General features: G+C 41.8%; 2 protein-coding genes and 1 pseudogene across 3 annotated transcripts in view; 2 read left to right on the plus strand and 1 right to left on the minus strand.

Moving 5' to 3' along the window:
- LOC132096780 (E3 ubiquitin-protein ligase TRIM35-like) overlaps nt 1–10,299 on the plus strand; it is a 10,792-nt gene extending 493 nt beyond the window's left edge. For both annotated transcript variants that reach the window (XM_059502505.1, XM_059502421.1), the window contains 2 exons: nt 1–14; nt 9,648–10,299. The exon at nt 1–14 is cut by the window's left edge. In XM_059502505.1, the coding sequence (XP_059358488.1) occupies nt 1–14; nt 9,648–10,168 (535 nt within the window). In that variant the 3' untranslated portion in view covers nt 10,169–10,299. The remainder of the gene's footprint in view (nt 15–9,647) is intronic.
- Nucleotides 10,300–34,821: 24,522 nt separating this feature from the next.
- Nucleotides 34,822–36,589, minus strand: LOC132145368 (zinc finger protein 271-like; annotated as a pseudogene).
- A 30,343-nt stretch (nt 36,590–66,932) lies between these two features.
- Nucleotides 66,933–98,401, plus strand: LOC132159851 (zinc finger protein OZF-like). The gene is made up of 3 exons (XM_059569520.1): nt 66,933–67,089; nt 68,988–69,149; nt 96,908–98,401. The coding sequence occupies exons 1-3, from the start codon at nt 67,005–67,007 to the stop codon at nt 98,320–98,322; spliced, it is 1,662 nt and encodes a 553-aa protein (XP_059425503.1). The 5' UTR covers nt 66,933–67,004; the 3' UTR covers nt 98,323–98,401.
- Nucleotides 98,402–144,179: the final 45,778 nt, after the last annotated feature.

Here is a 144,179-nt window from a genome sequence, read left to right on the forward strand (position 1 = left end):
CATCGTCCAGAACAGTGAGTCTGACTGCAGAAGATCTGAGCTTCATACACACACACTGGAAATGATGCAATATTGACAGATTTCAGCATTATCTGTGAAGAACCTGATCATCTACTGCACCAAAATCAGCAGCTCACTTCTAGAAATAATCAATCCCACAATTCAGTGCGCTTCACTTTCATTTTCAGTCTCACGAAACACCCAGAAGTGATTTCAGCAGTTTTTAAGACTCTTTATTTGATCAGACGGACAGAAACATTTCTAAAAAACTCAAATGATAACTACTGTTTATATTTAATTAATAATTCTTTATTTAATTATTTATTAATATTTTCCATCCATCCAACTTCTTCCGCTTATCCGGGGCCGGGTCGCGGGGGCAGCAGTCTAAGCAGAGAACCCCAGACTTCCCTCTCCCTAGACACTTCCTCCAGCTTTTCAGGGGGGACACCGAGGCGTTCCCAGGCCAGCCGGGAGACATAGTCTCTCCAGCGTGTCCTAGGTCTTCCCCGGGGTCTCCTCCCAGTGGGACGCGCCCGGAACACCTTCCCGGGAAGGCGTCCAGGAGGCATCCGGAACAGATGCCCGAGCCACCTCAGCTGACCCCTCTCGATGTGGAGGAGCAGCGGCTCTACTCTGAGCTCCTCCCGGGTGACTGAGCTTCTCACCCTATCTCTAAGGGATCGCCCAGCCACCCTGCGGAGAAAGCTCATTTCGGCCGCCTGTATCCGTGATCTTGTCCTTTCGGTCATGACCCAAAGCTCATGACCATAGGTGAGAGTAGGAACATAGATTCGCCTTGCGGCTCAGCTCTTTCTTCACCACGACAGACCGGTACATCGACCGCATTACTGCAGAAGCTGCACCGATCTGTCTGTCAATCTCCCGTTCCATCCTTCCCTCACTCGTGAACAAGACCCCAAGATACTTAAACTCCTCCACTTGAGGCAGGAACTCTCCACCAACCTGAAGTGGGCAAGCCACCCTTTTCCGACTGAGGACCATGGCCTCGGATTTGGAGGTGCTGATTCTCATCCCAGCCGCTTCACACTCGGCTGCAAACCGTCCCAGTGCATGCTGAAGGTCCTGGCTTGATGAGGCCAACACGACAACATCATCCGCAAAGAGCAGAGACGAAATCGTGTTGTCACCAAACCTGACCCCCTCCGGCCCCTGGCTGCACCTAGAAATTCTGTCCATAAAAATCATGAACAGAACCGGCGACAAAGGGCAGCCCTGCCGGAGTCCAACACGCACCGGGAACAAGTCTGACTTACTGCTGGCAATACGAACCAAGCTCCTGCTCCGGTCGTACAGGGACCGGATAGCCCTTAGCAAAGGGCCCCGGACCCCATACTCCCGGAGCACCCTCCACAGGCCGCCGCAAGGGACACAGTCGAATGCCTTCTCCAAATCCACAAAGCACATGTGGACTGGTTGGGCAAACTCCCATGAACCCTCCAGCACCCTGTAGAGGGTATAGAGCTGGTCCAGTGTTCCACGGCCTGGACGAAAACCACACTGTTCCTCCTGAATCCGAGGTTCTACTATCGGCCGGATTCTCCTCTCCAGTACCCTGGCATAGACTTTCCCAGGGAGGCTGAGAAGTGTGATCCCCCTGTAGTTGGAACACACCCTCCAGTCCCCCTTCTTAAAAAGAGGGACCACCACCCCAGTCTGCCATCCCAGAGGCACCGTCCCCGACTGCCACGCAATGCTGCAGAGGCGTGTCAGCCAAGACAGCCCCACAACATCCAGAGACTTGAGGTACTCAGGGCGGATCTCATCCACCCCCGGTGCCTTGCCACCGAGGAGTTTCTTGACTACCTCTGTGACTTCAGCTTGGGTGATGGACGAGTCCACATCTGAGCCCTCAGCCTCTGCTTCCTCAATGGAAGACGTGACAGCAGGATTGAGGAGATCCTCGAAGTATTCCTTCCACCGTCCAACGACATCCCCAGTTAAGGTCAACAGCTCCCCACCTCTACTGTAAACAGCGTTGGTAGGGCACTGCTTCCCTCTCCTGAGGCGCCGGACGGTTTGCCAGAATCTCTTCGAGGCCCCTTATAGTCCTTCTCCATGGCCTCACCCAACTCCTCCCAGGCCCGAGTTTTTGCCTCCACAACCACCCGGGCTGTAGTCCGCTTGGCCTGCCGGTACCTGTCAGCTGCCTCAGGAGTCCCACAAGCCAACCAGGCCCGATAGGACTCCTTCTTTAGCTTGACGGCATCCCTTACTTCCGGTGTCCACCACCGGGTTCGGGGATTGCCGCCTCGACAGGCACCGGAAACCTTACGGCCACAGCTCCGAGCGGCCACTTCGACAATGGAGGTGGAGAACATGGTCCACTCGGACTCAATATCTCGAGCCTCCCTCGGGATCCGGTCGAAGCTCTGCTGGAGGTGGGAGTTGAAGATCTCTCTGACAGGAGACTCGGCCAAACGTTCCCAGAAGACCCTCACAGTACGTTTGTGTCTGCCAAGTCTGTCCAGCTTCCTCCCCCGCCATCGGATCCAACTCACCACCAGGTGGTGATCGGTTGACAGCTCCACCCCTCTCTTCACCCGAGTGTCCAAGACATACGGCCGGAGGTCGGATGAAACGACCACAAAGTCGATCATCGACCTACGGCCTAGGGTGTCCTGGTGCCACGTGTACTGATGGACACCCTTATGCTTGAACATGGTGTTCGTTATGGACAAGCTGTAACTAGCACAGAAGTCCAATAACTGAACACCGCTCGGGTTCAGATCAGGGGGGCCGTTCCTCCCAAACACGCCCCTCCAGGTGTCACTTTCGTTGCCCACGTGGGCGTTGAAGTCCCCCAGTAAAACGACGGAGTCCCCAGTCGGAGCACTTTCCAGCACCCCTCCCAGAGACTCCAAGAAGGCTGGGTACTCTGCACTGCCGTTCGGCCCGCAGGCACAAACGACAGTGAGAGACCTATCCCCGACCCGAAGGCGCAGGGAAGCGACCCTCTCGTTCACCGGGGTAAACTCCAACACATGGCAGCTGAGCTGGGGGGCTATAAGCAAACCCAAACCAGCCCGCCGCCTCTCACCATGGGCAACTCCAGAGTGGTGAAGAGTCCATCCTCTCTCGAGGAGTGTGGTTCCAGAGCCCAAGCTGTGCGTGAGGTGAGCCCGACTATCGCTAGTCGGAACCTCTCAACCTCACGCACAATCTCGGGCTCCTTCCCCGCCAGTGAGGTGACGTTCCACGTCCCTAAAGCTAGTTTCTGTGTCCAGGGATCGGGCTGTCGAGTCCCCCTCCTTCGACTGCCGCCCGATTGTCTAAGCACCGGCCCCTTACGGTCCCTCCTGTGGGTGGTGAGCCCACGGGAAGGCGGCCCCACGTCGCTCCTTCGGGCTGAGTCCGGCCGGACCCCGTGGGGGGAAACCTGGCCACCAGGCGCTCGCATACAAGCCCCAACCCTGGGCCTGGCTCCAGGGTGGGGCCCCGGCTGCGCCATACCGGGCGACGTCACGGTCCTTTGATTTTGTCTTCTCATAAGGGGGTTCTGAACCGCTCTTAGTCTGACCCGTCGCCTAGGACCTGTTTGCCTTGGGAGACCCTACCAGGGGCATATAGCCCCGGACAATATAGCTCCTAGGGTCATTTGGGTACTCAAACCCCTCCACCACGTTAAGGTGGCAGTTCAAGGAGGGGAATTAATATTTTGAATTAGGTTTATTTATATACAGAGAATAAGAGAGCGAGCATAAGAATATTCTCCAAGAATCAGCTAAAAACGCATCTCTTCCTTCCAGAGGCGTCACACAGCTTCCAAAAGACAAAAAATAGCTGTTTAATATTTTCTATATTTAATATAATCACACCGGGGTGATTATAACGTTCATTGAGTCATATCATCAGCTTCTAAATCAGATCTGTGTTCGTTCGCTGACAGGCACTGAGCCAGAAACAGACACGTTTCTACAGAGCTGTGTATTATAACCAATCACACATGATGCTGTTGAGATTATGAAAGCATCGGCCAATCAGATGTGTTCAGATGAGTCATCGCTAAAACACTGGGTTTCTTCACTCGCTCGCGGACTGAATAACTCTATCTGCCGAATTCTCTTTTCAGAAATAACAAAGTGCAGATGTTTGTATGAATCTGTAAGATATTAATTTTATACTGATTTTAATGGGAGTTTTTGAGAGTGCTTGAACTCTAGACAGTCAGTGAAAATGTTCTTTACTCTCTTTCTGTACAATGAAAGTGTTATGATTAGTAGCCTAACTAATGTTTTTATTCACATTAACTTTCAATGTTAAATCCACATTAAATATAAACTCGGTCACATTATAACTTACGCTCCTACTACACTTATACAACTGTTCACAATACGCTAGATTTTTATTAAGTTTCTTATTCGACTCTAGGATTGCCTGATGCACACAAGAATGTTTCAGCCTAACTTTGTTCAATCTTGGGACTCTGTACCTCCGGTCTGATGATAATAATTCAAACCCATTACGCAGGACATGCTTAGGAACAGAAACTATATTATTGGCCAGTCTTAACAAATTCTTATAATAAGCTGAATCATATAACTTCTCAATGGGCTGACCGACAATCCTTGAGCAAATTTATAATTGATGAAACAACTTTGTTTTTAGCACAACAGACAAACTCATATACCAAATGGAGTTACAATATTGCAGTTCACTCATTATCATGGACATAAAGAACAACAGAAGAATCTGCTTTCTTACTCTGAATGACTGAAGATGATTCTCTGCTTTGTTCTTTTACAGAGAGCATCGATATGATCTTTCCATGATAACATATCATCAATCATCCCTCCTAAATATTTGTGTTTTAACCTGTCGAAGTTTTCCATTCTGAATTAAAACAGGTGTTGTATTAATATCAGATGTAGACCTAAAGATAATCTCTTCAGATAATCAGAAACAGGAAGTCAGAGAGAGTCTCCTCTGGGCTATTATTGGACACAAGATTTGTCTGACAGTATTTTATCAGCGCCATCTTTTCTTTGGTCAAGCTCCTCTGTTTCCTCCTTCATTTCACGCAGATGCTCCTGATGCTTTAATATTCTTCTGCATCAAACTATTGGGTAGTTAAATGGTTAAAAATGGGGGTTGCCAATAAGATGTATAAAAAAATAAATAAACTGTCTTCAGAAAATTTTTAGTCGAGGGAAACCCTACTAGAAAGAGTCCCGGGGGGTGCTCGACGTACTGAGAGAAACGTGGGAGGAGGGACCATCTCAGGGCAAAAACGAAATTCAGTATGTGCTGGACTTGAGAACAAAACTCCACACATTGGGGCGGCTATCAATGGAGAATTTGTTACAAGCCCAGGACCGCCAGAGCCAGCTGTATAACAGGGGAACTAGGTTACGCAAATTTGCACCGGGAGAGAAAGTACTTGTATTACTCCCAACATCGAGCTCCAAATTAATGGCTAAGTGGCAGGGACCGTTCGAGGTCGCACGACAGGTCGGAGATCTCGATTATGAGGTAATACGGTCCGATAGGAACGGGTCCCGTCAGATCTACCACCTCAATCTCCTTAAAAAATGGAATGAGGCGGAATCAGTGATGTTGGCAACGGTGATTGGCGGAGAGGATGATCTCGGGCCAGAGGCGAATATCAAACCACAATCCCTCGCCCTGGCTCCAGGTGGAGATCACCTCTCGCCGTCCCAACTCACTGATTTAACGAAATTGCAGGCAGAGTTTGCCGACGTCTTCTCGCCCCTACCGGGCCGTACTAACCTGATTCAGCACCATATCGAGACCGAGCCGGGCGTGGTAGTTCGCAGCCGGCCGTATCGAGCCCGATAGTTTTAGTTCCGAAAACGGACGGCTCAGTCCGTTTCTGTGTAGATTACCGCAAGGTGAATGCTGTGTCGAAATTCGACGCGGATCCAATGCCGCGGGTTGACGAGTTGCTTGATCGGCTAGGCACGGCTCGCTTTTATTTGACATTGGACTTAACAAAGGGCTATTGGCAGATCCCCTTGTCTCCATTGTCCAGAGAAAAGACAGCTTTCACAACGCCGTTTGGATTACACCAATTTGTTACCCTTCCGTTTGGCTTGTTCGGGGCTCCAGCTACCTTTCAGCGCCTCATGGACAGGATCCTACGGCCCCATGCTGCGTATGCAGCTGCCTACCTAGATGATATCATTATATTTAGTAATGATTGGCAGCGGCATATGCAGCATCTGAGGGCTGTCCTGAGGTCGCTGAGGGGAGCGGGGCTCACGGCCAACCCAAAGAAGTGTGTGATTGGGCGGGTGGAAGTACGGTATCTGGGCTTCCACTTGGGGCATGGGCAGGTGCGTCCCCAAATTGATAAGACAGCCACTATTGCGACCTGCCCACGTCCCAAGACCAAAAAGGAGGTGAGGCAGTTCTTGGGGCGGGCGGGATATTATAGACAGTTTATTCCTAATTATTCGGACCTCACCAGCCCTTTGACTGACCTCACTAAAAAGGAGGTGCCAGATACGGTCCAGTGGACGGAGCCGTGTCAGCAGGCCTTTACTCAGGTCAAGGCTGCCCTGTGTGGCGGGCCGTTGTTACACTCTCCTGATTTTTCTCTCCCTTTTCTGTTGCAGACAGACGCGTCGGACAGGGGGCTGGGGGCAGTCCTGTCCCAGGAGATAGAGGGAGAGGAACGAACGGTGCTGTACATTAGCCGGAAACTCTCGAAGAGAGAGGCTAAGTACAGCACCATCGAAAAGGAGTGCCTTGCCATCAGATGGGCCGTCCTCACCCTCCGCTATTATCTCCTGGGGCGGGAGTTCACCCTCTGTTCGGACCACGCTCCGCTGCAGTGGCTCCACCGCATGAAGAATACCAACGCGCGGATCACTCATTGGTATCTAGCTCTTCAGCCTTTTAAGTTCAAGGTGATCCACAGGCCGGGTGTTCCTCTCCAGAAATGGGGGGGGGGGGGCTGCAGTCCGGATGGCTCCCCGGCCTGAGTCGGGCGGTGGGGGTATGTGGCAGGGGGGGCGTGGTTTAGCGAAGTCTGCAGCGGGAGAGAGAATCAGGAGACGAGCGGTAAGTGAGTGGTTTGGGCGAAAATTATCATCACCTGTTTCTGGTTCTAGTAATTGGCGTGGAGAGAGTATAAAACGGCAGGAGAGTCAGAAGCAAGCGAGAGAGAGACGGACTGCTGACGCGAAGCCGGAAACGAAACCGGAAAGAGTAAATCGGAAGTGCCGGGACAACGTGCCAGAATAGAAGTCACCATTTGGTGTTTGAAAAGTTTAAGTTATTTTCTGTTTAATAAATACGTCAGCAGTCCTGCCGACCCCTTTGTCCTCTTCCTTGCCCACACGAACTTACTACAGATACGATATGATATTTGGTCATGAGACATGCAGGTCTACAATGGTTTGATTTGTCAAAATGATGTAAATGAGGTATAACACTTAACCTTACTTTAGGTCTCTTGTTGATAATTGTAAACTGTTTTCCTGCTCCTCATCGTCAATCGAAGCAAATGTCTCTCTGAGAAAGTGTAGGACTGCACAGCACAAAAATATGGTTATAAAATAATAATGGCGTCATAAAATACATTTGCATATGAGACTAAACACTTACTTACTTTCAGTGTTCTCTCTGTTAAAACCTCCGTATCTTCACTGCGAGTCAAAGGAAATGTTTTCTGAGAGAAAAGTTTCGGGCCGTTTAAACTCGCATGTAAGTTACCGGTATATATCACTATAAATTTAATTTGTTATAAAATATATATTGCAAATGAGATTGTGATGGTAATGAATGTGATAGGAAGCAAAATCAGTGTGAACATATATTTATTGACGACAGATACGGTGAACACAAACTCCGTGAAGACAATGATGAACTCCGTGGGTGATGATGTTATCTCTCGGCTGGGTGGCGCAGTGGCTCGATGGCTGGTGATGATGTGGCGTGAATCTCCCATGATGAATACAATCCAGTGACGATCAACGGCGAAATAAACAATCCAACACGAACAAGACCAAGACAACCCAACAAGACAGTCCAACATCCGGAACAACTATCAGACAAGGAAGGAGAGAATGAGGTGAGTATATGTAGCTGACGGTAATGTGAGACACCTGGTGCGGGGACTGATTAGCAGCTGATTCCAATGAGCATGATGTAACCACATGAAAGACACCAAATCACAGGACCTGAGAACACAGCCGATCCATGCACCGTGACAGAGATAAAACCCTTACTTTCAGTGTTCCTGTTAAAAAGCAACCTCCTCGTCAGATGTGATGTTATAAAATTATTACTGTGTGAATAACATAAATCACTTCATCTCTGTATTTTCCATCCTTGCATCGCAATTCGATGGTCAAAAAAAATAAAAAAATAAATAAACATCTGATGTATAATTAGTAAATTAGGTTGAATTGAACATTAGAACTACAATTACAAAATCTGGAGAAGAATGGAGTATAATAATGTAACCCGTGCTTGTAATTTGTGTTCTGCATTAATCCCATCCAAGTGCACACACAGTTAAAAACTTCTTTATGTACAGCAGTGGTGCTATATAGCACCTAAACCTCCCCAAAGAACTGCTGAAGAACCACTCGAAACATTCCCAAACACATTGACTAGATCTTGATTCTCGGGTTATATAGATTATGTTGATCTATAGTGTGCGCTGGTCAAAGTACACTCTGAGTAATAAATAATAATGAGGTCATGATGCCCCGCTTCCCTCCAACTCTAGCACACTCTATTCTAATTCTATTCTTTATAAAATCTTGTCCCTTTCAGACTGGCACTCCATTCATTTACTAACTACTTGTTTTCTTAAAAAAACACTAGCTTATCTGTTATTTTATTCCTTTTCTTTTCTAGCAGTTTTCTTTTCATTTATTATACAATTAGTAGAGTGTGAGAGAGTGTGTGTGTGTGTGTGTGTGTGTGTGTTAATATAAATAATTGTGTGTGTTTTTGTTCTTTTTATTACTGTAAAAATCTATTAATCTATTATTAATTATAACTAACTATATTTCATTTTCTAATCATTCAATTGAATATTTTTTTAGATTATCATCTAATATTTATAATTTATTTTAAGAATTACTTTAATTACTGAATAATTAAATAACTGAATTATTTTAGTTGTAGTTTGTTTATCAGCAAGCTTTTGTTGGTGTTATTTTTTATAACATTTATTATTATTATTATTATTATTATTTCACCACATTATGGAGGAATACTATCTAGTGTTAATTAATAATAATAATATTATTATTATTAATAATAATAATAATAATAATAGTAATAATAATAATAATAATAATAATAATAGATAGTATTTAGTAAACGCTCTGTGATTCAAACAAGAGAAACAGTGAGGGAAATCATAAAGATATAATCATTATTTCTGTATTATTATAATCTCATTTGAACATGAAATCATGAGTAAAGTTCTGTTTAAATGTAATATTTTGTATTAAAAGCAGCTTCTGACTAATTGTATAAATGAATATGTTTTCAGTTTGTGTCCCTCACTGTTTCTGATTGAACGTTCAGTCTTGATGAATCAATCAGACAGAGAATGACTGACAGTGATGAGAGTGTCATAATTCATTATCATCTGTGTTGTGTTCACTCTTGATCATGATCTGTTGATTGTGTGTCATCAGCTCCTGTGATTCTGGATCCAAACACGGCTCATCCTCGTCTCGTTCTGTCTGATGATCTGACCAGTGTGAGATACAGCGGTAATCAATCCCTTCCTGATAATCCAGAGAGATTTGATTCTCATCCCTGTGTTCTGGGTTCAAAGGGTTTTAACTCAGGAACACACTGCTGGGATGTGGAGCTTAAACAGAGTTCAGACTGGATTCTTGGAGTAACTACAGCATCAAACCAGAGGAAGGGATGGGATTTCTATGACACTGATGTCTGGAGTGTGTGGTATGATGAGGACGGAGTGTATTGGTTTGAAGAGTTTGATTCAGGTTCTGGTTTTCGTGTTGAACGTAATCTTGATCGTGTGAGAGTGAATCTGGACTATGAGAGAGGAACAGTGTCATTCTCTGATCCTGTAACTAACACACATCTACACACATTCACAACCACCTTCACTCACACACTCTTTGCTTTCTTCTGGTGTTATGATTCTTCTTCTTCTCTGAGGATCTTATCGATCAATAGTCAGTAATCTGTAGCTCTGGATCTTCCTGCTTTCATTTTTTCATCATGTCTCAATATTTAATCCACATCACATGAGTAAGAGACTCTTGATCTGGACAACAGATCAGAAAACAAGCACATTTATTCATCTTTAAAAATGAAGAAACACGTGATGAACTATTAGACTAAACCGTCTTAATCATATCTGACCAATGAGAAACTGTGATGTGTCACAGATCCCTGATTATATAATTCAGTTTAATTCAAAGCAGCTTTAGATTAATAAACAGGAAAATAACAGCTTCAGTGTTGGAAAATGCATTTAAAACTGAATTAATTAGTTCCTAATGTCAGATATGAAGCAGATCTTCAGAAGACAGTATATCGTGTCATTATTCAGATGATGGTTATGTTCTGTTTGGGTTTAGTTTTCCCCGTGTTTCGGTTTCCTGATTTAGTTATTCATTAGTTTCTCTGGTTTTGATTGTTTCAGTTCTCTCTGATCACATTTTCTAGTGTTGTGTCCTGTGTTTTGCCTTAGCTCCTCAGTTCTGCTCCTGATGTTATCTGTGTTGGTTTTCTCTGAGTATGATATTAAAGATGTAAAATGAAGTCAAACATTAACAGTGACAACTTCTTTATTTAACACCCCAAATCATTTTTGTATGCAGATAAAATGTATACTCAGTAACAATTCTGGATTTTACCAAAGATTTAAACATCATCACCAAATCCACATCTTGATCTTCTCTCTTACATTGATGGACTTTAGAATAAGACTTTAGCCAATTTAGCTTGATCCACCAAAAAGTTGACATTCTCCTCGCCAAGAACATCTATACATATTTCCAAAAATAAATATTGTCTTATTAAATAACACACAAAAAAATGATTTTCAGAACACAGTAACATTTAAGTGAGTTTGCGTATTTAAGCAAAAAAAAACTGTACCAAGATAGATGCTCAATGGACCAGATTTTACAGTTTCCATACACCCTCATACAGCGCTTTAAGAAGCATAAGAGAGGAAGCACCTTTTTTCGTCAAACAGTCTGCAAGTTGTGACTTGGCTTTTGACCAACGCACTTCTTTGATTTTGTTAGCATGTATGAGCTCTTTGACACCACTTATTTCTAATCTTAGTCTCTTCTCTGTGACCTGTTTTGTAGACTTAAGAGCGTCAAACAGGGAATGGTTATCAGTAACACAGATAAGAGGAAGAGCATTAAGATCAGCTTTACCAGTAGTGAGCTCAGAGTAGAGCATAGCCAAGAACATAGCATTGTCAATACCATCTGACATAGCAAGGGTTTCTCCTGCCAGTGTGCTTCTTACCACACGTCTGATTTTCTTAGATTGCCAAAACAGTGGAGAGAACTTTCCTGTTTTTTCCATGAGGGCAATTAGAGCCCCACCCTGTGTACCTCCATCTGGAAGATTGCCCAGTGAAGCATCACTGAATACCACCAAACTCAAATCATCACTGTTGCCCAAGTATTGAAACTTAAGTGTTACCTTCTCTGACTTAAGTTTACGGATCACTCTGTTCACTTCATGTATGGACTGAACAGTAGCATTCTTAATGTTGGATGCTAGGCTACATGTGTCAAACATAACATCTGGTCTTGTTTGTTTAGCAACCCACAGAACCTGTCCTATTTTGGATCTGAGTTGTTCTCTTTCTTTCTCATTTAGTGGGGCCTCTCTCTGTACAGCACGTGTTGCCTGTAAGTGAACTGGTTGTAGGTTTTCAATATAACTGTGCTGATGCACCTGCACTACACCACCCACAGTAGCAATGTTCATCCCCACATATGAAAAACTCTCATGCTCTTCACGACCCACGTGAAATGCAGATTTAAGTACAGGGATGACATTAGTTACAAAATGCTCTGAACCTGCCCAAAAAAAAATCATCCAGAGGGAAGCATCTGCAAGTCCATACACACATTTCTTTAGTTTCCACAACACATTGTCCACGCTCGCTTCTGGTGGGGGACGAATGTAAATGTCTCTTGAGAGTTCCATTCCCTGCAAAAAAGCAGACTTAATATCCATAGAATTCACTTGCCATTTGTTTTGACAAATAACAGCTAACAGCAGCCTGAGTGACTCTGATGCACATGTGGGAGAATCTTTTTGTAATTCATTCATATTGACTTCTTCAAAACCTCTCGCCACAAGGCGGGCTTTGGGAACAATACCACTAGAAGTTTCCTTTAACGTACAGACCCATCTAGTAGAGATACATTTCTGACCTTTGTCTGTGACTTCTTCGTAAACATTATTATTTTGCCAGTTTTCAATCTCTTGCTGTTTAGCAGCATCAAAAGAGATGTCTTTGGTAATAAGTACATCACCATCGGTGTTCTCACATTCAGTGAGAAGATCATCAACTTGTGACATGTCTAAAGCTTCCTTTTGACCCTCGCTGCCATTTGGTTCAAGATACTGCACATTGTACCAGTTTCTATATTGCCCTTTTGCTTTCCCTGCTCTGCCTAAAACTCTGGCAGTGTGTTTAGTACCATCATCTCTGTTTGTAAATATCACTGTCTGACCTGTTCTCAGTTTGACACCAGTGGAACCCACTGTATTAGTAGCATCCCTCTCTGTCTCATTAGTTTGTCTCACATCTTCTCTATCATCTGTTTCTGTGTTTTCAGGAATTTGCACTTCTCTATTAACACTCATTTCATCATCTGAATTCTCTGACACATCAGTGTGTATTACATTTTCTTTTTCTTTACTATTTTCAGGGATATCAGGTAGTACAGGTGTATCCTCATCCTGTGCATTAACTTTATTCAGCCTGGACTGGTGTACTCTGACAAGGATACCACCATGTCTGACAAACACTACAGAGCCATCTTGACCGATAACTACAGCAGGACCTGTCCACTCTGTACTGTCTGCTCGTTTGAAGTACACTCTGTCTCCTGTCTCATACTTTTCATCTGTAGGCCTGAGCTGCTTTCGTAAAGCTCTTTTTATTCTTTCTGAGCATTCCACCTCTGTGAATGCTCTTCTGGAAGCATGCAATGCTGCTAGGTGCTGTACTCTAGTACTCATAGAAGTGCCTTCTAGAGCAGGCAGTTTATTAACCAAAACGGTGGGAAGATTAGGACTGTGACCAAACACCAGCTGGTGTGAACTATAACCATGCACATTGATCATACTGTTTTTGGCCATTAGAGCCCAGTCTAGAGCAATCTGCCAGCCACACCCGTTTTCCCTTTTCACCTTCAGGAGGATCTCAGTCAGAGTCATGTTGTGTCTCTCCAGCAGCCCGTTGCTCCAAGGACTGTATGCCGCTGTAGTCTTCATCTCAATGTTGAATTTTTCTGCCATCTCTCTTATCTCCTCATTGTTGAACTCGCCACCGTTGTCAGCGTATATCCGTTTTGGGGCACCATGAACACTTATCCACGAGTGAATGAAAGAGTTGACAATCTCAGAGGCTTTCTTTGTTCTCACAATGTTACCAGCGCTGAAGCGTGTGAAATGGTCGATGATGTGGAGGTACCATATGCCAGGTTCCAGCTCATGTAAATCCATTGCCACCGTCTCATTGTACTCTGAGGCTAAAGGCAAACCAACAGCAGGCCTGGGCTTGGTCCTGCTATATCTTTGACATACCTCACAGTTACGGATGATCTCTTGCAGAATAACTGGACAGTCTTTGTCAGTATTTCCAGAGCTGAGGATAAGCCTCTGCAGCCGGTCTGCAGAGGCATGGCCAAACTGCTTGTGAAGCTTCAGGAGAACTTTACGCTTCTCTTTTGTAGACATCTCTGCTGTGATGACAAGGACTTCACTTTCATTGGTGTCCACTTCAGTATTACCATCTCTAATGTCGACACAGTAGTGTCCCGAACTAGTGAGCTCAAGAGGCACTGGTTGCTTGAACATGACAACTTTGTCATTCTCCGTGTCTAAAACAGTTCCTGCTCTCTTTAGAGCCATTTTGCTCAGCAGTAAAGGAATATCAACAGGAACAACTTCCGTTTCAATGTGACATTTTGTTGGTCCGATTTTAGCGGGAAGCTTTACCTTTCTTTTGGAGTGTACCACCTGACCATCACCAAATCTGAAAGGTCTGCAGCTTGAAGATTCTGTTTGCATCAGTTTGTTTATTTGGCTTTGGCTCAGGTCTTTCATGTAACTATCCAGCCACTTTTCACCACAAACAGTACGTGTGCATGCTGTGTCAATGATAGCTGATCCCAGTGATTCAGTTAGGAAGATCTCAGAGTCCGTCATAACTTTTGTAAACAGTGTAATGTTACACTCTTCGACATTTTCATCTTCTGCTAGCTTTACCTCATTTCTCCGATGAGGACAGTCTTTGGCCCAATGGTACGTGCTCTGACAAATTACGCATTTTGTTCGCTTACCATATTTGTCGAGTGGGTTTGTACCTTGCTGTGGCTGCCACTGTCTGCTCTGTGACTGGCTGTTGTTCCGTCTGAATTTACCCGGTGGCCTCTGCTCCGTGAAAAACGCCGTATCTTGAGTCTCGCTGCCTCCGCTTGCTCCACTGGTTTTTCCTCCGAAAATCCGTTTTAACGCTGACTTCATGGATGCGAATGTTAAATCCGTGCACGCTGTAAGTGCTAGCTGCCTACTCTTCTCTTCAAGACAAGCCGTGTCCAGTAGTTTAAACGCTAACACAGCGTCAGGCAGGGTCATGTTGTACTTCTTCATGCGGTTGTATCTCTGCTCAAAGTCTATGATGTAGTCTGCCATGGACATCGCGCTGTCTTTGGAAATCGAGTCGAAATGAGAGTACGCTTCATAAGCGCGGTCTTTTTCTTCTCTCAAGAATACGGAGTCCAGCTTAGCTAGCAAGGTTTCCATACCGTTGTCTTCGTTCAGATCGCTCGCAGGTATTTCCAAAGCGGTCTCTCTGGCTCGCCCCTCGAGCCCCAACACCACCGCGAGTGCCTGCTTCTTCTTGTCCAAATCCGTAACAAGTTTCCAAATACTAATTTCATTTTTCCAGCACTCGTATGGTCTGGCTTCGTCAAGCTTAGGCGGTACTCTATAGTTGGAAACCATCCTCTGCTACCATGAAAATAGCCACAGACACGATGTGGTTCTGCACAAGGTCATTTATTTTTCTCCCTCACTCACAAACCCCGCCAAACCTTCACACAGGAAAAACAGTCTCCCCTTCCGGTCACGTAGACTCTCGCGATAATACATTCCCTCACACATGAAGTTAACAAAAACAACCACAAAATAAATGAAAAACATTCTCAACATCATTACAAAAGGACATTTTGATGAAACGGATGTATTCAGTATTCAGTATTAGTGGCCACTATACGATGTATGATCCTCCACTGAAGATCCCCAGTTCTCTTTGGTATTGGGGTTTATATAAAAGTCTCCAGGAAGGAGTCACTTCCTTGGGAACAGAGAGATAAGACTATCAACCCTTTCTCTTAACTGCTTACAATAAGCATCTTTTACACAAAATCTTTTTCCCGAGGGATTGGAAATCCTAAACTTCATACCCCTTCAACAAAGAAACCTGTCCACTTTCACACCTCACAGATCAGATGCCTGCTGTATGCAGACCCACTCAACATGGTTTACAGCAGAACACATTTACATTAGGCTGCACAGACAATCAAGGATTATCCACTCCTTCAATCTGTTAATCATGCCGTGTGCTTTGGGATGTTAAGTGCAAACCAAAGGGAATATTAGGCGGACAGATGAACATACGCAGCCTTATCCCTAAACGGGATCTGATCTCAGCACTTCGCTCATCATCCATTAGAGAGTAACTTCAACAGATTCCTTTTATATTAAAGAGGTGTCGCATACAAAAGTTGCAGAAATAATTAATAAACTCCCAAATTCCAAGTCTAATGACATTTTTAGGATGAATAGTTGTTTTCTTAAAAAGTATAAGGATCTCTTTTGGAGTGTACCACAGCTAAAGTGCATGGCGCCACCAGAAGGACAGTACAGTTTTGGTTGGACCTTGTTGAGACTTTATCAGACTCTTGAAATCTTGAGAGGTATTGGTTATACCTCTAAACAATGATTCCCCTCTCTCTCTCCTTTTTCCCCCCTTCTTATCTCTGTATCTTATGAATGTGGGCGGATCTTGGGCTTTGTTGTAAATAGTTATAAATCTATATTGTTTAAGAAATAAAGAAAAAAAAAAAAAAGTATAAGGATGTCCTTGTCAAACCGTTGACCCATCTTGTCAATCTTTCCATAAGAACCATTTGCATGGAAACAAGGCATAATTATTCCTGTTTTCAAAAGTGTTAGACAAGACTCAATGAGTAATTATCGCCCTATATCGATTTTACCAGTTTTATCTAAAATAATTGAAAAAATTTGTATTAGTGCAACTGAGTGATCATTTAGAAGCCAGACAGCTACTCCATCCTCTCCAGTTTGGCTATAGACCAGGTTATTCAACAGAAATAGCAAACTGCTGTTTAATTGAAAAAGTCCCTGGACAAGGGTGATGCGGTGGGAGCGGTATTTATTGACCTTAAAAGGGCATTTGATACAGTCAATCATAGTCTGCTCTTATCTAAAATGTTACATTTTAATTCTCAAATGAGGCAGTGTTGTGCTTTACATCTTACCTCCAGTCTAGAGTGCAGTGTGTTAAAGTTGATCAAAACATATCCGCACTCTCAAACATAAAGATGGGCATTCTGCAGGGTTCTATACTTGGCCCCTTGCTGTTTAGTCTTTTTATAAACGACTTTCCTCTGCACTGCTCAGATGCCAGTTGTCAGCTCTATGCGGATGATGCAGTTATTTATGCAACCGCCAAGTCACCTGAGCAGGCTGCAGCTGTACTGTATACTAGTATGTTTGACATCCAACAATGGCTCATCCAAAATCAGTTACTTCTAAATCTCTCAAAAACAGTTTCCATGCGCTTTTCCATTAAAAAACCCGATTTAAAAGGAAGATTTAATATTAATATACAAAATAAAGAAATTAAACTCAACTAAAATTTGACAAGCATATAAAGAAAATTTTAAAAACAAAATAAAGTAATCTCAACTGTTTTAAATTAATAAGAAGCTTCATACCGAACCAGGCCCGCTATGATTTTTTCTCATATATCGTACTGCATGACAGCATGGGCTCAGGCCACTCCCATTGCAACCAAATGCATAGGTTCTGTATGCAACCGAGCAATAAAAATTATGGATAAAAAACCAATACGCCACCATCACTGTCCCATCCTTAAGAAATATAATTTAATGAATTTTGAAAGCTTTAGCAATTTTTGCTATCTTAAATTAATTTACAAGTGCATTTATCATTTAGCAGCTGAGCCACTAAGCTCATTTATTGAGAGACAAAGCAGCACTCGATTCACTAGGGGTTTCTCAAATCATGACTGTAAAATACCATACTGCAGGACCAGCTTTGGTCAGACGACCTTCTCTGTGAAGAGCTCTAAACTCTAGAACTCATTACCATCTGACATCAAGACTGTACTGGACTTTAAAGTGTTTACTTCCAGGCTAAAGAACTGTTTAAAAACACACCAAAGGTGTACACATTTTTAATTAATGCTAGTAGTATGTAAATTTTACGGGTAGATTTCATGGGTAAATTTTATTATGTATATCCAGGGACAGGAATTGTTTATATATTATGTTATATTGTTTTAACTGAAATGGTTAAGTATGTAAATTGTATTTTGTTTAAAAGCCCAACCAGAGACATGAGTTGAAAATTTGCATTTACTATAAACTTTTTATGCAGCACTTCAGTGACAAGCTTGCTTTGACACTATGTTTGTTTGCATTGTCCCTGTCAAATAAATAAAATAAATAAAAAAATAAATAAATTGTCCTCTATGGCAGTGAGGTGTGGGGTCCACTGACCAATCCAAATCAAGATTTCACCAAATGGGAAAACCTTCCAACTGAGACCCTGCATGCAGAACTTTGTACAAATATATTACATGTGCACCGGCACACAACAAATAACGCATGCAGAGCAGAATTAGGCAAATATCCTCTAATCATGAAGATACAAAAAGGGGCAATTAAATTCTGGAAACACCTGAAACTCAGTGACCCCCAATCATATCATTATAAAGCCCTGCAATACCAAGAGATGAGCAAAGAAAGCAGCTGAACCAGAGCTTCAGTCCTGATGCTTCACTAACATCTACTGATGCTCTGAATCACATCAGAATCAGTCAGATTACTGAACAAATCAAACAGAACTACAAACACAACAACAACAGAGTGAAGTGCAATGACATTTTACCCTAAAGAGAGAGTAGAGTATGACAGAGTATCTTTCATACTATATTTCATACTATATTTTTGTTCCTGCATCAATCTACACTCCATGCACCGTAATGGTGAACCAAAAACCAAGCCCTGGGGTCAGAAGAACGGCCTGTAGAGTTCAGAAACAGGTTTGCCTCAAGCCACACATCAGAAGGAGTTCGGGAAATAAAAAAAAACATTCTTGTAATGAACTTTTGCATTGAGCACCCAGTTTGCGTTCGTCTATCATTTAAATTAATAATTTACATTAACAAAATGAACCTTTTAAATGAAAGCAAAGTCCATGCTTAATACAATTTTCAATAAAATTAAAATGTTAAATTAGAACTGAAGATTGTTGTTCAATTTAGTTTTAACCATATGTGGCAGAGATGGTCAAGTACAGAACAAAGAACAGTAAAATGTTTAAGTACTGATCAGCTACATCTCCCAGAATCCACCGGGAAATTTCTGTAAGCCAATGAAGAAAGCAAGCCATATGGGTGTCATAATACAAGAAGCGGAAGCAATAATGAATCCTCCTGTACATTGGAGGGAGTTTGAGGCGGACTGGCACCGGGCTAATGATCTTGGTGACAGTGAATGAGCCGATAAATTTGGGAGCAAGTTTATTAGAGACGGAACGGAGAGGAATGTTCTTGGTAGAAAGCCACACTTTTTGACCAAAGACGTATACGGGAGGCCTAGACCGGTGGCGATCGGCTTTGGCCTTGGTGCGCGCTCCTGCTTGGAGTAGAGTCTCGCGGGCTCTAGTCCAAGTGCGATGACACCTCTGGACGAAGGCGTGAGCGGAGGGAACCACGACTTCAGATTCCAGACTAGGAAAAATTGCTGGCTGGTAACCTAGACTACACAAAATGGTATATGTGAGGATTTCCAGTCAGGATTTAGACCGTATCATAGTACTGAGACTGCTCTCCTTAGAGTTACAAATGATCTGCTCTTATCATCTGATCGTGGGTGTATCTCTCTATTAGTTTTATTGGATCTTAGTGCTGTGTTTGACACAATTGACCACAACTTTCTTTTGCATAGACTTGAACACTTTGTTGGCATCAGTGGAAGTGCATTAGCATGGTTTAAATCGTACTTATATGACCGCCATCAGTTCGTAGCAGTGAATGAAGATGTATCCTATCGATCACAAGTGCAGTATGGAGTACCTCAAGGCTCAGTACTAGGGCCGCTACTCTTCATGCTTTATATGTTACCCTTGGGAGATATCATCAGGAAACATGGTGTTAGCTTTCACTGTTATGCTGATGATACTCAGCTCTATATTTCTTCGCAGCCCGGTGAAACACACCAATTTAAAAAACTAATGGATTGCATAGTCGATATAAAAAACTGGATGACGAACAATTTCTTACTGCTAAATTCTGAAAAAAACAGAGGAGTTAATTATAGGACCTAAAAACTCCGCTTGTAATAACCTAGAACACTGTCTAAGACTTGATGGTTGCTCTGTCAATTCTTCGTCATCAGTTAGGAACCTAGGTGTGCTATTTGATCGCAATCTTTCCTTAGAAAGCCACGTTTCTAGCATTTGTAAAACTGCATTTTTCCATCTCAAAAATATATCTAAATTACGGCCTATGCTCTCAATGTCAAATGCAGAAATGTTAATCCATGCATTTATGACCTCAAGGTTAGATTATTGTAATGCTTTATTGGGTGGTTGTTCTGCATGCTTAGTAAACAAACTACAGCTAGTCCAAAATGCAGCAGCAAGAGTTCTTACTAGAACCAGGAAGTATGACCATATTAGCCCGGTCCTGTCAACACTGCACTGGCTCCCTATCAAACATCGTATAGATTTTAAAATATTGCTTATTACTTATAAAGCCCTGAATGGTTTAGCACCTCAGTATTTGAATGAGCCCCATGAGAGTGTGGAGATAATTAGGGTCTGCAGAAAAATGCACATTGGAGTAGACGTGCGATCGGAATGGTCAAAAATGCGTGATAATGAATCGGGCTTGATGTTCTTGGAGCCCGGGTGGTACGAGAGAGTAAAGTCAAAACATCCGAAAAAAAGTGCCCACCGAGCCTGCCTGGAGTTCAATCTTTTAGCGGTTCTAATGTATTCCAGATTCTTATGATCAGTCCAAACGATAAAAGGTACTCCCGACCCTTCTAACCAGTGACGCCATTCTTCAAATGCTAACTTGACTGCCAACCACTCTCTGTTACCAATATCATAATTACGTTCAGCAGAGGACAAATGGTGAGACAAAAACGCGCACGGATGCATTCTGTCGTCTGCAGAAGAACGTTTGGGATAGCACTGCACCTACCCCTACCTCTGACGCATCGACCTCCACCACGAACTGACGTGATGGATCAGGGGTAATTAAGATGGGGGCTGAAACAAAGCGGCCCTTCAGTTTGGCAAACGCAGCCTCAGTAGTTCTGGGGGAGGTCAAGGCGGTCAGAGGCGAGGCTAATTGGCTGAAATTGCTAATGAACCGCCGGTAGAAATTGGCAAACCCCAGAAACCTCTGTAGGGCCTTACGGGAATCTGGACTTGGCAAATCCACCACAGCCTTAACCTTCTCAGGATCCATACGCATTCCCTCAGACGACACGATGTACCCTAAGAAAGGAACAGACTGTGCATGAAAAGCGCATTTCTCCACCTTGACAAAAAGTCCATTCTCTAGCAGCCTCTGAAGCACTCGTCAAACATGCTGCACATGCTCCTGGAGAGAAGAAAAAATCAATAAGTCATCCAGGTAGACATATATGAACTGATCGACCATATATTGCAGTACGTCGTTGACGAGTGCCTGGAAGACTGCTGGGGAGTTGGACAAGCCGAAGGGCATGACCAAGTATTCAAAGTGCCCCCTGGGGGTGTTAAAAGCAGTCTTCCATTCATCTCCCTTCCTGATGCGGACCAAATGATAAGCATTACGTAAGTCCAATTTAGTGAAGATTGACGCTCTCTGCAACCTCTCGAAGGCTGAAGACATCAGCGGCAAAGGATAAGTATTATTTACCGTGATGCTGTTCAACCCCCAGTAGTCAATACAAGGTCGCAGGGATCTGCCCTTCTTACCCACAAAAAAGAACCCCGCCCCCGCTGGAGAAGAGGAAGGACGGATGAACTCGATAGCGTAATCAGATACAGATCTTCCGCCTTGTTTGAGGTCCGCGAGGATCCGTGCCGCTTCTCTTCCTGCGACCACGCGGTCAAACACCCTTCTCATTTTTGCGGCTAGTGTCTGGAACGAGGCACAGCATGGATCTTGGTTCTCCCACACCGTCGTCCCCCATAGCGCTGCCCTCCCAGTCAGTAGCGTGAGTACAACAGCGTGTTAGGAATGCTCTGCAATAGTTAGGCTCACCGTTGTTTAATTCGGGGACAGGTAGGCGGGGCTCCGACTGGGAAATGCTCTGGGGAGCGGCCGGTGGGGGTGACGCAGTGGGAGCTCGTAGATGTTGCAATTGCTGGGTGAGCTCGGACACCTGCACCACAAGAGCTTGAATAGCCCGACCCGACTCAGTCATGTTCCTCTCCTGGGCATCCATCCGTGAAATACTGGACTTGATGAATTCCTCCAGAGGAGAAGAGGATCCGCTTGCTGCTTCCATCGCTTGGTCAGATCGTTCTGTCACAATACAAGAAGCGGAAGCAATAATGCAAGTAACTCTTTATTGAGAGTAGAAAAGACACAAAGTAGTACTGGAGCTCGGGTGGGCTGGTGGTGCAGGAACTAGATGGCCAGCGTGCTGGTGAAGACAGGTGACGGTGAATATCCAGACGATAAGGGACGAACACCACAAGGACACCGAATAGGAACTCGAATCCGGAACAGGACTGGAACAGCACACTAAGACACACACTGTGGTCACCCAAACAACGATCTGACAAAGAGAGGAGAGTGCGATGAGTCTTTATAGGTGAGTGAATGGGCAGCAGCTGATGCGATGAATGAGATCAGCTGGCGTGCTGATCAGCAGGAACAAGCGGTCCCGCCCACTCACACACACCCACACACACACACAGAACAACAAATACAAAGGACACGAAGAAAGCAGTGAATTCATGAACCGTGACAATGGGTTTACAACGACATAATGGTGAGTATATGATGACAGCTTTACTTTTATTCCTGGGTGAATCAACTATTAACATGTTAATACATATTGCCTTGATCCACAGAAGAGGTTTTAAACAAACAAGCAACCACTGCGTCAAAAAATAATAATAATAATTAAAAAATCCCCAACAGGCCAACATTGTGCTCGGTAATATAGTAATAAAGGTTTATATCTTACCTAGTGTAGAATCGCAGGCTGTTGTCATTCTTGAAGAGGCGCCTGTAGACTGTACTGTAGTGTCAGAAGTTATGAAAACAGCAGAAAACAGCATTGGTATATTTTTATATATAAAGCCATGCAAGGTAAACTTCCAGCTTACCTCTGTACCCTTCTCTGTCTCAATTCTGCTAGTTATGAGCTCCACTCCTCCAAGTAGTTGCTTTTTAATGTACCTAGGGGTTGGACAGATTTGGGGAAAACTGCATTTTCGTACTATGCACCATGGGCATGGAATAATTTGCAAAAAGATCTTAAACTAGAAACGTGTATATCAATTAATGCATTTAAGACCATCATATAAAAATGTGATGGAGACATGTAGTTGTTTTTCTTGAGAGGTCCTTGTATTTGAATGATTTTTGAATGATTGGATGTGTGTATGTTTTTAGCTATGTTGTGTTTATGTATGGCGTCTATCTTGTATGTAGCATTTTAATATGTTGTTTATGTATGGCTGCTACCTTGGCCAGGTCTCTCTTGTAAAAGAGATTTTTGATCTCAATGAGACTTCCTGGTAAAATAAAGGTAAATAAAATAAATAAAATAAAATAATGTTGAAATCCTTAAATCTAACGTTACTACTCTGAATCCACTTATTGTGAGTTTCTTCATCCAGATGAGAAGTGTAAAAAACCTTCGAGGAGCCTCACACAATGGGACACAGAATGTTTATGGAACTCTTCATTAAATAATTATATTACTGTGGTATACTTAATTAATATTATTATTATTTTTGGCGACCAAGATTGTGGCGTGTACACATCGCGAGGCTCAACGTCTCTCCAGTTTTTGCAATTTTGCAGTATTATTCCTGCTCATCTCAGGTCTGTTCGTACTGAACAGCTTTGCTTTAACATCCTACACCCGACAGGAGCTTTTGGATATCGGTGAGGACTTTTCCAACAGTTTTATCACCAATCTTCGATCTTGAGATCGCCAAAACACCCAAGGATTACACACTCTACCCGGCCGGGCAGAAGTGCTCGCAGGTGGCGTCAAGATCGTAAAACAAAGGCGGGGGAAGCGCGGAGGTCTAAGAGCTAAGCTAAAGCTAACACCGCTCCGGCTCTCTTTACCCAGCATTCCACTAATGTGTGGACACTGGTGAACAAAATGGACGAGTTATGACTTCACATCACCCACAGTAAGAGACTTTTGGACTGCAATGTCATGGTTTTCACAGAAACATGGCTACACAGCGACGTACCCAATAATGCTATTAAGCTAACTGGATGCTTGGATACTTCCTCTGTTCTGAATTACATAAACACCATCATTGACAGTGTCACAACAGAAAAACGGATAACAATTTAACCTAATCAGAAGCCATGGATGAACAAGGAGGTGCGACTTCTGCTGAAAGCCTGCAACACTGCCTTAAGGTCAGATGACACTCAGGCCCACAGTAAATCCAGGGCTACCCTGAAAATGGGCATCAAAAAGGCCAAGTACTGCTACAAGCTGAAGGTAGGGGAACACTTTTCCAACTCTGACCCCTGACACATGTGGCAGGGCATACAGATCATCAGTGACTACAAGTCAAGCAACTCTGCAAGGAGACGGCCACCAAAATCACACACTCAGCAAACCACCAACCCCTCAAACTCACCTCCACAGATGTCCACACTGCATTGAGCCAGATCAACGCACGCATGGCTGCATTTTCCCTGACGGCATTCCTGGATGTGCTTGGGTGAGGGACAGTTTGAAAATGTCTGTGAAGATCCCTGCAAGCTGCTATGCACATGCCTTTAGCACTACTGTGACAACATGCTTGAAGTTCACCTCCATTGTGCCAGTGCCAAAACAATCCTCCCCAATGTGCCTGAATGACTATCGCCCCGTAGCACTCACACCCATCATTATGAAGTGCTTTGAATGACTGGTCCTAGCACACCTCAAAGACTGCCTCCCACCCACACTGGAGCCACACCAATTTGCCTACCGTAGAAATAGGAGCACAAAGGATGCAGTTTGCACAGTGCTGCACTCTGCACTCACACACTTGGACAATAACAACACGTATGTTAGGATGTTGTTTGTTGACTTCAGTTCAGCATTTAACACCGTCTTTCCCTCCAAGCTGACCACAAAACTTGGAGACCTGGACATTAACATCTCCCTCTGCAACTGGATTATGGACTTTCTGACCAACAGACCTCCTCAAGTTAGGTCAAGCCACACCCACTCCACCACCATCACACTTAACACCGGCATACCACAGGGCTGTGTGCTGAGCCAATTCCTCTTCTCCCTTTACACCCATGACTGCAAGCCTGTGCATGGATCCAACTCCATCATTAAGTTTGCAGATGACACCACGGTGATTGGCCTCATCAGTGACAATGATGAGACTGCCTACAGGGAAGAGGTACAGCACCTGGCCACATGGTGCGCTGACAACAACCTGCTCCTTAACACCAGCAAGACAAAGGAGCTCATTGTGGACTTCAGGAAGAAGAAAGGAAGCACGCATGACCCCATCCACATTAATGGGCTGGTTGTTGAATGTGTCTCCAGCTTCAAGTTACTGGGAACCACCATCTCGGAGGACTAGCCTGGACTACAAACACCTCCAGCCTGGTCAAGAAGGCTCACCAGCTCTTCTTCCTCCTCAGGACACTGAAGAAGAACCAGCTGTCTTCAGCCATCCTGGTGAACTTTTACAGGTGTGCGATCGAGAGCATCCTGACTAGTTGCATCACAGTCTGGAATGGGAACTGATCAGTGGCTGACCCCAAAGCACTGCAGACGGTGGTGAAAACTGCCCAACGCATCACAGGGACAGCACTTCCTGCTCTTGAGGACATCCAGAGGAAACGCTGTCTACGTCGAACTCGCAGCATTCTCAAGGACTCCTCTCACCCTGACCACACACTGTTTAACCTCCTGGCCTCCAGGAGGCGCTTCTTGAGCCTCTGGACAAGGACCAGCAGATTCAGGAACAGCTTTTTCCCTACAGCTGTCTCCTTGCTGAACTCTGCCCTCTGACACCCCCCACTCCACACACAGACTCCTCACCCCTCCTCATCACTACAACTGATCTATATATTTACAACATGCTTAAAAACAGTAAACTTGTTATTACTTGCACTACTGTCTGTTCATCCAGAAACACTGAGTAATCCATTTGCACAATGAAATATTTTCAATGCACTTTACTGTCCATTACACTAGTGTAAATGATGTTCATATGTTTATAGTTTCTTCGTTCCTTGTACCTTATATGTGCAGTGACAATAAAGTTGAATCTAATCTAATTTAATCTTGATGTTACACAGCAGCAGACAGTAAGTTAGGCTTAACAAATAAATTGTGGTTGTTGTCCAGAATGTTACACTTTATATTACATGGACAGTTCCCGAGGAGTTACCATGTAAGCACACTGGTATTACAGTTGTGTACCAACTCCAACTCAAGATCTAACTCCTCCCACTATAAATATCCCCAAACCCACTCATCTCCTCCCCCTGGATCCCATTTCCACCCCTAAAACTCCCCATCTCGACCCCCTGGATCCCATTTCAATCCCTAAACCTCCCCATCTACAACTCCTGGATCCCATTTCCACCCCTAAACATACATATCTCCACCCCCTGGATCCAATTTCCACCCCTAAACCTCCCCATCTCCACCCCCTTGATCCCATTTCCACCTCTAAACCTCCCCTTCTCCACCCCCTGGATCCCATTTCCACCCCTAAACCTCCACTTCTCCACCCCCTGGATCCCATTTCCACCCCTAAGCCTACCCATCTCAACCTCCTGGATCCCATCTCCACTCCCTGGATCCCATTTCCACCCCTAAACCTCCCCATCTCCCCCACCTGGATCCCATTTCCACCCGTAACACTCCCCATCTCCACTCCCTGGATCCCATTTCCACCCCTAAACCTCACCTTGTCCACCCCCTGGATCCCATTTCCACCCCTAAACCTCCTCTTCTCCAGGCCCTGGATCCCCTTTCCACCCCTATACCTCCCCTTCTCCACCCCCTGGATCCCATTTCCACCCTTAAACCTACCCTTCTCAACCACCTGGATCCCATTTCCAACCCTAAACCTCCCCATCTCCACCACCTGGATCCCATTCCAACCCTAAACCTCCCCATCTTCACCCCCTGGATCCCATTTCCACACCTAAAGCTACCCATCTCAACCCACTGGATCCCATTTCCGCCCCTAAACCTCCCCTTGTCCGACCCCTGGATCCCATTTCCACCCCTAAACCTCCCCTTGTCCGACCCCTGGATCGCATTTCCACCCCTAAACCTCCCCTTCTCCACCCCCTGGATCCCATTCCCACCCCTAAGCCTCTCCATCTCCACCCCCTGGATCCATTTTCCATCCCTAAACCTTCCCATCTACACCCCCTGGATCCCATTTCAACACCTAAAGCTACCCATCTCAACCCCCTGGATCCCATTTCCACCCCTTAACCTCCCCTTGTCCACCCCCTGGATCCCATTTCCACCCATAAACCTCCCCTTCTCCACCCCCTTGATCAAATGGTTCCAATTACTCTCATACATATTGTTGTTACAAAATTAAGTTATATAATTCCTGTTACACGAGTACTTAAGTGAAAAAAAGTGTTGTTACTAATGTCCTGTTACACATTTGTACTTACACAAACCATCCTGAGGGTTGTTACATGTTTGTAGTTACAGAAACATTACAGCTGTAGATACAATGTACCAATGTGTTACTTAACTTACCAAACTTACACTGTGGTTACATCCTACGTACACATTTAGTTACTATGTAAATAGAAAGCTACATTTCTAGCATTTGTAAAACTCAATTTTTCCATCTCAAAAATATATCTAAATTACGGCCTATGCTCTCAATGTCAAATGCAGAAATGTTAATCCATGCATTTATGACCTCAAGGTTAGATTATTGTAATGCTTTATTGGGTGGTTGTTCTGCACGCTTAGGAAACAAACTACAGCTAGTCGAAAATGCAGCAGCAAGAGTTCTTACTAGAACCAGGAAGTATGATCATATTAGCCCGGTCCTGTCAACGCTGCACTGGCTCCCTATCAAACATCTTATAGATTTTAATATATTGCTTATTACTTATAAAGCCCTGAATGGTTTAGCACCTCAGTATTTGAATGAGCTCCTTTTACATTATAATCCTCTACGTCCGCTACGTTCTCAAAACTCAGGCAATTTGATAATACCTAGAATATCAAAATCAACTGCGGGTGGCAGATCCTTTTCCTATTTGGCGCCTAAACTCTGGAATAACCTACCTAACATTGTTCGGGAGGCAGACACACTCTTGCGGTTTAAATCTAGATTAAAGACCCATCTCTTTAACCTGGCTTACACATACTAATATGCTTTTAATATCCAAATCCGTTAAAGGATTTTTAGGCTGCATTATAATTAGGTAAACCGGAACCGGAAACACTTCCCATAACACCCTATGTACTTGCTACATCATTAGAAGAATGGCATCTACGCTAATATTTGTCTGTTTCTCTCTTATTCCGAGGTCACCGTAGCCACCAGATCCAGTCTGTATCCAGATCAGAGGGTCACTGCAGTCACCCGGATCCAGTACGTATCCAGACCAGATGGTGGATCAGCACCTAGAAAGGACCTCTATTGCCCTGAAAGACAGCGGAGACCAGGACAATTAGAGCCCCAGATACAGATCCCCTGTAAAGACCTTGTCTCAGAGGACCACCAGGACAAGACCACAGGAAACAAATGATTTTTCTGCACAATCTGACTTTGCTGCAGCCTGAAATTGAACTACTGGTTTCGTCTGGTCAGAGGAGAACTGGCCCCCCAACTGAGCCTGGTTTCTCCCAAGGTTTTTTTCTCCATTCTGTCACCGATGGAGTTTCGGTTCCTCGCCGCTGTCGCCTCGGGCTTGCTTAGTTGGGATCACTTCATCTACAGCGATATCGTTGACTTAATTGCAAATAAATGCACAGACACTATTTAACTGAACAGAGATGGCATCACTGAATTCAATGATGAACTGCCTTTAACTATCATTTTGCATTATTGATGCACTGTTTTCCTAATGAATGTTGTTCAGTTGCTTTGACGCAATGTATTTTGTTAAAAGCGCTATATAAATAAAGGTGACTTGACTTGACTTAAATACACAGGTATTAAGGACACTTAATATAAAGTGGGACCTACTTTAGTACAATTTATACTACATATTCTTTTCAATTATAACATAACACTATATTTTTCCTCTATTACACTGCACTGTATCAGTGCATAATGTTTTTCACTGTAATTCAAACATCCTTTTAATGAACTGAAGTGTTTTCATCTCCGGACGCAGAACAAAAAGAGGGTGATTCTCAATTACTGGGCATTTTCACATCGGGATTATCTCATCAGAACAGCACAAAAAACATACAGGCCATGTGATATTATTCTATTTTTACTTTATGAAGTTTCCAGCTATTTTGTTATGTCTTGATCACAAGAACTTAAGACCAGATCAAAATAAATAAATAAAACAAGGAAGCTGTGTGTTTTTCTTCAGTGCACAGACGTATGCATACATTACATTCAGATTAAAATTAAAATAGATTAAAATTAGAATTCATTTAGATAAGATTAAACAAATTTGCTTAAAGGAACACTCCGACTTTTTGGGACTTTAGCTTATTCACAGTATCCCCCAGAGTTAGATAAGTCCATACATACCTTTTTACATTTCTGTGTGTTCTGTAAGTGTTATTTGACCCACCCACCGCTAGCCTAGCTTAGCACAAAGACTGGATGTAAATGGATAATGGTAGCATAGTAATCCCAATAAGTGACAAAATAATGCAAACATTTTCCTATTTACATGTTGTGATCTGTATAGTCACAGCGTGTACAAATAACAAGGCTATATGAGACAGAGCACAGCTAACGTTACTTGGGCAGAGTGGCTACTTGGGCGGAGTGTTTAGCGCAGCACCCGAGATGCCCTGTTGATGGTTCCGTAAACAAAACAAAAGTGACTAACTAGCTAGACGTGACTCGTGATCATGGCTGACTTTGAGGAATTGTCAGACTCAGAGTAATTTTACTGTGTATCAAACCAAGATCCAGAACCATATAGTTTTGAGCCAGAATACACAGACGAGGAATTACAAACTTTGGAAGCTGTAAGACAAGATGCCGAACAGATTGATGTCGAAGGGAGAATTAGAACGAACACGGACTGGTTGTGTAAATGTGGAACATGCCAACCTATGCCGACAGAAACCGAGTGCCTTTGTTGTAATGAATGGGACCAGGTATTGCCATCAATGTCAAGGCTTTATGACAATCAAAATATTTGCATCACTACCACGGAAGATTTCTCTGCCCTAATACACCCGGCAGTTGTTGTTTTCTTTTCCCATTGTGACAAGATCAACTGGAAGACACGCCCCATGCCGAGTGAACCTAATGGTCAGCTGTCCACCAAGTAAGTGATTTTGTTATAATGATCATGAGCAGTGTGTTCATGACAACACAATAATAACAATAAAGGGGATACACGGAGCCCCTATTCACCTAATAGTGTCACTTCTAAGGTTATATTACATTAGCATGGCACTGTTACAGTATGGCTAATGTTAGTCATCTCAAAACATGATGGAACACTTACCGCAGCAACAGGTGATCCAATTTGTCCTGTCTTTATTATCGATGGGATGGCTGTATCCTTTAGCACACGTTTCATGGTCCGTGTGGCAACTTGCATTTTTTCAAAATAGTCGTCTACAGTAAAATGTTCAGAGCAAATGAAATACTTCTTGATGGTGTTTACAGGTGTGTTTGGAACTATTTCCAGAGCAAGTAGCCATCGATTCATCAGGTCAGCATTTGTGGTTGGAATTCTATGAAACATCATAGTAATACCTGGTCTCCCCTGTTTATTGTCGCAGCTCTTTACAATACAGCGAACACCCATGATTGTACACTATAAAATCTAGTAATTGCTGACTCTATTACTCCAACTCTGAGCGAACACTCTGCTCCTCACCACGGCGCGTCTCGGGTGCTGCGCTAATCACTCCGCCCAAGTAGCCACTCCGCCCAAGTAACTTTAGCTGTGCTCCTACGCCTAGTGAGAATATAGTTCCCAGTATTTATACGATTAAAATGGTCTCTGTCTCATATAGCCTTGTTATTTGTACACGCTGTGACTATACAGATCACAACATGTAAATAGTAAAATGTTTGCATTATTTTGTCACTTATTGGGATTACTATTCTACCATTATCCATTTACATCCAGTCTTTGTGCTAAGCTAGGCTAGCGGTGGGTGGGTCAAATAACACTTACGGAACGCACAGAAATGAAAAAGGTATGTATGGACTTATCTAACTCTGGGGGATACTGTGAATAAGCTAAAGTCCCAAAAAATTGAAGTGTTCCTTTAAAGAAGTTTTGTCTACAAGATCACTAAAACTGCTGGAGATTAACCTCATTCTTCTGTCTCTATACAGCTTTAAGCACCCAGTCTGTGTTTGTCTATCATTTAAATTAATAACTTACATTTACAAAATGAGCCTTTTAAATGAAGGCAAAGACCATGCTTAATACAATTTTCAATCAAATTAAAATGTTAAATTAGAAAAATAAAGAATGAAGATTATTGTTCAAGTTTTATACATATGTGGCAGAGATGGTCAAGTACAGAACAAAGAACAGTAAAATGTTTAAGTACTGATCAGCTACGTCTCCCAGAATCCACCGGGAAATAACAGTCTTATCAAAGGCACACAGCTTCACTGCCAAAGATTGGTTGAGCCTGAATATATATAATACAATACATTAATTCCACACAAGTCTCAACAGTTCCAAATGATGCATGCAGATACACAAAAACAACAGAAAATAAAGGAGGTGTCCAGCAGGGGTCCTCAGACCCAACCCTCCAAAAAATAATAAATGCACGCACACTTGTGAAAGCACAGCAAATTATTAAAGAGTAACTAAACCCTAAACCAACTTTTTTTAGTTAATGATCTGTAAGAATGGGGCTTTATTAATGCTGTTCATTGATTCGAGTAACTTTTTTGACATTTCAGTATAAAGTGTTTTAATTCTACAATATATGGTGTAAAAACGTGTGAGTGCTGCCCTCTTCAGGTTGAACGGTGGCTACTGCAGTTGATTTTTCCTATTGGATGTTGCGGTGGCAAGTGACGTAAGCAGTTTCCAGCTCACCACGCCCCTTGGTACGAGCTACCACGCCCTTGCCCTTGACAGTATAAAACCATCAAAATCACTGTAGTGAATCAGGAGCTGGAATTGCGAGTATAGGTAACGACCAGGATAGACTATTATCACATCTATTTAGCATAGCAATTATATAGTTATTTAGATCTTCAAGTTAGCTTAGATTTATTATTTATTTAGTACAGTGGTCAGGATGGTACGGAGGTGTGTTGCTAGTTGCGACAGCACTGCTGGACTGCATAGTTTACCAGCAGACTTTAAAATTAAGCGCCAGTGGTTGCATGCACTTGGCCTGGAAGACCGCGAGTTCCCGCCTAGAGCTCGAGTGTGCAAACTGCATTTTACACGGGATTGCTTCTCCAACGCAATGGAGGTGGAAATGGGCTTCTCCACACAGCTCGCGCTGAAAAGCGACGCGGTGCGGGAGGTAAGACCGCAGTTACCTCGACACCCTCCACTTCAGGTGAAGGTAGGTGAGAAAAGTCCTCTACTTCAAATGATCGCTCTGTTGCAAAGCTACTTGCGTCACTACAGTCACTCTCCATTTTAGCGTCTCTGACAGCAGCTGTCAATCAATCCGTCACTGCAGGTCTCATGTTCACGCCGCTCTCGCTAAGCCCCGCCCTCGGTTCATCCCCTCTATCTCCGCTGTGATCTGCCCACTTTTCAGCATTTTTCAAATATTGTCAGTGGGTGGAGTCAGGCTCTGAGCAGGGGTTTAGTGACACTTTAAGCACAGCACTCTGTGTGTACACACTAGAGGAGAGCGAAACTTTCTCAGTTTGTGTAAATCAATTATTTATCCTCAGTAATTTTACACTTGTCCAGTACAAATATGTTGTTTCGTTAATTAATTACAGTATATATGTTTTTCTTAATTTACCCCCCAAAAAGTGAAGTGATATGTGACAACATGCCCCGTAGGTGGGGTACATTATAACATCTGAGGGGCACGTTGTAACATGATCACTAAAACATTATCTGATCAAATGAAAAAATATTCAAGACAAACTAAATATTTTTGTTAATAAAATTAACAAATTATTATTTTTTTCTAAATAAGAATTTTAAGAATTACAGATAATCTGATTTGAGTTTGACAAACACATTGAAACTTGGGACGACCCACATAAAAGAGAAAAAATGCTAGACATGTCCTGAAATAATCATTTATGAACATTAAACATTGACTGTCAGTCTTTATTCACCTGTTTCTCATCATTTCTCATTCAAATGAAAGTAAATAGTATAAATCACTGTGCAACTGCAGTTTAAAACTGGTTGGTGTCTTCTGCTAGTTATCAAAGCTTTAAAAACGATTTGTCTCATTTTAAATCAATAATGAAAACTAAGATGAAAAATTTAAGTCAGAATTTTACACTTAATGTGGTAAAAAGTTCAGCGATATCTTCAAAAGATTTTAGAATTTTGGCAAATTATTTTTCTATATAATGTTGATATGGTAAATGGAGATTTACTGCTAATCAGGAAAACATGTGACACTGTCACAACCTGAAGCTTTAATTAATTGTTAATATTTAATATTTCCAGGGATCCCTAACACAAATATGATAAAGCTGTTCAGTAAAAAGCAAACAAGATCAGAAGGGGTAAAAAGGGATAGGGACATCCTTTGAAATATCACTGTTCTCTTTACAGTCTACTGGCATTTCTTTAACATTATATAGAATATTAATTATTCCTCATAATTTATTTTAAATATAGTTTAATTTACAATGTAGTCATTTAAAATGCAATTGAAAGTAATTCTTAATGTTTCTGAAATCAGTTAAATATGTAACTCAATGTAATTATCTTCACAGATTGTTTTAAAGGACTCCCATCCATACTGTTTACTGACAGCACACTATTCAGAGCTGAGAATCAGTGCAGTTCCTCCTGTACAGAGCTGCTCACATTTACATGTGGATATTTGCGTGTTTACATTACACTGCTGAAAAAGAAACCGTTTTGAAGTTATATATTTGTAGTTACATAATATTAAATTAACATTTTATATTGTAGTCTGTACAAATGAAACCAAATGAATCCATCCCAAGTGTTTTGTGTAAGGCCAGATCCTTTTCTGGAAGATCAACTGAAAGGTGGACCATGAAGAGGGGGAACTCATAGAAGGACTGCAGAGACTGACACGGTCAAAATAAATGTTAAATAATTATGATACATACATGTATCTTGTGCATCAAAAAGTGAAAATAAACATAACATTTTCTTTCTCTGTCACAAACAATACAATATCAGTATTTACCATTGCATTGCATGTTATTCCAACTTCTCTCCTCGTTGTACCTGTCCTTGTTTGGTCTCACGAAACATGTGGAATGCAGCTTCAGTAACTCTGTGTTTAAAGTTAGTTAGCCTACACTAAACCCGAAGGATACTTTAAAAATGTATAATGTATCGACATTAAAGTAAAAAAATAAAATAAAAATTTTTAGCTGGGGTTTTAGCTTATTCTCCTTCGTGTCATTCTAAACTGTTATGAATTTCTTCTGTGGGGTCTATCTAAATAGCTGAGTGACAGTAACATTATTTACAACATCTGTATGCCAATGAAGAATGCAAACACTTCCCACATGCAGTGCATTGATACGGTTTCTCTCCAGTGTGGATCCTCTCATGTAGTTTCAGACTTGATGACTGAATCTCTTGTCACAGTGTGAACACTTGTAAGGTTTCTCCCCAGTGTGAATCCTCTCATGGAGTTGCAAACAGTTTGCTGAAGTACACGTATTCTCACACTTAAAGCACATGTACCATACTCTCTCACACCAGTATGTATTTTATGATGTATTTTCACTCTCAAAAATGTTTTCCCGCATTGATCACGTGTACAGCTTCTCTCCAGTGTGAATGTTCATATGATGCTTAAAGTTTAAGGAGTGTGAAAAACTCTTTAATCTCTTTAAAGACTCTTTAATTAAACCACATTAATCACAGGTGAATGGTTTCTCTACAGTATGAACTATCATGTGTGATGTAAGGTCTCCTTTTTTTCTAAAACTCTTCCCGCATTGATCACATGTGAACAGTTTCTCTCCAATGTGGATCCTCTCATGTTTTTTCAGACTTGATGACACACTGAATCTCTTATCACAGTGTGAACACTTGTAAGGTTTCTCTCCAGTGTGGATCCTCTCATGTGTTTTCAGACTTGATGACACACTGAATCTCTTGTCACAGTGTGAACACTTGTAAGGTTTCTCTCCAGTGTGGATCCTCTCATGTGTTTTCAGACTTGATGGCACACTGAATCTCTTGTCACAGTGTGAACACTTGTAAGGTTTCTCTCCAGTGTGGATCCTCTCATGTGTTTTCAGACTTGATGACACATTGAATCTCTTATCACAGTGTGAACACTTGTAAGGTTTCTCTCCAGTGTGGATCCTCTCATGTGTTTTCAGACTTGATGACACATTGAATCTCTTGTCACAGTGTGAACACTTGTAAGGTTTCTCTCCAGTGTGGATTTTCTCATGCCGTTTTAAACACTTTGCTGAAGTAAAAGTCTTCTCACACTCAAAGCACATGTAATCTCTCACACCAGTATGTGTTTTCTGATGATCTTTCAAACTTTGTATGAATGAAAAACTCTTTCCACATAAATGACATGAATGTGGTTTCTCCTTTGTATGAACTACCAGGTGCAGCTTCAGGGCTGAAGCCCACAAAAATGTTTTGTCACACTGATCACATGTGTACAGTTTCTCTTTAGTGTGGATGTTCATGTGTAGCTGAAGGTTTGCGGATTGTGAGAAACTCTTCCCGCACTGATCACAAGTGAACGGTTTCTCTCCAGTGTGGATCCTCTCATGTTTTTTCAGACTTGATGACAGTCTGAATCTCTTGTCACAGTGTGAACACTTGTAAGGTTTCTCTCCAGTGTGAATCCTCTCATGCCATTTTAAACACTTTGCTGAAGTAAAAGTCTTCTCACACTCAAAGCACATGTAATCTCTCACACCAGTATGTGTTTTCTGATGATCTTTCAAACTTTGTATGAATGAAAAACTCTTTCCACACAAATTACATGAATGTGGTCTTTCCTTTGTATGAACTACCAGGTGCAGCTTCAGGGCTGAAGCCCACAAAAATGTTTTGTCACACTGATCACATGTGTACAGCTTCTCTCTAGTGTGGATGTTCATGTGTAGCTGAAGGTTTGCTGATTGTGAGAAACTCTTCCCGCACTGATCACAAGTGAATGGTTTCTCTCCAGTATGAACTCTCATGTGTGATGTAAGGTTTGCTTTTATCGTGAAACTCTTCCCGCACTGATCACATGTGTGCGGTTTCTCTCCAGTGTGGATCCTCTCATGTGTTTTCAGACTTGATGACACACTAAATCTCTTGTCACAGTGTGAACACTTGTAAGGTTTCTCTCCAGTGTGGATCCTCTCATGCTGTTTTAAAACGTTTGCTGAAGTAAAAGTCTTTTCACACTCAAAGCACATGTAGTCTCTCACACCAGTATGTATTTTCTGATGATCTTTCAAACTTTTTAGTAATGAAAAACTCTTTCCACACAAATTACATGAATGTGGTTTCTCTTTTACATGAACTCTCAGGTGTCTCTTCAGGACTGAAGCCCACAAACATTTGTCGCACTGATCACATGTGTACAGTTTCTCTCTAAGGGTTGAAGCAAAACTCTGCAGGACTGACGTTTGCCACCCCTGTTATATAGTCTTGTATAAACTCCATGAGACTGTCTCATAGACTGCCAAGAAAAATAACAGTGTCAAGGTCCATAAAATGTATGAAAGTCGTCGTCAGAATACTCCATCTGCCATCAGATGTGAAATCTGGGTTATATGAAGCACTTTATAACACAGAAGAGCATATGCAGGACGGTGATATGGAGAGACACAGAGGAGACCATTGACAAAGGAATTATTGAATAAAGTCGTTATTAACTGGTCAGGTCCCTTCGGCCCTTAAGTTAGCTGCCATCACACCAGTCCCAAAAAAGGCTGGTTCCGATATGGAGAATCTGTCTAACTATAGGCCTATCGCCCATCTACCTTTTCTATCTGAGGTCTTCGAACGAGTTGTAGCTGGCCAGTTACAGCGATATCTGTCTATCAACAATCTCCTAGAACCATTTCAGTCCAGATTTAGATCAGGCCATAGTACTTAGACTGCTGTCGTCCGGGTTGTAAATGATCTTCTCATTTCTGCTGATATGGGTGTCTGTAGTATTTTGGTATTGTTAGACATCACGGCTGCTTTTGACACTATATCACAAGTGGTCCTTCTTGAAAGATGGTCTGTATATCTAGGAGTTTCTGCTACTGTTCTTAAAAGGTTTACATTTTATCTTACAAATCGTTCCCAGTTTGTGTCCTTGGGGGGAAAATACATTTTTACCAACTCTAGTCCAGCAAGGTGTCCCACAGGGGTCTGTGCTTGGTCCCATCTAATTTAGCATCTATACATTGTCTCTGGATGACATTATTTGTAAGTTTGGTTTAGGTTTTCATTGTTGTGCTGATGATATGCAGATCTATAACAGCATGCACCCTGATCCTAATCTTGCGATTACAGCCCTTAGTGCACCTGCCTCGATGCGATAAAAGCCTGGATGCATGATAATTGTTTTAAGCTTAACCAAGAAAAAACAGAACTTCTTTTTGAACATGAACATCTTTACTCAAACTTAATATTTCAGAGTTGACTACAGTCAAGCACTTGGTTACTCAATCTCTTCAAGTGCGTAATCTTGGCATTATCTTCGACTCTGAACTTATGTTCGATGCACATATTAAAAAGGTATCAAAGATTGCATTTTTCCACTATAGAAATATTGCTAGACTGCGACCATTTCTATCATTGCCAGATGCAGAAAGGCTTATACATACCTTTATTACATCGAGGCTTGATGACTGAATGGAGATGGCACCAGATCGGCTATGTATTATTTGGTTTTCCATCAAGGTAATCATCAGGTCAATAAAAATTACAATTAAAATTACTAATTAATAATCAAGGTCCATCACCCAACACAAAATCAATTTGCTGAATGCTTAAACTGTATATTCCTGCGCTCAAACCTGCCAATCTAAAGGAAACGCTGGGTATGGCTGGGTATATTTTAGGTAATTTGTAAACTACCATAGACTTATAGTCTAAATAAAGCAATTTTCAGCTATTGCTGTTCTTACACTTACATACAATACAAGTGTGTGAAGAGTGCGTGACGTCACGTGCACTACCACCGTTGGCAGTAGACATTTTTATGGTATTATTTGGTATATAAATACAATATTGAACATTACAAAAACTTTTCCCTTTTTTCGTTAACAAATAATCTAGAGCTATTCTATTTTGCTACAACATTCAGCTTGTTGCATCCAATTGCTCTCCTAGAAGTGTTACGGCTTCATCAGTGTCATCCATAAATCTTTTTTGATTGTAATGTAATCCATTCTGTAATCGAATATTTTCTTTCTGTAAGTCAAAATAATATATATAAAAATAAATAAATATATGTCTCCACAGTCGCACCTCATGCTGAGTGTGTGCTCTCCTGAAGTCAACAACAATCTCCTTCATCTTCTCCACGTTCAGAGACTGATTGTTGTAATTGCACCACCCGGCCAGGCGGCTCACCGCCCTCCTGTAGTTTGTCTCATCTCTGTTGCTAATGAGACCCACCACAATCGTGTCATCCGCAAACTTAATGAAGAGGTTGGAGTTGTGTGATGGTGTGCAGTCATGGGTCAGTAGAGTGAAGAGGAGGGGGCTCAGCACACATCCTTGGGGGGCCCCAGTGTTCAGTGTGATGATGCTGGATGTTTTGTTGCCGACCCGTACTGCCTGAGGTCTTCCAGTCAGAAAGTCCAACAGCCAGTTGCACAGCGAAGTGTTGAGCCCCAGCTGAGTTAGTTTGTAGATGAGCTGTTGAGGGATGATTGTGTTGAATGCTGAACTGAAGTCAATGAACAGCATTCTGACATATGAGTCCTTTTTGTCCAGATGTGTGAGTGCTGAGTGGAGGGTAGTGGCGATGGCATCATCGGTTGACCGATTGGACTGATATGCAAACTCGAAGGGGTCCAGGGAGGGGGGAGGCAGACTTGATGTGGTGCATGACTAGCCGTTCAAAGCACTTCATGAGGATGGGGGTAAGTGCAACAGGACGGTAGTCATTGAAGCAGGATGGAGATGGCTTCTTCGGAACTGGAATGATGGTTTGTAGTTTTGAAGCATGTGGGAACAACAGCCTGACTCAGTGAGATGTTGAAAATGTCTGTGAAGACATCAGTGAGTTCTGCTGCACAGTCTCTCAGTACACGCCCAGGGATGTTGTCAGGACCCGGAGCTTTGCGTGCATTGATCCTGCTGAAGGATCTCCTCCCGCTGTCTGAGGTCAGCGTCATCACCTGGTCGCCAGGAGGAGGTGGAGTTTTCTGTGCAGAATCGAATAACTGCATCCTGCCCTGGTCTTCCATCGTTCTTACCCTAACAAAAACAAAATAATTCTTCCTTTTATATAAGCATGATATGCGTATGATAAAATAAAGACTTCAATCATATATTTTCTTCTGTATTTACATCCATAATTCAGAATAACCTGGTAATGGTGAATTAATGTTTCCCAACCAACATAAAAGAATTCCTATTATTTTAAATTTAAATATTTAATCAAGTTCCATTCTTATTGTAAAATGCCTATGGCTTTTGAATCAAAATTCCTTTTAATGTGGTCACCCAATCTTGATCTCATTCACCATTGCTCTACACCAGTTATAGGGGTGAGACGAGACACTTATCCCACGAAACGAGATGAGATTTTCAGTCTGTTTTTAATGTGTATATATAGGGAAAAACTGTCTTTTATTCAACTGAAAAACACAAAATGCAAAAAAAATGTAGCTTAATTCTGAAATCAAATTGTACTTTATGAAATTAAATATCTATTTTAATCACTATGCAGTTGTAAACAACATGTAAACTCTGTAAAAGGCTTTGTCACAAACTCAAGTGACCGGCAAGTATTTGCACAAAATTATATAGTACACACATAATATCCCTTTAAAGTAGCAGTCAGTCAAGTTTATTATTTAGTTAATTGATTTCCACTTTTTTTCCATTAAATATTTTCTCAACTCCTTTTTAATAGTATATACATTTTCACCTCAATTTATTAAAAGTTGAACAAAAATTACATGTCTAGGGCCCTGTGAAATGTTAAAAAAAACATTTTTTTTTTTAACCAAATTATGTGTTTTAGCATGTCTAACTGTTTGAATGCATGAAACAACATTAATTTATTGATTTAATTTTTTCTTAAAGTAAGCAAAAAATTTCTGGTTATCAAAATGAAGACATAAAATATTAATTTCATAATTTATCATTTAATTATTGAAAATTAAGCAAAATATTTTTTTGGCAAACGGGATTTACTATTAAAATTAAAATATGGAAGAAATGCTGTGTGATTATTCCTTTAAAATAATGTTTGTTTCAATTTAGTAGTAGTAGTGGTTTCTAGTGTCATTATTTCAAACCTGACTTTTATTTTGACAGGTTTCTTATATGTAACATATCTTACATTATATACCACTGGTATTATATACCAAGGTCTGTTTGAGGATATCATCACCTTCTCACTAGACGCATCGGAGCTCGTCACACCCCTAACAAGTTATCTTTCACGCTTTCTTATACCTTTATCTGCTTAACATCTACTGATTTCTGACAAGGTCCACTACATACATAGCTGGATTCACATTGATTATACTGGAACAATTCACATTTTGCCCAATAAAAGATCTTCCACAGAATGTGGAGTGGAGGTCATCCTCCACTGAGCTTGCGTGTCAGGACAGACCACGAGTGAAGGCACGTGCGAGTGCAGTCCTCAGTCTCACCAGCATGCTTCCTTGCTTGCCCCGTCTCCTGCTAGGTTTTCTTCTGTATCGGAAACAATCAATGAGCTTGCATCAGTCCTCTGAGGCACACGCCATGTACTGGGGATTGCATATCTTATGACCACCCGAGGGCCAACTAGATGCCCCAACATCCAACTTTCTAAGACTTAGCAGGAACTTTTGAAGTTTAGTTTATTTTAGACAGACTACTTGGGTTCAACACAATTGAGCTAATGTACAACAACACATTTACATCAGTCTGAACAGGCGTACACTGAAGCTCTTGCTTATTATGCCTACCTTTTTTAAAACATCTCATCTTTTAATAAAAAAACTGTTGTCTAACATCAGTATACTGTTGACAAATACTGTAACTAGACTACAATAACATTATTTTTGCCAAACAATACAGTTCCACAATCCAAAATACAACAAAAAGCAGCTTTTATTTATCACTCTTTAAATGGTTTCATAAAGTTTCAGTGTATTATTCTTAAATAGTTTCTTTAACTTGCTAAGTGTCCCACATATGTTTAATTCCTCTCGACAGCTGTTCCATAGAATTACACCTTTAACTGAAATACAATGGTATTTTGTATTGGTCCTCACTTGGTTCTTTTTAAACAGACAAGTTCCCCTTAAGTCATGTTGACATTCTCTTTCTGTGAACAACCCTTGGATACTTTCTGACAATTGATGATTTTTTGCTATGTTCATAATTTGTAATGTTTTTAGTTGTACTACTTCTTTAAACTTTAGGGCCTTTAGTTCAATAAATAGGGAGTTTGTTGGCTCCCTATAGTTGGTTTTCTTTACTAATCGTATGGCTCTCTTTTGAAGCATACATCTTGGATTGGTATTTGTTTTATATGCATTTCCCGATACTTCCACATAATAAGTAATGTATGGAAGCACTAGGGAGTAATACAAGGTATATAATGATTTTTCATTTAAATAAGTCTTTAATTATATAATAGTGCAACTGACTTTGAAATCTTGTTCTTAGTATAGGATATATAGGGCTTCCAATTTAAGTTATTGTCAATTATCACCCCAAGAAATTTAATTGCAGACACCCTTTTTAATTGCCGAAATATATTTCAGATATGCTCACAGAATATAAACCTAACAGAGCACTCAGACCATTAGGATCGAGTCAGTTAGAAATACCAAGGGTTCACACAAAACAAGGGGAGTCCTCCTTTAGTTACTATGCTTCCGCCAGCTGGAATCAGCTTCCAGAAGAGATCAGGGCCCGTATTCATAAAGATTCTAAGAATCTTCTCAGAAAACTCTTAATTCAGCTTAAAAACTTTTACGTAGGGGTCTTAGCTTAAGAGCGATTCGGGACCGATCTGAGAGCAGCTCTGAGTAAGGAAAAGACAAAAACTTTCATCTTAGTGAGGAGGCGGGGTTGACCCCGGTTGCTATGTATGACACAATCTTTTGAAGACTGTGATTGGTTGGTTGTCCAAGAAGGAAAAAAAGAGTGATTTTAAGTATAGGGTCTATTCTAATTCTCACTTTGAATTTACATGAGTAATTTTTCCCATTTGACCGTTCTCTCTCTCTCTCTCACACACACACACACACACACACACACACACACACACACACACACACACACACACACACACACACACACACACACACACACACACACATTATATGTGTGTATATAAATCCTTTTATTATTTACCATGATTTTAATTTCCTATTTAGAATCATAAAACTTGTTCCACTCTTTCCAATTACAGTGATTGCTGTCCTATTTAAGTGGCGATTTGAATGTTGGTTTTAATGTATCAAACATGGAATCAAAACCAAGAAGGCGGAGAAAGCCAAACTGGACAGAGGAACAGTGTTTACTGTTAGCCCAGTTACTGGATGAACACAAGGCCATTCTTAAAGGTAGATTATGGGTGTCACAGCAAGGGACAAGAAGCGGAAATGGGAGCGTATAGCACAAAGTATTAACGGTTCATTCCCCCTGGGAAGTCGTGGCCTAATGGTTAGAGAGTTGGACTCCCAATCAAAAGGTTATGAGTTCGAGTCCTGGGCTGGCAGGAATTGTGGGTGGGGGGAGTGCATGTACAGTTCTCTCTCCACCTTCAATACCACGACTTAGGTGCCCTTGAGCAAGGCATCAAACCCCCAACTGCTCCCCGGGTGCTGCAGCATAAATGGCTGCCCACTGCTCCGGGTGTGTGTTCACAGTGTGTGTGTGTGTGTTCACTGCTCTGGGTGTGTGCTCACAGTGTGTGTGTGTGTGTTCACTGCTCTGTGTGTGTGCACTTCAGATGGGTTAAATGCAGAGCACAAATTCCGAGTATGGGTCACCATACTTGGCTGAATGTCACGTCACTTTTCACTTTCTTGTGCGCACCTATAAGCCTGCTATATTCATAAATGCAGTTTTTTTGAGCCTGCAAGGTGGGAATGTCCAGTGGAAACGAAATGAACTGTGACACAATAAGATGTTCTGAAAGTGCTGTAATTGTTTGTGTGATCACTCTGCTTACAGAAGGTTGTGACAGACCCAAATCATCACTATTGCATTGTTGCATTTTCCCAGTTGCCAAATATCGTAATGTAGTGATTACTTTAATTTCTGGTGCTATGGCATTTCTGCGCTGTGTCGGAGATGTTAGCCCGTCTCTAATAAGATTAGTCACAAACATGATCAATGCACGGTCTAATCTATAGCGTCTTATTAACTCACTGTCATCCATTGTCTGCAACACATTTCTTCTGCCTCTTTGTCTTTCTGCCATTTTCTCCTCTGCTAAAGAAACTCTTAAGCCTCTTAAAAGTCAACGTCTGTGCTCCTAACAAGTTTGACCTTAAGACCTCTTTTAAGGGTTAAGATGCTTTCTGAATTACTTTTTTCTTTACTAAGATTATTTCTTTAATTTTAAGAGTAAACACCCACATTTCTAAGAATTTTCGTCACTAGGAGCTAGTTTTTGCATTAAGATTCTTTATGAATACGGGCCCAGATGTGCTAAACCCTAGTCACATTTAAATCTAGACTTAAAACCCATCTGGACAACCACCTAGAAGTGCATTACAATAGTCCAGTCTAGAGGTCATGAATGCATGAACTAGCTTTTCTGCATCAGAAACAGATAACATGTTTCGTAGCTTGGCAATGTTTAGAAGTTGGTAGAATGCAGTTTTTGCAACATGGGAAATATTTTCAAAAGACAAGTCGCTGTCTAATATAACACCAAGATTTTTGACTGTAGAGGAAGTAACATTACATCCGTCTAGTTGAAAATTGTAATCTACAAGATTGTGTAGTTTTTTTTTTTTGGTCCAATAATTAATATCTCGGTCTTTTCTGAATTGGAGAAGATTATTGGTCATCCAATCTTTTACATTTTTAACACACTCTGTTAGCTTAGATAATTTAGAAGTTTCACCTGGTCTCGTTGAGATATATAGCCGAGTATCATCAGCATAACAGTGGAAACTAATCCCGTATTTCCTAATAATATTACCAAGGGGCAACATGTATATTGAAAACAGAAGGGGAGCTTGGACGGATCCTTGTGGCACTCCATATTTTACGGATAAATGAGATGACTCCACATTTAAATAAACAAAATGGTAGCGATCGGACAGGTAGAATCTAAACCATTTTAGAGCCTGCCCTTGAATACCTGTATAGGTTTGTAATCGATCTAGGAGTATGTCATGATCTATGGTGTTGAACGCAGCACTAAGATAAAGTCAAAGTCAAAGTCACCTTTATTTATATAGCGCTTTAAACAAAATACATTGCATTAAAGCAACATTCATTAGGAAAACTGTCAATAATGCAAAATGATAGTTAAAGGCAGTTCATCATTGAATTCAGTTAGGTCATCTGTTCCGTTAAATAGTGTCTGTGCATTTATTTGCAATCAATTCAACGATATCACTGTAGATGAAGTGACCCCAACTAAGCAAGCCAGAGGCGAGAGCGGCAAGGAACCGAAACTCCATCGGTGACAGAATGGAGAAAAAAACCTTGGGAGAATCCAGGCTCAGTTGGGGGGCCAGTTCTCCTCTTACCAGACAAAACCAGTAGTTTAATTCCAGGCTGCAGCAAAGTCAGATTGTGCAGAAGAATCATCTGTTTCTTGTGGTCTTGTCCTGGTGCTCCTCTGAGACAAGGTCTTTACAGGGGATCTGTATCTGGGGCTCTAGTTGTCCTGGTCTCCGCTGTCTTTCTGGGATGTAGAGGTCCTTTCTAGGTGCTGATCCACCATCTGGTCTGGATACATACTGGATCCGGGTGACTGCAGTGACCCTCTGATCTGGACATAGACTGGATCTGGTGGCCACGGTAACCTCGGAACAAGAGAGACAGACTAATATTAGCATAGATGCCATTCTTCTAATGATGTAGCAAGTACATAGGTTGTTATGGGAAGTGTTTCCGGTTCACCTAATTAATGCAGCCTAAAAATCCTTTAACGGATTTGGATATTAAAAGCATATTAGTATGTTATGTGTAAGCCAGGTTAAAGAGATGGGTCTTTAATCTAGATTTAAACTGCAAGAGTGTGTCTGCCTCCCGAACAATGTTAGGTAGGTTATTCCAGAGTTTAGGTGCAAAATAGGAAAAGGATCTGCCGCCCGCAGTTGATTTTGATATTCTAGGTATTATCAAATTGCCTGAGTTTTGATGACGTAGCGGACGTAGAGGATTATAATGTAAAAGGAGCTCATTCAAATACTGAGGTGCTAAACCATTCAGGGCTTTAGAAGTAATAAGCAATATTTTAAAATCTATACGATGTTTGATAAGGAGCCAGTGCAGTGTTGACAGGACCGGGCTAATATGGTCATACTTCCTGGTTCTAGTAAGAACTCTTGCTGCTGCATTTTGGACTAGCTGTAGTTTGTTTCCTAAGCGTGCAGAACAACAACCCAATAAAGCATTACAATAATCTAACCTTGAGGTCATAAATGCATGGATTAACATTTCTGCATTTGACATTGAGAGCATAGGCCGTAATTTAGATATATTTTTGAGATGGAAAAATGCAGTTTTACAAATGCGAGAAACGTGGCTTTCTAAGGAAAGATTGCGATCAAATAGCACACCTAGGTTCCTAACTGATGACGAAGAATTGACAGAGCAACCATCAAGTCTTAGACAGTGTTCTAGGTTATTACAAGCGGAGTTTTTAGGTCCTATAATTAACACCTCTGTTTTTTCAGAATTTAGCAGTAAGAAATTACTCGTCATCCAGTTTTTTATATCGACTATGCAATCCATTAGTTTTTCAAATTGGTGTGTTTCACCGGGCCGCGAAGAAATATAGAGCTGAGTATCATCAGCATAACAGTGAAAGCTAACACCATGTTTCCTGATGATATCTCCCAAGGGTAACATATAAAGCGTGAAGAGTAGCGGCCCTAGTACTGAGCCTTGAGGTACTCCATACTGCACTTGTGATCGATATGATACATCTTCATTCACTGCTACGAACTGATGGCGGTCATATAAGTACGATTTAAACCATGCTAATGCACTTCCACTGATGCCAACAAAGTGTTCAAGTCTATGCAAAAGAATGTTGTGGTCAATTGTGTCAAACGCAGCACTAAGATCCAATAAAACTAATAGAGAGATACACCCACGATCAGATGATAAGAGCAGATCATTTGTAACTCTAAGAAGAGCAGTCTCAGTACTATGATACGGTCTAAATCCTGACTGGAAATCCTCACATATACCATTTTTTTCTAAGAAGGAATATAATTGTGAGGATACCACCTTTTCTAGTATCTTGGACAGAAAAGGGAGATTCGAGATTGGTCTATAATTAACTAGTTCTTTGGGGTCAAGTTGTGGTTTTTTGATGAGAGGCTTAATAACAGCCAGTTTGAAGGTTTTGGGGACATATCCTAACAGGGACATGCACAGACATTTTGAGGGGCAGGGGCTCAAGTGAAATAAAGGGCACTTCTCATAATTATTATTATTTTTATTTTTTTTAACAAAAAAGTATATATATATAAATATATATATATATATATATATATATATATATTAACACAACTCTGACTTCCTTTTAAAATAAATAATTAAAAAAGTTCATTCATTTAATCTTCCTCAAACTCACGCAATTGTTTCATTTTCAAAAGATGTCTACAAAATAATCAGTTCACAGAAACCATGGTGTCCTTAGTATTCACTATGTTTATAGAGCAGCAAAGGAAACCATTCCACAATGTGCATGTTTTGAAAAAATTTTCTATGCTACTAGTTTCAAGTATATATGAAGAGTTCAGATGCAAAAGCCTCTAAGTGCCATCTGAAATTTTCTTTTCTTTTTTTTTCAAGCTCGTATTTAAGTTCAGTAATTTAACTTAAATGACAATTAATAGGTAATTTTCATTGCAAGTAATGTGAAATAAGTGAACATAAACATACAAGCTTGATAAAAATGATCATTATTGAAGGAAATTACAGATGGCACTTAGAGGATTTTTCATCTGAACTCTTCATATTTAGAATAACCTAAATAACTGCATCAAACAGAGGGGCGTGTTTTACTAATAATTTGTTTATTTTTGCACAAGGCACTACATCGTTTTAATTATTTTGGTGTTATCAGAATACATAACACTTTAAAATTAAACTTACCAAAATAATTGAGTAAAAATTCAATAAAAGCCAATGTCATGTATGTATTTGTGGTGGTATGGAATACTATTTTATAAAGGTTTCGAGGAAATAAAAAAAGTTAAATTACTTAAATAGTTAATTTATAAATATTGTTATTTTTAAAGTTTAATGTTAACTTATTTCTACTCAGTTTTATTTATTAATGTACCAGATGCAGTTACTCAGATTTAATAAATTTTTTAGAGTGTATCCTCCATCTATAGATTTCTTCTAAATTCACCAATTTAAATTTCTAAATTTCAGGGGGAAAGACTCTTGATGTAAGTCAATAACTGGGGACGTTCTGTATGCAAATTAGGCGTCAACTAGTTAAAATGCGCACATTTGCATCTAATTGACAGGGAAATGCAGGTAAATATCACCTGGTGGTGATATATTCTTATTTTATTAACTTATTTTATTACATGGCTTGGTTGAATTCCAATGTAGAATGCGGTGTGTTATAACCAACAGACCGCTGTGCGGAGTATAACAGACCGTTGCCATGAAAAACAGAGCGTTGCTATGGACTCTAGGATTCTAACCGTAGAGACGGAGCGGACTATTTTCTTTAGCGGAAGCAATACAATCGGGTTTAACAATCGGGGGAGAGGGAGCGCTTCAGAACTCCTGACCTGATATTTAGATACTATATTTCAATAAATATATTTGTTTGACAGGGAAGCTGTGTGCAAACAGAAATATATATTATTTTTCAAAAATAAAAAAAAGCATCCCAGAAAAAAGGGCACTTTCTCTCCAGGAATAAAAAGGGCAGGTGCTCAAGCCCCCTTTCATGTCTATGTGTGCACGTGCCTGACAATGAGGAATTAATAATAGTCAGAAGAGGATCTATGACTTCTGGAAGCACCTCTTTTAGGAGCTTAGATGGTATAGGGTCTAACATACATGTTGTTGGTTTAGATGATTTAATAAGTTTATACAATTCTTCCTCTCCTATGGTAGAGAATGAGTGGAACTGTTCCTCAGGGGGTCTATAGTGCACTGTCTGATGTGATACTGTAACTGACGGCTGAATGGTTGCAATTTTATCTCTAATAGTATCGATTTTAGAAGTAAGTTGGTTCATAAAGTCATTATTGCTGTGGTGTTGGGAAATGTCAACAGTTGAGGCTTTATTTTTCGTTAATAAAGCCAATCAACCGCTAATCAACCGCTCTCACCATTCACAACTCCTGCAACCAACCCTGAATGCCTCTCCAAACAACTGTTCACACCACTCACAACTCCTGCAACCCACCCTGAACACCTCTCCAATCAAGCGCTCTCACCATTCACACCTCCTGCATCCCCCCTCTCCCCCACACCTGCAATACAGATCAGCGAGGATGCGGTGCGTCAGGTCTTCCGGAAGCAGAAAAGGAAAAAAGCACCAGGCCCAGATTGCGTTACACCAGCCTGTCTGAAATCCTGTGCTGACCAGCTGGCCCCCATCTTCACACAGATCTTCAACAGATCGCTGGAACTGTGCGAAGTCCCTTCATGCTTCAAACGCTCCACCATCATCCCTATCCCAAAGAAATCCAAAATTGCAAAAATCCAAAATTAGTATCGATTTTAGAAGTAAGTTGGTTCATAAAGTCATTATTGCTGTGGTGTTGGGAAATGTCAACAGTTGAGGCTTTATTTTTCGTTAATAAAGCCAATCAACCGCCAATCAACCGCTCTCACCATTCACAACTCCTGCAACCAACCCTGAATGCCTCTCCAAACAACTGTTCACACCACTCACAACTCCTGCAACCCATCCTGAACACCTCTCCAATCAAGCGCTCTCACCATTCACACCTCCTGCATCCCCCCTCTCCCCCACACCTGCAATACAGATCAGCGAGGATGCGGTGCGTCAGGTCTTCCGGAAGCAGAAAAGGAAAAAAGCACCAGGCCCAGATTGCGTTACACCAGCCTGTCTGAAATCCTGTGCTGACCAGCTGGCCCCCATCTTCACACAGATCTTCAACAGATCGCTGGAACTGTGCGAAGTCCCTTCATGCTTCAAACGCTCCACCATCATCCCTATCCCAAAGAAATCCAAAATTACAGGACTAAATGACTACAGGCCTGTGGCTCTAACGTCTGTAGTCATGAAGTCATTTGAAAAACTGGTGCTGGCCCACCTGAAAGACATCACTGGACCCTTGCTAGATCCTCTTCAGTTTGCCTACAGAGCAAACAGGTCTGTGGACGATGCAGTAAACATCGGACTGCATTATGTTCTGCAACACCTAGACAGACCGGGGACCTATGTGAGGATCCTGTTTGTGGACTTCAGCTCTGCCTTCAACACGATCATCCCAAACCTCCTCTTGCCCAAACTAACTCAGCTCTCCGTGCCCACCTCCATCTGTCAGTGGATCAACAGCTTCCTGACAGACAGGCAGCAGCTAGTGAGACTAGGAAAATACACATCCAGCACCCGTACAATCAGCACCGGAGCTCCCCAGGGCTGTGTTCTCTCCCCACTGCTCTTCTCCCTGTACACTAATGACTGCACATCTAAGGACCCCTCTGTCAAGCTCCTGAAGTTTGCAGATGACACCACACTCATCGGCCTCATTCAGGACGGTGACGAGTCTGCTTACAGACAGGAGGTTAAAGAGCTGGCTGTCTGGTGCACTCTCAACAACCTGGAGCTTAACACACTCAAAACAGTGGAGATGACTGTGGACTTCAGGAGAAACCCCCCTGCACTCCCCCCACTCACCATCATGAACAGCACTGTGACTGCAGTGGAGTCATTCAGGTTCCTGGGCACCACTATCTCTCAGGACCTGAAGTGGGACATTCACATTGACTCCATTGTGAAAAAGGCCCAGCAGAGGTTGTACTTCCTTCGCCAGCTGAGGAAGTTTAACCTGCCACAGGATCTGCTGAAACAGTTCTACTCCACCATCATCGAATCCATCCTCTGCACTTCAGTAACTGTCTGGTTCAGCTCAGCTTCTAAATCTGACCTCAGAAGACTACAGAGGGTAGTCCGGACTGCTGAGCGAATTATCGGTACAACCCTCCCATCTATTCAAGAACTGTACTTATCCAGAGTGAGCAAAAGGGCTGTTAAAATCACTCTGGACCCCTCACATCCAGCACACTCCCTCTTTGAACTGTTGCCATCTGGTCGACGCTACAGAGCACTGAGCACCAGAACGACCAGACACAGGAACAGTTTCTTCCCTCAGGCAATCCATCTTATGAACAGCTGATAATAACTGTGGGACACACTACACTATTTATATTTATATACACATACACTTATTTATCCAACACACATACTTAGCGTACAGTTAAAACTTTTCCACATAATATACATGTACATACATAAATGCTCATTTTAATATACCTGCCATACATTGTCAATTTGTATATTGTCAATCCTTACCCACCTATTTGTATTTTTTTGTATTTTTATTCCTTATTGTGTTTTTTGTTGTGTCGCTGTTATGTTGCACTGCGGAGCTCTGTCACGAAAACAAATTCCTCGTATGTGTGAACATACCTGGCAATAAAGCTCATTCTGATTCTGATTCTGATTCTGATTAATTTAGCCACTGTATTGAATAAATACCTGGGGTTATGTTTGTTTTCTTCTAAAAGAGAAGGAAAGTAATCGGATCTAGCAGTTTTTAATGCTTTTCTGTAGGATGTTACTTTCCCAAGTTTCGCCAAGCAATACGAAAAAAAAAAAAAGATAAACTGCAGTGCTTTACAACTGTAGTACAGGAAGAGCTAAATAAACTTACTGTATCTAAACCAATAACATGTTTATTAAACCCTGTACCCACTAAAATTACTGAAAGAGTTGTTACCTGTAGCCGAAGAACCACTTCTTAATATCATTAACTCGTCATTATCTTTAGGTCACTATCTTTAGGTAAAGTAAAATAAGATGCAGCCTTGATCTGACGCAAGAAGCAGGTCATTTGTAATTTTAACAAGTGCAGTTTCTGTGCTATGGTGGGGCCTAAAACCTGACTGAAATTCTTCATACAAATCATCTTTGTGCAGGAAGGTGCTCAATTGAGCAGACACAACTTTTTCAACAATTTTAGACATAAATGGGAGATTTGAAATAGGCCTATAATTTGCCAGTTCACTAGGATCTAGTTTTGATTTCTTAGAGGCTTAATAACTGCCAGCTTGAATGGTTTTGGGATGTGACCTAAAGATAACGACGAGTTAATGATATTGAGAAGTGGTTCTTCGGCTACAGGTAACAACTCTTTCTGTAATTTAGTGGGTACAGGATCTAATAAACATTTTATTGGTTTAGATACAGTGATAAGTCCTATAGTTGTAAAGCACTGCAGTTTGTCTTTGGGTGCGATGGATAAAACTGAAGTGTTAGACGCTGTAGAATCTACATTTGCTATTGTATTTCTAATGTTATCTATTTTATCAGTGAAGAAATTCATAAAGTCATTACTATTAAATGTTGATGGAATATTAGAATCAGGTGGCGTCTGGTAATTTGTTAATCTAGCCACGGTGCTAAATAAAAACCTTGGATTGTTTTGATTATTTTCTATGAATTTGTGGATATGCTCTGCCCTAGCAGTTTTTAGAGCCTGTCTATAGCTGGACATACTGTGTTTCCACGCAATTCTAAAGACTTCCAAGTTAGTTAATCCATTCGCGCTCAAGACTATGAGTTTCTTTCTTGAGAGAGTGAGTATTACTGTTATACCATGGGACAGTAAATTTCTCTAACCTTTTTCAATTGGATGTGGGCAACAGCTTCTAATGTATTAGAAATAGTGCCCATGTTGCTCGTTCTATCCACTAACTGCCGCCAGAGTTTGTGTATTCCGTGGTCGAAGAGGCTCCTTGATCTAACCACAGCAGCGGATCTGAAACAGAGAGTGCATCGGTAGCAGAGCCAAACAACTCCTTGAAGTGGTAAGTGAAACCTTTGAAAGTGATTTATGGCATTGTTGGCACTCCATATTGCCTTCACCCATGATAGAGTGTGACCAGACAGGAGAGAGAGACCAGAAAAGCTACCTTGGCACACCCTGTGGGGAATTTCTGCAGTTGCATCTTGATGTACATGGATACTTGGAGGAGAAAGCCGCGCATCAGGCTGTTTCCCCCGCGTAGGAAGTAAGTAAAGCCATGGGACTGGCAGATGCAAACTGAGGATTGGGTACCGGCATGAGTGAGTCACGGAGGGTGCTGACCAGCTCCTGCAGAATGTCTGGAAGACCAGGGATCCATGGGAGTATCTGTTATTGTAACAAGGAGTCGGAGGCGTTCGGATCCATATGCAGCATTTATTAAACAGAATGGTCATACAGGCAGAGATCAGGAATGGCGTCAGGTGTGTCAGGGATAACCGGAATCGTAACCAGAAACAAGCAGAGATCGGGACAGGCAGCGGAGAATCAGAGTTGGAATAAACAGTCCAAAGGTCAAAACACAGGAATAACAAAAACAGGGAAAACGCTCGGAAATGTCAGACTGGCTAAACAAGACTTCGCAGTGAGTGAGAGTGAGTGTGCTGCTTTTATGTGTGTGTGTAAATGTGGTGCAGGTGTGGCAAGGAAATTGGCTGATGAATGAGGTGCAGGTGTGGCAGGGTGATTGTGATGCAGTGACTCATGGGTAATGTAGTTCAGGTGTGGTGCAACAGTTTGAGAGGTGCTAGTGTCCAAGTGACAACTGGTGGTGAATGGGTGGAAAGGTCCTGACTGGAGTGCCCTCTACTGAAGCTCAGGGGGACTCCATCTAATGATCGTGACATAGCCCCCCCCCCCCCCCAAAGGAGCGGCTTCCAGACGCTCAAAACAATCTAAGAGGGCGGTGGAGTGGAGGCGGAACAAGGGGAGGGATGGAGGGCCAGGTCCATGAGGAAGTGCCGTGGTCGAGGACCGGGGCAGAGCAGGCAGAACTGGAGCCCTTGCTGGGCCTAACTCAGGAAAGCAGGAGCCCCTCCTGGGCCTGACATAGGAGACAGGGGCCCGCCATGGGCTTAACTCGGGAACAGGAGCCCGCCATGGCCCTAACTCGGGATCAAGGGTCCACCAAGGCAGAGCAGGTGGCGTGGAAGCCCACCAGAGAGGAGCAGGTGGAGCTGGAGCCCACCATGGAGGAGCAGGTGGAGCTGGAGCCCACCAGGGAGGAGTAGAGGAACACCACAGCCGAGAAGATGGGACAGAAGCCCACCAGGGCGGAGCAGAGGACCACCACAGCTGAAAAGACGGGACAGAAGCCCACCAGGGCGGTGCAGAGGACCACCACAGCCGAGCAGACGGGACAGAAGCCCACCAGGGCGGAGCAGAGGACCACCACAGCTGAGCAGACGGGACAGAAGCCCACCAGGGCGGAGCAGAGGACCACCACAGTGGAGTCGATGGCACCGGACAGCAAGTCTGCTCAGGTGGGACTGAAACAGAGAACATTAACAGGTTAATAGCGGCCTCCGTGGCCGTGATGAGATGGTAGCTGGCCTCCGTGGCCATTACAGGGCAGGCGGTTAGTTCATGGAGGACCTCCGTGGCCATGACAGGACAGACAGAGAGTTGGTGGATGGTCTCCGTAGCCCAGACCGGAATGAATGAGAGCTCATTGACGGCCTCCCTGGCCGTGACAGGATAGGACGAGAGCTCTGAGATGTGACGAGGCTCTGGGAGTTCGGCTGAGATGTGACGAGGCTCTGGTAGATCTGTGGTGATTTGATTGGGTTCATGAAGATCAGCTGTGACCTGACTGTGCTCATGAAGATCGTTGGTGACTTGACTGTGCTCATGAAGATCAACTGTGACTTGACTTCGTTCACGGAGGTTAATGGTGACTTGACTTTGCTCATGAAGATCGTTGGTGACTTGACTTTGCTCATGAAGATCGTTGGTGACTTGACTTCGTTCCTGAGGATCAACTGTGACTTGACTTAGTTCACGGAGGTTAATGGTGACTTGACTTTGCTCATGAAGATCATTGGTGACTTGACTTTGCTCATGAAGATCGTTGGTGACTTGACTTTGCTCATGAAGATCGTTGGTGACTTGACTTTGCTCATGAAGATCGTTGGTGACTTGACTTCGTTCCTGAGGATCAACTGTGACTTGACTTAGTTCACGGAGGTTAATGGTGACTTGACTTTGCTCATGAAGATCATTGGTGACTTGACTTTGCTCATGAAGATCGTTGGTGACTTGACTTTGCTCATGAAGATCGTTGGTGACTTGACTTTGCTCATGAAGATCGTTGGTGACTTGACTTCGTTCCTGACGATCAACTGTGACTTGACTTAGTTCACGGAGGTTAATGGTGACTTGACTTTGCTCATGAAGATCATTGGTGACTTGACTTTGCTCATGAAGATCATTGATGACTTGACTTTGCTCATGAAGATCGTTGATGACTTGACTTTGCTCATGAAGATCGTTGATGACTTGACTTTGCTCATGAAGATCGTTGATGACTTGACTTGGTTCCTGAGGATCGACTGTGACTTGACTCGGTTCCTGAAGAACGACTGTGATTTGACTCGGTCCTTGAAGATCACCTGTGACTAGACTCGGTCCTTGAAGATCACCTGTGACTAGACTCGGTCCTTGAAGATCACCAGTGACTAGACTCGGTCCTTGAAGATCACCAGTGACTTGACTCTGTCCTTGAAGATCACCAGTGACTTGACTCTGTCCTTAAAGATCACCAGTGACTTGACTCTGTCCTTAAAGATCACCAGTGACTTGACTCTGTCCTTGAAGATCACCAGTGACTTGACTCTGTCCTTGAAGATCACCAGTGACTTGACTCTGTCCTTGAAGATCACCAGTGACTTGACTCTGTCCTTGAAGTTCACCAGTGACTTGACTCTGTCCTTGAAGATCACCGGTGACTTGACTCTGTCCTTGAAGATCACCAGTGACTTGACTCTGTCCTTGAAGATCACCGGTGACTTGACTCTGTCCTTGAAGGCCACCGGTGACTTGACTCTGTCCTTGAAGGCCACCGGTGACTTGCCTCTTTCCTTGAAGGCCACCGGTGACTTGACTCTGTCCTTGAAGGCCACCGGTGACTTGACTCTGTCCTTGAAGGCCACCGGTGACTTGACTCTGTCCTTGAAGGCCACCGGTGACTTGACTCTGTCCTTGAAGGCCACCGGTGACTTGACTCTGTCCTTGAAGGCCACCGGTGACTTGAATCTGTCCTTGAAGGCCACCGGTGACTTGACTCTGTCCTTGAAGGCCACCGGTGACTTGACTCTGTCCTTGAAGGCCACCGGTGACTTGACTCTGTCCTTGAAGGCCACCGGTGACTTGACTCTGTCCTTGAAGGCCACCGGTGACTTGACTCTGTCCTTGAAGGCCACCGGTGACTTGACTTGACTCTGAAAGGTCAACGGTGACTAGCTTTGGCTCTGGAAAGTCCATGGTAACTAGTCCTGACTCTGGAAGGTCAACGTTGACTAGCCCTGATTCTGGAAGGTCAATGGTGACTAACCCTGACTCTGGAGGGTCCACGAGCACCTGACTAGACTCTGGAGGGTCAACCGGAACCTGACTCGACTCTGAAAATTCAACGGTCACCTGACTCGACTCTGGAAGGCCAACAGGAACTAACCCTGACTCTATAAGGTTGACGGTGACTAACCCTGACTCTGGAAGGTTGACGATGACTAACCCTGACTTTGGAGGGTTCATGAGCACCTGAGAGTTCACTGGAACCTGACTCGACTCTGGAGAGTTCACTGGAACCTGACTCAACTCTGGAGAGTTCACTGGAACCTGACTCGACTCTGGAGAGTTCACTGGAACCTGACTCGACTCTGGAGAGTTCACTGGAACCTGACTCGACTCTGGAGAGTTCACTGGAACCTGACTCGACTCTGGAGAGTTCACTGGAACCTGACTCGACTCTGGAGAGTTCACTGGAGCCTGATCAATGGTGACCTGACTAGACTCTGGGAAATCAACGGGGACCTGACTTGACTCATGAAATTTAACTGTTGTTTTACTTGACTTTTGGGTGTTAGTAGTGACTTGACCTGACTCTGGAAAGTCGACGGGGACCTGACTTGACTCTAAAAAGTCGACAGGGCTGGCGGCCATCTTGTGCAGTGTCGCTGGGCTGGTGGCCATCTTGTGCAGTGTCACTGGGCTGGTGGCCATCTTGTGCAGTGGCGCTGGGCTGGTGGCCATCTTGTGCAGAGGCGCTGGGCTGGCGGCCATAACAGGACAAGGCTCAGGAGTGGTGGATAATGCAAAAGTGCTGTGTTCCTCCTCCACAACACCCACAGTATATGCAAAGCTGCTCAGTTGGAGTGCCAGATCAATATAATACTGCAGAGTCCAGTGAGGATCATGCAAAGGCATGAGTGAGCCAAGCGGCTCAGATAGGCCACCACGAAAAAATATCATCAGGCATATCTCGTCCATGATAGATAAATGGGCAAACTCAATAAAGTTCTTCACATAGTCCTCGATGGGCCTAATTCCCTGACGTAAATGCATAAGTTGGCTTACTGGATTCATGGCTGACCTGGATTTACTCCTTAAAGCTGCTGGATCCTGGTTTGGCGAAGTCTTCTGTAACAAGGAGTCAGAGGCGTTCGGATCCATATGCAGCATTTATTAAACAGAATGGTCATACAGGCAGAGATCAGGAATGGCGTCAGGTGTGTCAGGGATAACCAGAATCGTAACCAGAAACAAGCAGAGATCGGGACAGGCAGCGGAGAATCAGAGTCGGAATAATCAGTCCAAAGGTCAAAACACAGGAATAACAAACACAGGGAAAACGCTCGGAAATGTCAGACTGGCTAAACAAGACTTCGCAGTGAGTGAGAGTGAGTGTGCTGCTTTTATGTGTGTGTGTAAATGAGGTGCAGGTGTGGCAAGGAAATTCGCTTATGAATGAGGTGCAGGTGTGGCAGGGTGATTGTGATGCAGTGACTCATGGGTAATGTAGTTTGGGTGTGGTACAACAGTTTGAGAGGTGCTAGTGTCCAAGTGACAACTGGTGGTGAATGGGTGGAATGGTCCTGACTGGAGTGCCCTCTACTGAAGCTCAGGGGCACTCCATCTAATGATCGTGACAGTTATGGTCTGGTCTTCAGTCACAAATCAGGGGCACAGAAAGAGGTTAGTGGGTAGAGAGGGTTTGTTGAATGGATGAATTGTAGGAGAGTCACAGCAGTGGGAACTGTCCAATGGGCAATAGCCAGGCTGAGGTGAGCAATCACGTGGTAAATGGACACTGAGACAACAACCAGGAGACTAGGAGGACAATGAGGGAGAAACATGGGAGGATCTTCAGAGGTTTTGGAGACAGAGCAAGCACAGGTTTGTTTGCAAGGGATCTGGGAACAGTTCATAGAGGTGAACGGTAGACCAGATGCAGAAGTATTGATGTGGTGATGGTTTTATACTGAGGAGGTTTATTAAGTGCAGGTGCAGGTGATCAGTACTCCGGCGATTGGGATCAAGAGTGGTAATGTTGATTCCCTGACATTAGCACTATGCTGTTCTCACTCTCCAGTTTGCTTAATCCACTGAAGAATTTTGGAAACTCCTTTTTCACTTTTTCTTTGTAGATTAAGGCCTAGTCCACACGGACACGGGTATTTTTATAACCAGAGTTTTTCCTCCAGCGTTTTAAAAAAAATCCCGTCCACACATGTTTGGTTTAAAAGAAATCTCCGTCTACATGAAAACGCAAAAACACGCCATCAAGCACTGTCATGAGCATGCCACACCAGCAGGCGGCGATATCACCCTAATCGTAAAGCCACGTTGGCCATAAGCCTAACAAAAAGTTATTACCGGTTGCACAGAATCGTCAACAAAGCAGGTTGGTGTGTGCGCGCAGGAAATTCATGTAGAAGTGTAGCATCGCTAGCATTCTGAGACAAGCTTCCCATTTAGCGTCTTCTCTAAGTTGACAGCATATAGTCTGCACAACTCGACTCACAGAGAGAGAGTGTGTTTGGGATCGTGGTGATTGTTCTGTTGAAGTGACTCTGGATCTAAGACCTGAGGATACAAGTTTTTGTGCTGGCTGGAATACGAAGTGTGATCTTGTTGGTTGGTGAGTCGATTAGGAAGTGGTGTGGGATAGCATCGGCCGACGGCCTGTATAGGTCCGGTAGCGGTGCTGTCACACAACTTCTGGTTGATCATTAAACTAATAAGTTAAGCTAAGGATGGCAGGGAAACAAGTGGATTGTATGGATTATGGCGAAATAGAAGGGAATGGTAGTGATGAGAGGAGGGAAAGTGAATGGGAGGAGGTAGGGAGAAAGTGTAGGGATAAGAAGGAGGCTAGCCGTAAAAGAAAGAAAAAAGGATGTGTTGGTTCAAATGGGTGCGGAAAGTGAGGAAGATGAAGGGAAGGAACCCAAAATAAGATTGTTTAACGTAGTGGTACGATTTGAGGGAGAAGGAGGAGTTAAAAGAATTGATCCACTTAAGTTAACTAAAATATTAAAAGAAAAGGTAGGAGAAGTGAAGTATGCAAGGATTTTGGGAGATGGAAATCTACTTGTAGGATGTAATAATGAAGTACAGGTGGAAAAAGCAAAGAAGATGAGTTGTATTGAAAAAAAAAATAGTAAAAGTAGTAAGAGTGGGGGAGAAAATAATTGGAGGAAGTAAGGGAGTGATATATGGAATTCCACTTACTGTGAATATGAAAGAGTTGGTGGAGAACCTGAGAATGAAGAATAGGTCAGTAAAAAGTGCATATAATAAGAATGACAAGGGGAATGGAAAAAGTAGAAACAGAATCTGTATTGGTTGAGTTTGAAACAAAGGATGTACCAAAAGAGGTATATTATGGAATTATGAGATATAGCATAAGGGAATATGTACCTAAACCAATGAGATGCTATAATTGTCAGGAATTTGGGCACATGGCTAATGTATGTAAAGGAAAGAGAAGGTGTGCTAGATGTAGTGGGGATCATGAATATGGAAAGTGTGGGGAAGAAGTAAGGCCAAAGTGTTGTAACTGTGGAGGGAACCATAGTGTTGCATTTTGGGGATGTGAAGTGATGAAAAAAGAAGTGAAAGTGCAACAGATAAAATAACAAAGAAACATTTCATATGCTGAGGCTGTAAAGAGAATTGAGCAGGAAAAGAAGAATCAGAGTGAAGAAAGGGCGACAAGGGAAGATCATCAAGAAAAGAAGGAAAAATGGGAAGAGAAGAAGAAAATAGTGACATTCATTGCAGGGGTGATAAATGCTACGGCTGAAGTCAGGTCTAAAACTGAAAGAATTCAGATTATTGTTAAAGCAGCAATACATCATTTAGATATGGCAGGATTAAAGTGGGAAGAAGTGAGGGATGAACTCAGTGTACAGTCGAGTCAAGAGACAACATGTGTGGGTTAATTTTAGTAATGCTAATCCTTCATTGGAATGCAAGAAGCTGGATCGCAAATGGGCAAGATTTTAAACAATTTGTTAGAAGTAGAAGAGAAAAACCAGATGTTATATGCATTCAGGAAACCTGGTTAAAGCCTAATTTGGACTTTATAATATATGGATACATATCAGTTAGACAAGATAGGGAAAATGGTGGTGGTGGGGGATGTATTACATTTATAAGACAAGGGATTCCGTATAGGGTGTTAGGTGTAGGAAAGGAACAAGAATATGTAGTGGTAGAAACATGGGGGGAAAGGAAAAAAATGGTAGTGATAAATTATTACAATCCGTGTAGAAAATTAGATATAAACAAACTTGAGGAAATAGAGGGGCAAGACAAAAATAATATTGTATGGTGTGGGGATTTCAATGCGCATAATGCATTGTGGGGTAGTGAGAAGATGGATAGTAATGGACAAGTAATTGAAGAGTTATTGGATGAGAAAAACCTAGTATTTTTAAATGATGGAAGTAAAACAAGGATAGATGTTAGTAATGGGAGGGAATCTGTACTTGACCTCACACTGGTGTCCAGTAGTATGGCGCCGATATGTGATTGGAGTGTCTATAAAGACGGAATAGTAGGAAGTGACCATTATCCAGTATTGTGTAAAATTTATATTTCTTTATCTCAAAGTACAGAAAGAAGAGGAGGAAGATGGATATTTGAGAAGGCTAATTGGGAATATTTTCAGGAAGAAAGTGACAGATATTTGAACCAGATTGATTATAATGACTATATAGAGACACTGGAAAGTAAAATAAAGAATGGTATAATAACAGCAGCAATGAAGTCCATTCCAAAAAGTAAAGGTAATGTAAAGCGGAAAACCGTACCATGGTGGGATGAGGAATGTAAAGAAGCAGTCAGAAACAGGAACAAAGCATTTAAAATAATGAAAAGAACTCATAACTTCATGCATATGATTAAATATAAGCATGCACAGGCAATAGTGAGGAAAACAATTAGACAGACAAAAAGAACATATTGGAGGAATTATTGTAGTTCAATTGGGAATACAACTCAGATCGGAGAGGTGTGGACAATGATTAAAAAGATGGGTGGTGAAAGGAGAGAATGGAGTTACCCAGTACTGAGTAGTGGAAATGAAATTGCAGTGACAAATAAAGAGAAGGCTGAAATGTTAGCAAATACATTTGTCAATGTGCACAGCTCTAATAATTAATCTGAAGAAGGGAAGAGAGGCAGAGAACTAAATCTGAAAAAACTAAATCTGAAAATGTAGAGGCACTTACGAAGATGGGAAAAGTAGAGGATGAGCAAAATGTACTGTTTAACATGGGAGAGTTAAATAGAGCAATGGCCAAAACTGGGAAGACTGCACCAGGAAAAGATGACATTTGTTATAGTATGTTGAAACAGTTAAGTGAGGAGGGGAAAAATAAGTTGTTGATGCTGTACAATAAATTGTGGAAGGAAGGGAAATTACCAAAGAGCTGGAAGGAGGCAATTATTGTTCCGATAAGAAAACCTGGGAAAGAAGCTAGTAAACCAACAAGTTATAGACCTATTGCCCTGACATCTCATGTCTGTAAATTAATGGAACGTATGATAAATGAGAGACTAATGTATATTATGGAAAAAAGAGGTATGGTGGTTGAATGTCAAAGTGGGGTTAGAAGAGGTAGGAATACTATGGATGCAATATTGTGTTTGGAAGATAACATAAGAAAAGCTCAAGTAAATAAAGAGACAACAGTGGCAGTATTTTTCGATGTGGAAAAAGCATATGATATGCTATGGAGAGAGGGATTAATGGTTAATTTGTATAATATGGAAATTAGAGGAAATTTTCTTAATTGGATTAAGGATTTCCTGGAAGGAAGAACAATTCAGGTTAAAATAGGGGCAGACATGTCAAGTGAACATGTTGTAGAGAATGGAACACCTCAGGGGAGTGTTGTAAGTCCCACATTATTTTCAGTAATGATTAATGATATATATGTAAATATACCAATAGGTATGGGAAGATCACTGTTTGCGGATGATGGGGCAATATGGAAAAAAGGAAGAAATATAGAACATGTGGTAAAACAAATACAAGAAGGGATCCAGCAGGTTGAGAAATGGGGAATGAAGTGGGGTGTTAAATTTTCTATAGAGAAAACTAGTGATGTTTTTTACAGGGAAGAAAATTAAGGAAAATATTCATATAAAACTATATGGAAGTAATTTAGAGAGAGTTAAAACATTCCGGTTTTTAGGAGTACAATTTGACACGAGGTTAACATGGGTAGAACATATTAGGAATGTAGAAGATAAATGTAAAAAAGTAATAAATATAATGAGATGTTTAACAGGACTAGAATGGGGAACAGACTATAAGTCACTGAAATATATATATGTAAGTTTAATAAGATCAAGGATGGATTATGGAAGTGTGGCATATGGATCAGCAACCAAATCTGTACTTCAGAGGCTTGATCTAATACAGGCTAAAGCACTGAGATTATGTTTAGGAGCAGTTAAAACATCACCAGTGTGTGCTCTACAGGTGGAAGCGGGAGCAATGCCATTGAACATTCGATGTAAACAATTGCTAGTAAATTATTGGGTAAATCTAAAAGGACACGGAGATAGTCATCCAACTAAAAGAATACTACAAGATCATTGGGAAAGGGAGAGAGCACAAAAGTTTAGTTTTGGGTGGATAGGAGATGAGGCAGCGAGAGAATTGGGGGTGTATGAAAAGGAATTCTGCCCAACAGTAACATGGCCTGATACACCGGTATGGAAGCTAGAAACAATGGAAGTTGATTTTAAGTTACTTCGAGTCAAAGCAGTAAGTAATAGTACAGACCTGGCAGCGGAGTTTTATAGAGATATAGATTTTAAATATAAAGAGTATGTTCAGATTTATACAGATGGATCAAAGGATCCAGAAACAGGAAAGACTGGATCTGCAGTTTACATTTTTAATCAAAGAGGTGAGATAAGCAGACGAACAACAAATGATCTGAGTGTGTATGCAGTTGAATTATACGCTATTATGTTAGCATTAGAATGGATTGAGGAAAACAAAATTAAAAAAGCTTTGATTGTAAGTGATTAAGTGTCAGCTTTATACAGTCTCATGACTGGTATATCTAATAGCCACCAGGATTTACTGTATTCAATATTGATAATGTACACAAAAATGAAAGAAAAATGCTATGAGATTCAACTGAAGTGGATTCCTGCTCATATTGGCATTGTGGGTAATGAGAGAGTGGACAAGTTAGCTAAACAAGCTGTTAAAAAAGAGAATATCGAAGTAAATATTAAGTTGTCAAAGTCTGAAGGAAAGAGTGTAGTATAGAAAGAAGCCATTAGAAAATGGCAAAATCAGTGGGACAGGGAAACTAAAGGGAGACATTTGTATGCTATTCAAAATAAAGTAAGGGTTGTGAAGAAAAGGGGAGGGAATAGAAAAGAAGAAATAGTTATGACAAGATTAAGGATAGGTCATAGTGATCTGAATAGCACATTACACATTATAAGAAAGCACCCAACTGTTTTTTGTAGTTGTTGTCAGGTTGCAGAAACTAGGTTTCTAGAAACTAGGGGACACTTCATCTACAGCAGTGTTTCTCAACCGGGGGTACGTGGACCCCAAGTGGTCCGTGGCATAATTGCAGGGGGTCTGTAAAACCATTTAAAAATATATATTTTAAATATCCTAAATTTATTTTTTAGCTTTATTGTTTAGTATTACTAAAACCAGAATTAAGGTTGAAATTACAAATTATTTTAAATGACCTAATTTATTTTTGCCGCGATTTGCCGCCATTTTACTCAATCCAGTATGTTTACAGCGCGTTGATTTCAGTCAGAGAACTGTCACATAGGGGAGAGCAGCAATCATGGACAGGTGGCTTAAAAAAAATGATGGGCCATCTACCAGCGGGTCTGACACAAGACAGGAAAATTCCAGCCCACCAGAAAAGCGAATTAAAAAGGACAGACCAAAAGAACGTCAATATCAAGACAGTTACAAAATGTTTGGGTTTACCATGACAACGACTGAGCCTCCACAGCCATTATGTTTTCTGTGTGGTGAGGTCCTGTCTAACCACGCAATGAAACCATCCCATTTACAGCGACATCTGACAACGAGACATGCTTCATATGTAGGTAAATCTGCAGACTTTTTTTACAGAAAACTTTCCGAATTTCGGAAAAGTCAAGACACACTAAAAGAGGCAACACAGATGAACAGTTCTTCCCTGCTTGCTTCATATGAGGTATCTTTGCTTGTAGCCAAATCGAAAAAACCATACTCAGTTGCTGAGGAATTAATTGTGCCAGCAGCTGCCATCCTAGCAGAAACAATGTTGGACAAGAAGGCAGCAGATGCAATTAAAACGGTGCCTTTATCCAACGACACTGTATGCCGTCGGATTGATGATATGTCTGCGGATATCCTTGCGCAAGTGGTGGAAAAATTAAAGCGGTCTGACTATTTTGCTTTGCAATTAGATGAGTCAACTGACGTTAGTGGCAAATCACAACTGGTAGCGTTTGTTCGCTTCAAGGACACAGATAATATCACCGAACATATTCTTTTCTGCAAGCCAATGCTGGCCAGAACTACCGGCGAGGATGTTTTTAATGTTGTGGACTCTTTTTTCACGGAGCACTCGTTGAACTGGCAGCGCTGCTCACATATCTGCACGGACGGTGCAGCGTCAATGACGGGGCGCACCCGTGGATTCCTCGCACGCGCAAAACAGGTAAACCCTGGCATTAAGACAGTTCACTGCATAATTCACAGGGAAGCTTTAGCTTCAAAACGTATGTGCCCCAAATTACACGAAGTCCTTAATGATGCTAAATGATGTTAAATCATCAACTTCATTAAATCCCGACCTGTAAATGCCAGATTGTTTGAAAAACTATGTGATGGAGCAAATTCTGAACACCAGCAATTATTGCTTCACACTGATATACGCTGGCTCTCAAGGGGAAAAACACTCCAGAGACTGTTTGAGTTACGGGATCAAGTCAGTGACTTTCTTACTGAGCACTTGCATTCACTTGCACCACTGCTGAAGAACAACAGCTGGCTGGCATATTTAGCTTACCTGGCAGATGTTTTCAGCAGGCTGAATGACTTGAACTTGGAATTGCAAGGAAAAGACACAACTGTCCTACACCTGTATGATCGAGTTTCAGGGTTCATGAAGAAAATTGAGCTCTGGTGTCAGAAATGCCAGAATGGGGATGTCAGTAGTTTCCCTCAGCTGGACATGTGCCTTGTTAATGCTAGAGCTGAAAAAGTGAGCATTCTGCAGACAGTACAGGCACACTTGGACAAAATTTCCTCTGAATTCAGATCATATTTTCCTGACATTGAGGTTCATAATTCTGCACTTGACTGGATAAGGAACCCTTTTGTGTCTACCTGCACCCAGACCGCTCCTGTTACCCTCCAGGAAAGACTTATTGATTTGTCCTCAGATAGGGGTTTGAAAATAATGTTTTCAGAAACATCACTGACACAGTTTTGGTGCAATGTTGAAAAGGAGTACCCTGATGTTGGGAAACATGCTCTGTATGAACTGCTGCCTTTTGGATCAACCTATCTGTGTGAGGTCACATTTTCAGCCATGGCACACATAAAAACAAAACAGAGAAACAGACTCAGCTTGGAGAGGAACCTTATTGCTGCTGTTGCTACACTTCACCCCAGGATGCAAAAGCTTATTTGTGATAAACAGGTGCAAATTTCACATTAAACAAAAGATTCAAGCAAAATAACATTCAGATGGATGTGCTAAAAAGTTAAAGCCAAATTAGATAGATGGCAGTGTTGAAACTGTTCCATGTGTTGAAAGAGAATGTTGTTCCAAAGAATTGGTTGTAGATGAAGCATGTGTTGTGTAATTTTAATGCAGTAAAATTAAATTTTAGTATTAAAAAGTGTAAATGTTACAAAAGAAAGTAACATTCAAATGGACGTTGTTAAAATATTAATCTCAAATTGGACATTAATGGACATGTAATGTTTTACAGAATGCAGTAGAATATTGTTCTGAAATTGACAATGTTGTTGTGATTGATTGTGTAATGTGTTGTGCCATTTCAATGCAATCAAATTAAATGGCCAGATGCAATTCAAGTTGCCAGTCATTAAAAAAAATTTAATTACTTAACTTGCATTCACTGATATTGCATTCATAGCGTTTAACTGTGAAAATCATTGTGGTTGGAAAGAAAACAGTGGATGGCAGATGAGAACTGGGGTAGGGGGTCCATGAGGCTGGTTTCAGATATTATGGGGGTCCAATACTCCAAAAAGGTTGAGAAACACTGATCTACAGTGATATCGTTGACTTGATTGCAAATAAATGCACAGACACTATTTAACTGAACAGAGATGACATCACTGAATCCAATGATGAACTGCCTTTAACTATCATTTTTGCATTATTGACACTGTTTTCCTAATGAATGTTGTTCAGTTGCTTTGACGAATGTATTTTGTTTAAAGCGCTATATAAATAAAGGTGACTTGACTTGACTTTAGAGACGGTCAAATTAAGTTCACATGTAAAGGTTATAGTGCATTTTAGGAGTGCATATATGTGTGTGTCTGTGTTTTTTTTCTTGCTGTAAAAAGATTGACAAACCTTTGTTGTAATCAAGTTCTTTACAAATAAATAAATAAACAAATAAAAGTAAATAGTTTCTGGCTCCTTAAATGGTCTTTGCACACAAACATTAGTGTTCAGAATCCTCGTGTGTTTCAAACTCTTACTGGAGTTTAACATTGGCCAACGTTTATTAAAACAAATATAGTGGAGGAATTAATCTCTGAACACCCCGGATATGTGTTTTATTATTCGTGTGTGTATTTGATTTGAGCGCGTGAACGGGACTTTTATTTGGGAACGTCTGTGTGACGTCATAAGGCTGCGCCGTAAACCAGACTTTATTGGAGCTCGTAACTCGACTGAAGAAAGGTTTGTGTTTTAAACATTTCAAGTGTTTCAGTGAAAGCGAACTGTTTTTCACAATCCAACAATCAGTTCTGTTTTCTTCTCTCTTTAGATACACGTGACATAAAGATGTCGTTTATTAAAGAGGAGAGTGAAGACATTAGGATTGTAGAAGTGTTGAACATCAAACATGAAGATACCGAGGAACAAAAAGGTTTGTGTCTTTTGATTTTTCTGAAGAATGTCCTCAATTAAAGCCAATAAGACACAGATCCTGTTAAGATTATTATGGGGTGAAATGTCCTTTCTAATGAGTTCTCCATAAGCCCCATCTACAGAAAAACAAAAACAGGCTTAATAAATAAATATTTATCGACCTCAGTTGGGACTAGAAACTTGACATGTCTATGGGGAACAATAAAATGTTTAATAAGACTGAATTTGAATTTAACGTGATTAAAATTTTATTGAAACATTAGAAATTAAAAAAAAATTCTGTAATGTTTAATAGTTACACAATAATTCTATATAACCGAAAGTGACATTATGACTAACTTTGATATATCTCGCGATACAATACAAAAATATAAAAATACAAGACGTCGTTATAATCTCTGTGAAATGAGTGACTTTCAGCGAGGACTCATCTGAACGCCTAAAACTGCAGCCTCTGATTATGCAGGAATACCCTACTCGATGAAACAGGGCTGATAAACCGTAGAAACACTGAGAAAGATACAGTAAATACTCTAGTGTAGTCATTTACCTGTAGCTGTTAATGATGATAGGTGTCAGCAGATTTCTGTTTATGCTTTCATTGTTCATTCTTACTGTTATTTAGAAATACATAGATTATGTGCATTAGCAATCATGTGAGAGCAGTGTTACTAGGGCTGGGCGATATACAAAAAAAATTCTATCTCGATATTGTCAATTTTTACGATATTCGATATATATCTTGATATGTTTGCATTTGCATTTAAATAATAAAAAATTAAACATGATTTTCTTTTGCCCATTAAAAAAAAAAAAAAAAACTATTTAGATTAAACAGCTAATTTAAGCAGTTAAAAATGTAGACCAAGAGATCACTTACTGCTTTTTATTAAATGAATATATGTAGGCCTATATGTAACTGAAGCAGTGCAAATTAAGTAACAGTTACAGAAAGTGCATTCTTCTTTCTAGTGCATGCAATTCACAATTTAAACTATGCAACTGGGATAAGTATTTTATTTTAATTTTTTAACAAGTTTTTAAGCTAAGAACACAAGTCTGTCAACTGTCTGTGGTTTTAAGAGAAGCTCTGTGGCATGAAACTATGTTCCTACTGACACTAAAAACCCTCTTAGATGGGGAGCTAGTTGCTGAAGCACATAGCTATTTCTTATATATAAATATATATAAATGAATACCAAAGACTTTTGCATTTTCTCTGTCTAGATTATGGAAACTGGTAAACATATCAGTGAAATTCCCCAATAGTAATTCCAAATGGCCATAGCCTATGTTTCTCTATTCAAACATCAGCGGTCGAGTAAGTGCATTTATTTTGCGATCACAAATGCAAACAATACAGTTGAGATCTCACGACAGAACACAGACCGGCTGAACGACGCTTTCATTAGATCGCTCAATTCCAGCTTGTTAGTGTTTTCAGATTATCGTCAGCGGCTCTTCCGCAATGAGGAGCGAGCACGTGCGCATGGTTGCCAGATTGCTTAAAATAAGCAAACATCGGGCAGAAAATGTATCCTTGTAACAGTGGAGCTCTGATTGGGAGATTTAAACTCTTGTTATCTGGCAACCGCTATCATTACAGCTCTCGTAGTAGAGGGGCGTAGAGCAGTCAGCAGTTACAGGTTCCTTTTTGGACATTCGGCGCGTTCTTTTAGGAAAGTATGCTTGAATTTGAAATATTCGATATTCCCGATATATTCAAATTGTACATCGTCTTCAAAATTATTCCGATATTATCGCTAATATTCGATATATCGTCCAGCCCTAAGTGTTACTGAATTAACATTTTAAACGGATGTGCTTTACACTCTTACTTTTGTGTCAACACTTTTTTAATATAGTGATATAATGAAATCTGCCTCTTCCACACAGAAATTCAGCTGGATTATTCCCATCAGTTTACAAGTGAAGACGAGCATCAAAGCTTCAGGAATAAATCTGTAAAGACTGAGTTTATTAAAGAGGAAAGAGAGGAGATGGGAGATCCAGAACCCTGCGGAATCAAACACACTGAAGATACTGAAGAACTAACAGGTTGGTGTTTATTCTTTATGATATTTTATTAACAAGGTTCGGGAGGAGCACGTCAGATCCTAATTAGCACAGGTGGAGCACACTTAAGACAATCAACACTAGGGTATAAATACAGCTGACTTACCTCTATCCATTGAAGGTTTATCAGCATCCCCCCCCACCCCATCTCCTCCACTTAGAGCTCATATTACACTTTTATATGGGGGGGGGTTACTCTAGGTTCGGGGCGTTCCTCGGACAGCACGCCAAATATCATTATAATACTTCAGGACACTTCCTGTGAACTGGGTATTTTTTTGCAAAGTAAAAATGTTAGACAATTGTGTTGTTGATCAAACACATTTTAAATTTCTACCTACACAAACATGGAATTTGTGCCTATGATGTTTTAAAAATCTTATTTGAAGATCAATATACCTCATTCATGGAAAGTTTCAGGGACGTACTGTATAAAGAAATAAAGAAACAATCAAATTAAAATAAGTCTAGCACTCTCTGTTCTATTTCTATTTGATCTGTTTGTTTTATTTTTATAAAAACAAAAATACTTGTCCCTCTATCACTTTTACTCTCTGTTCATTTTCTTACTGCTTGTATTTAAAAAACGAAAAGAAAAAACCCTCTACAAAACACTAGCTTTCTATGGTCTTTTTTCTATTCTGTCTACTTGTTTTCTGTGTATGTGTGTTTATATATATATATATATATATATATATACATACATACATACATAAGTGCTGTGTATTGCCAAGAATCTGTAGATACAATGCGTATCACGATACTGGGGTTATGATACGATATGTTACAATACATTGCGATACTGTCAGCAACTGTCAACACAATTCAATTCAAGTTTTTTCAATTCTTTGTATAGCACTTTTTACAATACAAATTGTTGCCAAGCAACTTTACAGAAAATGAAGTTTCTACAATATTTTGTAGTTGCTTATCAGTGGTGACTCAGTTTATGTACATATGGCAGAAATGTAAGGAAAATCTATTAAAGACGTAATCAGAAACAGAAATTATGTGATGCAATCAAACTTATAGCAAAATTTGGTAGTTCTTTATGTTTTTAGTTAAATGTATAATGCAGATAAAATGTATTTTATAAAAACACTAATATATATATATATATATATAAAATTTAGTTTAGAATTGTGATGTGTAATGTCACAACATTTTGATCTGAGCAAGACATTACATCTGTTTAATATCAGTAAAAAAAGTTCTTACAGGATTCCTAATGAAAACAAAACAATTATAAAACAATTAAATTAATACAGATGTCGAACCTTTCCACTTGGATTTCAGAGGTTTTTAATTTTGTTTATGATGTTCTGGGGGGAATCGCCAAAACCGCAACGTGAGCACCACCCCAACTGTACAATAACGCCCCCAAAAAGAGAGAAAGCTGCAGCCGCGCAGCGCTGTGCCCCAACCCTGCGCAAAACCCTCTTCACACGGGACGCGGCGGGACGAAGGCAGCGCCATTGCAACGGACCCACAGTGGAAGTTACCACAAAAGCACAAATGATGATAGCCCACTTCAGCTTTGTACACCAAACCAGGAAATGGGACAATTCTTTCATCCTCCATTACTAGCAGCGAATAGCAATATTATGTGCTGCTATCAAACAGATTCGCCTGTCCACCCTTAGAAAGATGGGCATCTCTGGAACAGCACTCCTGTGGTTGAAGTCCTACCTCTCTGACAGATCCTTCAGTGTGTCTTGGAGGGGTGAAGTTTCTAAGTCACAACAACTTGCTACTGGGGTTCCTCAAGGCTCAGTACTTGGACCACTTCTCTTCTCCATCTACATGACATCATTAGGATCTGTCATTCAGAAGCATGGCTTTTCTTATCCCTGCTACGCTGATGACACCCAACTCTACTTCTCATTCCAACCAGATGACCCGACGGTAGCTGCTCGCATTTCAGTCTGAGTGACATTTCTAGCTGGATGAATGACCATCACCTTCAGCTTAACCTTACGAAGACAGAACTCCTGGTGATTCCAGCTAACCCATTGCTTCATCACAACTTCTCTATACAGCTGGGCTCATCAACCATAACTTCTTCCAGGACAGCCAGAAACCTAGGAGTTGTGACGGATCATCAGTTAACCCTCTGGAGTCTAAGGGTATTTTTGGGGCCTGGAGAAGTTTTGTCATGCCCTGACATTTGTGCTTTTTTCAGTTTCTTATAAATATCTAAATGGGTAAAGTCTAATCTCACTGTAATCAGCACAAACTGGGCTATAATAATATAAGAAATGCATGTATGTACATGATTGTGTTTTTGAGAAAAAAAATATTATGCGTGGTTAGTGAAAAACTAAAAATGTTAAAACACTTAAATAAGGCAAAAAAACACATAAAGAACAATGGTTCCCGGGATTTTTGAGAACTGGAGCTTGTAGACTAGAATCTTTCTTTCTAAATTATGTGAAAATCATCTTGTTTACTCACTCACAGAAAACAATATATTGATTTACATTTTCTAAGACACTTTTTGTTGGTAAAAGTCATATGCGAGTAGGCGTCAACTATCATGAATATCATTGTGATTTACACCTGAGAAGACAAAGGCCTGCATAATGAGCTGCATAATGAGCTGCATAATGAGCTGCATAATGAGCCTCTCAGTCATCTGTGTCACTGAGAGGGAAGAGTTACAAGAAAGAATGTGAGAACAAAATAAATCTATATAATTTTATGTTTGTAGTTTATTTAGAATATATTTAATTATCCCACAACATAATTTAATATCCACTTGGGGGAGCAGTTAAACAGTTTATTAGAAACAAACAAAGCTGACTTTCAAACAAATTATTTGGCATCCTTACTCCAGTCACACAATCCTTCAGAATCCTTTTAACAATCTTATTTTCTACAAAAAAAACATTTATTGTTATTATTATTATCATTATTATTAATGTTGAAAAGAGCTGAGAATAATTTTCTGGGTTTTTAGGGGGAATAAATTGAAAGAAAAGCATGTTTTTACATTTGTGACAGTTATCTATTTGTTACATTTATATTATTTACATCAAGCTTTTGAATGGTATAGTATTGTATATTGTTATTGAAACTTCATAATGTTTCACTTGATTACTATACATTTAGTCAGGAATTATAGTTTGGGAAAAGTCTTTGGAAAAAGTCTAACTAGTAAAATGTTTACACGTTATGTGAACACTAGTACAAGTATATAAATAAATAAAAAGAGACTTACTCATGTTTATGATCTCTGCTGAATAAAGTGCTTCATTCTTTTTTTTTCTGAGGAAATCCATTTCTCAAATCCTCAACCACATCACATCTTTTTGGGGTGAATTATGTCTTATTCCTCTCATCGCGAAGCAAACAGTAAAATAAAAGAACTTGAAGAACAGTCTGGCTGCTTTTTCTTCTGTTGTGGGCGTATTCAAGCCGCGCGCTTCAGTTTGAATCTGAATAGCGCGTTCAGCGCGGGGGCGTGGTCACATTAGATATAATGAAGGGAGACGTGAAAAACAGACATCGCGTTGTTTTCATATGGATTACTTTATCACAGAATATCTGTTTTCGGCGGCACTTGTTTAGTTTAAAAATAGACATGTCAAGCTTTCTATAGATATCTCTCTCATGTCTCTTCGTTGAGTATTCACGGAGTTACAGTTCATTTAAATGACGTGTTTGTAAAAGAAGATCAGCGCAGACAAAGGCTGCAGACAGCACACCTTGTTTGTTATCTTTATTTTATAAGTGCACAAAGTTTTGTTGTTATTATGTCTGTATCCAAAAAAAAGTAGACCCTTTACAGATTCGATTGATGTATTACTCTTATCTGTACGATTAAAACTGAAAGTGTAATTTAAGGTCTTTTCGGGGTTATCAGGAGAAAATGACTCAAAACGCGTATCCGCGTTAATCGACTCGAAAGGGTTAAGCTTCACTGACCACATTGCTACAACGACCCGGTCCTGCAGGTTTGCCTTATACAACATTAGGAAGATTAGACCCTTCCTGTCAGAGCAAGCAACCCAACTTCTTGTCCAAGCTCTTGTTCTCTCCAGACTGGACTATTGTAATGCTCTCCTGGCTCTTCCTGCATGTACTATCAAGCCTCTGCAGTTGATCCAGAATGCAGCAGCGAGGGTTGTCTTCAATGAGCCAAAAAAAGCTCACGTTACTCTTCTCCTCATCAGGTTACACTGGGTATCAGTAGCCGCTCACAACAAATTCAAGGTACTGATGCTTGCCTACAAGACGACCACTGGCACGGCACTAACATACCTGGTTATGGTACCATAGGTCCTGGCTAAGTGTTCTGTACTAGACTAACTGAGACTTGTCATAGCACTTTTATTCTGTTGTTGTTCTTTTGTTGATTTGATTGCTTCTGTTGTTGCTAAATAGGGCAGCAACTAACGACTATTTTAATAGTCGACTAGTCACCGACTATTGAAACGATTATTCGACTAATCGAATAATTATACAATTTTTCTAAAATTTAGCATGAGATTGCTTTAATTCTGTGGAAAATGATAGTAAACACAAGAAAGAAGGGGGTACTTCAATGAAAAATGCATATTTTATTGAACTTTGCTGCTGATAGGCCGATTCATACTAAAAGTAAATAAAAATGCCCTGTCTAAAACCAATTAGGCACAGCGCTCGGTCAGTATAGACATAAATGCATAAATAAAGAAACTATCATTTTTATAAAGGACAGGCACATTTGTTTTATAAGAAAAAATAAATTAAAATCAAGTAAACATTTTCTTCCTGTAGACCAGGGGCAGGCACATTAGCAGCAATAAAACAGTAAACAAAAATATTAAGTGCATTTTGTGATGCACTTAATATCTGTTGCAAAAGAACTTTACAACTCGTCTCAAAATTATGAAATCTAACGGTTTTAAAATAAACTTTCAGAGTCGTCTGAATTTAAGTTGTAAACATGGACTGTGTGATACTACCTGGACACAAACCTGTCATGGTGGACAGACCAAGTTTAAAATCAACATGAGGCTCAGGCTATGTCGTTCAGTTGCGACCATGGAGAGCGGCCTCATATCATACTGACTCAGTGAGGGCATTCGCCTGTTGTGGGGTGCACGTCTGCTTCTTTTGCAGAAAGGGGTCCATGGTGGCTCTCTTATTCAGACTGCATGCATTTAATTTAAAATACTTTTGTCAGGCACAGTCGGGCATAACGTTAAATCCTTTTTTTTTTTTTTTGCGAAAATACGCTTATAAAATGTGACCCTGGATCACAAAACCAGTCTTATGTTGCACGGGTATATTTGTGGCAATAGCCAACAAAACATTGTATGGGTCAAAATTATAGATTTTTCTTTTATGTCAAAAATCATTAGGATAATGATATTAAGTAAAGATCATGTTCCATGAAAATATTTTGTAAATTTCCCACCTTAAATATATAAAACATTTATTTGTGTGAATGGATGCAGCACTATCGTCAATATAAATGGACAACTTTGAAGGCTATTTTCTCAATATTTCGATTTTTTTGCACCCTCAGATTACAGATTTTCAAATAGTTGTATCTCGGCCAAATATTATCCTATCATAACAAACAATATATCAATGGAAAGATTATGTATTCAGCTTTCAGATGATGTATAAATCACAATTTAAAAAAAATTACACATAAGACTGGTTTTGTGATCCAGGGTCACAAATGTACAATGTACATCCAAAACAAAACGCATTGGCTTCCATGTTATTTAAATCTTACCGAGGCGAGTCAAACTCAGTTTCATTCAACTGTCCGACGTGCTTTCTCTTTAAATGTTCATGCATCACCGAGGTGCTGCCGTGATACGCAAGGACTGCTTTGCAAACCATGCAGGTAATCTTTTTATTCGCCGTATCCAGGCTAAAATGCTCCCAAACTTTAGATGTTTTGGTACGCGCAGCTGCTGCGTTGGACGCCGCCATTTCTGTATGTTATCGCTCAGCAGAGAAGCTAATGCGCATGTGCGACTCTCGGCAGAGATTGTAATGAAGAAAGATGCCTCACTCGGTCGGAAAAAACATGTCTGGCGACAACTTCGACAATGAAATTCATTGTCGACTATTTCCATTATCGATTTTTGTCGACAACGTCGACGAATCGTTGCAGCCCTATTGCTAAATTATTAAATGTAAATCATCTGAGAAGTGACTTAATTTATATTATCTCATTATTTGTATTTAAATTTGTATTTAATCATCTTATTTTTTCTTTCTAGCTTCCGGCTTTGCTACCGTTTCGACGTTCTAGCTTACTGCTCTGCGCTTTGCTTCTTTCTAAGATTTTTCTAAGAATTTTACTTCAGAAGATCAGCACAGTGCTCAAACAACAGATTTTTGAAACAAAGTTACTTGCTGGACTTCCAAAACAGTCGAATCATCATCCATGTGGGGAAGAATGATATTCAGAAAGAGCAGTCAGAACTCCTTAAGAAGGACTTCAGTGAACTCTTTGAAACACTTCGAAGACTCAAAGTTCAGTCGTTCATCAGTGGACCACTCCCAGCAAGGGGAACAAATATGTTTTCACGGATGCTTGGGCTGAAAACATGGCTACAAAGATCTTGCAGTAAAAAAGGTGTGAATTTCATTGACAACTTCAATCTTTTCTGAGGCCATAGACAACTTTTTAAACCAGATGGCCTCCACCCAAACAAACTTGGTGCTAGAGTGCTTAAGGACAGTATCTACTTTTTCCTCCGCAGGGCTTAAAGTTCTCCGGCACCGCGCCGGATTTCCGGCGTGCAGTGTTTAATCCTACATTTAAAAAAATAAATAATAATAATCTTGTTTATCACTTTTGAGTCAATGCGTTCGCCTACCAATGGTATGACATTAACTAACATTAGCAGCCAGTCAGAATGTTTTGCTTTTATAAACACGAGACGCGCATAATAGTATTCAATTGCAGAGTCGCAGCTCTGATGAATGGAGAAGCGCGACAAAAAGCTGTGAGGCGAAACGGTCAAATATATCCATCTAGCGTATTTACATAGAAAAGCTCATTATAAAGACGCGGAGCTTTGTAAACCGCTCAGAGTAATCATGTCATCTCCTTAAGAATGATATGATTGCCAAAACATATTTACCGGGATTTCTAAAAAGGTCCTGTTCACACATGATGGTAACTTTACCAGTGAAGACTGTATGTGTGAAAGGGGCTAAACTCTTCCTCTGTATACGCTGTGAATTTTATTTGCTTAAAGTAATCTGGAAAAACTGTGTGCATTATCTCATTAGATTTGTAACGTAAATCATTTATAAACCTTTGCCAACACAGCAGATATATCAACCTATGTCTAAATATGCCATTGTATTGTACATCGCGATTTCAAAATAAATGTTTCTGCACGTGGCCAAATATTAAAATTTTATGGATTTAAACATTTGTTTTATCAAGCTGTAAAGTGAAACATCACCAGGCTGTTGGCACCCTCTGCAGATATTTGTTTAAATACATTAATGTACTTAAGTTATGTTCATGTTTTATATATATATATATATATATATATATATATATAATATATGCATATTACATTATGTATTTTAACAGTGTTGTTCAATACAATCTTGTAATTTCTTGGTTTTGATGTTTTATTTGAGCCAATTATTATTGCCTCATTGTTAGTTTATATATAAATAGTCATACTTAAACCATGGTTTTCACTTAAGTCTTTTTGTTACAAAAAAAGCCCTAGATTAGTTCAAATATTTCTAAATACAACTGCATTGTTTTACTTTTTGTAATAAAAAGACAAACATTTTATTGGAACTTTTAAAAACAGTATTAAAATATTGTCACATTCTAGTGAATCAAGTATATGTACTTTGTCTCATCTGAATAGCTAAGTTTATTGTCACACCCCTAGTATCGATAAGCGATTATATAGCTCATAATTTTCCAAGTGTATGATACAGCTTTCATTCTTCAGGTCAATCATATATTCATGAAAAAGAAAATCAGTTTGAATAAAGAAAGCAATAACTTTGCCATAGTATCCTTTCAAATGTTAAAGTTGTCACAGTCATAGCATGCTTTGCATGTGCTGCCCCGCCGGTAAAAAGTTCAGGCTCAGGATTTTTTTTTTTTTTGCTTTAACCCCTGCCTCCGTCATCCTGCAGCAGAGTGTGTCAATCCATTCAGCACACACCGGGTCCGAGTCATCATGTGGTGGACATATCCCACAAGGACACTGATAACTCCATGCAGCCAAAACAAGCACTGCGGACGGACACTATCCCAGCTGAACCTTCCATCTGCTGAGGGTGAACCAAAAACAACTGATAGCAGCTCTCAGTGATACATGTCGGGTCCCCGTTATATAGCAGCAACATTCACAAATGTTTACAGAACAAGCGGGAACCCAGTATGCCTGTAGCTTTCTCTATTTCAGTTTTATCACGTGCTAGAAAGTTTACGGCCTTCTCAAACCGAAGGGCAAACTCATCTAATCTGCGGCCTATTATGGATCAAACTAAGATTGATGTAAAGACAGAAAGAACTGCCATCAAGTTAGCATCTTTAAACATCCGCTCACAAAAAAAATAAATCCTTTCTAATTAATGACTTTATAACCACAAGGATATTGTGGCTACTAAGATTGCACCTAAATCAACAATTTATAGGATCATCAAGAACTTCAAGGAAAGAGGTTCAATTCTTGTAAAGAAGGCTTCAGGGCATCCAAGAAAGTCCAGCAAGCGCCAGGATCGTCTCCTAAAGAGGATTGAGCTGCGGGATCGGAGTGCCACCAGTGCAGAGCTTGCTCAGGAATGGCAGCAGGCAGGTGTGAGCGCATCTGCACGCACAGTGAGGACAAGACTTCTGGAAGATGGCCTGGTGTCAAGAAGAGCAGCAAAGAAGCCACTTCTCTCCAAAAAAAACATCAGGGACAGATTGATCTTCTGCAGAAAGTATAGTGAATGGACTGCTGAGGACTGGGGCAAAGTCATATTCTCCGATGAAGCCCCTTTCCGATTGTTTGGGGCATCTGAAAAAAGGCTTGTCCAGAGAAGAAAAGGTGAGCGCTACCATCAGTCCTGTGTCATGCCAACAGTAAAGCATCCTGACACCATTCATGTGTGGGGTTGCTTCTCATCCAAGGGAGTGGGCTCACTCACAATTCTGCCCAAAAACACAGCCATGAATAAAGAATGGTACCAAAACACCCTCCAACAGCAACTTCTTCCAACAATCCAACAACAGTTTGGTGAAGAACAATGCATTTTCCAGCACGATGGAGCACCGTGCCATAAGGCAAAAGTGATAACTAAGTGGCTCGGGGACCAGAATGTTGAAATTTTGGGTCCATGGCCTGGAAACTCCCCAGATCTTAATCCCATTGAGAACTTGTGGTCAATCCTCAAGAGGCGGGTGGACAAACAAAAACCCACTAATTCTGACAAACTCCAAGAAGTGATTATGAAAGAATGGGTTGCTATCAGTCAGGATTTGGCCCAGAAGTTGATTGAGAGCATGCCCAGTCGAATTGCAGAGGTCCTGAAAAAGAAGGGCAAACACTGCAATACTAACTCTTTGCATACATGTCATGTAATTGTCGATAAAAGCCTTTGAAACGTATGAAGTGCTTGTAATTATATTTCAGTACATCACAGAAACAACTGAAACAAAGATCTAAAAGCAGTTTAGCAGCAAACTTTAAAAAAAACTAATATTTATGTAATTCTCAACTTTTGGCCACGACTGTTAATCCTGACTGGAAATCCTCACATATACCATTTTTCTCTAAGAAGGAATATAATTGTGAGGTAGGGGTGTAAAGGTACTTGTATTCGTACCGGACCGTTTCGGTACAGGGCTTTCGGTACGGTGCATGTGTGCACCGAATGACTGAATACAATATTTTTGGTGCGGGACATAGGTACATTTTCGTGTTTCCACACGAACATATTAAGTGGTGGAAGTCTCCGCGTTCAGCGCAAATCCCGCCCTGCAGCTGATTCTACGCAGCTCCTGTGTGCATTTAAACAGACCTTTGCTCTTAATTCCGATCGGGCCAACCCAATAACGAAATCTGAGCAGGTCTAAAAACTGAAACTGTTGTTGCTGCACTTTACACTTTTTATATAAAAGTGAAAAGTTATATATATATTTTTAAATATGAGCAGGCCTACAAGCTGGGATTGGTAATGCTGCACTCTAATCATATAGTTATTTATTTATATTTTTCATTATATTTTATTATGTGATATTGGTTTGAGACAGAGTATTTTATTTAGTGGAGAACTTTGCAGCATTATTTTATTTCTTATTCATTTTTTATTATACATATATTTTATTATATTTTATTAAAGTGTTTAAAAAAAAAGACAAACAAATTGTTAAAAAAAGTTTAAAGTAATAAACAATCTGCAGTTTAATGTTTGAATTTCTTTTCCTTACTGTACCGAAAATGAAGCGATCCGTGACTTTAAAACCGAGGTACGTACCGAACCGTGATTTTTGGGTACCATTACACCCCTATTGTGAGGATACCACCTTTTCTAGTATCTTGGACCGAAAAGGGAGATTCGAGACTGGTCTATATTTAACTAGTTCTTTGGGGTGAAGTTGTGGTTTTTTGATTTGGAGGCTTAATAACAGCCAGTTTGAAGGTTTTGGGGACATATCCTAACGACAATGAGGAATTAATAATAGTCAGAAGAGGATCTATGACTTCTGGAAGCACCTCTTTTAGGAGCTTAGATGGTATAGGGTCTAACATACATGTTGTTGGTTTAGATGATTTAACAAGTTTATACAGAATGAGTGGAACTGTTCCTCAGTGGGTCTATAGTGCACTGTCAGATGCGATACTGTAGCTGATGGCTACTGTAGCTGACTGGTCTAGTGTAGCAGGGAGACAGGATTTTAAGTGGGATGCAACCAGTTTTTCAAAGTGCTTGGCAATGATGGGGATGAGGGCAACGGGACTGAAGTTGTTAGGGACCGAGGCAGTAGAGTGCTTCTGTACTGGCACGATGGTGGAGGTTTGGAAGCTGGTGGGGACAGTTGTTTGGGCTGTAATAAAATGCTGTGAATTTTTAGAGTTTAGCTGAAGTGTTTCTGCACATTGTATATGAACCTATGAAATGCCTAACCGAATTGCACTGTAGGGGGCGAGAACGAGTCTTCGAACTTGTGTGTATGCCTACTGTTTTTTTTTTTTTAAGAAGCTTCCCAATGGAAACCTCGACAAGTAGCACGCCTGTTTCACACATATTTGATTTGTTTCCTAATAAGAAAAAAAGAAGTCTTCAGCGTCTCTGGCCTGTGTCAATGGGCGTTTAATAGACTTCATATGTTCACATAAATGGCATTGTGCAAGTCTAGAACAGAGAGTTGCAATAAGGCAAAAAACAGCCAGTTGCCGATCGCGTGAAGGCTAAAGTATACTTTGGACATCCGCGCACCGTCGGCATTAGGTTATTCTCGTCATCAAGAGGACTCATGCACAGCCACGCACCCCGTGGAGCAGCATATGTGTCGATTTCATCCATCTGCGCTTATCTGCGGTTGAGTATACTTTTAAAAGCTGAGCAAACGTGGCTGTGAGTGAGACCAAAAGGAATGCTAAATGTCCCTAATCGTGCTCGGAGTAGTATTGTACAGTAAGAAAGTTGTTTTCCTTAAACAGGAAAATATGTTCTTAATATTGATAGACAGTCAACACTCAGATGTCAAGTAAATGCTTTCAGTGGATCTCCTAAATATTTATAATGAATTATAACTAGTTATGATTACTCATATTCCTCATTTGAACTGATTAGCTACACTGATGACACTGAACTCTACCTCTCATTCCATCCTGTGATCCGACTATAGCTGCTCACATCTCATATTGTCTAAAAGACATTTCTTGCTAGATGAAGGACCATCACCTTCAACTCAACCTGGCTAAGACAGAACTGCTTGTAGTTTCAGCAAACCCATCGCTTTACAAAAATGTTGCCATCCAGTTAGGATCATCAACAATAACTCCTTCAAAAAGAGCTTGAAACTTTGGAGCTATGAATGATGATCAATTGACTTTCTCAGACCAACTTTCTGGTCTTGCAGATTTGCCTTAGAAAAAATCAAGAAGATCATGTAACACAACTTGTTCAAGCTCTTGTTCTATCCAGGCTGGATTAGACCTGGCCAACTCAATACAAGCAGCCTTTAGTCCTTTAGAAATCTTCTATTCGAGGAGCCTGATTCGACTGCCAATCTCACAGTCGAATATTCAAGGGTTGTTATGATTATGCCATTCTGTCTATATGTGAGTGGTCAAATGTCTGATTTCACATAGAACTTGCGGTTTTCTCCCAATAAGCTCAAGCCATGAATAACCCCCAATTTCCACCAGATGCGTAACGGCTGCGTTACGGCTCCGTCACGGCGGCGGAGTCAATAGGTTTCCATTAAAGTCAATGAGTGTATTTCCACTGAATGCGTTACAGCTGTGTTCCGACTCCGGCGATCCGCAGCCCTCCGGACCAGATACGCAGAGCTTCTATTTTTGCCAGATGCCGGAGCGCTCCGCAGCACTACAGGGCAGAGTACGCAGGACAGGAAGTCGAGTGACAAAACAGAACAGCCAGAAACAAAATAAAAGATCCGTTTAATTTTCAAAATAAAATACACCGCGCTCATATTTCCCTACACTAGACCTTGAAAACGTCATAATGGGCGGAGACAGGCTTGTTGAAGTTTTAACCCCGTTGACACGATGGATGAAGAAATGAAAAGAAAAGAAAAGAGTTCTATCCTATACTCCTTCGGATGGAAAACTGTTCCTGGTTTGGTAGTTCTGTTTATAGAAACTACATATCGCGCGATCACACCAGAATTCGCGAGATTACATGGGGCATCGTGACGTCAGCTGTCAGTCATGACCGCAGCCGTTACGCAACAAATACGGACCTGGTGGGTATTGACGGACGACGGAACACGGAGCTGTCACGCAACGGAGCCGTTACGCATCTGGTGGAAATTGGGGGTAAGAATCTGAAAAAGAAAGAAGCTTCAAATTAATATTTTAAAGTGCGTGAATAAATCCAACCACCCCTATAGATTTATGTTTCACTTCCCATAATCCGTGACTGACAGAGGAGCATCTTGGCGGCAGGGATTTAAAACTTTACCAAGACTCAAACTGACACAGGCAGAGACTGGATTTTTCCGAACAGGTAGGGTGCAAGTGATTTCAAACGGTGTGTATATATCTTGGATATATTATTTACCTGATATAAGATGCATTTGGTTTTGAGTCAAGCGCTTCATTGTAGTACGGTGATATCTCTTCAGCGCACAGCGCCAGCAGGTCAGACTACAATGCAGAATATTAATAACTATGACCGGGACTGTTATATACATACTATTATAATTAGAATACCATTATAATAAAATGCTGTGAATTTTTAGAGTTTAGCTGAAGTGTTTCTGCACATTGTATATGAACCTATGATATGCCGAACCGAATTGCACTGTAGGGGGCGAGAACGAGTCTTCGAACCTGTGTGTATGCCTACTGTGAAATTACCACATCAAATGTGATGTGCTAACATGGATGCAGCTGAAGCCGCCGGGTTTGCTTCAGGGAATTATTATTTTTTTTAAGAAAATAAAAATGTTTCACACATACTCTGTCTGCAGTGCGTATGCCGTCCGTGTGCGTTACGTATGTGGTGCTGAAGCAGCATGAACTCCTACTCATTGTGCTTTCACACAGGACGCGTTTGCAGTCTGCTACTCGGCACGTAAACGATCGCTGTACTGCTGCAGACGCGCCGCTCCTGGAACGCACTGACCGACCGCAACTGCGTGAACGCTTTGCACATTGTTTGCACCCTGTGCAATGTGGAATTAGTTTACAGCTTTCTCAAGCACTTTGTGATGCATTTTGGAAACAGGAGATGAGCCCCTGGGCTAATGCACCACCTGGCTTGTAAAAGACCATTCTAAAAGACTTACTTTTAGTCATTATTTTATTTGGGTAGCACATATATTCTCCTTCACTGTCGTTGCTCCTGTTTTATATCCTTCCATCTCTTCCGTGGGACTCAAGACCGGTGGGTCGAGCAGGTGTCGCGCATTTCAAATCACTCCACCAGCCTCGCCCCGTTCCCACGGCTCTCGGCCCCGCCCCACTCGTCACATATATAAAAATATGGTTACATGCCAACCAGCAAATCAACTCAAAACACATGCAAAGGTTTCCTGAGCCTTCAAAATGGTCTCTCCGTTTGGTTCACTAGGCTACACAACCATGGGGAAGATTGATCATCTGACAGTTGTCCGGAAGTCAATCATTGACACCCTTCCCAAGGAGCGTAAGCCACAAACATTCATTACCAAAGAAGCTGGCCGTTCATAGTGCTGTATCCAAGCATGTTAACAGAAGTTGAGTGGAAGGAAAAAGTGTGGAAGAAAAAAATGCACAACCAACCGAGAGAACCGCAGCATTATGATGATTGATTGTCAAGCAACACCAATTCAAGAATTTGAGTGAACTTCACAAGGAATGGACTGAGGCTGGGGTCAAGGCATCAAGAGCCACCACACACAGAAGTTTCAAGGAATTTGCTACACCACAGACAATGTCAGAGGCGTTTTACCTGGGCTAAGGAGAAGAACTGGACTGTTGAACAGTGGTCCAAAGTCCTCTTTTCAGATGAGAGCAAGTTTTGTATTTCATTTGGAAGCCAAGGTCCTACAGTCTGGAGGAAGGGTGGAGAAGCTCATCGCCCAAGTTGCTTGAAGTCCAGTGTTGCCACAAACTGATCACCTCCATGCCACGCTGAATTGAGGCAGTTATTAAAACAAAAGGAGCCCCTACCAAGTATTGAGTACCAAAGGTGCGTAGGCACTTATTGTAATCGTTGGCATTGTTGTTCTTCTGCTGCTGCTGCAAGTCTATGGCAGCCAATAGAACCGATTGCGGGAAAGTTGTGAAACTTGGCACCCTGATAGAGGACAGTCCCAACATTAACCAGAGCCAAATTGGAGTCTGTAACTCAAACTCTCTAGCGCCACCACTTGTCCAAAGTTGCACTCATGTTTATGCTAATAACTTTTGAACTGCAAGCCAGACAATTTAATTTCTTTCTTCCTCTGAATCCTTGGCTCATGCCAAGTCAAATTCAAACCCAACCCCAAAATGCAAAAACCAAACCAAAACTGGGTCAGATGATCTTCAGACCATGCTGGCAAAAAGTTATGGAATTCTTTTATTGAAAAGTTGATTCGTCAAACCATTTTCGAATAACACATGAACAAATCTGATGAAAAGCACGCAAAATTGCATGCGAGGCTCTATCTTGGCCATGGTTTGGCATATTAAGACCAAACTTGGTCTCTCTTATAACAAGCATAACCTGAGACTACCTGCAGTGTTTTCGACGCAGCGCCACCTAGTGGTCAGGTCAGGAGATATGAAAATTTCATATTTTTGCTTATAACTTCTGAATGAGTTGGCCAAAAGATGGATTCATTAGATTCGGTGGCTCATGTAGAGTCAAATGACATACAATTTTCCCATGTCAGCCATTTTAAATTGTTCTAAAATGCTGTATTTTTTTAACGCATTATCGTATTATGAAAATAATTGCAAAAATCTTTGGCTCCATGCCCTGATAGTATTCAAAAAGTTTCGGGCCAGCGCCACCATGTGGTTAAATGTTATAATGAAATATCTAAAAAATGCAAATAACCTTTGAATAAATTAGACTTTTGAAATGAAAGTGGTCTCCTTATATTTTTTGAGTCATTCTGAGAACATCAATACCAATTATACCAAAATTGGCCATATTTCCTGTCCACCATTTTGATTAATGTTGAAAACCTACTTTTTCGAAATCCTCCTAGACCATAAGTCTAATTTTGACCAAATTTGGCTCTGATCATCTTCAGACACAACTGGCCAAAAGTTATGGATTTCGTATATATATATGAAACGGTTCTCATTTAGCGCATCAACAAATTTGCTGGTAAGATTCCAAAATGCATTTGAGGCTATCTCTGCAAAGCTTTGACATATTTGCACCAAACTTGTATGTGCCATTGTCCCCTCACACAGACCATGCCACATTAATTTGGTAACTGCGTCACCTATTGGTCAAGAGTAATAAACCAACCATTAATACTTAAACTAATATAAATGCTAATATCTTTTTATTGCATTAGCCTATTGCAATGGAACTCGTCTCAAAATATTCCCTGGCTTATGTCTGTCACAAACACGCCAGGTTCCACCTCCACACAATCACGGCGCACACCCTGACCTGAGTTCCAACCATCACCACCTGATCCTCATCACCAGTCATCCACCACAGCACCATAAAAACCACACACACGCACCCAGTCATTGACCGGTCACGTTCGCGACAAGATCATTCCTGTGCGCTAACTATTAGGACTTAATCCTCTTTACCTTCTCTCCAAGGATAACCTCCGAAGACTCTTCTTCCATCTTCTCTCCAAGGATTGCACAATATAGAATATCTGTCTATATTGTGCAGCTTCGGGGCATACCATAGCTGGGTGCCCCGTTCGTCCTCCTCGTCCCATGGTGAGTGCCATCCTTCCTTCACGATACCAAATGAAACCACTCACCACTGTTGTGACACTTACTGCGGCTGATGTGTCTCTTCCAGTTTCCGCCCTCCTCGATTCTGGGTCAGCCGGCAACTTCATCTCCGGCACCCTCTGCCGTCAGCTCAGGCTCCCAACCGCGGCCACGCCGGCCGCTTACCAGATCCACACAATCACCGGCAGTCCGTTAAGCAAGAAGTATGTATGCCACTGCGTGGGCCCAATCTCCCTCCAAACAGGAATCCTACATCGCGAGGACATCCATCTGCTGGTTCTGGAGGATTCCACCGCTGACGTCATCTTAGGGCGCCCATGGTTGGAGCAGCACAACCCGGTGATCTCCTGGAAGACAGGAGAAATCCTGAAGTGGGACGAAGCTTGCTTTCAATCATGCATCTCCGGCTGTCCTGTTCCAGTGGAACGTCCCTCCGAACCACTACCAGTCTACTCCACCTCAATTGAAAGCCCAGTCGAGAACCAGTCCATCTCCATACCCCAGTGCTACGCCCCCTTCAGTGATGTCTTCTGCCCGAAGCGGGCCTCCAAGCTGCCTCCACACGGGCCGTGGGACTGTGCTATAGATCTGCCGCCGGGTGAACCAGTGACTAGTGGACGGATCTATCCCCTATCTGTTCCCGAGGAGAAGGCCATGGAGGAGTACATCAGGGAGGCGCTGGCTCAAGGATACATCTGCCCATCTACCTCCTCTGCTGCTTCGAGTTTCTTCTTCGTGGCCAAGAAGGATGGAGGTTTACGGCCTTGTATTGATTATAGGGCTCTTAACAAGATAACACAGAAGTTTCGTTATCCTCTTCCCCTCGTCCCAGCGGCCCTAGAACATCTCCGTGGTGCCACTGTGTTCTCCAAGTTGGACCTCCGCAGCGCGTATAACCTCATCCGGATACGCGAGGGGGACGAGTGGAAGACCGCCTTCATCACCCCTACTGGTCACTACGAGTACTGTGTTATGCCGTATCCGATTTCTTGGCGCCGTTACAGGATGGCTGCCTCCGTGACGTGCTCTGCATATGTTTTTGTCTTTTTGTTAGTTTGTCCTGTCTTTAGTTATATTCCTGCAATCAGTTTCACCAGGGATGAACTGCTGAACATTCGGCAGAACGCACCACAAGATGTTTTTCCGGATTTCAATTATTCAGACGTTTTACTGAATATTGTTATTGGAGGAGCAGCGGCGCTGATCAAACGCTTCAGGACGCGCAGGCGGGGAAAGCGAGCGGGAGCGCTCAGACTCAGGAAGCGCGGATTTCGAACGGCGTTGCCTAGCATCCATCTGGCAAATCTATGCTCTCTACCCAACAAAACGGACGAACTCCTTCTGCTTTCTCGGACAAATAAGGATTTCACACACTCTGCTGCTCTGTGTTACACTGAAACCTGGCTGAATGACGCCATACCGGACAGCGCGCTCCATCTGCCGGGCTTTCAGCTGTTTAGAGCGGATCGCGACGCAGAATCAACGGGGAACTCGCTGAGCAGATCACAGAGACAGAACAACAACACCCAGACTCTGTTTTAATCATTCTCGGGGACTTTAATAAAGCCAATCTCTCCCGTGAACTGTCAAAATACAGACAGCATGTTACCTGTCCCACCAGAGACAGTAATATATTAGATCACTGTTACACAACAATAAAGGATGCATATCACTCTGTTCCACGAGCAGCTTTGGGACGTTCTGATCACCTTCTGGTTCATCTTATACCGACCTACAGGCAGAAACTAAAATCAGCTAAACCTGTATTAAGGACTGTAAAAAGATGGACTAATGAAGCAGAGCTGGATTTACAATCTTGTTTTGACCTTGTTTTGCAGCGATTCCTTGTCTTCGCTAACTTTTATAGACTATTCATTCAGAATTTTAGTACTATCACCAGTCCTCTAACCAACCTCCTTCGTCAGAAGCCCAAGTCCCTGTCATGGACTCTTGCCGCCACCGAAGCCTTCCAGGCCTTGAAGCTGGCCTTTACGACCGCCCCACTCCTCGTGCATCCAAACCCCGATCTGCCATTCGTCGTGGAGGTGGACGCCTCTACCACCGGAGTGGGTGCGGTCCTGTGTCAGCAGCAGGGGACGCCCAGCCGCCTCCATCCATGTGCCTTCTTCTCCAGGAAGCTCAACCCGGCGGAGGTTAATTACGACATTGGTAACAGGGAGCTACTTGCCATCAAGCTTGCCCTGGAGGAGTGGAGACATTGGCTGGAGGGAGCCAAACATCCTTTTCAAGTTCTCACTGACCATAAAAATCTGAGCAGCCAAGAGACTCAACCCCAGACAAGCCCGCTGGGCGCTATTCTTCACCCGCTTCCAGTTCTCCATCACCTACCGCCCTGGGGCAAAGAATGTTAAGGCCGATGCTCTGTCCAGATGTTACTCACCCGAAGAGAGACCTGAGAACCCCGAACCCTTCCTTCCGGACAAGGTCATAGTCGCTCCTATCACCTGGTCTGCAGAGACCCTACCTCCAGCCGAAGCTCCTAACAACACTCCGCCGGGTTGCCCACCAGGACACCAGTACATCCCTAGGACACGTCGCACTCCACTCATCCACTCCACCCATACATCACTTGGCACTGGTCACCCGGGGGTCAATGAAACCCTCTCGTTGCTACGGGAACGCTTCTGGTGGCCCAACATGGCCTCCGATGTCAGAAGGTACGTGAGTGGATGTAACAGCTGCGCCATGTCCAAGAGTCCTCGCCATCTACCATCTGGCAAACTCCATCCTCTGCCCGTTCCCAATCGCCCGTGGTCACACCTAGGAGTGGATTTCATGACAGACCTTCCACCCTCTGATAACAACACATGTATTCTTATTATTGTGGATAGATTTTCTAAAGCTTGTCGTCTTCTTCCTCTGAAGGGTCTCCCCACTGCCATGGAAACGGCAGAACTGATGTTTAACCATGTCTTCAGGTACTTCGGCATTCCAGAGGACATAGTGTCGGATCGGGGCCCCCAGTTCATCTCCCGGGTATGGAAAGCATTTCACTCCCTCCTAGGTGTGGCCATCAGCCTGTCCTCCGGCTACCACCCACAATCCAACGGGCAGACTGAAATGAAGGGCCAGGAGATCGGACGCTTCCTCCGTACCTTCTGTCACGGCCACCAGAACTCCTGGAACCAATTCCTGGGATGGGCCGAGTAAGCACAGAACTCCCTCCGTCAACCCACCACCGGACTCACACCCTTCCAGTGCGTACTCTGCTACCAGCCACCTCTATTCCCCTGGTCAGGAGATCCCTCTGATGTTCCCCGCGGTCGGCTATTGGTTCCAGGAGAGCGAGAGGGTCTGGGACGCGGCCCATCACCAACTGCAACGGGCGCTCCGTAGACGCAGGACGGCAGCCAACCTTCGCCGTTCCGAGGCTCCCCAGTATCAACCCGGTCAGAAGGTCTGGCTGTCTACCCGGGACATCCGCCTGCGTCTACCCTGCCGCAAGCTCAGTCCCAGGTTCATTAGCCCGTTCACAATCACCCAGCAGATCAATCCGGTCACCTACAAAGTTCAACTTCCCCCTGAGTACCGGATTCACCCCACTTTCCACGTCTTACTCTTGAAACCTCACCATCCTTCTGTTCTTCCCTCCACAGAACCTGGCGAGACAGAAGCCCCCCCTCCTCTCCTCCTAGATGACGGTGCAGCCTACTCGGTCAAGGACATCCTGGACTCCCGGCGGCGCGTTGGGCAGCTGGAGTACTTAGTGGACTGGGAAGGATACGGTCCAGAGGAACGCTCCTGGGTCCCACGCAACGACATCTTGGATCCCGCCTTACTGGAAACCTTCCACTCCAGACACCCCAATCGACCAGCTCCCAGGGGAAGAGGACGCCCACCACGACGTCGGGGTCCCCGGCCCTCAGGAGCGGGCCCTGGGGAGGGGAGTACTGTCACAAACACGCCAGGTTCCACCTCCACACAATCACGGCGCACACCCTCACCTGAGTTCAAACCATCAACACCTGATCCTCATCACCAGTCATCCACCACAGCACCATAAAAACCACACGCACCCAGTCATTGTCCGGTCACGTTCACGACAAGATCATTCCTGTGCGTTAACTATTAGGACTAACTCCTCTTTACCTTCTCTCCAAGGATAACCTCCGAAGACTCTTCTTCCATCTTCTCTCCAAGGATTGCCTCCAAGATCCTCCAAGCCCCTACGGTGCGTGTGTTTGGTCAATACCTTCCCGGCACGGATCCCAACACCCATCCACTCCTCACTTCCCGCTCCTCTGCTTGTGTCTATTCAATAAATACTAACTTCATCTGTTACTCCTCTGTCTCCGAGTGATCCGTAACAATGCCGACAACATGCCAAAGTGATTTATTTTGATTTGTTAAAAACCTACTTTTTCGAATTCATCCAACCATTGGTCTGATTTTCACCAAAATCGAGTCAGATGATCTTCAGACTGTGCTGACAAAAAGTAATGGATTTTGTGTCGATAGACTAAAATATTTAGGGGCCAAGCACATACATTTTTTCTTCTTCTTTGTCCACCACAAGTCTATGGCAGCCCATAGAACCGATTGCAGGAAAGTTGTGAATCTTGGCACACTGATAGAGGAAAGTCCCAACATTTAACCAGAGTGAATTTGGAATTCCCCAAGTCAAACGATCTAGCATCAACACTTGTCGAAAGTTGCACTCATGTTTATGCTAATAACGTTTGAACCGTAGGCCAGAAAATGAAATTTCCTCTGAATCCTTGGCTCATGCCAAGTCGAATGAACCCCAGAATTAAAAAATCGCAATGTTTAGTTTTTTTTGCTATTTTCAAACCTACTTTTTCGAACCCGTCCTAGACGGTTTGTCTGATTCTCACCAAAATGAGAACGGATAGGTGTATTGAGACCAGACTTGGTGTGTGTTATAACAAGCACCACCTGAGACTACCTGCAGTGAAATAAACCAATCATTAACCATTAATAATTACACTTAAAAAAAATGCTAATAATTTATTGCATCGGTGTATTGCAATGAAACTGGTCTCAAAATATTCCCTTCCTTATCACGACAACATAGATACCAAAAATGCCACAGTAAGCTGAACTTCCTGTCTGCCATTTTATGTTGAAAATCTACTTGTTAGAACTCCTCATCAATCATTGGTCCGATTTTCAGCAAAATTGAGTCAGATGATCTTAATACTGTGCTGAAAAATTATGGATTTTGTCGATAGACAAAAACGTTTTCGCATACCACAGCGATGAATTTGAGGCATGATGCTAAAAAGACACTTGAGGCTGTGTCTCTGCAATGCTTTGGCATATTGACACCAAACTTTGTGTGTGTCATTGACAAGTCACACAGAGTACACCAAATTTATTTGATAACAGTGCCACCTATTGGTCAAACTTGATAAGCAAAGTAATAATGCTACTAAAGGTTGCATTTCTGTTTTTTTTAGCCATTTAGGAAAATAATCCTAATATTGCTGTTATTGCACCTTGATGCATTTGGTCTGATGCTGCATGCCTTGCTTAGCTCCTCAATTTGCCATTGGAGTGCTTGGCCCTGTAATTGCTACTTGCAGCTGTGACGGCCCTTGTGTGATTGTTAATTATCTTTGTTCTGTTGAGGTGATTGCTGATTGGGTGCACCTGGATCCTGTGAGTGGTGCACCTGGAACCTATGAACTAGTGGAGATAAAGCTCCACTTGGTCAAACTACTCGGGCAGTCTCTTCTCTGCAATCCAGACGTCATCCATGGCCTGATCACTCCGACTACTATATTTTGTTTTGGGTTTATTTGTGTTATAGAGACTTACCATCTGCGTTTAAATAGTTATGTTTGGTGACTCTTTTGTTAAATAAATCACCTTTTGATTATTTATGCTGCCTCGTTCCCTCTTTTGTCATGACCCTTGAGCCAGGTTGTGACAAAATGGGGGCTCGTCTCGGTCTTAGAATTCGGGCAATTTAATAAGATATCAATGTTTAATATGTAGGCCTATGTATGAGGATCTAGTTGTTGGGAGCGTGGCAGCCCGGGGGAATGGTAAGAAGTTTGTTTTACTTTGGTAATTGTTTGTTTGTTTGTTCATTTGGGGTAGTGCTGTGGTGATGGTTTGTTGGTTGAGCAGGGTAAGAGAAGGTTTGTTTTGGCATTTGAAAAACTTGTAGGTGAATTGTTTGTTTTTTGTTTTGTTTTCAAATTATTGTTGTTGCTACAGTCAACAGATAATCCAGGTGACTGTTGTGGGTCCTTGTGTGCATATTGTTGTCAAAAGCAGTTGGAGTTTTCTCTTGTAGGCTGTAGCGACGGTCCACTTTTGGGCTTATTGTGGGGTCCTTGGTAGTGTTGTGGTGAACGTGGGTGAAGTTTTTAGCTTGGGAGCATGTCCGTGGTTCTGGGAGGGTCGCTAGTGTGCTAGTTGCTCTTCCAAGCCAGCGGTCATTAGTGCATAAATACCCACCACAAGTAGCTGCATGAAGACTAGGGATGAGTTAGTTAGCTGGGTTGATCAAGATAGCGGGAAAACTCCATACCACGTGAGGTTTAGTCCTTTTAGTACGCACGAGGAAGCCACACTGTCTTGCTGGGTCTGTTGCTGTGGTTTTGATGTGCCAATTGTAATTAGGTGTAATGGCAGATTGTGATGCATTTATTGCAGCTCCGTCTGAAGAGGCGTTGGAGCGTTGTACTAGAGAGCAGCTACTGAAGATTGCAGAGCACTTCTCTAAAGTGGTAGGGGACAAACGCCTTAAAGAGAACATTAAGGTAGTTTTGAAGTCTGAGTTGAGGGAGAAGGGTGTGTTGGCTGTAGACAAGAAAGATGATTCTCCAGTTTGTGCTGGTGTACTTATCCAGACTCAGGGCTTAACGTTTGACCAACAAAAGGAACTGTTGTTGATTCAGCTTGATCATGACAAATGTAAACATGAGTTGCAAATTAAAAAGCAGATTGAGGTGGAGAGGATTCGGCAAGAAATAGAGCAGGCCAAATTAGATCTGGAAGGGCACCGCTTATCTTTGGCAAATAATAGTAAGGGGTCCACTGAAGATCAGAGCGGGCAGTTGTCTAGAGCTATGTGTTCCTTTGATATTAATAATTTAAGACTACTGCCACAGTTTAATGAAAAGGACCCGGATACTTTTTTTATATTTTTTGAGCGTGTTGCTAAAGCTAGAGGTTGGCCTGATGCAGATTGTGCTTTGATGCTTCAGTGTGTGCTGACAGGACGAGCGCAGGAAGCTTATTCATCCTTGAGCACAGAAGATAACTCTAGCTTTGTAAAAATCAAGTCTGCTGTGTTAAAGGCGTATGAGCTGGTACCAGAAGCGTATCGCCAACGTTTTAGGTCCTGGGAAAGACGCACTGGTCAAACTTATATGGAGTTTGTTCGGGACGTAACTGGTCATTTTAAACGTTGGTTGGATGCACTGGAGGTCACTACTTTTGGGCATCTGTGTGACCTTGTTGTTTTGGAGCAGTTCAAAAACATGCTTCCTGGCTACATTGCAACATATGTTCGTGAGAGAAAGTGCGTCACGGCGGCAGGTGTGGCTGCATTAGCAGATGAGTAGTTGTTACTCCATAAAGGGAGATTTAGAGAGCGTGCTATAACACGTGAGCCTTCTTGGAGAGCTGGTGCACCGAAGTTAAAAGCAGTATCACAAGGTAATGTTGACACTAACTGTAACTACTGTCATGAAGAGGGTCACTGGAAGGCTGATTGTCCGCTGCTGCATTTTAGAAAAAAAAAGTACTATCTAAGGTTAATCCTGTGGCAGCAGCTGCACCGGTTGTTACGGACTGTGTGTCTGAGTTACTTACAGCGGAGCTTGAACCGGATGTCTTGGCAGCTTTTTCACCTTTTATTAGAGATGGGTTTGTGTCACTGGTAGGAAGTGAGGTTAGGGTTCCAGTAAAAATTCTGAGGGACACAGGGGCCTATGACTCTTATATTGTGGGATCTGTGTTGTCGTTGTCAGAAGAAACTTAAACGGGTGACTGCATACTAAGTCGTGGCATGGGTTTAACTGTTTTGCCCATACGTTACATAAGTTGATCTTGGACTGTGAACTGGTAAAAGGAGAGGTAAAGGTAGGAGTGCGTCCAGTGTTGCCCATTGAGGGGATTCATTTCATTCTGGGTAACGGGCTGGCCGGTAGCCATGTTTGGGCTGACACTACTCCCTTGCCAGTCATTGCATCTTGCCCAGTTAAGTCTGTTGTTGACCATATTGCCGCTGATAAACCTCAAGTTTTCTCAGCCTGTGTAAGTACACGAGCTATGAGTAAAGCTCAGTCTCAGAGGGAATCTGATGAGAGTGAAGTAGTGTTCGTGACTCCATCGATGTCGGACTTTCCACTATCGGTGTCAAAAATTGAGTTGATACAGGAACAGCAAAGTGATTCTTCCCTTAAAGAAATGTTTAATTTTGTTGTATCTGCTAAGGAGACCAACAGTGTAGCAAGTGGGTATTTTGTACAAAAAGGCTTGTTGCTTAGGAAATGGTTGATTCTGGGTACTGACTTTGTTGGGGATGCTATCGTTCAGTTGGTGGTACCGACTAAATTTCGTCCCCTTGTCTTAAAAGTCGCTCATGATGAGAGTGGGCACTTTGGTGTGAAAAAGACTTATCTTGGAGTCTTGAAGCATTTCTTTTGGCCACGGTTGAAAAAAGACCTTGCAGAATACATTAAGACATGTCACGTGTGTCAGTTAACCGGTAAGCCCAATCAGTATGTTAAACCTGCTCTATTACAACTCATTTTGGTTAGGAATGAGCCATTTCAGCACCTGATTGTGGACTGTGTGGGTCCGTTACCATGCTCTAAGTCTGGCTGTAAATACCTGCTGTCTGTTATGTGTCAGAAAACTCGGTATCCTGCTGCGTATCCATTGAGGGCAATTACCACTAAGGCGGTAGTGAAAGCTCTAAGTCAGTTCATTTCGGTCTTTGGCATTCCGAAGGTCATCCAGAGCGATCAGGGGTCCAATTTTTCTTAGCACATGTTTGATCAAATTTTGAAGTTGTTGCGTGTCCGTCATAACCAGTCATCAGCCTATCATGCACAGAGTCAGGGGGCTTTGGAAAGATTCCATCAGACTTTGAAGTCTCTCCTGCGTGCATATTGCACAGAGCTGGATAGAGACCGGGAGGAGGGTCTTCCCTGGCTTATGTTGGCTGCAAGAGAAGCTGTGCAGGAAAGTATAGGTTTTATTCCTAATGACTTGGTTTTTGGACACAAAGTGCGTGGACCCTTGGCTGTTTTAAAGGATGGTTTGGTGGAGGCAGAACCACCCAGAAATTTGGTTGATTTTGTCAATGGCTTTAAACATCGTCTGTTTGTAGCAGGTGAAATGGCGAGGGAGAAATTGCAAGTGTCACAGAGTAAGATGAAAAATATCTATGATCGCCGTGCGGAGCATCAAGAGTTTAGTCCGGGAGATCAAGTGCTTGCACTGATGCCTGTGGTGAGCTTCAACTGTGTTGATAGCGCCACAGTTTGATAAAACATTCATGCTCCAAGTAGATGCAAGTCAGGTGGGTGCAGGTGCTGTTTTGTTACAGGAGGATGATCGGGGAATGGTGAGACCAGTTAGCTTCTTTTCCAAAAAATTCAACCGTTATCAGCTCAATTATTCAGTGATAGAGAAAGAAGCGCTGGCACTTGTTTGGGCTTTGCAGCACTTTGAGGTGTACATTGGAGGAGGGCGGCCACTTGTTGTGTACACCGATCACAATCCGTTGACATTTTTACAGTCACTGAAGTGTCCTAATCAGAGACTCATGAGGTGGTCGTTGTCTTTGCAAGCCTACGCACTGGAGATTAGACATATTAAAGGTGTAGACAACGTAATAGCAGACGCGTTATCACGTGCCCCTATGCTTTAAGTGTTAATGCCGCTTCTTGTTGTCTTAAGACCTGTTTTTCCTATGCCCGTTTTCTTAATTTGATTCCCAGGTCGGGGTTGCTGAAGATGGAATGGAGGGTAGCAGTAGTCTAAACGCAATTTTATTGTATATTTCGGCTGTGTATATATGTACGTGTGTGACGGCCCTTGTGTGATTAATTATCTTTGTTCTGTTGAGGTGATTGCTGATTGGGTGCACCTGGATCCTGTGAGTGGTGCACCTGGAACCTATGAACCAGTGGAGATGAAGCTCCACTTGGTCAAACTACTCGGGCAGTCTCTTCTCTGCAATCCAGACGTCATCCATGGCCTGATGCGTTTAAATAGTTATGTTTGGTGACTCTTTTGTTAAATAAATGACCTTTTGATTATTTATGCTGCCTCGTTCCCTCTTTTGTCATGACCCTTGAGCCAGGTTGTGACAAGCTATATTTATTGTTATTTTTGGTCTTATGAAGTATTCTAATTAGTTGAGATTGGTGGATTTTTGTTAAATGTGAACCAAAATCATCACAATTGTGATGGGTGCTAGGGTGCGCTACCATTACAGAAATGGTGCCCGTACAGAGACTTGAACATTTATGTCTTGAACCTGAAGATTTGACATGAACTTGAATATTTATTACTTAACCTGAACTTTACTATTTATCTCATGAATTTAAAAATTTCTCTCCCTTTAACATTTAACTTTAACATTGTGGGTTTTTCTAAATATGGAATACTTGATGTTGCATTTTCAATGTGCTGTGTGGAAGAAAAAAAGTGAAAAGTGTTGAAAATTGAGACTGTGGAAATTGTACTCTATCCATTGTACACTTTTGTTTTATTTTTTTATTCTATACCCCCAACCCTTAAAAAAAACACTGTCATTCCAAGTAACTCATCTCATCTACTGATTATTCACACAACATTTGACAAACAAAACCATGGCCACTATCCCTCCTTTATTGTTGACCTCTGTGGAAATTGAACTTGTGCGTTGCCAACACTTTTTTTTCTTGTCTACATCACCTGGCTGCTGATGTAAAATGTTGAGAAATTCAAATATAGAATAATAAATAAATATAATAAAATAAAGACTGCAAGTGATGTCACTAGCGGAAGTGCAAGTGTCTTGAGAGTGCAAGTATGCAGCCAGACACTCGCAAAGTTATCAACATTTTTTTATAGTCTATTTTCTGCTGTTACATCAGGGTTTAATTTGTTGTCTTTTAACCTTTTTATGAGTTACGAACAACATAACAGTTTTTGCTTGTATTTCAGAGTTAATTGAAGAAAATGAGGACAATGAAGAATTGAGAGAGCACTTCAAAGTTGAGGGAAAAAATCAATTCAAAACTGAAGAAGAACCTTTGAAGTGCTTTCAAAGCAAACAGCTCATATTAAAGAAAACAGGAGCCAAGAAATCTTTCACCTGCACTCAGTGTGGAAAGAGATTGACATGCAAATATAATCTTGATGTTCACATGAGACTTCATACCGGAGAGAAACCATACAAGTGTTCACTCTGTGAGAAGAGTTTCAGTCGATCAGATCACCTGAAAAGACATGAGATAAATCACTCTGAAAAGAAACCATACAAGTGTTCACACTGTGACAAGAGATTCAGTCGATCAGATCGCCTAAAAAAACATGATATAATTCACTCTGGAGAGAAGCTATACAAGTGTTCACACTGTGACAAGAGATTCAGTCAGTCAGATCACCTAAAAAAACATGAGATGAAACACTCTGAAAAGAAACCGTACACATGTGATCAGTGCGGGAAGAGTTTCTCACAATCAGCTAAACTTATGCATCATATGAACATCCACACTAGAGAAAAACCATTCACTTGTATTCAGTGCGGGAAGAGTTTCTCAAAATCATCAAAACTTAAGCATCATATGAACATCCACACTGGAGAGAAACCTTACACGTGTGATCAATGTGGGAAGAGTTTCTCACAATCATCAAAACTTAAGGAGCATGTGAACATCCACACCAGAGAGAAGCTGTATTCATGTGGTCAGTGCGGAAAAACATTTTTGTGGGCTACAAACCTGACTACACACCTAAAAGTTCATTCGAAGGAGAAACCACATTTGTGTTATTTGTGTGGAAAGAGTTTTTCATTATTACAAAGTTTAAAATTGCATCAGAAAATACATGCTGGTGTGAGAGAGTATGTGTGCTATGGGTGTGAGAAGACCTATACTTCAGCGAAGTGTTTAAAAAAGCATGAGAGGATTCACACTGGAGAGAAACCTTACAAGTGTTCACACTGTGACAAGAGATTCAGTGTGTCATCAAGTCTGAAAACACATGAAAGGATTCACACTGGAGAGAAACCTTTCAAGTGTTCGTACTGTAACATGGGATTCAGTATGTCATCAAGTCTGAAAACACATGAGAGGATTCACACTGGAGAGAAACCTTACAAGTGTTCACACTGTGACAAGACATTCAGTCAGTCAGCAAATCTGAAAAAACACGAGAGGATTCACACTGGAGAGAAACCTTACAAGTGTTCACACTGTGACATGAGATTCAGTGTGTCATCAAGTCTGAAAACACATGAAAGGATTCACACTGGAGAGAAACCCTACAAGTGTTCACACTGTGATAAGAGATTCAATCATTCAGTAAGTCTGAAAACACATGAGAAGATCCACACTGGAGTGAATCAATGTAACTGAACTGTATCTGGGAAGTGTTTCAATAATTCATCTTCTGTACACAGTCATACAAAAAACAATCACAGTAAGTAGATCATCTTCAGATCTGATTCGCATCATAAAATGTGACACAATAACGCATCAAGCAGTGAAATATCATCTGAATAAATCTGTTCTAACCAGACATTACAAGTGACTTGACGAAGAAATATCATCTAAAGTTTTCACAGTGAGTAAAAGTTGATCTTCATCTTCAAAACCTGTAGATTCAACTGTGAGATTAAGATCAACTCAAAGATGGAGTTCCTCCCCAAAGAACAATGTCAAATGTTTTGTTCTCGTATGCCATTTTATTTCGTAATATGAATGATATCAGTGTGCTTTCTTATGAGTTTTATATTTTTCAATTGTCTTAAAATGCATATGTGTCACCTGTAATTTGCTTTCTCTTTTTATTAAGGAAAGTAGAAGTTTTTCACAAACCGTTCTTGTTTGAAGAGATGTAGAAGAGACTAGAAAAATTAAGATTGTAATTTTGTTCTTTACAGTTGTTTTCATAAAATAACTGACATAATTTAAATGTAACCTTTGAATGATTGTGTAAATTAGTGCAAATTTCATGATGCGCACAATTGAAACCCCCCTCCACCACCACCACCAAAATTGTTAGTCATGGAATCCCTGATGTCATCCCAGGAACGGTTCTAAACGGTGCTAAATATCCTCAAACGAAAGCACAAAGATCTGGCAAACTATCAAACCTGTTGTTGCGACATTGAGCAATGTAGCCAATCAAAGACTCCTCGTGCTCATAAGTTTACATACCCCTTGCAGAATATGCAAATATGTTAATAATGTTAAAGGGGTCATATGATGCGATTTCAATTTTTCCTTTCTCTTTGGAGCTTTGCAAGCTCTTTGTGCATAAAGAAGGTATGTGAAGTTGCAAATACTAAAGTCTCAAATCTTTGTGTAATTATTAATGTTTAATGATTGGTTTGTTACCCTTGACCAATAGGTGGCGCTGTTACAAAATTGATGTGGGATTGGTCAGTGTGAGGTAACAATGACACATACAAAGTTTGTAAGTATGTCAAAGCTTTGCAGAGATACAGTCTGAAATGCATTAAATGAGAACTATTTTGTATATTTACAGGGAAGTCGTGGCCTAGTGGTTAGAGAGCTTGACTCCTAACCCTAGGGTTGTGGGTTCGAGTCTTGGGCTGGCAATACCACGATTTGGTGCCCTAGAGCAAGGCACTGAACCCCAAACTGCTCCACGGGCGCCACAGCATAAATGGCTGCCCACTGCTCAGGGTGTGTGTTCACGGTTTGTGTGTGTTCACTGCTCTGTGTATGTGCACTTTGGATGGGATAAACGCAGAGCACGAATTCTGAGTATGGGTCACCATTCTTGGCTGAATGTCACGTCACTTACATCTACACAAAATCTATAACTTTTGGCAAGCAGGGTATGTCCACGTCAACATACGGTCTAGGAGGAGTTCGAAAAAGTAGATTTTCAATATTAATCAAAATGGCGCCGAAGATTTTTTAAATTATTTTCGTAACAATACGATAATGCTTACAAAAAAACACAGCATTTTAGAACATAATTCAACATGACCGACACCTAAAATGGACGACAAGGGAAAAATGGATATCATTCGACTCGACATGACTCACTGAATCTAAAGAAACCAGTTGTGTGTTTTGGCCAAACTATTTAGAAGTTATAAGCAAAGAAATTCATTTTTCATATCTCCGGACCACTAGGTGGCACTGCGTCAAAACACTGCAGGTAGTCTCAGGTCATGCTTGCTATAACACACACCAAGTTTGGTCCCAATATGCCAAACCGTTGCTGAGATAGAGCCTCACATGCATTTTTGCATGCTTTTCGTCAAATTTGTTCATGTGTCTTTCGAGAATGATTGGACGAATCAACATGAATTCCATAACTTTTTGCCAGCATGGTCTAAAGATGATGTGTGCCAATTTTCATGAATATTGGATTAACCGTCTAGGGTGAGTTCAAAAAAGTAGGTTTTTCGAACAATTGAAAATAGCAACAAAAAAAACGAAACCTTGCGATTTTTCGACTTGGCCCCTTTGGTGCTTGGCCCCTAATAATAATAATAATAAATGTTTTTTAGTAGAAAATCAGAATATTAAAAGGTTTTCTGAAGGATCGTGTGACTGGAGTAATGATGCTAAAAATTCAACTTTGAAAGTCTGCTTTGATTGTTCCTAATAAACTGTTTAACTGCACTTGCAAGTAAATCTCAAATTATTTTGTTGGATAATTAAATATATTTAAAATAAACTACAAACATAAGATTATATAGATTTATTTTGTCCTCACATTCTTTCCTGTATCTCTTACCTCTGTCACAAACCTGACTGAAAGGCTCATTATGCAGCTCATTATGCGGGTCTTTGTCTTCTCAGGTGTAAATCAAAATTATATTCATAATAGTTGACACCTACTCGCATATGCTCTTTACATACTCCGAGTTTTCACTTAACTTTCTTTGTGAAACAGGCCCCAGGACAGTTTGGAAGGCAAAACAACGTAGTTTCGCTTTCACAACTGAACACACAGCGTCTATACAACATGGCAGCGGCGGCAATAATACTACAATGAGAATAAAAAGTACACCTTCTTTCTTTGGATGAACATATGGGCAGGGTTATGCGAATCTTCCCACATAGTGACGTAGACATGGGGGCGTGTTTGAATGAGCTGTTTTAGGGGCTGTGGTTGACTCTTAACCCTCTGAGTTCTAAGGGGATTTGGGGGCCTGGAGAAGTTTTGACATGCCCTGACTTTTCTTTTTTTTCAGTTGCTTATAAACATATACATGGCTACAGTCTGAAAACACTGTCTTTGAAAATTTAAATCAATCAAGTGAGTGAGTAAACAAGATGATCATTTTGAAGCAAAAATTCTAGACTACAAGCTCCAGGTTTGACAGTCGTGTGAACAAATGCTCTGTATGTGTTTTATGACCTTATTTCAGTGACTTCAAAAGTTTTGTAGCCCAGTTTATACTGAATACAGTTAACCCTGAAATGATGGAAACTCTAGGTTTTCTGTTTCAGATTGGAAGGTTTGTCAAACCTGAGAAAGCAGGGTAAGTCAAGCCTGCTTCTGAAAGAGAGCTAACTTATACTCAGAGTCAGTTACCATGGTAACTTACTCTCTGAACCTAACCTGGTCAGGAGCAGGTTTTCTTTGATAAACCCAGTTTCTTTCGGTCTCCTCCCCTTTTTAAACACTTCATTGATGCACGCTGGAAAAATGCTCTTCTTACCAAGTGTTTTTTTTTTCTTATTTATTTTATATATATAAAATAAAGATTGATTCTCTATATAAGAAAATTATATAAGACACTTAGTCTTGGGGGGGGGGTCTAAATTAAGTGCATTTTACTTAAGTAAAATTATATGCCAGTGTGGTAATAAAAATAAACTTAATGCAAATGGAAACAAGATTATTCTGAGTGTCTATTACTAAGTGCAAATCTACTGTAGCTCCCTCGACACATAAGGTTAAATAAAGTGCCTAACGAGTGTTTAATAATGATGCAACTATTTATAATTGTAATAAATATAATAATTTACAATCTGTTATTATTGGATCCTGTTAATGTATAACAATACTTAAGTGCAAATGGGCCAAGTATGTATCTGCCAGTATAAAGTATAACTAGCATCTAATTATTATTTACTCTTAGCCTGTTGCAAATAACTGCTACTTTTAGATGGTAAATAGAATATATCACGATTTTCACTGTACATTTTGTCTGTAAATAGCATCTAGAGGTACTTGCACTCAGCCTACTGGGATCTATCGCTAAGAAAGTATGTTAATTCCACTTAGTGTAAATAGCCACTGCTGTATTTTTCTTACTCTATTGGCAGATCATTTCTAAAATAAGAAAAATGCACTTAAAATATTATTATTAATATTATTTTATATATATATTTTTGTACTTGTATATGGAGCTATATGGAGTATAACAGCATATTATATTGTGTGTGTGTGTGTGTGTGTGTGTGAGAGAGACCTTTGTGCACTTTGCGCAAAATGTACAGCTCAGCTCTCAGAACTACATGGAGTAAACAAAAACAGTGTATTTATGCACCTGCTGCCTTTTAATGGTGGTGATAAGTACAGACTAAACAAAAACAAGGTACATGAATTTAAACACATGCCATCCTGCTTGTTATTTGATGGTGAGAAGAGCAGCAAGCAACAGGAGAAAGGGCTTGACTTGAACAAGTTTTAGAAATGATTATGCAGCTTGACCCCTCCAGCGAACTGCAGTTTATTTGAAGTTGGTATTGCATTTTGGTTCATAATAAATTGTTCATGAATCTGATGCAAAGTAGTTTTTTTCACAGAAAAATCTAAAAGTGTTTCTTGAAAATGAGTAAAGACTCATACAATCAAGTACGAATTGAGATTGGGAGGTCATTCCACCAGCTGGGCACAGTCCAGGAAAAGGTCTGTGAGAGTGATTTTTAACTTCTTTGGGATAGCACCACAAGGCATCGTTCACTTGCAGAGCGCAAACTTCTGGAGGGCACATAAGATTTAACCAGTGAATTTAGGTATGTTGGTGCCGTGCCAGTGGTCGTCTTGTAGGCTAGCATCAGTACCTTGAATTTGATGCGAGCAGCTACTGGTAGCCAGTGTAACCTGATGAGAAGAGGAGTAACGTGAGCATTTTTTTTTGGAGACAATTGAAGACAACCCTCGCTGCTGCATTCTGGATCAGTTGCCGAGGCTTGATAGTACATGCAGGAAGGCCCGCCAGGAGAGCATTACAATAGTCCAGTCTGGAGAGAACAAGAGCTTGGACAAGAAGTTGGGTGGCTTACTCTGACAGGAAGGGTCTAATCTTCCTAATGTTGTATAAGGCAAACCTGCAGGACCTGGTCATTGTAGCAATGTGGTCTGTGAAGCTTAACTGATCATCCATCACAACTCCTATGTTTCTGGCTGTCCTTGAAGGAGTAATGGTTGACGAGCCCAGCTGTATAGAGAAGTCGTGATTAAGCGATGGGTTAGCTGGAACCACCAGGAGTTCTGTCTTCGTAAGGTTAAGCTGAAGGTGATGGTCATTCATCCAGCTAGAAATGTCACTCAGACTGAAATGCGAGCAGCTACCGTCGGGTCATCTGGTTGGAATGAGAAGTAGAGTTGGGTGTCATCAGCGTAGTAGTGATAAGAAAAGCCATGCTTCTGAATGACAGATCCTAATGACGTCATGTAGACGGAGAAGAGAAGTGGTCAAAGTACTGAGCCTTGAGGAACCCCAGTAGCAAGTTGTTGTGACTTAGAAACTTCACCCCTCCAAGACACCCTGAAGGATCTATCGGAGAGGTAGGACTTCAACCACAGGAGTGTGGTTCCAGAGATGCCCATCTTTCTAAGGGTGGACAGGAGAATCTGGTGATTAACGGTATCAAAAACAGCAGACAGGTCCAGTAAGATGAGTACTGATTATTTGGAAGCTGCTCTTGCTAGTCGCAGGGCTTCAGTAACAGAGAGCAGAGCAGTCTCAGTTGAGTGACCACTTTTGAAGACAGATTGGTTGCGGTCCAGGAGGTTGTTCTGTACAAGGAACATAGAAAGCTGGTTGAACACAGCTCGCTCAAGTGTCTTTGCAATGAATGGAAGAAGGGATACCGGTCTGTAGTTTTAAGAAGCGCTGGATTTAGAGATGGTTTCTTGAGCAGTGGGCTTACCCGAGCCTGCTTGAATGCTGAGGGAAATGTTCTAGAGTGAAGAGAGGCGTTGATAATGTGAGTAAGTGAAGGTATGACTGAAGAAGAGATCGCTTGAAGGAAGTGAGTGGGGATAGGATCAAGTGGACAAGTAGTAGGATGATTGGACAGGAGAAGTTTGGAAACGTCCATCACTGAGAGTGGAGACAAGGAGGAGAATGAGTGTACATCGGTCATTGTGAAGTTGTCCTCAGGTGTGGAGAATTGGTCACTGATGGTTCTTGTCTTATTTGTGAAGAAAACTGCAAGTCGTCAGCTCTAAGAGTTGATGGAAGAGGTGGTGGCGGCGGATTAAGAAGAGAAGAGAAAGTCTTGAAGAGTGTCCGAGCATCACAACAGCTGTTAATTTTGTTGTGGTAGTAGGATGTTTTAGCAGTGAAGACATTTGCAGAGAAGGAAGAGAGGAGAGACTGATACACACTGAGGTCGGTAGAGTTTCTTGATTTATGGCATTTCCTCTCTGCAGCCCTGAGTTTAGAGCGATGTTCACGGAGAACCTCGGACAGCCAGGGTGCAGATGGGGTGGGGCTTGCTGGTCTAGACGACAGTGGGCAAAAGTTGTCCAAGCAAAAGGTTAACCCTTTCGAGTCGATTAACGCGGATACGCGTTTTGAGTCATTTTCTCCTGATAACCCCGAAAAGAACTTAAATTACACTTTCAGTTTTAATCGTACAGATAAGAGCAATACATCAATCGAATCTGTAAAGGGTCTACTTTTTTTGGATACAGACATAATAACAACAAAACTTTGTGCACTTATAAAATAAAGATAACAAACAAGGTGTGCTGTCTGCAGCCTTTGTCTGCGCTGATCTTCTTTTACAAACACGTCATTAAAATGAACTGTAACTCCATGAATACAAAACGAAGAGACATGAGAGATATATCTATAGAAAGCTTGACATGTCTATTTTTAAACTAAACAAGTGCCGCCGAAAACCGATATTCTGTGATAAAGTAATCCATATGAAAACAACGCGATGTCTGTTTTTCACGTCTCCCTTCATTATATCTAATGTGACCACGCCCCCGCGCCGAACGCTCTATTCAGATTCAAACTGAAGCGCGCGGCTTGAATACGCCCACAACAGAAGAAAAAGCAGCCAGACTGTTCTTCAAGTTCTTTTATTTTACTGTTTGCTTCGCGATGAGAGGAATAAGACATAATTCACCCCAAAAAGATGTGATGTGGTTGAGGATTTGAGAAATGGATTTCCTCAGAAAAAAAAAGAATGAAGCACTTTATTCAGCAGAGATCATAAACATGAGTAAGTCTCTTTTTATTTATTTATATACTTGTACTAGTGTTCACATAACGTGTAAACATTTTACTAGTTAGACTTTTTCCAAATACTTTTTCCAAACTATAATTCCTGACTAAATGTATAGTAATCAAGTGAAACATTATGAAGTTTCAATAAAAATATACAATACTATACCATTCAAAAGCTTGATGTAAATAATATAAATGTAACATGTAACAATATAAATGTAATAATGATAATAATAATAACAATAAATGTTTTTTTTTTGTAGAAAATAAGATTGTTAAAAGGATTTCTGAAGGATTGTGTGACTGGAGTAAGGATGCCAAATAATTTGTTTGAAAGTCAGCTTTGATTGTTTCTAATAAACTGTTTAACTGCACCCCCAAGTGGATATTAAATTATTTTGTGGGATAATTAAATATATTCTAAATAAACTACAAAAATAAAATTATATAGATTTATTTTGTTCTCACATTCTTTCTTGTAACTCTTCCCTCTCAGTGACACAGATGACTGAGAGGCTCATTATGCAGCTCATTATGCAGCTCATTATGCAGCTCATTATGCAGCTCATTATGCAGGCCTTTGTCTTCTCAGGTGTAAATCACAATGATATTCATGATAGTTGACGCCTACTCGCATATGGCTTTTACCAACAAAAAGTGTCTTAGAAAATGTAAATCAATATATTGTTTTCTGTGAGTGAGTAAACAAGATGATTTTCACATAATTTAGAAAGAAAAATTCTAGTCTACAAGCTCCAGTTCTCAAAAATCCCGGGAGCCAATGTTTTTTATGTGTTTTTTTTGCCTTATTCAAGCGTTTTAACATTTTTAGTTTTTCACTAACCACGCATAATATTTTTTTTCTCAAAAACACAATCATGTACATACATGCTGCTCACATATTATTATAGCCCAGTTTGTGCTGATTACAGTGAGATTAGTCTTTACCCATTTAGATATTTATAAGAAACTGAAAAAAGCACAAATGTCAAGGCATGACAAAACTTCTCCAGGCCCCAAAAATACCCTTAGACTCCAGAGGGTTAAAGTGGAGCAAAGAGTGTCCATAGCACTGTTCGTGTCTAGAGCAGAAAACTCGGTGAAGGAAGCGAGGATGAAACCTATATCTGAAACCATATCTGTCCATTAATGACACGTCCGATTTGCGAACTAATGACTCCTTTGAACCAATCCACTTTAATGAATGATTTAAACTGATCTGGGTCGAGTTTCTCGATAACGATGTATCTTAGCTCTGAGGAGCGCACTCTACGTGCAAGGTTACAAATGCTCGCCGCAATTCCATGCGCTTTTCCCAAAAAATTTACTTGACATGAATGCGTTCTATGTGCTGATTAAAGGGTAACTAAACCCCTGGTCAGAGCCTGACTCCACTCACTGGCAATATTTTTAAAATGCTGAAAAGTGGGCAGAGCACAGCTTAGATAGAGGGGACGAACCGAGGGCGGGGCTGAGCGGGTGGGGCATGAACCTGAGACCCGCAGTGATGGATTAATTGACAGCTGCTATCAGAGTCGCTAAAATGGAGAGTGACTGCAGTGATGCAAGCAGCTTTGCAACAGAGCGTTCATTTGAAGTAGAGGACTTTTCTCCCCCACCGTCACTTGAAGTGGAGGATGTTGAGGTGTCTGTGGACACAGGGCCAGGGCCTGAGCCATATCAATTCGAGCCGCTGGCTCAAACTGCGGTCTTAACTCCTGCATCGCGACCGGCACTGCATTGCTTTTCAGCGCAAGCTGTGTGGAGAAGCTCATTTGCACCTCCATTTTGTTGGAGAAGCAATCCCATTATAAATGCAGTTTGCACACTCCAGCTCTAGGCGGGAACTCGCGGTCTTCCAGGCCAAGTGCATGCAACCACTGGCGCCTAATTTTCAAGTCTGCTGGAAAAGTATGCAGTCCAGCAGTGCTGTTGCAACCAGCAACACTATTCCGCACTGTAGATGATGATAACTTCAAACTCTTTGCAATGTTTTTCTGAGAAACTCCTTTCTGATATTGCTCCACTTGGCAGGGAGTCGAAAATGGGCACATCACTGGCAAAAGTGATGTGAAGATTGGAGAAATTATTGCAATATCAGACCGCTTCTTAAACCAAAGAAAGGTGAACATGTTGGTATTCTTGTTGAAAAAAAAAAAAAAAAAATCCTTTCACAGTCAGACAGTTTAGTTTCTCTGTTCATTTTGTTTTCATTTCAACAAGCTTGCTATCACGCTATAGAGGCTTACTTACTTTTTTTGCTAAACATTCTGTAATTTATTAGTCGTATATAATACAGCAGGTGAAGCTATGCCTCATCTTATTCTTTTTTGTTAATAAACATTATGTAAGCCTGTTTAATTGTTGTTGTGCTTTTTAATTTAGAATAACAATGAATCTATCTTTTGTTTGAGTCTTAAAAAGTGAAAGGTGTATAGATGTAAGCAAAACAGACAATTATCTTTTCTTGTATAATGTGACTCCAAGATCGCAAATCTCTGCTTATAACACAATAACATAAAAGAGGAATTCCTCATTCACAAAATGTAAATCATAAATAATAATGATTAAAAAAGAACGGGTTGAATGTTGAACACTCGTTACCATATAACTATAAAAGGTCATCAGCATGCATTGATTAATAATAATAAAATAATAATAACTGGGACCAAATGATGTGCTTGTGCAACCAACTGAGAAAGTTAGTCACAAAAGAGCGACTAGTGGGAATGTGTCTGGAGCCCTGTATAGCTTAAACGTGGCATTTAGTCTGTGTGCATGCCATTATCAGTGAACAAGACCGTCTTTTAATTGCATGCTGATGACTGATTCCATCAATTTAGCTAATACTGACAATTTAGAAATAGGCCTATAGTTATTTATGTCTACAGGATCACCACCTTTGTGAAGGGGGAGAACATTGGCAGATTTCCAGATGGCTGGTACTTGATTTGTGTCTAAAGAAAGGTTTATTAAATATGTAACTGGATTTGCTATCAAATCAGCAGCTATTTTTAGAAAATATGGTTCCAGTTTGTCTGGACCTGATGATTTTTTTGGATCTAGATCTTTCAAGGCCTATCTCACTTCTGGTACGGTTACTGTCTTGAAATGAAATGGTTGAACTGACAGTGACTGATCAACCGGACATGCAGCGGGAGAACCTGAAACTGGATTAAGTCGCATTTCATGAAGGGAACCAGTAGCAATGAAATGATTATTAAAACTATTGAAGATTTCGTTTTTGCCATTTATTTTTTTGTCATCAACAACAATACAATATGGTACTTCTGTATCTGTTTTTGCTTCTGTTAATAATTTGATTGTTTTCCAAAACTTGAGTGGGTTATTTCAATTTTTCGATGTTTCAGAAAGGAAATAGGCAGATTTAGCATTACGGATTTTTACAGTAGATAAATTACGTAAACGCCGAAAATTCAACCAGTCATACCCGAGCTTTGACTTTCTAGCTTGAGCCCAGGCTCGATTTTGTTCTGGAAGAAGTTAAGACAAATCATTGCTAAACCAAACATTATTTCGCCCTTTCACTCTGTCTTTTGAGTGGAGCATGCTTATTTACCAGGTCTGTGAAACCATCATAAAAAAAATGTCCTGGCATTTTCAACATCATCAAGAAGACTAATTCTTCCCCAATCAAAATCATACAGATCATGTATAAAGCCCTGCATTGAAACTGCTTCATTGTCCTCTTAAAAATAATGCGTGGCTTTGTTTGAGGAGTTTTTGTGTTCCTTACAGATGCTATAAGGCAATGATCACTTATATCATTTGCAAAAACAGAGGCATAAGAATATTTGTGAGGGGCATTTGTAAGAATGAGATCAATTAATGATGATTTTTCTGGATGTTTTAGGTTTGGTCTGGTGGGGCTATTCACAATCTGAAAAAGATTAAAAGAATTACAAAATGATTTAAAATGGTCAGACATTGGCAAAAACCAGTTCCAATTTAGATCTCCTAAAAAGACGATTTCATTATAATTCAGACTTGTTAAAAACTCCCTCAGAGAGACCCTCAGTCATTATCTGTCTCAGCTCGGTGTTCATCTTCAGTTCTCTCTTCACAGCAGTTCAGTCAGTGTACTGTTTGAGTACATGAATTATTTTGAGATATTGGTTTGTTTAACTCAGAGGGAGTGTCAGCCATGTGCGTAATTTGCTCGGGGATTACGGGGGTCATAACCCCCTCAAAAATCTGATACATTTACTATAATCCCCTCACTATCATTTAGATTAAAATAAATATGAAATATTCCGAATGAATACTTCTGTTCGTTTTCTTTATTAATTTCACTTGCCAGCATGAGAGATGGTATCATATTTTAAATAATCTGTAATGTACCCCCGCCCACCACACCCAATACTTGGCGTTACCCAACCAGCTTTCTCTAGCAAGTTTATTTTGCGCAGTCGCTGGGATGAATGGGTGGAGATTAGAAAACTGACGGAAATATGAAAAGGACACTGAAAGGCAGCCAGACAACGATTTTTCATTGTTGGTCGACACCAGCCAAAAAAAAAAAAAAAAAACCCTGACCAAACGGAGGTGCCCTATTGCTAAGTTAGCTGTTAAGTTAGCTCAGCGTTTCTCCAAGTGTGGGGTGCAGTCCTCTGGTGGGGAATAGAGACATGACAAGTGGGGCGCCACAAACAGATTTTGTGCCCATCTTTTTAATTCCTTTATTTATTGACCATACACTGAAAACAAAACAAAGACACATTTAAATGTAAGCCTTACTTAACCATTTCACACGTAAGTTTAAAAGTTGTGCGTATTCTATGCTCCCATGTTAACAGATTCCAGGGTTCACATTGCACGCGGTTGCGGCCCATCAGTGCGTTCAAGGAGCGGTGCGTCTGCAGCAGTGCAGCGATTGTTAACGCAGACGGCGTATGTGTGAAACAGCCGTTACGTTAGTCCAGGGGTTTTCAAACTGTGGGTCACAGAATGGAACAAGGTGAGTCGCACAAAGTCACTTGTAGCAGACTCCAAAGCCGCCGCCAGGCGCCGCCATTTGCGCCATTTAGAATTTCAGCCGCCGCCAGCCAATAATTTCCTAAGGCAAATTGAGCCACCATCTGATAAAGTGGCTGAGCCGGCTAGAATTATTTGCATCAAATAATAATTCTATCACATACACACACAAAATATATAAACAATACACGAGATCTATTTTCCCACTGGTTTCATAACAGCACCGTCTTGTGCTCGTTGCTACGATACACAGACTCACAGTGAATTGACGACCAATTAAAATTGCTCGTTTTCCGTACAGAAGAAGCGATGCATTTTTTTCTCGCACTGAGGTGAAATGGCAGAAAGAAACAAGCAAGGTCATTTTGATCTCACTTCTCACATACTTTCCTAATTCCTACTTACTTTTTTTTTTTACTTAGGCCTACCCAGACTTTTGTTAAATCTTCAGGGCACGGTTGCACAAACACCTGAATCAAAGATTGCTGTTATGAAACAAATATTCTGGAACGGAGAGATGTATAGCACTGAACGTGATATTACTGCAGTAACAAACCACCGTTTCCACATTGCTAATTCACGATGCATGCTTCAGTGTACATTGAAGTGAAATGTGCAAAACTTTGTCCAAAATAATACTGATAACAGTGTGTGTTTATATTAAGGCGAGACACGGCAGGCAAAAACATCATATTTTTTCCCCCTGGTTTTTATTAGATTTTTGGATGTTTGTCTTCAATAACATGTCTTCTTTCAGACTTGTGTACACATTTAGGTCTTTATTTTACTACACTTCGTATGTTTGCGTCTGTAGATTTCTCATAAATTCAACAAAAGTTTGCGTTCTTAATCAACATACATGCACCGTTAGGAAGCTCTCTCTTCTGTACAATCCTGTTGGATCCAAATATGGTCATTTCCTTTTTATCAGCAACCAATCATGAAAGTAAAAACACTGAATGCGCGATCTCATTGGCTGATGATAAATCTTTAAAGCCCGTACGGAGCGGCTCCCAGACGCTCCACGACATGACACAAAACAGAGACCAGGAGGGAGGCGGACAGGTGGAGGCTCAGGGGGAGGGACGGAGGGCCAGAAGGGAAACATGGGAAACAGACAACAGAAGTGTAAACACCAAACAGGGAGACCAGGAGGGAGGAGGTCCAAGGGGAGGGACGGAGGGCCAGACTAACAGAGGGGAACCGACAGAAAACACAACAGGAAACAAGAAACACAAAACATAAGTCCATAAGGATATCACGTGGCGCCCACCAGGGCGGAACAGAAGACCACCACAACCGTGTAGTCAGGGCGGAGCAGGGGACCACCCCACCCCTGTGGTCAAGGCGGAAACCCTCCAGGGCAGAGCAGAAGACCACCACAACCATGTGGTCAGGGCGGAAGCCCCCCAGGGCGGAGCAGAAGACCACCACAACCTTGTGGTCGAGGCCAGAGTCCCCCAGGGCGGAGCAGAAGACCACCATATCCTTGTGGTCAGGGCGGAAGGCCCCCAGGGCGGAGCAGAAGACCACCACACCCCTGTGGTCAGGACGGAAGCCCCCCAGGGCGGAGCAGAAGACCACCACAACCGTGAGGTCAGGAATGAAGCCCCTCGGGGCGGAGCAGAAGGCCACCACCCCCGTGTGGTCAGGGCGGAAGCCCCCCAGGGAGGAGCGGAAGACCCCCACAACCGTGTGGTCAGGGTGGAAGGCCCCCAGGGCGGAGCAGAAGACCACCACAGCCATGCGGTCAGGACCAGAGCCCCCCAAGGTGGAGCAGACCTCCGTGCGGCTGGACCAACGGGACGACGAAACTCTGGTAATCCCCTGGTGTCATTACTGGACTCCAGAAGATTGGTGCTGGCCTGACACTGCTCATGAAGATCATTGGTGACTTGTATTAGTCCATGAAGATCACCGGTGACTTGACTCAGTCCATGAAGATCACCGGTGACTTGACTCAGTCCATGAAGATCACCGGTGACTTGACTCAGTCCTTGAAGATCACCGGTGACCAGCCCTGACTCTGGAGGATCCGCGGTGACCAGCCCTGACTCTGGAAGGATCACCGGAACCTGACTCGACTCTGGAAGGATCACCGGAACCTGATTCGACTCTGGAAGGATCACCGGAACCTGACTCGACTCTGGAAGGATCACCGGAACCTGACTCGACTCTGGAAGGATCACCGGAACCTGACTCGACTCTGGAAGGATCACCGGAACCTGACTCGACTCTGGAAGGATCACCGGAACCTGACTCGACTCTGGAAGGATCACCGGCACCTGACTCGACTCTGGGGAGTTCACCGGCACCTGACTCGACTCTGGGGAGTTCACCGGCACCTGACTCGACTCTGGGGAGTTCACCGGCACCTGACTCGACTCTGGGGAGTTCACCGGCACCTGACTCGACTCTGGAGAGTTCACCGGCACCTGACTCGACTCTGGAGAGTTCACCGGCACCTGACTCGACTCTGGAGAGTTCACCGGCACCTGACTCGACTCTGGAGAGTTCACCGGCACCTGACTCGACTCTGGAGAGTTCACCGGCACCTGACTCGACTCTGGAGAGTTCACCGGCACCTGACTCGACTCTGGAGAGTTCACCGGCACCTGACTCGACTCTGGAGAGTTCACCGGCACCTGACTCGACTCCGGAGGGTCAGCTGAGACTCTCATCCTTTGCAGCGGCGCAGGGCAAGCGGCCATCTTGTGCTGTGGCGCTAGGCTGACGGCCATCTTGGGCTGTCGCGCAAAACCAGTGGCCAATTTGGGCATTGGCGCTGGGCTGGCGGCCATCTTGTACTGTGGCGCTGGACCGGTGGCCAATTTAGGCATTGGCGCTGGGTTAGCGGCCATCTTTTGCTGTGGCGCTGGGCTGACGGCCATCTTGTGCTGTGGCGCTGGACGGAGGGCCATCTTGTGCTGTGGCGCTAGGCTGACGGCCATCTTGGACTTTGGCGCTGAACCAGTGGCCAATTTGGGCATTGGAGCTGGGCTGGCGGCCATCTTGGGCTGTGGCGCTGAACCAGTGGCCAATTTGGGCATTGGCGCTGGGCTGGCGGCCATCTTGGGCTGTGGTGCTGGAACGTTGGCCAATTTGGGCATTGGCGCTGGGTTAGCGGCCATCTTGTGCTGTGGCGCTGGGCTGGTAGCCAATTTGGGCAGTGGTGCTGGACTGGCGGCCATCTTGGGTTGTGGCGCTTGGCTGGTTGCCATCCTGGGCAGTGGTGCTGGGCTGACGACCATCCCGCCGGAAGAGACAGAAGTGGCTGGGGCATCCCACCGAAGCCGATGCTGCAGGTAGCGCACAAATTCCCAGAATTCCAGTGTCTCTAACTGCGTCATCTCCTCATGAGACACTGGATCATCCAGCCCGCCATTAAAATAGTCCTTTAGGGCCGCATCGTTGTAACCCATGCCCTCGGCCAGGGACCAGAACACCTGAGCCAGGGTCCCCACTTCATTGCCCTCTTGGTGGAGGGCGATCAACCGAAGGTACTTGGCTCGCCGCTCCGCCATCTTGGCTGGGGAACGGAAAAACGACATACAGCTGGTTCCTAGGATGACGGAGTCCTTCTGTCACATTCGGTGTTACAGCAAACACGGAGAGGGAACCAATTGCAGGTAAGTCATTTATTAAAGGGTAATCCAAAGGGGTAAACAGTCCAGGCAGGGTCAAAACCAGAATATCCAACATAAACAAGACACGAAGACAAGGCAAAGCAAGGCAAGAAGCGACGGACATGAATAAACTTTCAAACATTTAAACAAGGACTCCATAACACAGACTCAGACAGACCGGGTATAAATACACAGAAGGTAATGAGGGAACTGGAGACAGGTGGGGACTAATCAATTACTAAACAGGAGGAAGGTGACCAAATAAGGGAACAGGAAGTGATAAAGGAGACAGACACCGTGAGAAAGGAGGACATCAAGTGGAAACCCAGGGAAGACAACCCAGACACTGTAACAATTTTATTCCAAAAAAAACATGGCGAAAATCATTTTTTTAAGGCTATTGACACAGTATATTCTGATTTACAGGATAACACAAGTAGATATCCATAAATGCCTCTGCAATTTTTTTCCCAATATGTGAACAAAATGAAAAAATATTTTTAACCTGGCTTTATCCAATACTCAGATTTCGTTTTTTAAAATATATGGAAATTAGCACATATTTAATTAGATATTGCCTAATTTGCATATTTAAACATTAAATTAAAGAAAACGTGTAATACATTTTTTTTCTCATCTTAATGTAAGTAATCAACTGGGAAAGTTTCATGGTGATATCTGCTAGTTAAACATTTTACCCGTAGTGTCTCGCCTTAACTATAAAGTTGAACAGCGAATTACTGTACATGTCATAAATATATGCATAACGTTACTCCGTGAAGTTTGACAAGTGTGCATTCTTACACAGCGGCAGGGACATTATTCACTAACATTACAGTGGCTATTGAATGCGCCTAGCGCTATAGCTAATATTACCAAATAGCTCAAGTAGGCTAGTTCTAGTTCTAAATCTTCACTTTAGGTGTTTTGCTCAACCGTTCTTGTAAGTAAGAATGCCTTTTGTCAGGACTATAATGCCATTTTGTCATTGTGACAGAACTATTGTTTTATGGATATTTTTGTTCTCTTTTATGATGCGGAATTAACATATATCAGCACATCACGAACACATCTGCTTAAGGATTCTGGTGTGACATGGAGGCCTCTAAGTGTTGATTCTGCTCGTAGCCTTTGTTCACATTTTTGGACATATATGGGCGATTTGTATGTGAACAACAATCGCATTGATGACAAACTCTACTGCAAACTCTGCTTTGAAGCATAAATGACAAAAGAACATGGAATGCTGTCAAAAGTGTACAGCTTGGGAGAAAAAACATCAAGTGGAAACTTCCTTGCTCATGCCAAAGCTGCACACAAAGAGAGTACAATATTTCTCAAAGAACAATCAAGTAAACTGACTAACTGGATCCAAACTGTGCCGAAAGGAAGTCCAGCTACTTCCCAGTTTGATGTTAATCGCGACATCGTGTTGTGGCTGTGCCAGGACCTGCTCCCTTTTGAATTAATAGAAAAGGAAGGTTTTCAAGCATTCAACAAGAAAAATATTCATCTCAATTTGCCAACCAGCAGAGCCCTTGCAACAACAGCCCTGGCAGATGTCTACATGGGTTTGAAGCCCAAAGTCAAAGAACAACTGGCAGACATTGTCAGTGGTACTATAATGTTAGATGGATGGACTGATGCTCATCATCGATACCCATATGTTGGTGTGAGAATCTGCACTGTAGATGCGAACTGGAATTTCCTTCTGTTTACACTTTGTGTTAAACCTTGAGAAAATCACACATCAGAAAACCTTACAGTGTTTGTAAGGGAATTACTCAAAGAATTCCTTCCCAAAGATAAAAATGTGTTGCTCTTTGACACAACAGATGGGGCAGCGAATATGATTAAGTTGTCCCAGTTACTGGACCATGAGAGAGTAACATGCGTAGCACACTGTTTACACAACTTACTCATAACAGACACTCTTACCAAAATCCCTGAAGCACAAGCCTTAATTTCCCAATGCAAAGATATTGTCAGTGCACTGCACTTCAAGGCACATCTAATAGAGGTATTTGTGTTGGAGCAGAAAGAGGCAGACATATTTGCCAAGATTCAAGACCTGCAGGATGAAATTGATTCAGATTCCAATGATCCTATTGATGAAATGGATGATGCAGAGGATTGGAAGCTGGGAACTAAGAAATCAAAACAGGGCTCACAGACACCCAAAACACTGAAGACCACCGTGCCAAAACATTGGAACAGTGTCCTCAACATGATCAGAAGCTTAGTCAGTATGGAGACAGAAGTCACTGAAATCCTGAAGAGGATAGGAAAGCCCATGTTATGCCTCTTACCTGATGACATCAAGCTACTTTGTAACTTAGCTTTTTGGAAGACTTTGAGAAATTCACTCCCATTATAAGTGAAGTCAGTCCAAACCTGAGTGCCAGGGCTCGAATCAAGAAAATCTGTGCAGTGGCTCCCAGAGATCCACTACTGATGAAGAGAGTCAAAGAACGAATAGTGAAAAACATGGACAAACGAATCCCCATGTCAGATCTGGTTAGAGCCACCGAAGTGTTTGATCCAGCTGTCAGAGATATCACTATGACGAAAGATGAAAGCAGAGAGCTGCTGCAGAATCTCCATGAGAAACTGAACTCCTCCAGGTGACATTTATATTTCTGTGTACTTGCTAACCACTTACTTTTCTCATGGTTTTGATTTTAACAGCCATTTGCCTTATGCATATATTTCCCTTTTCAGATTCAGTTCAACAGTGTTTGGGGTTGGAGATGAGAGGACAACTACTGATGGTGGTTCTGGAGGTCCTTCTGGTGGGAATGGTGACCACGATGGAGATGTGGGAGGAAGTGCGAAACGCCTGTGACTAGAATTATTAGCAGAGGCACAAGAAGATGCAGAAGCTCATTCTTCAAGTTCTATCCTTGATCAAGAGATAGATGCTTTTCTGGCAGTGAGAACAAGAGACCAAGGAGCATTGGACTTTTGGCGAACCCATAGCAATACTTTCCCCACACTGTCTGCTATGGCCCGGTGCTACCTCTCCATTTCACCAGGTAGTGTGCCGGTGGAATGCATGTTTAGTTCCACTGGCCTACTGCTCAATGGCAAACGATCATCACTTGCTCCTTCAAGGTGTAATATGATAAGCTTCATCCATGATAATGCCAAGTTACAACACATTGTAGGCTATTTGAAAATGTTTAGTAGCATACAGACTACAAAATAAATATGTGCAGACGTTGTGAAAGTAAAATCTGGTGTTTTCTTTATTACATTGTATTGCATTTTGTACAAATATAGTGTAAGCCATGCATTGCTTGGAAAGATTGAGATTTAGTTAATCTGTATAACATATACATCTGTAGACATGAAGTGGCAGCTTCAGCCATTTGCAGCTATGAAAAGTTTGGCAGCTGAAGCAGCCATTTAGGTTTTGGCTGAGCCGGCTAGCCAGCCAATAACTTCATCAGCCAGCCATTATTCTCAAAACAAATGGCTTCGGGCTGTAGACTCACCGGCTGCAGGTTGGAACATTAATACACGACAAAGGCACAAGGACAAAAACCTGACTACTTCTATCAGACAAAGATGGACACATGACATGAACAAACAAATGGGGAACAAGGCAAATGACTAAGACAACCAATGAGTAAACAGAACTGATAAATACAAGACAAACCAATCAGAACATGATGCAATGAACAATCGTATGAAGACAAGAGGGCAAGGGAAGCATGAACAAACAATTACAAAATAAAAGAAATGAAAACATGAACATGAAACAAAACCCCAAAACAGAAACAAAACCCACATTACAATATATATATATATATATATATATATTGGAGTGACATACAGCCAAGTATGGTGACCCATACTCAGAATTCGTGCTCTACATTTAAAGGGATACTCCACTGTGTTTTCATATTAAACTATGTTTTTCCCTTACCTAAGACGAGTTGATACATACCTCTCTCGTCTCAGTGTGTGCACTCAATCGCTTTGGCGCGGTGACACTTTGAAAGCACTTAGCTGAGCCCATTCATTCAATATGGGCCAAGCAGAGAAGCTACCAAACACCTCCACGTTTTCCCTATTTAAATACAGTCACTCGCGTAGTGTAACTCGACCTAGGACGGTAACACAAAACAAAACGTTGCGCTTTTCTAAGCGTGTAAAATGGATAACTATATTGTGTGGCGGAATACCATGGCAAGTGCTTGTAAGCACTTTGTCTTGGCGCAGTAATATCTTGGAGTATCCCTTTAACCCATCCAAGGTGCACACACACACACCTGGAGCAGTGGGCATCATTTATGCTGTGGCGCCCGGGGAGCAGTTGGGGGTTCAGTGCCTTGCTCAAGGGAACCTCAGTCGTGGTATTTCCAGCCAAAGGCTCGAACCCACAATCTTATAGGGTTAGGAGTTATACTCTCTAACCACTAGGCCACGACTTACTTATATATAGTATATATTTTTAAGGTTATTAGACAGTGTGGCTTTATTATATTTTAATTTTATTTATTTATTTATTTATTTTATTTATTCATTTTGGAATAGTTATCCTCTTTGCTATAAAGCGTTTCTGGCACAAAAATCAACAATAAATGACAATTATGTAAATAGTGTTTCTAATATTTATAAACTGTCATCGGCCCCGCCCCACTCGTCACATACCCCCATCGCCCCTCGCAGGCCGGGGGGTACCCTCGAGACTGCGCTCTACTACCCTCCCTCCGGGGGGACCGCTCACGGGGGCCTGCGGGAACCTGGGGGTAGGACAGACGAGGCGAGAGAAAAGGAGATGGAAGGAGGAGCGACAGAGACGAGAGAGGGGAGAGAAAAAAAACAAAAAAAAAACTCCAGTTCCCCGACGCACTGCTGCTCGGCCCTCCACCAGCTGGGTGATCTCCTCCGCGGTGCCTGGCGGTGGCACTGGACGGCCCTCGGCGGACGGCACGACACTCCTCCGCCGCCCAGTGGATGGCGATGGCTCCTCCGGTCTTGGGCAGCCGGCAGGAGTCCCCCGTTCCCTGCTCCTCCCCGTTCAGGCCGACGGCAGCAGGCTCCGGCTCTCTGGCGAACGGCGCCGACTCCTCCGCTCCCTTACGGATGGCAGCCGCCCCTCCAACTCACTCCAGCCCACCGTCCATGGCGGCATCCTCCTCGTCTGCTCCATGGCACCGCGGATTCACCACAGCGGCGAGGGATCTTCAGCAGCGCGTCGCTCCTTCTCCCGGGCTTCGGCACCACTGTAATGAATTGAACCTTAATAATCATCGGGAAGAAGGAGGCGGGAACCGGCTGACAATCAAAATGAAGCTTTAATTACAAAATAAACACAAAACAGCGCACCAGCCCCTCACGGACGACTGATGCACACAAAATTAAACCAAAACCTAAAATAAAGCCCTGGGGTCTCATTTATAAAACTATGCGTAGGATCTTTACTAAAAGTTTACGTGCGCCCAAAAGCCAAAAATGGCGTACGCCAAAAAATATTCCGATTTATAAAACCGTGCGTACGCACACCTGTAAGCAATGTTCCCTTTATAAATCACAGATCACCCGCAGATGTGCGTACGTGAACCAGCCTCATATCCCGCCCTGTACACGCCCATTTTTAACCATAAATAGTCAATGCAAATCACCTCATGATTGCTGATCAGCATGTAAATGAGAGTGGAATCCCATATATACCTGGAAAACTGGCATGCGACCCGCCAATTAATTAATCCAAGAAAGTGAAAACGTGCATTTCTGTTAGCCTAATTTTAATAATGGCGACAGGTGAGAAAAGAGGAAAAAAACGTAATTTCTCAGATACTGAGATTGAAACACTTGTAGGGGAGGTGGAGGCTCGGAAAACTGTGTTATTTGGTGGCCACAGCAGTGGGGTCACTAATAAAAAGAAGCAGTGCGAGTGGCAAAGTATTGCTTCTGCCGTCAATTGTGTCAGTGGGACAGAACGGACAGTTGCAGAATTAAAGAAAAAATGGTCCGACCTGAAGGTATACAAATTTTTTTTTTACCAACATATTACATTTGTGTTTTATTAGGCTATATACCTATATAAATAGCAATATTGATTTTCAAAAAGTTTTATTTACATGTGCTTACAGTATGCAAAATATGTGAAATAAAGATTCTCATTCATTCAAGGTGGAGGCAAAGAGAAAACTGTCCTCCCACCCCCAGAGCGTGGCTGCAACTGGTGGGGGCCCATGTACAGCTGATCTCACATCAGTGGACAGCAAAATCGCGGCTATAATTGGGGAGGTCAGCGTGTGTGGTATTGTGTCGGAAAAGGAGGGAGACACTGACGTGACTGAAACCACAGAGGAGCAAGGTTAAACCGATTTTTAATCATTAACGCTGTACATTTGAGTGTGTGGGGTGATAAATGGATAAATGTTGCCAATTGTTTGTCCTCCAGTCCTTCCGGAGTCTGAAGCTGTAAATGAACAGGAGGTTCAGGGTGAGGGGTTCTCAGATGCAGATGCACAGCGTCCGGCTCAAAGCAGTGCCCCTTCTGCGTCTGGCACGTCCAAAAGTGGTCGGGTACTCACTGACGCAGTCCTGCAGTTACAGCGAGAGACAATAAACGCTGTCAACAGGGTTGCAGATGAGCTACGGCAGATGAGAGAAGTGATGCAAGAAATTGCACAATCATTAAAAGATGCAGTTAAAACATGAACCTTGAGTTTTGTCTTTCTTTACAAACGCCGCATGACATCCTCACGGATTCTTGCACCTCGTTGATATCCCTCTTGTCGGCCAGGGGGCTGTGGCTCGGGGTCGTAATGCTGGGGTAGAGGGAGATCAGGAGGGAGAGGAATACCGTTTCTCAGTGCTATATTGTGCAAAACACCACACGCCCTGACAATCTTGCACACTTTTGCTGGATGGTATAAAAGTCTGCCACCCGAGGCATCCAGAGCACGCCATCTGCATTTCAGGATGCCGATGGCACGCTCCACAACTGCGCGGGCACGAGAGTGGACCTCGTTATAATGAGTTTCCTCTGCGCTCTGCGGGTTTAAAAATGGGGTGAGGAGCCAGCGTCTCAGGGGGTAGCCACTGTCGCCTGCAGGTTATAATTATATTAAAAACAAAATTGTTACAGTTTCTACTTTTTAATATTGTTAAACTCACCAAGAAGCCAGCCATCACGTACTGCGCCTGCATTTAGTCTGTTCCCTACACTGCTATGTGTCAAGATAAAGGAATCATGTGTTGAACCAGGCCAGCGTGCCACAATGTTTGTGAGGGTCATGTTGGAGTCACATATGATTTGCACATTAATAGAATGCACATGCTTTCTATTAACATAAGCAAATTCATTTTCAGATGGTGCCCTTATAGCAACATGAGTGCAGTCAATTGCGCCGATTACATTTGGGAAACCAGACATTGCTGCAAATTGCGTTTTAATTTCGGCCTGTTCTCGCACAGTGTAGGGGAACCTGATGTATCGACTAACCATATTAAGTATACCATTTAAAACGACAGATATTATGGCACTCAGGGACGGCTGTGATATACCAGACCTATAGGGTGAGATGATAGATTCCAATAGAATTATTTCATATACAAAAAGGTCTTAGAGACAAATTTGAGGATTACTTATAGTTTTTTTTATATTATTAATTTACCTGTCTGCCAATTCCCGCTGGAAACAGCCGGTTGCCAAGAACCCCAGAGTGGTGAGGACTTGTATTTGGACTGGGATGGCATGGTTCCGGCGTGTTGCCCTCTCTAATACTGGACCCAATTCAGCACATAGATCCAAGAGCACAGCTCTAGGGAATCTAAATCGGCTTATTAGCCAGTCATCATCATGGGCCAGGAAATCATCATGGTCCCTGAAAACTCGTTCTCTCCTTATTCTGCCATTAGCGTAATCCTCCAACAGTGCCAGGAGTGCCATCATGAAGCATTACATACCCGGGTCACCGGAGAATTTATATGTTTCTAGCAAATAGACTGATCGTTAACACCTTGACAAAATCACTTAATTAATTTGTGGGCGAAAATTTAAGACGAAAATGTTATAGTGAACACATGCTTCTTGACGGTTTTGTAATGAACACCGTAATAGTTAGGACCGATGATGAGTAGCGATTGTGCTTCATGACTGTATTTGCAGACTTTGACATTTTATGATATAGGCTATGTACATTAAGGAAAATATTTCCTTTTTACACTGTGTTCTGCAGTTCTCTAATAAAAGGGTATTTCATGCTATTCTGTAGGCTATCACATGTATCGCGCCATGTCCTCCTGTGCTCCCGTTGTGGACAATGTGACTGTAAGGCAGCGCTGATTATTATTTTATTTTACTTTTAATACATTTTGAATTACGTTTGGATTTTACTAGATGTATATAGCCTAAAACAATCGGCACAAATAACACTGTTGGATTTAATCTTCATGATAATGTGGATATAACGTATGAAATGGAGTGAAAATTAAATGTCATTCATTCTTATAATCGTTCTTCTCACATTTATTTTCTACAATCTAACTTCAGTTCACGACCTCACCATCGGTGTCGCCAATTCCCTTTGTCTCCAGAATGTGCGTACGCACGGCTCAAAGTTTGCTTAAAGGTGCGCACATTCTCCCGTCAAGTTTGTTTTTTATAGATCACAACCTTTGCGTGGGAACTGGCGTACGTACGTTTCCAGCCCCGTTTTGTGCGTACGCACGCTTTATAAATGAGGCCCCAGGCCTGGTCCTCTTTCGTCCTTCACTGTCGTCGCTCCAGTTTTATATCCTTCCATCTCCTATGTGGGACTCGAGACCGGTGGTGGGTCGCAGGTGTCGCTGATTTCCCAATCACTCCACCGGCCTCGCTCGTGTTCCCACATCCCTCAGCCCCGCCCCACTAGTCACAGTAATTTATAAGTCAAGTTACCTTTTTTTATATAGCGCTTTAAACAAAATACATTGCGTCAAAGCAACTGAACAACATTCATTAGGAAAACAGTGTCAATAATGCAAAATGATAGTTAAAGGCTGTTCATCATTGAATTCAGTGATGTCATCTCTGTTCAGTTTAAATAGTGTCTGTGCATTTATTTGCAATCAAGTCAACGATATCGCTGTAGATGAAGTGACTCCAACTAAGCAAGCCAGAGGCGACAGCGGCAAGGAACCGAAACTCCATCGGTGACAGAATGAAGAAAAAACCTTGGGAGAAACCAGGCTCAGTTGGGGGGCCAGTTCTCCTCTGACCAGACGAAACCAGTAGTTCAATTCCAGGCTGCAGCAAAGTCAGATTGTGCAGAAGAATCATCTGTTTCCTGTGGTCTTGTCCTGGTGCTCCTCTGAGACAAGGTCTTTACAGGGGATCTGTATCTGGGGCTCTAGTTGTCCTGGTCTCCGCTGTCTTTCAGGGATGTAGAGGTCCTTTCTAGGTGCTGATCCAGCATCTGGTCTGGATACGTACTGGATCCGGGTGACTGCAGTGACCCTCTGATCTGGACACAGACTGGATCTGGTGGCCACTGTGACCTCGGAACAAGAGAGAAACAGACAAATATTAGCGTAGATGCCATTCTTCTAATGATGTAGCAAGTACATAGGGTGTTATGGGAAGTGTTTCCGGTTCACCTAATTAATGCAGCCTAAAAATCCTTTAACGGATTTGGATAATAAAAGCATATTAGTATGTTATGTGTATGCCAGGTTAAAGAGATGGGTCTTTAATCTAGATTTAAACTGCAAGATTGTGTCTGCCTCCCGAACAATGTTAGGTAGGTTATTCCAGAGTTTAGGCGCCAAATAGGAAAAGGATCTGCCGCCCACAGTTGATTTTGATATTCTAGGTATTATCAAATTGCCTGAGTTTTGAGAACGTAGTGGACGTAGAGGATTATAATGTAAAAGGAGCTCATTCAAATACTGAGGTGCTAAACCATTCAGGGCTTTATAGGTAATAAGCAATATTTTAAAATCTGTACGATGCTTGATAGGGAGCCAGTGCAGTGTTGACAGGACCGGGCTAATATGGTCATACTTCCTGGTTCTAGTAAGAACTCTTGCTGCTGCATTTTGGACTAGCTGTAGTTTGTTTACTAAGCGTGCAGAACAACCACCCAATAAAGCATTACAATAATCTAACCTTGAGGTCATAAATGCATGGATTAACATTTCTGCATTTGACATTGAGAGCATAGGCCGTAATTTAGATATATTTTTGAGATGGAAAATGCAGTTTTACAAATGCTAGAGACGTGGCTTTCTAAGGAAAGATTGCGATCAAATAGCACACCTAGGTTCCTAACTGATGACGAAGAATTGACAGAGCAACCATCAAGTCTTAGACAGTGTTCTAGGTTATTACAAGCGGAGTTTTTAGGTCCTATAATTAACACCTCTGTTTTTTCAGAATTTAGCAGTAAGAAATTACTTGTCATCCAGTTTTTTATATCGACTATGCAATCCATTAGTTTTTCAAATTGGTGTGTTTCACCGGGCTGCGAAGAAATATAGAGCTGAGTATCATCAGCATAACAGTGAAAGCTAACACCATGTTTCCTGATGATATCTCCCAAGGGTAACATATAAAGCGTGAAGAGTAGCGGCCCTAGTACTGAGCCTTGAGGTACTCCATACTGCACTTGTGATCGATAGGATACATCTTCATTCACTGCTACGAATTGATGGCGGTCATATAAGTACGATTCAAACCATGCTAATGCACTTCCATTAATGCCAACAAAGTGTTCAAGTCTATGCAAAAGAATGTTGTGGTCAATTGTGTCAAACGCAGCACTAAGATCCAATAAAACTAATAGAGAGATACACCTACGATCAGATGATAAGAGCAGATCATTTGTAACTCTAAGGAGAGCAGTCTCAGAACTATGATACGGTCTAAATCCTGACTGGAAATCCTCACATATACCATTTTTCTCTAAGAAGGATTATAATTGTGAGGATACCACCTTTTCTAGTATCTTGGACAGAAAAGGGAGATTCGAGATTGGTCTATAATTAACTAGTTCTTTGGGGTCAAGCTGTGGTTTTTTGATGAGAGGCTTAATAACAGCCAGTTTGAAGGTTTTGGGGACATATCCTAATGACAATGAGGAATTAATAATAGTCAGAAGAGGATCTATGACTTCTGGAAGCACCTCTTTTAGGAGCTTAGATGGTATAGGTTAAATGGTATAGATAGATGGTATAGATTAACATACCATAGATTAACATAGATAGGTAAACATGACTCTGGACTTGAGAACTGAAACAGTTGAACATATTTTAATAAAATGTAAAGGATATGATAAGGAAGGATTACAACTTATAGAATCAATTAATATAGAAACAAATCAGATCTCACTTCAGAACATTTTAAATAAAGATGTGGATATAGAAATGTTTCCCAGATTAATTAAGTATCTCAAAGATACAGAGGTAATTAATAGGATTTAAAGAATTACCACTTAGGTTAGTTACCTGTTTTTTTCTAGTTAGTTTTCATTACCGTCAATGCTCCACACTCCATCCTAGTAGGTGGCGGTAAATGCACCTAAAGCTGGTTTGCCAACCGCCATAAAACGTCTAAGAAGAAGAAGAAGAAGAAGACCCACGGTCTGCAGCCAGACTCTATAGTCCGAGTCCAGTGTTAGTGTAACTTTCTGCCTTCACGGATCTCACCCAGTCCTCCTCGATTCACGGAGAGTTCAGAAATACACACAGACAACAGTTTCTGCAGTTTATATGTAGAAGTAGATTTCTGACCAACTTTTCCCACCTTTGATGTAGAGGCTACTTTCTGCTGTAAAGTCATTGTGTGATAAAGCTTTCGGACGCAGCTGCATCGAGTCTGAGGAGAGGTGAGCAATATTTCAAACAGAAACACAAACATCACATACATTTTCCACGTTTGGAGAAATAATGTGTCTCTTATTGAATGTCTCGTGATCAGGAAACCTGCGCGCTCGGAGAGATTCGCGCTCGCGCTACAATAATGCGCTGTCTGTCTCATCTGTAATATCCAACGTCGAACCAACTTTATACCGGTTCCGTTCGCATTACACTCACTGATCACGAGACAATATATTAATCTATAATGCGCGAGCGCGAATCTCTCCGAGCTCAAACACACACTGCTCGCGCCCGGAGAGAGTGCGCGCGCTTAAAATGTTTCTCTGTTTGCCTGAAACAAGAGTCACAAACCTTGTTGTGAACGAGAGCTCTCTGAAGGGATAATATAGTCTCGAGGGCTCCAGAAAAATGTATAAAAATAGGCTATGACAATATATTTTTCCCATATCATTCAATATTGATATTTATTATGATGTTCGTTTACCATTAATGGGGAATAAAATGCTTTCCACGTGTTTGTTAGACCTTAGTTTGTTCACAACACAATTCCACAGAGGAGCTACGGTTTGATTGAGGGCTCCATGAAATGCATTTTATTTCCCCTAAATTCTGTTTTCCATTTGATTTATTATGAATTCTGTGTTTTATGATTCAGCACAAATGCATCATAAAAATGATGTCTAGTAAAGTAAATTAATAAAACTTGAACAATTGAATCTATCTTTTAAAATGTAATCAAATGAAAATCAATTTACAACAAAACAGTGTTTTCATTTCATCTCAGAAAAGATACTGCACACCAGAACTGTATAAAGTAATAATAATTATTAACTTGGTTGTATGAGATTCCCTAAAAATATTATTATTATTACTTTGAGAATTGCATTTTAGTATACAGTAGTAATATAGTCGGTCATAATTTCAAGTTAAACCGTACTTTTATTATGACTGATTGTCATGAAGGTCTTTCAGTTTTAGTTTTTGTATTTGACAGTAATCTTTCTCAAAAGAAACTGCATAAAGCTGGTGAAGTGACTCTCTGAGCATCTCTGGAGATGAAGTTCATGTGTTCACTTCCTCATATATTGAGACACTGAGTCACGTGTGTTTGAGTTTGTGTATCAAACTATTCCATGATCCATTCACTCAGAGACACAGAACATGCAGACACATGCACTGACTGGCTGCTGTAACATCTATTTCTGTTGTGTGATGGGATGTAAGATTAATCCACATTGAGTAAAAATGTTTTTATAAAAATATTAAATATTACTGGGCAGCCCAATTGCATACAGTCATGTTTTATTTCTCCTCTGAAAGCCCTCCTGCTTGGATGGATTTGGAATCATGTTCTGTGACAGTCGCCATCAGACATTTTGTAAGCAAAGAAAACAAACAAAAAAATAATAATACATTTTATTTCTAACATGCTTTTCTTAGACTCAAAGTGCTACAGTATACAAGAAGAAAAACATCACGTACAATCACATTCAATTACAATAAACAGCTGTAAAAAGATGTGTCTTTAAAGAACTCTTAAAACAATCTAATGTTGGAGAGTCTCTAATTTCCGGTGGTAGAGCATTCCATAGACGTGGTGCTGAAACAGAGAATGCTCGGCCGCCCATAGACTTTAATTTATATCGAGGCTGCTGGAGAATGCATGACCTGGAAGAGCGCAAGGTGCGAGCTGGCACATGAGCAGTGACTATTCAATTCAATTCAAGTTTATTTGTTTAGTGCTTTTTACAATAGAAATCGTTACAAAGCAACTTTACAGAAAATTAAGTTTCTACAATATTTAGTAGTAGCTTATAAGTGGTGACTGTCAGTTTGTGCACGTATGACAGGATTTTTAGAAAAATTAATACAAGACATAGTCAGCCAGACGATGAACATTATTAATATTATTAATAATTAATAATTATTATATGATGCAGTTACACTTGTAGCTATATTTGTTAGTTCTGTTTGTTGATTCAGTGTTAGCATCAACTGGGGTCCTCTGAGGGTCAGCATAATCTCTTCTCAGGTGTTCTGGATCCAAACTGGAGCTTGTACAAAACATAAAAACAAATGGACACATCATTAGCATAGCTGATCCAACAAAGTAAAATGAATGAATTTAACCCAAGCTAAAGAATAAGAATGCGCATTTGATCAGATGCAACTACACTCACAATTTAAGATACATTATTCGAATGCTCGGCGAAAGAGATGCGTTTTTAATCTAGATTTAAACAGAGAGAGTGTGTCTGAACCCCGAACATTATCAGGAAGGCTATTCCAGAGTTTGGGAGCCAAATTTGAGAAAGCTCTACCTCCTTTAGTGGACTTTGCTATCCTAGGAACTACCAAAAGTCCAGCGTTTTGTGACCTTAGGGAGCGTGATGGGTTGTAGCGTGGTAGAAGGCTAGTTAGGTACGCAGGAGCTAAACCATTTAGGGCCTTATAGGTAAGTAATGATAATTTGTAACTGATACGGAACTTAATAGGTAGCCAGTGCAGAGACTGTAAAATTGGGGTAAGATGATCATATTTTCTTGACCTGGTAAGGACTCTAGCTGCTGCATTTTGGACTACCTGTAGCTTGTTTATTGACGAAGCAGGACAACCACCTAGAAGTGCATTACAATAGTCCAGTCTAGAGGTCATGAATGCATGAACTAGCTTTTCTGCATCAGAAACAGATAACATGTTTCGTAGCTTGGCAATGTTTCTAAGATGGAAGAATGCAGTTTTTGTAACATGGGAAATATGATTTTCAAAAGACAAGTTCAAAACTGTAGAGGAAGTAACAGTACATCCGTCTAGTTGCAGATTGCAATCTACAAGATTCTGTGTAGTGTTTTCTTTTGGTCCAATAATTAATATCTCTGTCTTATCCGAATTTAATTGGAGAAAATGATTGGTCATCCAATCTTTTACATTTTTAACACACTCTGGTAGCTTAGATAATTTAGAAGTTTCATCTGGTCTTGAGATATTAGCTGAGTATCATCAGCATAACAGTGGAAACTAATCCCGTATTTTCTAATTATATTACCAAGGGGCAACATGTATATTGAAAATAGAAGAGGACGGACCCTTTTCTGGGTAACATTGAGAATATCACTATATATTGTTGCAACACCTCCGCCATGACCAGTCTGACGGGGCTCATGCTTATAACAGTAGTTTGGTGGAGTGGACTCATTTAGACCAAAATAATCATTTGGTTTTAGCCAGGTTTCAGTCAAGCAGAGTACATCAAAACTATTATCTGTGAGCCTTTCATGTACAATAACTGCTTTGGGTGTGAGTGATCTACAGTCATGGCCAAAAGTTTTGAGAATTACATAAATATTAGTTTTCAAAAAGTTTGCTGCTAAACTGCTTTTAGATCTTTGTTTCAGTTGTTTCTGTGATGTACTGAAATATAATTACAAGCACTTCATACGTTTCAAAGGCTTTTATCGACAATTACATGACATTTATGCAAAGAGTCAGTATTTGCAGTGTTGGCCCTTCTTTTTCAGGACCTCTGCAATTCGACTGGGCATGCGCTCAATCAACTTCTGGGTCAAATCCTGACTGATAGCAACCCATTCTTTCATAATAACTTCTTGGAGTTTGTCAGAATTAGTGGGTTTTTGTTTGTCCACCCGCCTCTTGAGGATTGACCACAAGTTCTCAATGGTATTAAGATCTGGGGAGTTTCCAGGCCATGGACCCAAAATTTGAACATTCTGGTCCCCGAGCCACTTCGTTATCACTTTTGCCTTATGGCACGGTGCTCCATCGTGCTGGAAAATGCATTGTTCTTCACCAAACTGTTGTTGGATTGTTGGAAGAAGTTGCTGTTGGAGGGTGTTTTGGTACCATTCATTATTCATGGCTGTGTTTTTGGGCAGAATTGTGAGTGAGCCCACTCCCTTGGATGAGAAGCAACCCCACACATGTAGCGCTCACCTTTTCTTCTCCGGACAAGCCTTTTTCCAGATGCCCCAAAAAATCGGAAAGGGGCTTCATCGGAGAATATGACTTTGCCCCAGTCCTCAGCAGTCCATTCACTATACTTTCTGCAGAAGACCAATCTGTCCCTGATGTTTTTTTTTGGAGAGAAGTGGCTTCTTTGCTGCCCTTCTTGACACCAGGCCATCTTCCAAAAGTCTTGTCCTCACTGTGCGTGCAGATGCGCTCACACCTGCCTGCTGCCATTCCTGAGCAAGCTCTGCACTGGTGGCACTCCGATCCCGCAGCTCAATCCTCTTTAGGAGACGATCCTGGCGCTTGCTGGACTTTCTTGGACGCCCTGAAGCCTTCTTTACAAGAATTGAACCTCTTTCCTTGAAGTTCTTGATGATCCTATAAATTGTGGATTTAGGTGCAATCTTAGTAGCCACAATATCCTTGCCTGTGAAGCCATTTTTATGCAATGCAATGATGGCTGCACGCGTTTCTTTGCAGGTCACCATGGTTAACAATGGAAGAACAATGATTTCAAGCATCACCCTCCTTTTAACATGTCAAGTCTGCCATTCTAACCCAATCAGCCTGACATAAAGATCTCCAGCCTTGTGCTCGTCAACATTCTCACCTGAGTTAACAAGATGATTACTGAAATGATCTCAGCAGGTCCTTTAATGACAGCAATCAAATGCAGTGGAAAGGTTTTTTTGGGATTAAGTTAATTTTCATGGCAAAGAAGGACTATGCAATTCATCTGATCACTCTTCATAACATTCTGGAGTATATGCAAATTGCTATTATAAAAACTTAAGCAGCAACTTTTCCAAATATTTCCAATATTTATGTAAATCTCAAAATTTTTGGCCACGACTGTAATATTCATGAGCCCAAACTTTAAAAATTGTTTTTGTTCATTTACTTTCCATATTTCTGGTTTAATCACGATAAGATTTTTTCTAGATCCTACAATAAATTTCTATATTGACCTCACTATTCGGGGAACAGACACAGTCTTAATAGATTGTACAGTGCAAGTACTTTTATCATTTAAGCAGGTGGAACAAATGTCATCATAATAGTTATCTGAGAATTGTCTTACTAGTCACATGGAGCGAAGTGTCCTGGAGATGTTGTTAGAGAGCAGCTCCGCTTCCTACTCTGCTGGGGTGCAGGCCATCAGCGCGAAACAGCCTAGGACGCTCCCAGAAAAGATTCCAATTATTAACAAATAGCAGTTTCTGTTCTTTACACCATGACAGCAACCATTCATTTAAAGCAACAAGTCTACTGAACCTTTTGTGTCCTCGTCGATACGTGGGCAGTGGTCCTGACACGATGATCGTCGCCGCGGGCGTCGCCGCGGGCGTCGTGCTGCGAACAGTCTCAATCAGGTTCTTGAAGTCCCTGTTCAGCGTCTCCATCTGCTGCAGCGTGGTGTCGTTAACCCTGGCATGAAGCACGACCGCTCTGGGGCTCTCGTCAGCCTTCAGGATCGCGGGTATCTGCGCAGAAACATAGAGAACAGGAGCAACAGGGATGAGTGTGCACTTTACCTTTGGTTAATGTAGCACGGACGTGTCCGACGATGGAGTCTCTGATGATCACAGCGTCGCGTCCAGTCTCGCGGAGGGGAGCGAAGCGGTTCCGAGTGGAGATCTCGAAGACTGGAGGGGGAGAAGTCATCGCCCGGGGCCTGGCACACGTCCTCCGCTGTGGATGCACCCAGGGTCCGTGGTGTCCCGGCGCCAGAGTGAAGGCGATCGCATCCTGGGTGCACTGGGCCTGTGCAGAGAAACACACGGAGTAGACGTGGTGGGACTGTTAACAGCACGCTGTATACTCTCCGCTCTCTCAGCTGGGCCTGCCTCACCTCCAGGTCGCGAATCTGCTTCTCCACTGCCTCCAACGTGTCCTCATCTGCAATCAAAGTTAGACATTCATCCGCCATTAAAGCAAGTAACCGTGAGTACAGCAATGGTAATGTGTGTGAATAGAGTATTAGCAATGCAAGCGCAGTTAGCAGCAACCACGCTTGTTGATGCTAACAGGCTATAAGCTAATAGCGGACCCAGGAGATAAAATAAAACTAGTGATATCGAGGCGCTCTGATTGTTTTTGTTGTAGAATGCAATGGAGGATATATTCGCACCTTATAGAAACGGACACGATGGTGTATAAAATTGATTTTTAAGATAAAATTAGTCAATAAAAATAATATAGTGACGGAGCTCAAACGCAGTTCAGACACCAACAACAGCAGAAATAAGCAGGTGCCATCCCATAAATAGCTTTATATGTTAAAATCAGTGTTTTGAATTCAATACGTGCTTGTATTGGCATCCAGTGTAAATCAGAGAGTACTGAGTGGTTGTATGTCAATAATCGGGGGGGCTGAATATAGTATATATTGTAATTTTTTTGATTGATTTATTTGGAAAACCAAGATAGAGCGCATTGCAATAATCAAGCCTCGATGTAATAAAGGCATGTATAAGCCTTTCTGCATCTGGCAATGATAGAAATGGTCGCAGTCTAGCAATATTTCTAAGGTGGAAAAATGCAATCTTTGATACCTTTTTAATATGTGCATCGAACATAAGTTCAGAGTCGAAGATAATGCCAAGATTACGCACTTGAAGAGATTAAGTAACCAAGTGCTTGACTGTAGTCAACTCTGAAATATTAAGTTTGAGTAAAGATGTTCATGTTCAAAAAGAAGTTCTGTTTTTTCTTGGTTAAGCTTAAAACAATTATCATGCATCCAGGCTTTTATCGCATCGAGGCAGGTGCGCTAAGGGCTGTAATCGCAAGATTAGGATCAGGGTGCATGCTGTTATAGATCTGCATATCATCAGCACAACAATGAAAACCTAAACCAAACTTACAAATAATGTCATCCAGAGACAAAATATAGATGCTAAATTAGATGGGACCAAGCACAGACCCCTGTGGGACACCTTGCTGGACTAGAGTTGGTAAAAATGTATTTTCCCCCCAAGGACACAAACTGGGAACGATTTGTAAGATAAGATGTAAACCTTTTAAGAACAGTAGCAGAAACTCCTAGATATACAGACCATCTTTCAAGAAGGACCACTTGTGATATAGTGTCAAAAGCAGCCGTGATGTCTAACAATACCAAAATACTACAGACACCCATATCAGCAGAAATGAGAAGATCATTTACAACCCGGACGACAGCAGTCTAAGTACTATGGCCTGATCTAAATCTGGACTGAAATGGTTCTAGGAGATTGTTGATAGACAGATATCGCTGTAACTGGCCAGCTACAACTCGTTCGAAGACCTCAGATAGAAAAGGTAGATGGGCGATAGGCCTATAGTTAGACAGATTCTCCATATCGGAACCAGCCTTTTTTGGGACTGGTTTGATGGCAGCTAACTTAAGGGCCGAAGGGACCTGACCAGTTAATAACGACTTTATTCAATAATTCCTTTGTCAATGGTCTCCTCTGTGTCTCTCCATATCACCGTCCTGCATATGCTCTTCTGTGTTATAAAGTGCTTCATATAACCCAGATTTCACATCTGATGGCAGATGGAGTATTCTGACGACGACTTTCATACATTTTATGGACCTTGACACTGTTATTTTTCTTGGCAGTCTATGAGACAGTCTCATGGAGTTTATACAAGACTATATAACAGGGGTGGCAAACGTCAGTCCTGCAGAGTTCTGCTTCAACCCTTATCAAACAAACCTGAACAAGCTAATCAAGGCCTGAAGGGTTACTAGGAAGCTACAGGCAGGTGAGATTTTATTAGGGTTGGAGCTGAGGCTCTCCAGGTCCGTGTTCGCCAACCGTGCTATATAATGATCTGAGATATCATCGCTTTGCTGCAGAATTTCAATGCCATAAACATCAATTCCATGTGACTATTATATAGGGCTGGCATTAATTAAGTACTGTCAAAAATAATGTTACAATTATTAACGCTTTTAACGCAAAACCAGTTTTTGATCTTGTGGGAGTAATCAAATTCTCAGCAAAATTTGATGTGTGATTTAATTTTCAATTAATTATATTTCAACATGTAATTAATTGGATTTTAACATTTTCTTTCCGACAGTGAGTAAGACCTGACACATGTTGTCTAACCCAGAATGTCTAGAAGTGCTGATCCCAATGCAACATCACAGGGGATTTATCATTAACACTTGTTTCTCTGGATTATGTTATATGAAGCACCATTACTTCAAACGAGTTATGCTTGAAGAGTGTCCATCTGCTTTACTTATATTAGTGCTTGAATGTATAAACTGATTTATTGCCTTTTATTAAATCTGCTTCTTCCACACAGAAATTAATGTTCAGTGAAGCTCCCCACAACAATCACAAATAAATTAGTTCACCAATTAATGCTGGAATATATCAATTTACAAGTGAAGACGAGCCTCAAATCATCAGGAAGAGATGAAATCTGTAAAGATTGAGTTTATTAAAGAGGAAAGAGAGGAGATGGGAGATCCAGAACCCTGCAGAATCAAACACACTGAAGATACTGAAGAACAAACAGGTTGATGTTTATTCCTGATTAATAATGCTGATGAACTGGGTACTTTTTTTTTTTTTTCAACAAAATTATTTGTTAGATAATTGTGTAGTTGATCAAACGTTTTTATTAAATATATGGTATTTGTGCTTATAATGTTTTAAAAATCATAATTTGAAAAATAATCTACCTCATTCATTGATGAATGAAAAAGTTTCAGAGAGATGTATATATAAACTTTAATAGACTGTTGTATAGCAATTGTCTACTTTCTGCTGTTACACCAGGGTTCATGTTTGTCTTTTCACTTTTCTTTCTTTTTTTTAAATAAACATTTTTTACTTTTATTTCAGAGTTGTTGGAAGAAAATGAGAAGCATGAAGAATTGAGTAAAGTTGAGAGAATAAATCAATTCAGAAATGAAGAAAAACCTTTGAGTTGCTGTCAAACTCAGAAAGTTTTAAAGAAAAGAAGAGCCCAGAAATCTTTCTCCTGTACTCAGTGTGGAAAGAGATTGAGATTGAAACATCATCTTGAGCGTCACATGAGGATTCACATTGGAGAGAAACCTTACAAGTGTTCACACTGTGACAAGAGATTCAGTGTGTCATCAAGTCTGAAAACACATGAGAGTATCCACACTGGAGAGAAACTGCACACATGTGATCAGTGCGGGAAGGGTTTCACACTAAAAGGAAGCCTTACATCACACATGAGAGTTCATACTGGAGAGAAACCATTCACTTGTGATCAGTGCGGAAAGAGTTTCTCACAATCATCAAACCTTCAGCTACACATGAACATCCACACTAAAGAGAAACTGTACACATGTGATCAATGCGGGAAAACATTTTTGTGGGCTTCAGCCCTGAAGCTGCACCTGGTAATTCATACAAAGGAAAGACCACATTCATGTAATTTGTGTGGAAAGAGTTTTTCATTCATACAAAGTTTGAAAGATCATCAGAAAACACATACTGGTGTGAGAGACTACATGTGCTTTGAGTGTGAGAAGACTTTTACTTCAGCAAAGTGTTTAAAATGGCATGAGAGGATTCACACTGGAGAGAAACCTTACAAGTGTTCACACTGTGACAAGAGATTCAGACTGTCATCAAGTCTGAAAAAACATGAGAGGATCCACACCGGAGAGAAACCGTTCACTTGTGATCAGTGCGGGAAGAGTTTCACACTAAAAGCAAACCTTACATTACACATGAGAGTTCATACTGGAGAGAAACCATTCACTTGTGATCAGTGCGGGAAGAGTTTCTCACAATCAGCAAACCTTCAGCTACACATGAACATCCACACTAGAGAGAAACTGTACACATGTGATCAGTGTGACAAAACATTTTTGTGGGCTTCAGCCCTGAAGCTGCACCTGGTAGTTCATACAAAGGAGAAACCACATTCATGTAATTTATGTGGAAAGAGTTTTTCATTCATACAAAGTTTGAAAGATCATCAGAAAACACATACTGGTGTGAGAGACTACATGTGCTTTGAGTGTGAGAAGACTTTTACTTCAGCAAAGTGTTTAAAACGGCATGAGAAAATCCACACTGGAGAGAAACCTTACAAGTGTTCACACTGTGATAAGAGATTCAATGTGTCATCAAGTCTGAAAACACATGAGAGGATCCACACTGGAGAGAAACCTTACAAGTGTTCACACTGTGATAAGAGATTCAGTGTGCCATCAAGTCTGAAAACACATGAGAGGATCCACACTGGAGAGAAACCTTACAAGTGTTCACACTGTGACAAGAGATTCAGTGTGTCATCAAGTCTGAAAAAACATGAGAGGATCCACATTGGAGAGAAACTGTTCACATGTGATCAATGCGGGAAGAGTTTTAGAAAAAAAGGAGACCTTACATCACACATGATAGTTCATACTGTAGAGAAACCATTCACCTGTGATTAATGTGGAAAGAGTTTTTCACACTCCTTAAACTTTAAGCATCATATGAACATTCACACTGGAGAGAAGCTGTACACGTGATCAATGCGGGAAAACATTTTTGAGAGTGAAAATACATCATAAAATACATACTGGTGTGAGAGAGTATGGTACATGTGCTTTAAGTGTGAGAATACGTGTACTTCAGCAAACTGTTTGCAACTCCATGAGAGGATTCACACTGGGGAGAAACCTTACAAGTGTTCACACTGTGACAAGAGATTCAGTCATCAAGTCTGAAAACACATGAGAGGATCCACACTGGAGAGAAACCGTATCAATGCACTGCATGTGGGAAGTGTTTGCATTCTTCATTGGCATACAGATGTTGTAAATAATGTTACTGTCACTCAGCTATTTAGATAGACCCCACAGAAGAAATTCATAACAGTTTAGAATGACACGAAGGAGAATAAGCTAAAACCCCAGCTAAAAATTTTTATTTTATTTTTTTACTTTAATGTCGATACATTATACATTTTTAAAGTATCCTTCGGGTTTAGTGTAGGCTAACTAACTTTAAACACAGAGTTACTGAAGCTGCATTCCACATGTTTCGTGAGACCAAACAAGGACAGGTACAACGAGGAGAGAAGTTGGAATAACATGCAATGCAATGGTAAATACTGATATTGTATTGTTTGTGACAGAGAAAGAAAATGTTATGTTTATTTTCACTTTTTGATGCACAAGATACATGTATGTATCATAATTATTTAACATTTATTTTGACCGTGTCAGTCTCTGCAGTCCTTCTATGAGTTCCCCCTCTTCATGGTCCACCTTTCAGTTGATCTTCCAGAGAAGGATCTGGCCTTACACAAAACACTTGGGATGGATTCATTTGGTTTCATTTGTACAGACTACAATATAAAATGTTAATTTAATATTATGTAACTGCAAATATATAACTTCAAAACGGTTTCTTGTTCAGCAGTGTAATGTAAACACGCAAATATCCACATGTAAATGTGAGCAGCTCTGTACAGGAGGAACTGCACTGATTCTCAGCTCTGAATAGTGTGCTGTCAGTAAACAGTATGGATGGGAGTCCTTTAAAACAATCTGTGAAGATAATTACATTGAGTTACATATTTAACTGATTTCAGAAACATTAAGAATTACTTTCAATTGCATTTTAAATGACTACATTGTAAATTAAACTATATTTAAAATAAATTATGAGGAATAATTAATATTCTATATAATGTTAAAGAAATGCCAGTAGACTGTAAAGAGAACAGTGATATTTCAAAGGATGTCCCTTTTATGTGGGTCGTCCCAAGTTTCAATGTGTTTGTCAAATCAGATTATCTGTAATTCTTAAAATTCTTATTTATTTAGAAAAAGTAAATAATTTTTCATTTTATTAACAAAAAATATTAAGTTTGTCTTGTATATTTTTTAATTTGATCAGATAACGTTTTAGTGATCATGTTACAACGTGCCCCTCAGATGTTATAATGTACCCCACCTACAGGGCATGTTGTCACATATCACTTTACTTTTTTGGGGGTAAATAAAGAAAAACATATACTGTAATTATGTAACGAACCAACATATTTGTACTGGACAAGTGTAAAATTACTGAGGATAAATAATTGATTTACACAAACTGAGAAAGTTTGCTCGCTCCCCTCTAGTGTGTACACACAAGAGTGCTGTGCTTAATAATTTGCTGTGCTTTGACAAGTCAAGTCACCTTTTTTTATATAGTGCTTTAAACAAAATACATTGCGTCAAAGCAACTGAACAACATTCATTAGGAAAACAGTGTCAATAATGCAAAAATGATAGTTAAAGGCAGTTCATGTCACGGTTGGTAAACCGTGATCTCTGGGTTTTGCACTTTGTGGTGAAGTCTGTGTGTGTCGCGTCTACACTGATTAGTTTGTGGGCGTCTCCGTTAATTGTCATCAGCAGCAGCTGTCACTCATTACTCTCTCCCTATATATTGGTTTGTCTCACGTCTTGTGTTTGTGAGAACGTTGTTTCATGTCTGGTAACTGTTCTATGCTTCTGTGTTGTTCTGCGTTGGATGTCCGTGTCTTCCCCTGGAACCTCATCCACTCTTCGCACCTCCACAAGCATCACCACTTACCTTCGGCTCGATTCCCCGCAGTTCCTGTGCCATCCTCTCCTGCTGCCAACTCACCATTACCATCCGGATTACCCACCGTCTCCCCACCATCTTGGATTGTCGCCTTCCCAGCATTGTTTTGTACTCTTGTTTGTTTGGTTTTCATTCAATTGTTTAACTCGCACTTGTTTCCAGCTCCTCCTTCACCCAGTCGTCACAGAACGTTCTCACCTAAAATGGAAGCAGTGAGCACCACCTCTTTAACTTACTTTATTCACCACAGTGTCATTCTCATGGATCAGCAGCAGGAGAGCATCTCTAACACCGGACAGCGCTATCCAAGCGTTGGTGGCACAGGTGTCCGAGCTCACCCAGCAGATCCATCAGCTCACCTCTCCCACTGCGCCCATCGCACTGCCTGCGCCGCCCGTCCCCCGGGAGACCCCCCAGGATCACTTCCGGCCAGAGCCGCGACTTCCGGCGCCAGAAAACTACTCCGGCGGTGTGGAAGAACCAACAGCCATGTTGCGCCTCGTTCCACACCCTCTCGGAGGAGATGCGGAGGGTCTTCGATCGAGCCGCGGCCGGCAGGGAAGCCGCTCCCCAGCTCTCAGACCTACATCAAGGGACCTCCTCGGTCACAGATTACTCCATTCAGTTCCTCACCCTGGCGGCCGCGTGCCAGTGGGATCGATTCCTGCATGGGCTGGCCGACCGTGTTCAAAAGGAGATCTACCTCCTCGAGCTGCCCCCCACACTCAACGGTCTCAATTGACCTAGCCCTACGAGTTGATGCCCGGATTAATCGTCTGGGTCGACAGACCAGTCCTACGCGCCATCCCATCTTTCCGTAAAGGGGCCGCTCGATTCGAGAGAACGCGGTCGGTCCCGTTGATGACCACGAACCCATGCAGGTGGGTAGAGCTCGGCTGTCCCGGAGGGAGAGAGAGCGGCGGAGATCCCAAGGACTATGCTTGTACTGCGGAGGCTCAGGACATACCAACTATTCCTGCCCGGTAAAAGAGCCAGCCCGGTAGTAAATATGAGGCTACTATCGGGTGGGATCTCCGCTGGAAAGTCCTCAAAAACATCATCGACTCTCTTTCCAGTGAAACTGCAGTGGGAGAATCACACACACGACTGTCACGCCCTTCTGGACTCCGGAGCCGAAGGTAATTTCATCGACTCCTTGCATGTCACCTGAACATTCCTGTCCTGCCTGTGTCTCTTCCCATCCATGTCACCGCACTCAACGGCCAGGAACTGCCTCACGTCACCCACTACACTGAACCCATCACTCTGCTCACTACTGGCAATCATTGTGAAACCATATCCTTTTTCCTCATGGACTCCCCCGCAGCTCCCGTTGTCTTAGGTCACCCCTGGTTAATGAAACATAATCCATGAATGGATTGGGGTTCCAACACAGTCACATTGTGGAGTGAAAGTTGTCATGAGTCTTGTCTGGTTTCTGCTTGTCCTGTTGTCCCTGTCTCTGTCTTTCAGAAGGAGAACATGGTATTGTCAAACGTGCCCGCAGAGTATCTGGACCTGAAGGAGGTGTTCAGTAAGTCCCGTGCTGCTTCTCTTCATCCGCATCATCCCTACGACTGTGCCATAGATTTAGTGCCAGGTAAGTCTCCGCCTAAAAGCAAATTATACTCTCTTTCTATTTCAGAGAGGGAGGCCATGGAGAAATACATTTCTGATTCCTTTGCATCTGGGTTCATCCGCCCTTCCTCTTCTCCAGCGGGGGCGGGATTCTTTTTTTTTTGTGGGTAAGAAGGATGGTTCTCTGTGACCTTGTATTGATTACCGAGAGCTGAACAACATTACGATAAAGAACACCTATCCATTACCACTCATGTCTTCAGCTTTTGAGTGGTTACCGGGAGCATCAGTATTCACAAAAATTGGATTTGCGTAATGCTTATCATTTGGTCCGCATCAGGAAGGGGGATTAATGGAAAACCGACTTTAATACCCCTAGAGGGCACTTTGAATACTTGGTGATGCCGTTCGGGCTCTCCAACTCGCCAGGAGTTTTCCAAGCACTCGTTAATGACGTGTTGAGATATGGTAGATCAGTTTATATATGTTTACCTGGATGTCATACTGATTTTTTCTTCATCTCTCCAGGAACACGTTCAACACGTCAGACGAGTGCTCCAGAGGTTACTTGAGAATGGTCTTTTTGTTAAGGCGGAGAAATGCGTATTCCATGCACAGTCTGTTCCCTTCCTATGGTATATCGTCTCGTCCGAGGGAATACGTATGGACCTTGACAAAGTTAAGGCTGTGATAGATTGGCCATCTCCAGAATTCCGTAAGGCCCTACAGCAGTTTCTGGGGTTCGCCAATTTTTCGCATTTTTTTTTTACATTCGCAATTTCAGCCAACTAGCCTCACCTCTGACAGCCTTGACCTCTCCCAGTACTCCGTTCACGTGGTCGGACGCAGCTGAGACTGCGTTCACTAACCTCAAAAGCTGCTTTGTTTCGGCTCCCATCCTTGTGGCCCCTGACCCCACACAGCAGTTCGTGGTGGAGGTCGACGCATCAGAGGTGGGGGTAGGAGCAGTGTTGTCCCAACGTGCTGTCTCGGACGATAAGGTACATCCTTGCGCGGTTTTTTTCCCATCGATTATCTCCTGCTGAACGCAATTATGACATTGGTAACAGAGAGTTGTTGGCCGTCAAATTAGCTTTAGAGGAGTGGCGTCACTAGCTGGAAGGCTCAAGGGTACCTTTCATTATTTGGACTGATCATAAGAATTTAGAATACATTAGAACTGCCAAAAGACTCAATTCCAGGCAGGCTCGGTGGGCACTTTTTTTATCGGTCGCTTTGATTTTACTTTATCGTACCGCCCGGGTTCCAAAAATGTCAAACACGATTCTTTATCACGTCTTTTTGATCCCTCCGCTCGCCCGGTGACTCCCGAGTGTATTTTACCTGAGAAAGTAGTGGTCTCAGCACTCGTATGGGAGGTCGAGTCGAAGGTCAAGACGGCCTTAGAAGGGGTAACGCCTCCGCCCGGTTGTCCACCGAAACCGTTTATTTGTGCCGGAGGAGTTAAGGTCCGAAGTCATTCAGTGAGGTCACTGCTCTAACATTGCTTGTCATCCAGGGATAAGTCGAACTAATGGGTTAGTTAAACAACGATTCTGGTAGCCACGTATGGCTCGTTAGTTTTGGCTTGCTCAGTTTGCGCCAGTGGTAAGTCATTTAACCGACCTCCTGATGGGCTCCTCCAACCGCTGTCTGTCCCTTCGAGACCCTGGTCCCACATCGCACTAGATTTTGTTACCGCCCTCCCGCCCTCTAATGGCATGACGGTCGTTTTGACCGTAGTGGACCGGTTCTCGAAGGCGGCACATTTCATTCCCTTGCCCAAATTACCGACAGCCAAGGAGACAGCGGTCACTGTCCTAAATCACGTCTTTCGGCTTCATGGCCTCCCGGTAGACGTGGTTTCTGACAGGGGATCTCAATTTATATCCAAATTTTGGAAAGAGTTTTGTAAATTGCAAGGAGCCTCAGTTAGCTTGTCTTCGGCCCGTTTACTATCACCAAGATCATTAGTCCGGTGACAGTCCGCCTCAAACTACATCCAGTTTACAGGAGGATACACCCCGCCTTTCATGTGTCCAAGATTAAACCCGTGTTTAATGCACGTATTAATCCACCTACTCCGGTTCCCTCGCCGCCGAGTCTCGTAGATGGGGAACCGACTTATTCAATTAATCGCATTCTGGCATCGAGACGGAGGGGGTGAGGATTCCAGTACCTGGTGGACTGAGAAGGTTAAGGTCCAGAGGAGAGGAGTTGGGTACCTGCTAGGGATTGGATCACTCCCTTATTGATGATTACAATCAGCAGGTAGGCCCTTCTGGGAACTCCAGGAGGCGTTCTTAGGGGGGGGGGGTACTGTCACGGTTGGTAAACCGTGAACTCTGGGTTTTGCACTTTGTGGTGAAATCTGTGTGTTTCGCATCTAGACTGATTACTTTGGGGGCGTCTCCGTTAATTGTCATCAGCAGCAGCTGTCATTCATCACTCTCCCTATATATTGGCTTGTCTCACGTCTTGTGTTTGTGAGAACGTTGTTTCATGTCTGGTAACTGTTCTATGCTTCTGTGTTGTTCTGCGTTGGATGTCCGTGTCTTCCCCCGGAACCTCATCCACTCTTCGCTCCTCCACCAGCATCACCACTTACCTTCGGCTCGATTCCCCGCAGTTCCTGTGCCATCCTCTCCTGCTGCCAACTCACCATCACCATCCGGATTACTCACCGTCTCCCCACCATCTTGGATTGTCGTCTTCCCAGCATTGTTTTGTACTCTTGTTTGTTTGGTTTTCATTAAATTGTTTAACTCGCACTTGTTTCCAGCTCCTCCTTCACCCAGTCGTCACAAGTAGAGAACTCTCTCTGAGTGATTGGTATTTTACAATAAAAAACTTAATTAATCATAAAAAAGATTGTTCCTTCTTTATTATATAACTGACTAACCAATTAAATGTTGTCAAATCAGTTCTTAATAAAAGGATTTGTTTGTAAAGATGTTCTTGTTAACTGCTTGAAAAGTTGTGTTGAATTTCCATCGTAGAGCAAAAGTATTGTCAAGTTATGTTTACCACAGACCTCATCTTATTAGGGGAGTCGTGGCCTAATGGTTAGAGAGTCGGACTCCCAATCGAAAGGTTGTGAGTTCGAGTCCCGGGCCGGCAGGAATTGTGGGTGGGGGGAGTGCATGTACAGTTCTCTCTCCACCTTCAATACCATGACTTAGGTGCCCTTGAGCAAGGCATCGAAACCCCAACTGCTCCCCGGGCGCCGCAGCATAAATGGCTGCCCACTGCTCCGGGTGTGTGCTCACAGTGTGTGTGTGTGTGTTCACTGCTCTGTGTGTGTGCATTTCGGATGGGTTAAATGCAGAGCACAAATTCTGAGTATGGGTCACCATACTTGGCTGAATGTCACTTCACTTTTTTTTCACTTTTTTTTAAATTATTTGTAAAAACCCAAAGGAAAACCTCGAGGGAACCAGTGAGAATTACTCTTTATTATTCAGGTTTTGACATCACAACTAAAAATACACTCTATTCTCAGGGAAAGAAAGAATTGAAACCTGTTCTAAACCTTTTATAAATCTATCATTATATCACTTATATGTTATTGTACTGTTCTACTCATTATTTTATTATCACTTTAGTACAGTTTGTACTACACATTCTTTTAAATGATCACATAACACTTTTAACACTATTTTCCCTCTATTACATTGCACTGTTTCGGTGCATAATGTTTTTCACTGTAATTCAAAATTCCTTGTAATTAACTATTACATTTGCATTGAGCACCCAGTTTGCGTTTGTCTATCATTTAAATTAATAATTAACATTAAAAAAATGAACCTTTTAAATGTAGCATGCAAAGTCCATGCTTAATACAATTTTCAATAAAATGTAAATGTTAAATTAGAAATGAAGATTGTTGTTCAATTTAGTTTTATCCATATGTGGCAGAGATGGTCAAGTACAGAACAAAGAACAGTAAAATGTTTAAGTACTGATCAGCTACGTCTCCCAGAATCCACCGGGAAATTTCTGTAAGCCAATGAAGAAAGCAAGCCATATGGGTTTACAACGACATAATGGTGAGTATATGATGACAGCTTTAATTTTATTCCTGGGTGAATCATCTATTAACATGTTAATACATATTGCCTTGATCCACAGAAGAGGTTTTTAAACAAACAAGCAACCACTGCGTCAAAAAATTATAATAATAATTAAAAAATCCCCAACAGGCCAACATTGTGCTCAGTAATATAGTAATAAGGGTTTAG

The sequence above is a fragment of the Carassius carassius genome, chromosome 1 (assembly GCF_963082965.1).
Source record: "Carassius carassius chromosome 1, fCarCar2.1, whole genome shotgun sequence".
NCBI classification, from domain to species: Eukaryota; Metazoa; Chordata; class Actinopteri; order Cypriniformes; family Cyprinidae; genus Carassius; species Carassius carassius.

Coding starts and splice junctions, on each gene's coding strand:
- LOC132159851 (XM_059569520.1), top strand. CDS start 67,005: ATGTCGTTTATTAAAGAGGAGAGTGAAGACATTAGGATTGTAGAAGTG. Junction 67,090..68,987: donor AGATACCGAGGAACAAAAAG/GTTTGTGTCTTT, acceptor TCTTCCACACAG/AAATTCAGCTGGATTATTCC. Junction 69,150..96,907: donor AGATACTGAAGAACTAACAG/GTTGGTGTTTAT, acceptor CTTGTATTTCAG/AGTTAATTGAAGAAAATGAG.